The 143316-nt window shown below is 39.6% G+C and overlaps 10 protein-coding genes across 10 annotated transcripts in view; 6 read left to right on the top strand and 4 right to left on the bottom strand.

Moving 5' to 3' along the window:
* cyth3b (cytohesin 3b) overlaps positions 1 to 13458 on the bottom strand; it is a 26207-nt gene extending 12749 nt beyond the window's left edge. Inside the window, exons 1-7 of the mRNA XM_084743823.1 lie at positions 13215 to 13458; positions 5638 to 5720; positions 5164 to 5228; positions 3611 to 3677; positions 2371 to 2489; positions 1838 to 1918; positions 705 to 817 (exon numbers count right to left, since the gene is read on the bottom strand). Of these exons, the coding sequence (XP_084599949.1) occupies positions 705 to 817; positions 1838 to 1918; positions 2371 to 2489; positions 3611 to 3677; positions 5164 to 5228; positions 5638 to 5720; positions 13215 to 13257 (571 nt within the window). The 5' untranslated portion in view covers positions 13258 to 13458. The remainder of the gene's footprint in view (positions 1 to 704; positions 818 to 1837; positions 1919 to 2370; positions 2490 to 3610; positions 3678 to 5163; positions 5229 to 5637; positions 5721 to 13214) is intronic.
* Positions 13459 to 46420: 32962 nt separating this feature from the next.
* Positions 46421 to 49460, bottom strand: smim10l3 (small integral membrane protein 10 like 3). Its single transcript, XM_084744147.1, has 2 exons — positions 49071 to 49460; positions 46421 to 47390 (listed from the first exon to the last, which is right to left on the bottom strand). The coding sequence occupies exons 1-2, from the start codon at positions 49248 to 49250 to the stop codon at positions 47370 to 47372; spliced, it is 201 nt and encodes a 66-aa protein (XP_084600273.1). The 5' UTR covers positions 49251 to 49460; the 3' UTR covers positions 46421 to 47369.
* A 1413-nt stretch (positions 49461 to 50873) lies between these two features.
* LOC146309556 (ras-related C3 botulinum toxin substrate 1-like) lies at positions 50874 to 58990 on the top strand. Its single transcript, XM_084744031.1, has 6 exons — positions 50874 to 51211; positions 53487 to 53558; positions 55189 to 55306; positions 55553 to 55615; positions 57121 to 57280; positions 57364 to 58990. Exons 1-6 carry the CDS (start codon positions 51177 to 51179, stop codon positions 57492 to 57494), a joined length of 579 nt encoding a protein of 192 aa, XP_084600157.1. The 5' UTR covers positions 50874 to 51176; the 3' UTR covers positions 57495 to 58990.
* A 981-nt stretch (positions 58991 to 59971) lies between these two features.
* On the bottom strand, positions 59972 to 63571 carry LOC146309555 (winged helix repair factor 1-like). The gene is made up of 7 exons (XM_084744123.1): positions 63557 to 63571; positions 62547 to 62642; positions 62310 to 62452; positions 61979 to 62214; positions 60988 to 61085; positions 60695 to 60842; positions 59972 to 60247 (listed from the first exon to the last, which is right to left on the bottom strand). The coding sequence occupies exons 2-7, from the start codon at positions 62638 to 62640 to the stop codon at positions 60202 to 60204; spliced, it is 765 nt and encodes a 254-aa protein (XP_084600249.1). The 5' UTR covers positions 62641 to 62642; positions 63557 to 63571; the 3' UTR covers positions 59972 to 60201.
* A 148-nt stretch (positions 63572 to 63719) lies between these two features.
* Positions 63720 to 69153, top strand: dxo (decapping exoribonuclease). Its single transcript, XM_084744720.1, has 7 exons — positions 63720 to 63866; positions 64974 to 65442; positions 65530 to 65756; positions 66702 to 66921; positions 67015 to 67150; positions 67797 to 67891; positions 68544 to 69153. Exons 2-7 carry the CDS (start codon positions 64976 to 64978, stop codon positions 68677 to 68679), a joined length of 1281 nt encoding a protein of 426 aa, XP_084600846.1. The 5' UTR covers positions 63720 to 63866; positions 64974 to 64975; the 3' UTR covers positions 68680 to 69153.
* Positions 69154 to 71828: 2675 nt separating this feature from the next.
* slc25a17l (solute carrier family 25 member 17-like) lies at positions 71829 to 76813 on the bottom strand. The gene is made up of 9 exons (XM_084744029.1): positions 76457 to 76813; positions 76261 to 76321; positions 75249 to 75315; positions 74662 to 74816; positions 74342 to 74458; positions 74089 to 74234; positions 73266 to 73361; positions 72418 to 72500; positions 71829 to 72328 (listed from the first exon to the last, which is right to left on the bottom strand). Exons 1-9 carry the CDS (start codon positions 76529 to 76531, stop codon positions 72181 to 72183), a joined length of 948 nt encoding a protein of 315 aa, XP_084600155.1. The 5' UTR covers positions 76532 to 76813; the 3' UTR covers positions 71829 to 72180.
* Positions 76814 to 78845: 2032 nt separating this feature from the next.
* On the top strand, positions 78846 to 82583 carry anks4b (ankyrin repeat and sterile alpha motif domain containing 4B). The gene is made up of 2 exons (XM_084744010.1): positions 78846 to 79117; positions 81163 to 82583. The coding sequence occupies exons 1-2, from the start codon at positions 78957 to 78959 to the stop codon at positions 82295 to 82297; spliced, it is 1296 nt and encodes a 431-aa protein (XP_084600136.1). The 5' UTR covers positions 78846 to 78956; the 3' UTR covers positions 82298 to 82583.
* Positions 82584 to 83990: 1407 nt separating this feature from the next.
* On the top strand, positions 83991 to 91748 carry LOC146309551 (kelch-like protein 24). The gene is made up of 12 exons (XM_084744742.1): positions 83991 to 84105; positions 84468 to 84758; positions 86654 to 86788; positions 86872 to 87063; positions 87629 to 87772; positions 88801 to 88987; positions 89334 to 89480; positions 89619 to 89747; positions 90102 to 90278; positions 90371 to 90517; positions 90630 to 90795; positions 90893 to 91748. Exons 2-12 carry the CDS (start codon positions 84489 to 84491, stop codon positions 91047 to 91049), a joined length of 1851 nt encoding a protein of 616 aa, XP_084600868.1. The 5' UTR covers positions 83991 to 84105; positions 84468 to 84488; the 3' UTR covers positions 91050 to 91748.
* Positions 91749 to 92696: 948 nt separating this feature from the next.
* uqcrc2a (ubiquinol-cytochrome c reductase core protein 2a) lies at positions 92697 to 100003 on the top strand. Its single transcript, XM_084744485.1, has 14 exons — positions 92697 to 92831; positions 94648 to 94749; positions 94913 to 95062; positions 95322 to 95386; positions 95521 to 95577; positions 95726 to 95850; positions 96101 to 96198; positions 96322 to 96379; positions 97587 to 97682; positions 97944 to 98143; positions 98261 to 98341; positions 98451 to 98527; positions 98625 to 98778; positions 99665 to 100003. Exons 1-14 carry the CDS (start codon positions 92799 to 92801, stop codon positions 99746 to 99748), a joined length of 1380 nt encoding a protein of 459 aa, XP_084600611.1. The 5' UTR covers positions 92697 to 92798; the 3' UTR covers positions 99749 to 100003.
* Positions 100004 to 101474: 1471 nt separating this feature from the next.
* Positions 101475 to 132089, top strand: mosmoa (modulator of smoothened a). The gene is made up of 3 exons (XM_084744797.1): positions 101475 to 102862; positions 120001 to 120213; positions 130948 to 132089. Exons 1-3 carry the CDS (start codon positions 102757 to 102759, stop codon positions 131130 to 131132), a joined length of 504 nt encoding a protein of 167 aa, XP_084600923.1. The 5' UTR covers positions 101475 to 102756; the 3' UTR covers positions 131133 to 132089.
* Positions 132090 to 143316: the final 11227 nt, after the last annotated feature.

The raw sequence follows: 143316 nt of genomic DNA, 5'->3' as shown, positions 1-143316 counted from the left end.
GGTCATGAACACACACATACAAGTCTATGATGCATTGCTCTTGTGACTCCACATCATAACTCCTGCGAGCCCTCCTCCTCCATCTCATCCATCCACAAACTAACTGCCCCAGTCAACACACCCCGCACTGTAATTTATGACCCTCAGCACGCCGGTCCTGAGAGATGACCAATAACTAAGTCTGGGTGTGTCACCACTGCACCACATCAATATTCATGACCCGAGCTGTCACCTGTGTCCTCCTCAACACTCGCTCGGTTAACACGGGAGCAGCAGACAATGTGTGACGGGCCAGAGACTGCACTAATGACCACTATTGACCGGTGATCAATTTCATTATCGCTGCTGGAGACACAAATAATGACTACAGAGTGATCAGCGAGCTGCTGCTGGTCCAGTCAAGTTTGGACTGAAAATAAAGGTTCATAAAATTGTCTGACAGCAGATATTTGTGTTCATATTCTCCTGTGTTTTAGGAAAATCTCCTGTGTAGTGGCCACATGATGAAGATTTATCAGCCTGAACATATCTTGCTGTCTGCTGAAGGAAGACAGACAGTCTGAAGCCTTGATCGACGGTGGTCTGGCTGGCCCATGGTATCTGTCCTGGACTGTCTGGCTGAGTCTGACTCATATATCTGTTGCAGTGTGTGTGCCTGCGTGTGTGTGTGTGTGCCTCTATGTGTGTGTGTGTGCGTGTGGTACCTGTGGACTGGAAGACGCCGGGATTGCATTGGCAGTATCTGGAGGCAAACGCCTCCATCATACGATCAATCTTCTGGGCTTCGCCAGGAAGTCTGAAGCTCCACAGAAACTGTCTACAACAGCAGCAACAAAACACAACAATTCTTATTTCCAGGTGGTTATACACTAATGAAAACATACATATGAATATTTTATTCCGTTTCTGCTGATAGATCCCTGTAAATCTTACACACTGGACCTTTGAGTCGTAAGCGCTGGAATCTTTCCCATCTCTACCATTTGTCCCACATGACATTAATCATTAGTCCATGTCATGACCTACATGAGCAATGGTAAGATTGATAGAGGGGTTAATTCCTCTTTTTCCCCAAACCCTTTGGACTGTTTTTCATTGAGAAGTACTAATGAGATGTGGCTTAGCTGTGTGTTGTAGAAATCACTTCACTGTGAGATGCGCACACATCTACTGGAGTAATTAATTATGTCATGAAGCTAGCTGAGCTTCATGACATAATTGTGGGAGTGCGGCGGTTCAGTGAGTGTGACAGCGATGCCAACTTTGGGAAAGCTCTGCTGAGGACACACTACAGCTTTATCACCTTCCAGCTCAGGAACTTTTGTTTGGGGACCAGCTCTTTTACACCAACACCAACCTGAACTGTACTGAAGAAATGAGTCAGAGCTCACGAGTCACAGGAGCAGAGACCAGCGCTGGCAAGGTTTGGACCACGGGACCTGCTAACTGTTAGCCTGCTACTCGGTAAGCTAACCTACTTCTCCAGTGTTTCTCTGTTCCTGAAAACCAGTGAAGTTTCCCTCTTCTGCACATTGTAGGATAGAACTATTCATTCATCTTATTTTGAAGGAGAACACTGCATTGATGCAATGGAAATGCCAATGCAGAGGCATCCAGTAAAAACTGACAGGGTCATTTGCAAAGAGGTCAAACCTGGCTCAGCTATAACATGCCTGACGTAGCTCTGTTTACCTCGTACAATGAGTCCTCTCTTACAGTATTAAAAACCACTAAGCCTTTAAGCTACAGTAATAACTGGACTTCCTGGATCATATTTCACCTGTAGGAATACACCAACAGCAACACAGACTCAGTGATAGTTTTGGTCTAAACTCACCTTAAGGCTTGTACGAGGTTGAGGTCTGCAAACTCGTGTAGCTCCACAAATGCCTGGAGGACCTTGATGTTAAAATCATCCCTGGAGGAGAGGAGGGACACCCGTCACACATGTTTAACTATTTACACTCTTGAAACTAAAACAGAAAAAAAACAGACGTTAACCCAGATCCCTAACCTGGAAATGCACCGCAGTGACAAATTCGGGGTTGGAGTGGAAAGTAAAATCCTGCAGCCGTGTCACAGCACCAGTTTCAGACAGAAAGCTACTGTGTCAGCTGAGCCAGGCAGCATGAAATCCCTGTTGTTTTGACAGTGCTATCCCCATTGATTTTCCTTCGATAAGAACCACATGTCCGCTCAGATATTTTACTGGCACGGCCTGCCGTCACTGCTCCGCTCCATAAATCCAGACTACCAATTTCCTGGGGCTTTATGCCCTTGTCTGAGCACAGGCAGTGAAGATCTGACAGAGAGATCGGGAGCGGTAAAAGAAAGGTGGAAGAAAAACAGAAGGAAAACTGGAGAGCTCACCGTTCCCCTAAGTAGTCCCCGATGACTGTTTTGTTGAGCCCCTCGCCTTTGTAGAGGAACTGTGCAATGTCCTCTGGGGTGTTCTGGAGAAGATCGTTCTCCAAAAGAAATTGGATCCCCTGTTTAAAAAAAAAAAAGAGCAACAGTTACACTACTTATTTTGGTCTGTTTTAATAACACTGATGGATGGCTTGGAGATAAGAGGCCAAATCAATTTAGAAAAGTGTAATTCAACACCCAGTGAGCACTGACCAGGATTTTAATGTTGATTCCAAAGACATATTTCAATGCATCTAATGTTGGCAGATGCTATTTGCACCTGGCTTGGAATAGCAAATGTAGATATTTGTAACCGGGGTGGAAAAGTCAATGTGGTTTATGCACTGGGACTTGCAGTATTGGGTGCAGTCTTCAGGCTTTTCTGCCAGAAGCACCAGGCAGCTTTTGGCAGAAGGGCTTTAGGACGTCAGGTGACTGAGCAGGCAGGAAGATGTGGTGGAAGAATGTGTCAAACGCAGGACTTTAATATGGGGGACTGGGATTTGAGTCCAGAGTGAGGAAAGTTTTTTCCTGGCTTTTAAATTTGGATGTGGTTTCTTAGTTAGGATGAAGCAGAAAGTGACAATAGGCTTTTATTTGCACACTGTAGATGATAAAAAAAGCTGCTATTTGTAATATAAAAGCAATAACCAGAAAATGGCTGCGTAAAGTGTCTCCTACAATCCCTGAGAGGAAGAAAATAGAAATAGTTTAGGGAATTTATACTATGGAAGATTTTTTTTTTCTCTGAGACACGCAGCTAAAAAATTTGAAAAACACTGGAAAAAAGTGCTATTTGGATCTTATTTCTTTAAGCGCTTATTTTGATTGGAGAACTGAGTCTTATTTTTTTCTGTGCTTTTCTTCTGTACCAACAGAACAGACTTTTACATCTCCATCTTTAAAAATACCCTGGGTTTGCATGAATCAAAGTCATGGACCATATGGACTTCTAAGATTTAAAGGACAATCATGGACACAAGGACCTACAGAATTTATACTGCAATGTAACTCAACGTCATTTAATTTTTATTTTACATGACATAGATATGACCTAAATATGAATTTTTAATCGATATTGAACCAATTTTTTTGTCTTTTCCCCGGTGACCATAGTTGTTCTTTTCAACAGAAAAATGCTCACTGGGCAGTAACAGAGTTATTGATTCTGACAAATAATCACTTTATTGCATGGCCTGACCTTTTTCGGGTCCATGTTGAACTTCTTCCTCCCCATGGCGATCTGTTTGTTTCTTTGTGTGGTTTTGCTGCAGTAAAAGTAAAAACAGAAACATCCATGAGGTGACAGTTAAGGGTGCGGTGTTGTCCCCAGGCTGCTGTGTTTGTTCAGTGGGTCAGTTTGTGATGGGTTGTGCCAAGGTGTGACTTTATTTATTTACTACTCCATCAACTGAGTGCACAGGTGTTTTAGTGTCAACTGCACTTCATTTGTGCATAAAAGGAAGTGCATGTTTAACCCATCCTGCAGCCATTTGGAAGAACATTTCCCATTTCAATGTCACTCATCTTCAAAACACATTTTGCATGCACCCCACAGGGAAAACTCCACCTTTGTGTGTTTGTGCATGCTCCCTATGCTTCCTGTGTGCCCAAAATAGCCCAAGCCCCTTTGCAAGCTGCACCTGAGACACACACACACAGACAGCCTGACACACAGCCTCACTCCACCTCATCAACCAATCGAATGAAAGCCTCTGAATACAGACTGTTTGGCTAATGTTTAGCCGAGGGACTGTCCCGCTTCACTCCTCAAACAGAGGGGATTAACTCTCAAACACACACACACACACACTCAAAATGACAGGTGTGAGGCTCACGGTGGAGGTAACTACATGGCATGATGGCTCTGAAGAGCACAGGACCCACATGAAAAATGAACTTAAAACGACTAGTCCACTGACAGAAGGGCAACTTAATTATTGATCAATCAAGTCAAGCAAACATTCCAGCTAATTAAATTCAAGGATGAGCTGATTTTCTCTATTTTCTATCAGTATAAATGAATTTTCTTTGGACTATTAGTTAGACAAAACAAGCAATGTGAGGACAGATCATTATTTTCTGACAATCTGCAGACTAAGAGCTGCACCGATCAGCAGATAAAGTCATTTGTCAGTCAAGTAATTGATTAATCATTTGAGGAGCATTTCAAGCAAAAATGCTAAAACAATTGCTGGTACTACTTCTTAAAGCAGCATTATGTAACTATTTTACCGCATAACAATCATATTTAAGGTACACTGAGAATCATGGTTCTCTCTCATCCACTCTGCACCCCAAATGCCTGTTGTTGCGTGGTATTTTCCACAAACACGAAACCGCTTCTTGCTGTTGGACTAGTAAGTAATATTAGCTGGCTCGCTATGTCTTGTGTTGCACTTGCTTAATGTCTGGCTGTGTTTTAAACAGCCATCACTGCTGATGAAAATCTGACTCAGGCAGACGTCATGTTCATGGACGAGGTGATACGTTTAGTCAAATTCACAGACCTCCATGTTCCCTCTACGACAAATCCAACATCATGTTTTCCTGGAATTAGCAGGAAGCACGTCATTCACTTGGGTAAACTACAGATTTCTCTCCGTTTCAACATAGTTGGAAACATTTGGGTAATGTAAGTATACAACTCAACAAAATATCAAGCTTATTTAGACATTTAAGGCAGAAATGTTACATCTTATGTTGTCTCAATGTTGCAGCCCTAAAATAGGGAGTCAAAAAAAAAAAACTCACCTCTCCCCCACACAGGTCAGCTGCTCGATTTCAGTCATTACCTCTGCAATCTCAAACTTCAGCCGCTGCAGAGACGAAAATAGCAAAATGACAGGTGAGGAAAACGTGGTAAGTACTGAAGGTTCCTAATTCAATAGATACATACTATTTAATTGGAAAGTGCGTCCTAATGACAGGTTTCCTTATGGCTGGAAGATGTGGTAAAAATCAATCTTTACTCAGTTTTGCTCACAATTACTCTCATTTAGATCATTTATTAGATGGTGGACAGTTGGAAGAAGACAACATTTCTGACATATGGACATATTATAAAATGTATGCAAAAAATCTTAAATCATAAAATATTTAAACTCATGTTCAATGCCAACATATAGTTCAGCATCAGATGAATCTCCAGCCATGTAAAACACCTACTTATGATAACTCTCTGCTGCTGGAACAAACAAAAAACATCAACCTTGGACTGCCACTCACTTCAATATCATCCAGAAGCTCTTTTTTCCTGCGCCGTATGTTTGACAGCTCATCTCTTTCCTCCAGAGACAGGTCCTCAGGTACTGGAAAACACAGAGAGAGAGAGAGAGGAAAAATGAAAGAGCATGTGTGAGAAGGAGAGGGAGGGAAGGGCAGGGTGATGAGGATGGATTAAATTAATTCACCTTCCGACCAGCCAGTCAGAGTCACGGGGATTAAGCCTGACAGTGCATACCTGTTCAATGAGTCCATCCCAGTGACATTACTCATGACCTAAATTAATACTCTAACACACACACACGGAGTTCATACACCCTCAGATACGTCTATAAAAGGTGATCTAAGTGCACTCCATGATCTAAAAACTAAGAAAAAGTCAACTTTCTTAATTGGTGCATTAAGTTCACAGAACATATTCTACTCCTCGCATTTTATATCAAATGAAATCACTGGTATCTCCACAATGTGAGTTATGCTCTAATGATTCTACTGGGACAGATAACTACATGGTTCGGGAATCCTAAGAAGTCTTTGAAAAATAGTATGCATGAATAGATCTCATATTATAGATAATAGCTCTACTCCGAAATGGTGCTTCTTTGCTTAATTTATCCTGGTTATGAAAAGTCTCACAGATCTAACAGGGGCATACAGTTTATTATAGTATAGTGATCTCATATCTCAAGGACAACAGTTACTTTCTCTGACAATATTTATTGTTATTTAAGAACAAAGAGCTGCCAAAAAAACAAGGCATTGACAGAAATCAGGAAATGTTTGGCTTTCATCAGCAGTAATTTACAGTATAACAACACCATGAAACAGAAAAATAAAAAATACGTACACAGGAAAGAAACTAAACCTCAAACCACAGAGATTCAGTTAGAAGCTACAAAAGTCCTGACATTGTTATTTTAAAATATTGATTACAGCCACTTGCATAAATATAACAATTGTCGTTCATGCAGATACATTATGCATATACTGTAGGCACTGTGTAGCCATTTTTTCTTGTAACTCAGAGAGAGAGGGTAGGGAGGGATTTTGTCATGAAGACAGATAAGATATGTACATATATCGTGGTAATTTAATGATTTTGCTAAAGTCAAATTAAATCATGGATTTGAAGAATTTGTGACACCCCCAGATAAGAGCTTAATACTTTTTCAAAAATGTGATTTTCCCCACTTTACACATTTATACTCTTTTAAGTATATACAATGCTGTGCACTAAGGATGTAGAGCAGGTGTTAGAAGCAGATTACACAAAACCACAAGAGGTAGAAGTTTCTCATGAGAACTTTCTTCCAAACCAAATTAAAACCGCAGAAACGTCCCTGTTGAAAAGCAGATGACTTCCATAAATAACATCCTGTATGTTTGACACACGCGCACACACACAAACACACGCACATGCACAGAGCGACCACTGAGCATCTGGCGAGGCCTGCCCCCCGCAAATATTGGCTTTCTGATAGTCAACTCTCATTTGGGGTAATTAACACAGCAGAGACAGAGCAGCATTATCACGCAACATGCATGTTTTACAGCACGAGCACACAGCCACTGTATACACAGGTGAGTACACATTATACACGCTGCACATGCAGAATTTACACTTCACACACATGACATGTATTTTATTCCACACCGTGGGTCCCCCAGAGCCACCTACTTATCCTTCATTTAACCATGCCACGTCAACTTCTCCCCCCAGACCCCTCGGAGGACCTCCCCCTCACTCCGCTGCACATCAGAAAACAGCAATCCATTTGAGAGTGGGCTGACAGGAAGTAGGTCATTTTCACATGGAGCTATACCAGATTGTGCTTCTCCTACGCTATTTCTCTCTCTCTCACACACACACATACGCACGCACACACTCCCCCTCTATCTCTCTCTTTGTCCGCCTCCACCCCAGTGCTTGAAGTGGGGGTGAGAGCAGATTCAAATCCCCCAACTGAATCAAACCGCTAAGCAGCTTTGCAATTCAGTCGTTTTTTTCCCCCGTTGTTTCCCCCTCCGACTGTAAATAATGGAAAAAGAAAGTAAAGTTATCCCACCCCCACTTTATCTATCTAGTGTATCTCTCTCTCACACTCTTTAAATCCTTCCTGCTCCTCCGTCTTGCTCTGTAAGACAAAGTGACAGCACCAGCATGGACCATTAGGCTATTACGTTCTGAGGGCTTGGAGCTCATGTTATCACAGGCGAGCAGCCAGTCAAGAGAGCAGGGATCCAGATGGGTGTAGATGGCTTTTTTAACTGTGTGATCATCTTTACCCTCTCTCTCTCACACACACACACACACTGTATGTACCAACTTCAACAAGATGAAATAACAGAAGAAACAGAAGAGAGCGAAACAGAGTGGAGTGATTTTAAAAAGATATATGAAAAATAATTTTAGAGGATCATTAGAAGGTGCAGAGTGGGCTGGATGCTAATGGGGAATAAATACCATGTCTACTGAGCAGCACTGTGCAGTTGAATGATGACTCAACCTTAATTTGTCAAGGTATCAAAAATGGGTTCTTTTACTGGCTTGACTGCAATGGAGAAAATTGTAAATGCTCCTAATGGCATTAAAACAGCTGCTGGTGACTTAATTAAATCTTGTATTTATTGTAAACTGTAAGACTCCAATCATTACATTGATAGACTGTCAACTTATTGTTTTTTTCCTTTTTGTCCTTTTCTTTAATTTTTCAAAGTTATTTTATTCCTTAGTGTGCGTTCAGATGCAACACAAAATGAGAGGTAGTGTTTCACAATGTGTGATTTAGGGTGAAAATCGGGACTGGGATTTTGGTGGTGAGTGTGTCTGTTAGAGGCCTTAAAATATATACAATAATTCAGATTAAGATCAGACTGTAGATCTGACAAATGGTTATTAATAAAATGAGGATCGGCAGATGCCGAGGACAATAATATGAAGCACAGTGGCTGTGTTTATGAAATGCATGAATCAGCAGAGGTGACAGGTGTGATAAGATTGAGATTCAGCCGTCACAGCTCACAAACAAGTTTTTTAGATATTTTCATGACAAATTCCTCCCGCAGTAGCTTCATCAGCTATTTACTGTATAATACATCTCTGCTGGTGTTCACTTGTCCATTCAACATGGGTTTGTGGTGACGGAGCCCCAGTGAAAGGTCTGTGGGGCTGGAAAAAGTTTGAAAGAGGCAAAGTCTGCGTGTGAAAGAAACAAAGACACAAAAGGATGCTCTCAAAGCCCAACAGCAAAGAGGGAGAGAGACTCAGGGAGTGATGTAGGAACAGATACCAGCACACCAGACATCTTCACACTCTCTGCCTCCGTTGCTCTTTCCTTGGCTTCAGTTAACCAGCCTCATAAAGCAGTAATTGTCAAGCAAAGAGACCCTGCAGGCAACCTACGTCTGTAATGCGCAAAAAAGTCCTCCATCCCTCCTACTCTGGCTGAAAGAGCTCGCCTGGACTGGAGAATGGGACAGATTGTCTGAGGAGACAGAATCTGTTTTGGGTAACAATTCCCCCGCTGTGTGTGTTTTGTTGCATGTGGAAAACGCAGAGTAATTTGATATCATTGTGAGGACAACTACTACTGTACAGCCGGGACTGGACATCTGATGCATTATGCATGAAAGTCTAGGAATCTGTGAGTGTGTGTGTGTGTGTGTGTGTGTGTGTGTGTGTGTGTGTGTGTGTGTATGTGTGTGTGTGTGTGTGTGTAGTCCCATAGAGAGCAGCCCTCCAGAAAAAAAAATCCATATTAGGTTATATACAAATGCTCCATGCTTAACCCCAGGCACGGCCACATAGATTACCAATGCAACACCACTCAGCCTTTTCATATGATGACTTAGGGGGCTGCTGTTCCAGTAACAATCAATACATCATCATAATAGTTCAAACTTGGATGCTTAGCCCCCCTCCATCAGTCTGCAAGCATACATGCATGATTAACAGCCACTGTGCATACGTTTTCTCAGACAGACACATGGTTCGGCTAGATTTTTTTTCTTATAAGAAAGGTCACTGAGTTAGTACCGTCCCCTTTCCAATCTCACATTCACTTTTAGCTCTCCTGTCCTGGTCAACCGTAACCATACGGGTCAACTCCACCTCCGGGGGTTAGGGAAAAGGTCAATAATGTCACCAGCAAGTATGATTAATGTGCGGCTAACTCTGCACAGACATGATAGCATTTACTGAGTGTATGCTGCGAGCGAGTTAATCATCCAAGTGTAATAGATAAACTGAATAGGACACTGATTATGATGGACCTTGGTGACAGTCTTTAAAGTAGGCTAGAACAGCACTTGATAACTTTATTCACTGATCTGAGTGAAACTAGGTCATATTTTATACAGAAAATATTTTCTTGTTTTCTCTGATGCGCTCCAGGTGTTAAGCTCCAACTCTTTGTGAGTTAATTACAGAGTTTCGTTAGCGGCTGTTAGCGGGCAACAGAATGGAACTGGGCCCAGCAGTCACCCAGTGAAGATTGCTGCACTGGGACCAAACATAGCCTTGATTTGAGACTACTGGGATTTTAGGGTACCGAGTACCAAGGTCATTCACAGAGTTTCCTGGTGGAAACATAGTTTTATTTGTTGCTAAAGTAGCTAACTGCTGTTAGCGAGGGTGCCAGGAGCCAAACCTGGCAAGAAAACCACCTTGATACTGTCACCCATACCTGCCTCTGCTGGTATCTGGGGCTGTTTTCAGTCCCAGTCTGGCTATGTTCACTGGGAGCTCTCATTTTAAGAGTGAGCTCATATGACAACTCTCAGTTTTTACAGGAAACACGTAATATACCTACACAATAAGCACTCCACTAGCCATTTCCTTAAAGAGTGACCAAACCACTTTATGCATGGTAACACTTGTATCCAGGATATTTTGACTTCAGTTTTGTATAGTGGGAGGAAGTGGGGACGCTGCGTCCAGCTTTATTGATGCCAGTGGTTCTGACCATTAGCTATGGCTGATTCTGCAACACTGAGCAGTGTTCAGTCTCTGGTCGATGTCTCGTGTTTCACACATTAGATAGCTATGAGGCCAGGCCCCCTCCAGTGGTTGTCCTGTGCATCCTCACACCGCCCCCCTGCTCAACCCTTTGCCATACCCTTTTCTTTTTTGCATTTTTCAAAATTATACAGTGGGTTGAGTCAGACTCAGATTTGGGGGTGAAGTTACACTTTAAGTATTATAATAGGGCAATGGGGCAAATAACACTTAAATCACTCTTTAGTCTGACTGTATTCAGGTCATTGTCTGTTCTGGTCACAGTCGATATGTAATTAGCTATGATTAGTGGTAAGATCTCATGACTCCATTATAACTGTAACTTATGACTTTTTCTGCTCCAGACAGTCATCGGGGTCATGAAAAGGAAAGCAGCAATCACATGCTAATTATTCAACCACTGATAACAGAGGCTGTTTTTCAGGTCTGCTCATGATTCATGCTTATATAAAATCAATGTTTGTCAGAGACCGTGATCACTGTCTTGGTTACTGTAAACTACTGTATCAATATTTTTGGTGTCAGTGGCAGTGCTGGGCGATCAGCAGATGAAGCTTCAGACTCCAATCAGCTTATAAAAACTACTCAGGGTCTTGAATAATACAGTACTGCCCGGTTCCACATTACTGCCCGGTTCCTCATTCCAGCCCGTGATGCAGGCAGGAAGAGCTTAGGTCGGACTGAGACACTTAACCGTCTGATGCTTCAGGAGACAGTGGAGAGATCAGGATCTGATTCACGTGACTGACGCGCCTTTATTGGCAGATCACAAAGTCAAACGACTAAACGCCTTTGACAATCATGCCTCTCCAATATCCTTGGCACTAAGGGCAGTGGAGCGGGTGGCTCTGCATACTGATAGCCCTGTTGTATTAGGTGATGTTTTCTGAACAGTCAACTCATTGACTCAACTCATCAAATCAACTCAGGGTCATAAAACATGAGAGACTGTATGTAATCCATCAGAATGAAATTTTAGTCATCCTCATCTTTTTGATTGCTGTTGTCCAGTTGTGAGCAAGGAATCGAAAGCTGGTGATGCATTCAAGGACAGTCCAATGTCACTTTGAGAGTCAACTGCCTTTTGGATTCATAGCGGGACTGATATTATACAATTTTATTAATCTTCCATGTTGCATGAGCATGCACTGCACATTTTAATCAGTCATCATTCTCCACAGCTTCTACACAGGTCACAACATGGGTTCTCACACTGAAAGTCGACGTAGAACCCCAAGTCTGTTTTTGTCCTTTGACAGTTTCAATAAAGTATGATTCAAACAAGACGCCTGATCCTCAAATATGGATGCATTACTTAGTGCAATTCTACTTTGAATGGAAAGCAAGGAGAAAAGAGAAGAATATGGACCTGCAGGTGACTGGGAAATATGGTCTGTTTTGCAGCTATCTTCGGTTTTATTTATATCTCTGGCAAGACAAAAGTAGCCACTATGTGTAAAATGCTACTACAATTACAGCAAAACAACAGTACTACTGTTAAAAAAGGAGAATTGTTTGACAGCAGTCCTGTGGGAAGTTGGGTTGTGGAACTGCTCAAGAAATTTGGGAAAGCCAAAAATTGGCAAATTGCTTGTCTGTCCAACAGCCAGACACACACACACACACACACACACACACACACACACACACACACACACACACACACACACACACAATCTGGTACAACCAATTTAACTTTAAAAATCAGAGACTTCAGACTTCATTTGTACAGTCCCAATTCCAAAATAATCAGGACACTGAGTAAAGCATGAATAAAAACAATGCAATGATTTGTAAATCCTTTCTGACATGTATTCAACTGAATACAATATAAAGACGAGATGTTTAATGTTCAAATGTTGATACACTTTAATGTTTTTGTAAATATACACTCATTCGGAAACATTTGGAAAAGCCTCCCTTAAGTCTGGCGAGGAGGGAGCAGGGGCAAACAACTATAAAATAGGATTTTGTCTTTGGTTCCGACTCACTATTTTATTTTTTGACACGCAATTGTTACATACTGATCCTTTAATGAGCTGCACTACAATGAAAGTCATTGTGCTCCACTCCTGGCTAAAAACTTCACTCAACAAAACCTTCAAACCAATCCTGTCTGAAATGATGGCAGAAAACAACAAACAGAGCCGCTGAAACACTTCCTGATTTTCACCAGGCCTGTAGCCGCAACAATGGAGGGGATGTCTGCTGTGATTAGGACTTCTGGGCTGGCGTTCCCGTAACAATGGCAACCCTGTAAACACAAGGAGGGCAGAGGCCGTTCCCACCACAGGCTAATTAGGGAGCACTTACACAAGTTCACGATACGAGACTGTGGCGTGACTGCTGCAAATATGTGCAACCCCGCTGAATTAAGAATGATGTAAGAAAGCCAGGTAAGTGTGTGAGTCTGTCAAACGCACATTCACTCCAGTGTCTAAACTCTGTCCATGTAGCACTGAGCTGCAGGTGAAAATAAGACACCTACATATGATTCAACCGAACCCTTTCACAAGACAAATCCTTACTTTTTTATTTTATAATATATTTATAAAATACATACCACATCGCCTTTTCCTCTCCCCAGATTCCATGACGACTGACATGCCATCAGCAGAGGTGTCTGTGTCCTTAGGATGGTCAGCACTGAAAGTGTCAGTACTGCTGTGAGAGCATCACAGTTATAGTGCTTTTAGCAGCTTCTTTCGCGCTCATGTAAGCTGCAATTGTGACTGGTAGGTGTGTAGTAATTGTTTTTCCCCCCTCGGCATTACTCCTACTCACAGCTCTCAAGCATGCAGAGACACACGGGAACTCACACGCAAAGCAAACACACACACACTGACAGCCTCTTTGACAGTTCCTGCCTCTTGACAGATGACAGTCGTGGTATGGAAATAGCCCACATTCCTCCTACTGCAACCGCCCAGTCTGGTCCAACCAGCTCTCTACATACATCTCCTCTCTCATCTCTTCTTTTTATCCACTTCTCTTCTCTTATACTTCAGTTCCATCCACTCCTTTCCACATTATATTTATTTATTACGCAGATGATGTAGGTTTTGACCTGCATGTCACATGTGCAGCAACAGCAGCGGAGTGTCTTTGTTTTAAATACAGTGCACTTACCTAAAGACTATCAGATACAACTTTTATGAGGCTGCAGTGGCAGAAACTCCAGTCCACAGTAATGAACTAAGTCCAATCTGAGGCCTTTGTTTCTTCCACAAACACCACAACCTGGTCACCATCATCACCAGCATTTTCTTTAGTAGTTGTGGTAATGGCAGTATTGACAGGAAAGCTAGCTAACTGCGGTAGCTCTTGCAGCTAATGTTAGCAGTCGATCTGTGCAGCTAACGTTAATGGTTGGTCTTTGTAGGAAATATTAGCTGCTGGTCTGTTTCTTGTATGATGACAGTATCGTCACAGCTGAAGGCAGAACTTGCGCTGCGTTCTGATGTTCACCTCCCCTGTTTTAACGACAAAATAATGGTGAAATTTAGACCCAGTGAAAACACTTTTCACTAGAAGCCATATTCATGAATTGAGTGCAAGATGAGCCGGTTTCACTTGAGATCAGAGTGGTGCTGTGAGATCTGTGAAGTGTTGTAATGTATGCACACTGTGGATCATGAAAAAAAAATCTTGCTAATAATCCCAATTTTTGCTAATTGTATCTGTGATTGCATTTTTTTCTGTAACTGTAATGGAATACAGCTACCTTTTTTGTATCCTAATTATGTAATTGCATTACACATAATCAGTAACTCTAAAAGTAGTGACTCAGGAATGTCCACTAATATAGTGCATCAAGATACAGAAGACTTATTTGCTGTGATTTTCTGCTCTAATAACAAAGCAACACACATCTGCCAACATTGTTTCATCCATTATGGTCTCTATCTTCCAAGAAGTTCTTCCTTCACATTAATAACACCTGACAACACTGGGCTAGCTTCCCATTTGCCTCATGATGGTAGCTTTAATAAATCCCATTTCACAGACTCATAAAAAAAAATCTTGATAGGTCTTTATATCATCAGCAAAACAAATATGGAATTTCATGACCAGCCAAAACAAGAAACAGCATGTTTAAAATCACTCCCAGATGGAAATCTTCGGTGCTCTGTTTAGAGGTCGCCACCTTTTAGACAAACTGCTTGCTATTCCACTTTAACTGAGACCAGCAGAGGTGTTTTGCTCCACTCTTGGGGTTAGGGTTAGGATTAGGGTTAGGGTTAGGGTTAGTAAGGAAGTAATAAGGGGACAAAGATCAACAAGAGAGTCAACAGCCATGCTAGCAGCTCTGGAGCGTTTCAGAAGAGGAGTGTCTTGCCTGCCTGATTTTGTTGACTTGCTCAGATTTTATTTGTTAGTCTTTGTGCTTCCAAAGCACGAGTACACTACAAGACAATACCCACCCCAACCACAGCCTGTTCATCCTGCTGCCGTCTGGCAGGAGATACAGAAGTATCTGCTTCCGTGTCACCAGACTACAGAACAGCTTCCTCCCTGTAGACTCCACAATTCATCCTCTACATTCCACCATAAATAAAAGTTTATTTTTATTACTAATTATTTATTCATGGAATGAAAAAGGTTGACAACAAGGGATGTAGAGGGTTCGCTTCTGTTTGCTTTAGGCCCCAAAATGACTAAGTCTTAGTCCGCAGAATTCCAAGATATTTTACAGGATAAGTAGGGAAATTAAAAGTTTGATCTACTGGTGGCGCTAGAGGAAAACTTGTAACATTACCACAGTCAGTAGGATTAATCCTCTGGGATAACTGCATCAAATTTCATAGCATTCTGTCCGATAGTTGTTGAGATGTTTCAGACTGGACCAAAGTGTTGGATAACCAGCAGACTGAAAGTTAAAAACAAAGGAGACTGATGTTTCACCGTCATCTGCAGAAATAGAGACAACAACCTCCTACATGTCTCTTCAGGAGGGACTAAAGCTGCCTTGTAAACACTTCTGATGTGAAAACCACACTGTAGTCTTTGGATGCAACACTTGTTGGAAAATATTTGATATAAGACACCTGAATTTCATGTTTGTCTTGAAGTTCCTCATATTGTGAACTTGTGTCACACAGTGTCCCAGAAAAACCCTGTCAAAAGAAAAGTCTCCTTCCACCGTTTGCTCGCCTTAAAAGAAATTACTGAATGTTTTTTCAAAGTCTGCAGCAGTCACTTGTTGTTAGCTCTCATCTCAGACATCCACAACATTCCCTTTATGAAAATTAGATTACAACGAAAAATCAGAGGTTACATCAAACACAACATGGCCGTTTGATTCTTCAAAGCCTCAACGACCCTATAACACAATCCCTTGAAGCAAGACAGTCTCTTCACAGAACCCACTAGTCTCAGTCACTTATTCATGAACAAGTATTGCGTTTGCCAAATTTCACTATGAAAGAAACACTTCCTCTTCCCCCTGGATTTGAAAAACAGCCTCTGATTGGTTTATTTTTGGGCCATCATATGTCACGATCCTCAGACAAATTAGTTGAGTGGTTTTGGCAGCAGGATCCCTTGTTCTTTATCTTTGCTCAATTACGAGCATGACTGCAAGCACAGAGGGTCTTTCATTATGATTGTTTATCTTACCTCAAGCATCATTTCCTCCACAGCAAAGTACTGGATTATTATTACTAAATGCATCCTTTTACTAAAACTTGCACAGTTTTGCATGTTTTGCAACTGGTAAGCAACTAGCCCATCTGTCTGTCTACCATCTGTCGTCAGCAGACACTGAGACCTTTTATTATCTTGTCATCCAGTCTACATCCTGCTCAGACTTTTGTTTTTTCCCCAAAGAGGGACAGCAAAGACATTTGAAAGACAGATCGTGATTTTGACAGGTTGCCATTTGCCACTACACAACCTGGAGACTGACACTGATAGTAAAGGGAGATTTGAGACAAACCTTATCACTGCTTTGTTTGGTCTTTCAGTCTAGTTGTACGTGATGCTCTTTATAAATCAGTCTCGACAAGAGTTTCCTAATTGCCCACGGATTCAGCTCTGATGCAATAATACACCTACTGACGAGGCCAAACTAAGCCCTGAAGAATTTGCTGGATGTAAAGTCAGATCTGTTGAGATGACAGCAATGCTCACAATCTCACCCTTCCCTTCCAACATGTATGACAGAGCAGACTGATCATTCCATAAAGCAGTTTGAAACACTATAAAATTCCTCTTAGAAACCTGATAGAAGATAATAAGCTACAGAACATCACAATTAACGACAAGTTAGCAGCTAAAACAGTGATTCATGACCTGGGATTTGGGTTAAAATGATCTCTCTCCAACATCTTTCACAGGTCTGGGGTTACCATCTAAGCACGACAAGTTTGTTACGATGTGCTTGCGTGGGCAAATGTAGCGTCACCTCTAAACAAAAAAATAGCTATGTCCAAAAGTAGTAAGTTAAAACTGGTTCTGTTCACATTGCTTTCATCTAATATGGGTAACTACAAGGTCAGCAAGGCTGAGGAACAACACATTGGGTGTTTGGTTGAAGCAAAATAACAAATTTGAAGCCTGCTGCACCTTGTTCAAGAAAACTCTCAAATTGGGAACTTTAAAGGTATTAGAGTGGCAGGAAAAATCAGACAAATGAAGCCACCATAAAAAGCTACCAGCGATTGCCTGCAGCTCTGAGATTGTGTGGTCACTGGGAGGTTTCTGAGCTCAGTTCTGCTGCCCGCGAATCAGCTTTGGTGTTCTGTACTGCTGAAAGTTGAAAATTGATTGACAGCCGGATGTCAGTGTTACTGGTCGAAATTGGTTAGTTCTAGCTAAAGACATGACTAAGGATGTGATTTTACAGGGTTAAAAAGATTCTTCATTTTACCTCAACTTTAAAGAAGCATTTTAAGTGAGTAAATCAAGTTTCCCAGCTGTAAAGTCACGAGTTCTCCTGAAAGTCTTAGCAATGCCTAAGGAGCCCCAAACAGGAAATAACTGTAGAGTCTCACCGGCCTACGGTCTGGTCTGGAGGCCCTGAGCAGACAAACAGAACTTGCATGTGACAGAGAAACAAAGACTACGGAGGAGGCAGCTGTACGAGCTATTCATATTGGGTTAAGGCCTTAAATATGGACAAAAGTAAAGCAGAGATACATGACAGACAAAGAGAGAGGGAGGCAGAAAGATGAAGAGACGATCCAGCTGCCAAGAAGGACTCCAGTTCTGCTTTTATTATTCCAAGACAGCAGGAAGGAGAGGAGGCGGATGAGAAGGAGGAGAGAGAAAGGGAGTTCATAACTGAGTTAAAACTTGAGCCAGGATTTCTTTATTACACAAAATATGTGGGTGGTTCAGGTCAGACCATCACTCTTTCCCAGGTTCTGTGTAAAGGGTTTTTCCAGATTATGAGCCTTGGCAGACAGAAGCCCTTTCTTTACCCTCTGATCTTAAATCTCACCAGTTAGAAATAAACATTGGTTCTGATTTTTTGCATCATCTCCACTGTTGTTTTTCCAACAGAAGTAGATGAAATTCAGATAAAAACATCCGGGACGACCTTGTTAGCAGAGACCTCGTGGCATCGATAGCCAAATTCATTCTCCTAAAAATTATGAAGTGCTATTGCAGGCAAGTGTTCAGGGTGGATGGTGAGGGTACAGTACACTCTTAGAAATAAGGGTTCCAAAGAGGTTCTTCCTGAAGGGCCGAGGTTCTACCCAGAACCATTTGCTTCTGAGGAACCCTTTTTTGATGAAAGGGTTTGTCGAGGGTTCTTTGCAAGACTAAGGGATAAAATTACAGAATCTTTGATAGACCCTGTCTAGAAGGATTCACCTGGTTGGGTTCCAGATAAAACCCTAAGAATATAAAAAGATTCTTGGTAGGCTTGGACGGTATCTATACGATATATTCAGGGTATACGATATATGACAGTATTTTTAAAAACTGAGCTGATGGTGGCAGAAGTCAATTTAGCACGAATAAAACTGTCTACCCTACAATTCTAGATTACTTAGAGAAGTCTTGCTGGGTTTTAACTCTTACGGCACATAATAATGAGTAGATGGGAAATAAGCATCCTTCTTTCACAGGTTCTTGCTGGAGGACTCGATTACCCTTTGCCACGGCAGACAGCCACAGATCAGCTGAGAGTTGATGAATCTTCCCCATGGAAATATGAATGGCGCTGCATCAATACTCAGTCAATATACCCAATTATTTTAGAATTTGCTTTAACTTGCTTGACATCAATTTGGCACGGGTCAGAAATTCTGCCATTTTTTGACCCATGCAATGTCACCCTCCGCTCAAGTTTTTCATAGCCTAGAAAATTACAGTTTTCAGTAAAATAGCTCTAACAACTAGGAACAGGAATCAGAGGCCCCTCGGCATGCTTGTATCAATCATGCTAAATACTGTGATAACTTGCTAAAAATCCACTGTTTAGTACCTGCTTAGCACCAAAGACACAGTTAACCACTAGCTGGTGAACACAGTGGAGTGAATATTGGACTTAAGTCTACATTTGCCAGACCTAACTCCAAATGAATGATAATGTTGCTTTCAGCAGTGCTGCATGTGTAAATAACTAAGAAGTTACTGTGTCAATAAATCATTTCCGCTGCCCCAAAGCAGCCAAAAGAAAAAAAAAAAAATCAGTTACTGCAGGTTTAAGGTAACACAACCAAACTACAAAGAGGCAGAAGTTCTCAAACTGCAGGGCGGGACCAGGGGAATGACCAGGGTAAAGTGAAACTAAGTTGAACGAATATGATTTATGTAAGGAAAATAAACAAAAGCTTGCTGATGCTGATCTTTAACTCACTAAAATTCAACTTGGATCTTTTTTATTAGTTGCTTCCCCTGTCTTTGTTACTGATTATTTAAAAAAAAACAGTGGGATGTGGAGCGTAAACTTTTGTTGGCTTCTGAAATGGGGCATGTCAGAAAAAGTTTGAGAGCCACTGCCTTAAGGAAATGTATGAGATACAGTAGCTAAGAGTAATTGAAAATATCGCTTAGTCAATACATTTTTCGCAAAATCCCTTCGTAATCATAGTGTGGGAGATTGGCAAACATTTAAAAACTTTCTTGTTACTACACGTATGCTGTCCTGCCCAGGAGATCAAAGAGCCTGACTCATTATTTCAATAAAAATTACAACATGAAATTCTCCATATAATCCTCTGGGCTCATACTTGCCAACTGTCCTGATTTTCCCAGGAGACCATCTCCAAGATTCCTCCTTGTATGACACCTTTTTTTCCTTTTAGTTATCAGAACCACGTGACTCTAGAATAAGGCTGGGTATTAGTAAGAATCTGTCAATACGATACGAATCACAATGCAGGGGTTATGATTCAATATATTGCAATACATTGGGATACTGTAAGCAATATGATATATTGCTATTTTTTATTCTAAATTCAGGAAAACCGTAAACCGTAAACAACACTTGAGTTAAAATACTTGCAATCAGAACAGGAAAGACAGGTAACAGCACTGCTATCTAGAGGTCTATTGTTTAAACAGGCACAAAATAAACCACTGCCATAAATCTTTGCATGTATCACAATATCATGATACAGTGTTTCAAGAATAGATACAGTATCACAAAATATGATGTCTTGATATATTTTCAATATCTCCTTACATCCCTACTCTACAAGTTCCTCCTGGACAACAAACCCGCTACACCAAATGTCATTTTGTGACGGGGGAAGAGATCTGTTCACGTCCATCTTGACCAGTTCTCCTTCATACATCCATGATTGTGCCTCGTCCTCCTCAGTGAGTGAGAGACGGAGGTAAATGGTGAGTAGTCTGCTAAAGAGAAAAAACTAACATACTCCTAGAAAAACATTTGTAAGATATTAATTTTCTGTGTTATTGTAATCAGATTTGAAATTGGATTAGGTAAGGCCAAATGCTGTGGTGTCACTGTGTTTTCCAGTTAATATGTGTGAGTTATAGGTCATCTGCAGGCATATATTTGCAAAAAATGTGTGTTTATTAATGTGATGTTCTCCAAAAGTCACCAGAATGCAGGAAACAAAGTCTATAAAACTCTCACCTCTTAATCGTGTGAAATCCTCCATATTTTTTTAGGTTCAAAGGTCGATGAGTATGCCTATGCTGCCTTTGCCTGCAGCCAATAGCATTAATACAGGGAGAGCACAATAGATACAAAAATAGCAGCTGGACAGATCTGACGGTAGTTCCTCTTCACATACACTTACATAAAACTTTTAGTGTTAAGTGTTTCTGTGTCACACATTTGAATATCAACTGGTCTTACCTAACTGAAAAATAGCAGACTGGCTTCCTCTTCCTTTAAGGCTGCAGTAGGGAGTGAAAAGTGCTGGAGGTACGATGTTTTACCATGAAACTGAGCACATGTATGGCCTCCTGACAGCCTGCAGGCATGTATGACGACCACGGATCTCCTGGGAGCTTCAGCAATGGAGAGCTGCTGATGTTTTCGATATAACTGACTTTTCCCAGGGGGAGTAACAATAATTATCCATTCTTGCTTTAGTTTCAGGTAAATGCCATTTATGAGGGGACTGATTATGCAGCATTTGCATCATGCTTCTCTGGCAACATTATCAAGAACTCCAAAAAAGCTTCTTTCTCTTTTTTTTTAAGGTGAGCCTGGCTGTAGTGCAGCATGTGCTCACTGCTTGATGGAAATGCAGCCTGACAGAGGTCAACAAGGAGATTAAATACATGTGTGAAGGAACCTGTGCCTGAGAGCCACTGTAAATCACTCACCCTCTGAGAAACCCTCAGGACACTCTGTGTGTGTGTGTGTGTGTGTGTGTGTGTGTGTGTTACAGTGGTCATGACCCACTCAAAGCCACACCAGATTATCAGTCACACAATCTTAAAAATACAGGTGCTAACTAGAACCATAAAGGGTTCTTCAGATTTTTTGTTTCTGGTAAAAATCTTTTATAGATGTTCCAGTTGAAACCCCTTCAGAGAGTTCTACCTAGCACCCAACATAGAAGGTTATATCTAGAACCTGTAAAAAGAATCCCCACAAAACTCACTATCTACTGTATGATCTACAGAGAAGCCTTTTTTTTTGGAGGAAAAGGGTTTTTGATGGAACCCCAAGTCTTACAAAGAACCCTTGACAAAGCCTTTCTTCCAAAATGGGTTCTTCAAAAGGAAATAGATCTGGGTAGACCCTCCACCCCTCAGGAGGAACCCTTTTGGAACCCTTACTTCTAAGAGTGCACCATTATCTGTACAAGGACTGACACTGATGCATCGTGAGTTATGAGAAAGTGGACAAGGAGAGAAAGTGTGTGTGTGTGTGTGTGTGTGTGTGTGTGTGTGTGTGTGTGTGTGTGTGTGTGTGTGTGTGTGTGTGTGTGTTTACAGTAGGAGGTGTGTGAAAGCAGCTCAAGTACAACTGTGAGTGGAGTTGCCACTGTCCCTATAAAAAGACCTGGTTAACAATGCCGTTGTGGATTATTCTGGGCCCTGTCGCCCTGACCTGCTTGCTCCACTTGAGGCAATTTATTTTATATTTCACAGTCTTCACTGCGGCATCAACAACCATCAAAACTCTGAAAACAATTTAACAATCGGAGGGTCAGGGCAAAGAAAAAGAGCCGCAAAATAACGAGGAGTGAGAAGGAGAAAAACACTGTGACACACTCAGCCTGTTAGAAATAAGGGTTTCAGAAGAGTTCCTCCTGGTTCCACCCAGAACCATTTGCTTCTGAACAACCCTTTTTGGAAGAAAGGGTCTGTCAAGGGTTCTTTGCAAGACTAAAGGTTCCATTAAGAACAATTTTTATCCAAAGAACCCTTTTAGGTAGAATCAGTCCTTGAGGGATTGTTGAAATCCTTGAGAAACTGTTTCATTGAGGGCTCTTTGTACTATAATATAGGGTTCTCTGTAGAACCCCAAGAGTGTGTTCTAGATACATGTCTTGGAATATAAAAGGGTTCTTGGTGGAACCCCCTGGGTGGGTTCTAGATAAAACCCTAGCAACAGAAAAATGTTCTCTGTAGAACTCCCTGAGTGGTTTCTTGTTAGCGCCCTTAGAAGGTGGAAAGGTTCTGGACAGAACCTGTAGAGAGGTTTTTGCATGACATTACAACATAGAAGGGTTCTCTATAGAACCTCTAAAAGGGGATTCTAGGTGAAACCTTTCACAGATGGTTCTAGGTATAACGCTTTATATTGGGTCTCTGAAAGGCTTCTAAGTGGAACCTTCATGAAAGGTTCCATCATGAACCAAAGGAGTACTCCTACTGGGACAAGCCAGAGAACCCTTTATGGTTCTAGTTAGCACCTTTATTTCTAAAAGTGTACTATAAATCAAATGACACACAGTTCCAGTGTCAGGAATAGAAAACAGGGAGGATTTTTTCCTTTTTTTCTTTGGATCATGTTTACAAACACTGTGTGTGTGTGTGTGTGTGTGTGTGTGTGTGTGTGTGTGTGTGTGTGTGTGTGTGTGTGTGTGTGTGTGTCACTCCAGTAGGAAAGTGACAGTGAGCGGCCTGAGCCCCTGACCTATAATCCACTAACTGTCATCTATATCCCTCCCCACTTGATCTCCTCCATTTGTCTACACATGGAGAGGACTCACAGCTCACACTAATCCTCTGTGTGCAGACCATATACAGAGATACACAGTCTCACACACACACGCGCCTCCACAAGTGAAATAGTGGAAGCAAAGACACATGAGGTATACACAGCTGGGCTGAGCCATGCACCACTAACCTACTTTGAGAATCCGAATGCAGCATCCGCTTCCCTATCAGTCTCTATTTGAATCCGTGCCACTGCTGCATGTCTCCATCTCTGTCTCCCTCTGCCAAACATATACAAACCGACTCACTGTACAAACACAACCTCGCAAACACACATACACGTGTATATATACACACTGACAGGTTGTTCAAGAACCCCTGTGTCACATGGTCATCCTGCTGTGGTGTTTGTAGCCTCTCTCTGTGACAAATGCAGCACCGCTGTCACTCTGAATAGCACGGAGCTGATGATGGGGAACGTGGAAGGAAAAGACTACGACTGCAACAACCTCAGCCTTCTTCACAGCACCAGCGGCGCAGTCACAGCTCATCCTCTCTCCCTATGAAAGAAGAATGAATTTTGCATGATGCAGCAGCATCTTAGCAAAAAATAGGAGCGGGGGTAGGGGGTGGAAACATGCCCATTTTGCAAAAAAAAAAGGAAGAAGAAAAAGCTGGCAAAAGACTGAGGATGTACTGTAGTAGTTTACTGACACATTGACCCCCTTGAGTGAGTTACAGTGTGTTACAAATCCCTTCTTAAAAGCACGGCTGGCATCAGAGTGGCAGTGCCACGAGCCCCAGGGGGGAGACAAGAGGACTGTAGGGCTGTAAGAGGCTGGAGCCTGGCCAGATGTTCTACACACACACACACACACACGCACAGAGAGCTGGATACAACAGTTTGTTACAATAGGCGTCTTATGGGCCTGAATCAGACCTGGACCAAATGGGAGGATTCTCATGTGCTCAGGTACGTGATTTAGTAAAAAAAAAAAGTCATATTGCGATTATTTTGACTGAAATTGCAATTGGAATATACGATATGTGTGGTTGATGGAAATGATCATTGACGATCATGGTCAATGATCAGTTCTGCATTATAATTTTAATGTTCACTGAAAGAAAACTATTAAAATCATGATGATGTGACATTTATTGAGGTCTGTAACAAACAAACGTGTTTTCTTTCATCTGGAGCACATTTTTAGGCCAGGTCATCTATGCACCACTACAGCACTTATAATGTTGTTTTCTTATATATTTTTCCTTTATCAAAAAATGATGATTTGGTTATGTGGTATGGTTAGGTTAGGTTAATTTATTTGTGATCGCGATTAACTGTGCAGCCCTCTCAAGGACAGATAACAATTGCAGTATAAATTGTATATCAAATGATCACAGTACTTTAGAATTGCAATACATATCGAATTGGGCACCCAAGTATTGTGACAGCATCAAATCGGGAAATTAGCATATTGTCCCAGCCCTAATGATTGGTGAGACATTGTGCTGCTGCCAGAGGAGTGCTGACTAAGATTACAACAGCATGGGAATGAATTACAAAATAACAGAATTGTGAATAATTCTCACTGTCAACTTCTCATAGAAGCTGAGCTGGTGGGTGCACAAGAAGACGGAAGGGTCAAAGGGTAATGCCGATATTTTATAACTGGGCTCAATTTTTACATATTTTGGGATCTAAACAGACCACCTCAGCCTGGTTAAAAGGTTTGTTTGGAATCAAACTAACGTGTTAGACCATTAAAGATGCACAATCAAATTAGACCAGCAACTCCTGTGTTCTGTGAGGTAAAATTACTGATAATGGTGAATAATGGTTTCAGTTCCCCATTGGAAAGGTCTGTCCTCAAATGTCTAGCTATGTAAGGATCCTTTCCATAATGCTTTCAGACATGTGGACAATCTGAGCCTGTCAGTGGCAAAAAAAGGCACTTTTACTGGAAGTAGTCTGATGGACACATGTGCCCCCAAGAATTACGTGACAGCTTGTGTGATGGCTGCCAGCTGAGGCAATCTACTGAACCAACTCCAAAACTTGTTGTACCTTTTAGTTATTTAGTGCCCCCAGAAATGTAAAAAATAGGGCCCAAGTTTAAAAAATACTCTTAGTACCCTTCACATGGAGATGTAAAAAAAGAAAGAAAAAAAAATCCCTTGAGAAATGAAACATGAATCATCACTTAACAAACACAAAAGTCAGCATTAATCAATGGATTAAGTGAAAATGAATAGATGCAGACTGACAGGTGACAATTAGATGGTTGACCTTTTCTCCTAGAAATGAGCAAAAGAAACTTTAATCTGTATGTCTTTGGTAAAAATCACAGTTGTGTAATGACGCCGTATGCCAGCAAGGTTTAGATAAACCGTTGTAGTGTGTGTTGTGTTTTCAGAGTGTGAAGCACTGGATGTACTGGCTGCCAGAGGGGGATACACCTTTTTCCTGCATCTTCAGCAGGTCAAACAATCTTACATAATTGTTCCAACCCTCCCTTTTCCTGTCCACACAGCCTTCTTTTCCCTTTCCGACAAACCTGAACCACACACACACTTTAATGGAAGCCATGAACCCAGACTCCCACAAAAGCCCAAGTGGAGCAGGACGTTCTTTTGCCTGAAATTCACTTCAGCACATGACTGCAGACTCCTGGGACCTTTTGCATGCTCTGATTTTTTTCCAAAGAGGAGAAAAATAGCCTGATTTGCCTCTCGTCTCCCCTCCATGAGCCCCTTGATGGTCTTAATGCAGCAAGGACAGATCCCAATCTGTGACTGTGTTGTGCAGTGGACCTTTACTGCGCGCCGCTGTCTGGTAGATGAAGAAGAAACTGGATACTTTCTTTAAAACCCCCGTGTGCTTTTTTTCTCCCCTGCTCCAGACGAAAATTAAGTCTCTCCATCAGCGTCGTAGCCACTTATAAGAGTACTTCAAACCCAGTTTTTAAGGCAGAGAAAACAGACCAGAGGTCCAAAAGGATTTGCACACACGCCTCATGTTCACTTTAAACTCAGCTTAACTTTTATTGATGAAGTATTTAAGCAGTCCGAATCCAGAAAGTTGACTTCCACATGGGGTCAGCCTATTGTAACGTCTGTTGAGTCCAACTTAAACCTCTGACGGGATGTCATGGGTAAACGTAATGTGCTATCTGATATTCTGGGAGGCCAAACTCAACAAGGGCCCTCTGTGTTCACTGACCTTTTTGTCAAAGATGAAACACGCACACAGACTTTACCCTACAGACAAACGCCGAGCCACATGCAGAAGACTGAAGTCTTTTCTATCTCCTCATCAACTTCTCAAAGCAGTTACTGAGCCATGTTGAGCCGGACTGCTGGTGCATGGTGCGTGTGTGAGAGCACACAGCAGTCATAACAGTGAAAACACACACTGTTTAACAGAGGTGGGTCACACTGCTGAAGAGAAAAAGAAAACCAGAAACTTTTCCTGTAATACATTTTGAAATACAGAAGAAACAGCAGCACATACTAGCCCCAAGGGATAGTTCAGTTTATTTGATGTGGGGTTGTATGAGGTACTTAACGATAGTTAGTGTATTATCTACGGTACACACTTCAAATAATTTGAACTGTCCCTTTAAATAGCTATTGTTGATGATCAAGTCAGGGAAACAGAGCACACCCAAATGTTGCCAGAGGTAGGTAGGACATGGTTTCCAACAGAAGACTAATGTTTCACCATTCAACAAAATACATTTGTTCTTTGGCTGCAGAATCCCAAACTTAACTCCCAAACCTCCAACAATTTAACAAGAATATTTTAAACATTGCAAATGAGCTCAGACATAGGTTATACATTTTTAAAGGCTACAGCAGACTTCATGCTAAAACTTTGTTAATTATCCTTCACTGTAATCCACCAAACTTTTTGTGTAACTTGCAGAGAACTTTTTAAAGTTTTGGTCCTCTGCTGCAGCATCCATCTGGCGCTCCCTAACATCCTGCAGGGCCATCAGGTCCTTCACCGTCACAGACTGCATACAGACCCTCTCTGCCTGCCAGAGCTTCCTCAGGCTTGAAGTAAACATCCACGTTCCTGAGAGCCACAATTCTCTGTAGCTATCTGCAGTGCAGGTGAACCAGGTGACCCTTCTCAAAAGACAGCGTTAAAATATGGACAGGGAAGATATTCAGACTGGATACCACAAAGAGGTGTGTGCTATTAAAGCATAATTTGTTCCTACGCTCCACGAAGACTCTCTAAACCACTTGACAGCGTGTGGGCTGCAGGGAAAAAGACAGCTGCTGCAAATCTACTCCACAGACAAAAACACAAATCCTGAAAGTAGCAGGAAGCTGCTGGCACTGTCCCGCGGCCAGCAGATGAACGGCTCGGAGATCTCAAAGCCCAGCGCGTCGTGTGCGTCGCTCCTCGCCTGAGTTGGGCTGCAGTGTGCCATAACCCCACAGACCACACACTAACAGATGAAACTGCCAAGTTTAAATGACTGGTTTTCACAGTGTGTAAATAGAGCTGTCTGTAGCCAAACTCGCAAGCCGTCATAAGGCGTGCAGTGAGGCCAGTGTGAAGCATAAATGCTCTGATTCATACCATATGGGGATCGCTTGTGTTATCTCTGATGAACTCTGTGGATGTGCAAGGTTCAATATTTATGGGGTTTTTTTCACTTGCCTGGTCAGGCAAGGGAGTCAGAAATCTACCTGCCCAAAGTCAATTTTTACTTTCCCCTCTACAAATTGTTTTATTTAGTAGTGGTTATCAAGTAGCAACAGACTAAAGCCATGGTTAATTTAGGAACGTAACATCTATAAAGTGTCAGAAAACAGTGAAAAATTTCCTGCAGTTTTTCAAAGTCCAAGGTGATGTCTTTAAATGTCTTGTTTTGACAAGATGTTCAGTTTAATATAATACTACAAAAAAGAGTGTTTTTTTGCATGACAAATTACTGTAACGTTTAATCATTTATCTAAGTATTTTAATAATATTTACCACTAGATAAAGCACTAGATTTACTTGTCCAACATGGCATTTTACTTGCCCCAGGCAAGCAGACAGTCATTAATGTTGGGCCCTGATGTATCTCACCAACTAACATTACATTCTACACTATAACTTAATGAGTTGATTAAACTCTGCACAGCAACTCATCATTTCAAGTAAGGAGAGAAGTTGAAAAGGAACTTGTGTTTATAAGTTCTTGAAGTAAATACTAGAAATTTTAAGTTTCATTAACTTGAATAGATAAAATGTCTATCGTTATTCCAAATGCCTGTCACATGGGCCTGTGTTGACATTTTCCCTGGCAAAGTTACAGTGAGGAGTACATTAACCAATTATAAAAGAAGCAGGAGATTTTTATTTGAATAATTTTATTTTTGACAATATATTTTGTGGCTATAATGCACTACTGCTTGTGTCATCATGGGCCTCCAAAACTAAGAAGATATTAAAGTTACTTGTAGTAGCTTTAATGAGAAAGGATTAGTTGATTCCACTGTATGATTTTTTACAGTGTACATACTGAAGCAGAAGGAGCAGAGATACTGTAGATGTACATTTGATAGACTGGCAAAGTCAGTGATGCTGAACGACTCTGTGTTACAGTAAGCTACGCTCTGTCAGCTCAGTCAGACAGGCTTCAATGTAGCAAAGCTTTGTGGGCTCTTGTTGGCCCATTGTCCATTGAACGACTATTGTGGCAGAAGGCATTGTATTGTTGACTGTCGTGCGTGTCAGATGGATTGCTATGGACCTGTTTCCTCTAAGCCTCGTACTGTACAGCCAACTATGGTTGCAGAGAAGTAAGTGACAGGAGAAAAAAATGCCACAGTGCATACAGGGAGAAACTGGAGAAAGAAAGCAGGAAGAAACGTAGTACAGAAGAATCTGCAGCCATGCAGCTCTATGAAGCTGTGGCAAAAGTACATACATTCTTTACTCAAGTACAGATACTTGTGTAAAATAAGACTCAAAGTAGAAGTAGTGAAATACTTCTTTACTTAGTTCAGAGTGAAAAAGTACAAGCTCTCAATCTCTCAATGTATAAAAGTAAAAAGTAGCACTCTGCAGGGCATGATGTGTACTGGTGGATACACCAAGGACTCTTTTCTATATATTATTGTCTCATCCTTTTAGATTAGAATCGGCCTTGATGTTGGACATGTGGTGTACAATTATGCAAACTAAACATAAATCCCCTCAAATGCATTAAAACAAATTAATGTGCCTGTTTTGAAAATATAAAGAGTAGAAAGTACAGATATTTGTGTTAAAATGTAGGGAGTAAAAGTTGCCAGAAAAATGACTATAGTAAAGTAAAGATAACTGTATCATATAAGTATTTGTACTACCACTAAGACTTGCCACCTTACCTCACAGTAAAAATGTGCATCCTCCACTAGTTCACTTATAAAATCAGGGAACCTGGAGTTTCTCTCTCCAGGCTGCAGCAGCAATGCGGCTGCTGTCCGGCGTCACCTGCCCAGCAAGCTCTGCACTCCTTCACACCATGAATTATAGATTTATTTTGGTAAAACAAGGTCTCTCAATGTTGCAATCCTTTACATAATGTTTTCAGACACTTATAGCAATCTGAGTCTATCAGTGACAGAAACAAGCACAAGCGAACAAGAAAGTATCACCGCCCTGCGCACGCTGCTGTGTGCTGGCGTCACCTGCGCTCTGTTTCTGTCACTCTTCTGTGCTTCCATCACAGTTAGTTTTGTGGTTTGCAGTGATTTTGAGACTCTAAAGCTAGAAAAAAGAACTGAAACCTGTTGACCAAACACTTGTTTCACCTTCTCTCATCAATTAACCACCAGCGCATGTTGTCACTGTTGTCAATTTTTTTTAAATAAGCTCCCCAGCTAATATAAAATAAATATTCATGATTCTCCTTATTTATAATTCCTTATTGAAATGTTATATGTTATATATGTAATATAATGTCTATTTTACAATAAGGTCTATTTTTCCAACACAGAGAAGATTTCAAGCTGGTGCAACTGAAAAAACATAGAGACAGGGATAAAAAATAAATGAAAACTGAATCCCCATCAAAAGTGTGACCTAGTTTGATGGACGTTATGGATGGCCAGAGACGGCTCGCTGTTCAGTGAGTTAATTATGACAGGACAGGAGGACTTTGACTGGGAGAAACCTCTGTAATACACTGGAGAATTGATTCAGTAAGAATATCTAGTACACCACCACTCGTCCTCACTGTCTCTCACTGGCGGCACTCCATATTTCTTTGGCCATTTTCCAACTTTGCTCTGGCATTTCATCCCGCCTCGTCCCCTCCACACACACACACACACACACACACACACACACATACACATACACACCTCCTGTCTCACTCTCTCATTCCGTCTCAGACATCTCACCATCCCTGCTACTACGACTGTGTCTCACTTTCGCTCTTTGTGGTCACACGTTCTTTCCATCCTCACGCCTGTCTGTTCTCCATCTGACACCTCAGTATCGCACTCTGTCCGCCACTTTCTGTCCTCCCTGGCAAAGTTTGTCTTTCCCTTCGTGAGGGATGACTGTCAGACACTGAAGTTTATCAACCAAACTGCCACCTTGAACAGACCCATGCCTGCCTATAATCCACACCAGCCCCCATCATCTACTTTGTTCTGCCACCCAACTCTGCTGTGGGCTCATGCGTGGGCGGTAAATTGTTCTAATAAAAAGCAGCAATTTATGGATAATGTCTCCAACTGTTCAACACAAAACTAAACACCAAAACAAACAAAAAAAACACATCAGGAGCTCTGCCACCTTTCCCCAAAGAGAAACAAAATGAGACGGAAATAACTACAGTTTCAAAATGACCACAAAAAGACGCAAAATGACCACCCAGAGATACAAAAGTGCCACTTAGAGATGCAAAGAAACACAAAACAACCACAAAGAGCTTCAAAGCAACCACGAAATGGTAAAATGAAAATGAAAATCAATGAAATGAGCGTAAAATGAACAAATGAAGTCTGTCAACCAACCTGCCACCTCAAGTAGATCCATGCCTGACTATAATCTGCAACAGAACAGTCACTCATCATCTTCTTTGTTCAGCCACCCAACTCTGCTGTAGGCTCATGTATGGGTGCGTGGGCGCTAAATTGTTCTAATAAAAAGCAGCAATTTATGGGATTCAACACCAAACTAAACACCAAAACAAAAACAAAAACCAGGAGCTCTGCAGCGTGTCTTCCCTGCAGCATACAGAACACTATTTATTCCAGATGAGAGTGCAGACTGTGGGATAAATCACACACTCACACCTGCTCACATGCACACACACACTTATCATTCCAGGTCATGATCCATCCCATCCATCTATCCATCTTCACTGCAAACAGTGCCATAAGGGAAGAAGAAGAAATTTAATTTGAGTGTCAGTGTATCAGCGCACAGCCGTGAATATATGTGAGTGCGAGCGTGCGTGTGTGTTTCAATGCTCCCGGCTGTTGTCAGCTATCCCTGGTTGGCATCACAGCACCATATGTCTGTCCGTAGGGCTGCGCTGACATGTGCCACCGCTGGAGGCCAGGCCGGCCGCACACAGCACAATGACAGCTTTATGCCCGCATGCCATGCATTGCAATACTGTGGCAAATAGTCACATCCTGCAGGTCTGCAAGCAGTGAACACGTGGAGCTGAATACCACTGACATACAGCGGTGAGACAACGTGTGTCACTCAGTTCAGTTTATGATCACAGGCAAAGCTGATTCTGGTGCACCCTCTATCAAAGTCAGGAGGCGATACAGAGTTTCAGGTTTTTTAGTACCATGAACAACCACTGACAGGACCTCTGTATGAATTCTTGTTGTAAAGTCAATCAAAGTACCACAAATGACCACAAAGTGACTCAAACAACCATTATGAAAAGCAAACAACCACAAAAAGGTGTAAATTAACTAGAAAGAGATGCAAAATGACCACAATGATTCAGTCTGTCTTGCTCCTGTGTAGGAGGTATGAGGGACCTTTCACATGTCTGTGTCCTGTCTCATAATCTATCCATGGTTGTAGGCTGGTTTAATTTCTCATCAGAATATTTACAGTTGCTTATTTGGCATTCCTTTATTACAACAAATACACAATGCAACTATCATTAATTAAATAGAACCAGGGCTCTACATCCAAAGTGCCCCCTTCATTTCAAACTGTCCCTAACAGTTTGACCCCCACGCAAAAGTTTCTACACCCGCCCCTGTGCAGCTGAGCTATGCGAAGTGGATGTAGTCCGCAGGCTTGTGTTGCAGTGAAGCATTCGTGCCAACAACAACACATCCTTAAAACAAACTCAGCTTTTGTCACGAGTCAACAAACGAAACCATAGCCCGGTGAGCAGTGAGAGGAGGACCTGTTGGGCCAGAGATAAACACAAGTCTCCTGCCTGCAGCAGCACTAATATGATGCATTGTCAGGGATCATGTTGATCCATTCAAGCCTTGTTGAGTCTCAATCATCACCCTGAATGTAGGTCAATATATTCTACTTTAACAAATCCAGCAGCACACAGGACATAAAACTACTATTGGAACCACAATAACACACCATGAGTAAATGAAGGGGTTTCTGCTCATTTAGGAGTAGAGCTGCAACTAATGATTATTTTCTCAATTAATCAATTAGCTGTTTTGTTTATAAAATGTTGAAAAATGTAGATCAGTGTTTCCCAAAGCCAAGATGACGTCCTCATATGACTTGTTTTACCCACAACAAAGACGTTCAGTTTTCTGTCAGAAGAGTTTAAATTAAACATAAAATATTAAGGTGAAATCAGAGATTTTTGACTCTTTTTCTGTATAAAAATCACTCAAACCAATTTATCGATTATCAGAACAGTTGCCAATGAATTTAGCAATCTATTCATGATCAATAATCGTTGCAGCTCTATTTAAAAGGTAACTTAACGTCAGAAAATGCTGATGTAGGAAAGATGACTGAGATCAATGTTGCTGCATGTGCTTGACATAAAACTAACTCCATGACAAGTCTAACATTAATACAAATATAGGCCAAAGTCACCATCCATACCATTATTATTAGTAGTAGTAGTAGTATTACTATTATTATCATCATTATTATTATGATTATTACATTGAGAGCCACTCTTATCAGGTTACACATGTCTCCTGTTAGTACTGAAATAGCTCCAGTTCAACGGTCTGAATTGCCTTGAATGAATCATACCTTGGTTGTCCTCGTCCATGATTGCAGCCTATAAAAAAAAAAAATAAAGATCCCCCCCAAAAAAAACAAATCGGTCGCAGAAACTTCCGCTGTGCGAAAACGGCGTAATTTACAGCAAATGCGCGTCCTAATTTCCAGGACGCATTTGGTGCACAGGTTGTCTGACGGTCGGGCAGCGTCTTCTTCTTTTAGGAGATGTTGTTGTGGCCATTTACGCCTCACGGTCAGTCTCCCGGCAGTCTCTTCGGTGCGTCCGTGCGGCGGCGGCGGCGGCAGCAGCGGTGTCTTTTCTCCCACAGTGGCCGAGAAGAGCGCGTTGTCGTTATCCCTCCAAATACGCCTTCACTCCACTAGTATCGGGAGAGTAGTTGACATGGCTGCGTCAAGCTGCCCAACACACGGCTGGAACAGTGTCAGTGATTGTGCCTTCAAATTAAAAGACTCACAAGTGTGAGGCATGGTTTGTTAAGCAGTTTCCTTTATTTTGGAGCTGCTAACCGGATGTTTTTGTTATAATCTATTGAAATTGACACTAGTTGTTAATCTCATCCAGCTCTGCCACACGGCCCGTGGTCTGCGCGTCACAGTCATCACTGATCAGCGCTCACGTGACTCCAGGCAACAGTGAGGTTATACCCAGCCAAATATACCTATCATGTTTTATTGATTATACACAAAGACCGGCAGCATTTTAAGTGTATTTAAAATACGCATCTAAATACTTCTGAGTATTTTGTCATTTGTATTTTGCTGGGTAGAATAAATAAGATGAAATTTGTAACAAAATGTTTTAAGAGTTTTTATGTATTTATTTGAAACAGTTGAAATACATTATTGAATGTGTCATCTTATTCTGACATAAGACATTTTTGGACATTTCTGGACTTACAGTATGTGGCATAAGTCAATTCAGGTGAAACGTGGTTAACGCTGTGAAGTAGTTGCATTTTGGTTAGCTTTAGGGAAAAATCATGGTTTGAGATAAAATAAATATATTATGTTCTGTAAGTGACATCACCAGGGTAACTTCAAACTTTATATGAGTCGGTGTTAACTTCTGATTTCACACAGGACTTGAATCCAGTCTACATAAAAGCCATGTGTATGGCCTGTCCCCTGTACACAGGCTTTCTCACTCTTTATACTGCTCCTGTAATAATTACTACAGCTGCTAGAGGTTGCTGCCCAATAATGAACGTAAATAAGTTGTAGCATCAATAGCCTGTACAACTGTTTTTCTAGTGAGGATGGGCAGAAACCATGCAGCATGCACCCCTGCACTTGCAGCCTCTTACCTACAACATATCCTGATTTTGTAATTATTTAAATACATTTAGTATTTGTAATTTCTAATAAGGTATATAACAATATACAAACCATCTTCAGTCTCTGCACGCACTAGTTATAGTTGTTGGTTTTGCATCCTTCCACTTCACGGTTATCATTTTCTTAGCAATCAATAAAAGTACCAGCAGTATCATAGATCTATTTGGGTACAGCTCTGAACAAAAATAACGAAGGGTTTGAAGGAACATCCACTTTATTAATGTTTTCTCTAGACCCCGTCAACTTCATGAAGGTTATGATGTTCAGTTTTAGTTCAAACTGTGTTAGAGACATGTTGATTCAGCTGTATGCTCATTTTGGTGTAATGGGCCCATTGACAGGTGTTTCTGTTAATTTGTCCAGTCCATTCATAGCAGTGAGGATAGGCTAAATAACAGAAACACCTCTCTGTGTCATGCAGGGCAGATCAACAGCATCACCAAGTACATTATGACCTTCACGTCAGATTTATTGATTACTATATTAAACAACATTAGTCTCAGGTAGGTGTACCTAATAAACTGGCAATTGCATGAATATCATTCAATGATATGGGGGCAGGGCTTTTCTCTGCAGAGTTTGCATGTTCTCCCTGTGTCTCCATGGGTTCCCTGCAGGTACCGTCCAAAGACATGCAGGTTAATCAGGTTAATTGGTGACTCTGGATTGCCTGCACATGTGAATCGGAGTTTGAATGGTTGCTTGTCTCTGTCCTGTCCAGGGTGTAACCTGCCTCTCACCCAATGTCAGCTGGGATAGGCTTCCAGTTTCAACCTTAACAGAGGTCTAATCATCCGGAATGACTAAAAAGACCCGAGTGGAGTGATCTTCAGAAGCTCTAAGACTCTTTGCGTCCCGTTTTTGTTGTCTGCCTGTCTGGCTGTCCATCTGTCCACCAGTCCCATTCTCATCAGTGTGATATTTCAAGAATGCATTCAGAGAATTTCTTCAAATTTGGTGCAAATGTTCACTTGGACTCAAGTATGAACCGATAAACCCCCTGTTAAAGATTATATTGACATTGCCATGGATGATATGATATGGCTCAACCCTAATCTCTCCATGTTTCTTTTTGTGATCACCTTTATCAAGCAACACATGTTCACTTGAAATATGGTTTGTGGAGAGTCCCGCATGCACGTGCCCAAAAATGATTCAGCAAATTAATCTAAAAGAGCTACGCAGCTGCTCAAAATGCTCTGGAACTGGATGTTGCATCGAGTAGCTACAAATCCAAAATAGATTTCACATTAGGGAGGATTTGTGAACGAGACTCTTGCATAAGCAGGCAGAGCCATCAGGTTGGGAAATAGTGGGATGAAGCACACACACACACACACACACACACACACACAGAAAGAGCTTTGCAGAGCTTGTTTCTACAACACACATGGTTTCAATTAAAGCATTCCTGCCTCCGCAGAGAAGGAGGGGGTCTCACTTCCTGTGTGCATTACTCCGATGGTCAAGCATGAACAGATGTTTTAATGTATTCAGTCATTTGTTTATTCATAGGTGTCTCCTTTGGACAAATGTTTCATTCTCAATCCTGGTTTCTAAACAAACTGACAGTCTCCAGACATAACACAAACCGTTCTCCTGACACTATTTCTTAGAGTTGTGGGATCAGAACTTTACAGTCTATTTGTTTTGTCAAAGTGGAAGAAAAAGCAAATGTTTTACCATCTTTTTCTTATATAATCAGATCAGTTTGACTCATAACTGCTACTGTAAACATTTGTAAAACTGCAAAACATCATCTCTCATAGTGTGTATCAGTTTGCCTTTCAGGAGTTGATATATTGATAACACATTAGATAGAAACATAAATTAAAGGAGTAATATGTAGAAATTTTGTGGCTAAAAATTAGTACTGCAGTCAAAATAGTGACTTGGATCCAGTGATGTTATATTAAATAAGTTGAATTCCTTTTTAATAGACAGTCTATGATTAGAGTGAGTGGTTTCCTCCTCATGAAGCTCAGGCAGGCTGCAGGAACACTGCAGGAGCGCAAGACGAGCACAACATTGTAATTTGACAACGACAAGCGGCAATGAGTCCTGCACCGTAAGATGATCAGCTGTTTATAACCGTCAGTTGTCTGTCAATGTAAAGCTAAGCCCTTTATCCTAACAAACAAAACAATAAATACAGTTGGTCTTTATTTATTAAATTTATAATTGATAAATTATTATCATTATTAATTATTATTAATGATTTCTTACAACTCATAAGCAGACACTAACCTGTTAAGCAAATATTCAACATTAATTAGAACTCTAATTAATGTGAAATGGGCAAAATGCAATGCACAATTAAACTTTACACAATTTACATTTAGGTGTTATTTAATTTTTACAAAAATATCCAAATAGAATAAATGCATTAATCACTTAAGTGGGTATTTAGCATGACTATGATTATATAGTTCATTTTGACCACTCCAAGAAGAGTCTTTCTCACTTCAGTTCCACTAGTTTTAAGGTTTTACATACCGGGTGGATTGATGCAAAGCAGTTATCACACAGAGCAAGCCCTGTTTTGAATATTCTCTGTGCTACAAGTGGAAAATAGGTCATATGCATAATGTCGGTGATAGATTTGGGAATATATGGTTAGACAAATACAGCCTTACTGTCCATTTATGTCAGTGCTGGACCTGGTCAAGTGAAGCATCCTCACTGAAAGTCAGAGTAAGTTCCATTAAAAGCAATTAGCTTCCTGAGTCTGTCTGTCTGGCACACGAACACACTCAGTACGCTCTATTCCACATAAATGTCATGCTAATGTGTTTATGAGTCATAAGAGAAACCTCTCAGTGTGGCCCAGATATCCTCAGCGGTGATGAGAGGAAATGCGAGCGCGCAGAATTTAAAGCTTTAAAATCAACAAAATATCAGTTTGGTTCAGTCATTTTACAGCACGTTCGACTGAAAATAGATTATTTTACATCTGAACAGCAAAAAAAAAAGAAGGCTGCAAAGTCATCACAAAGTCTGTGGCTTGAAGTGAACATGTGTGTGGTTTTTCGGGCTGTCTGACCCACAGCCCCAGGGGAACGCACGTCTGGCAGATTAGGCCGACAATCATGGGAAACGTCTGTGCTACTCCTGACCGACTTCACGTGACCTGATTGAGCAGTCATACCACTTCATATGCTCCAGTCACCACGGCAATGCCCACAGGGTGATCACTTCCTCCCTTTAAAACTGTTGACCCTATCCCCACCCCACCCTCAATTATACATTCACAGACACACCGTTTCTCCACCTGCATACCAAGGTAATATTAGTCTGATTTAAAGCTTTGAGTTTTGCATTATGGTCATCGCCGTCTTGGTATTTTGCAGCTTGAAGTGGCCATATTTAGATGAGCTAAGACACGCGGTGGTAGTGACTTGCCAGTCACACAATATCCCCGCCGTAATGTATACCCTGCTTTATTGTCCGTTTTACTCTAAACTGGATAATCACTTACAAAATGTCTCATTCTGCATTGAATAAGATATTAAACCAATGACTGAGACCATAAACGCAATAGGAAACTGTTCACTGGGGTAATGGGCCATGTCTTTCACCTGGTGCAAAGTGGCGTACCGTGCAGCGCGGCTGTTGCTACTTCCGATCAGCGCAGTTGTCATTTTCATGCATAATGCCCACGTTGTATAGTGAGCAAATGTACTTGCAGCCATCTGTGTGCCTATGGGTTTGTTGGTCTTAAATGAGGTGTGGTCAGTTGCATTGATGGTCCATGGCTTTCTTGATGCAGTAGAAAGTGGTTGTACCATTGTCCAACAAAATCCTGGTCTAAAATTAATCGTGCAGTAGTTTTCTCATGCGTTAAGGAGATGTTTTATCCTATTTCATCCACCTGCAACTCATCTGCTATTAATCACAATGTTAATTTTTTTGACCCGGCCCACGGATTAGCTACTGTGTCCCAACAAGTGGGTCATTTCAGAATCCCAGCACACGCTCTAATTTGTCGAATCTGTCATTTAAACAGCAATACAGCAGAGGCAGGTCCATCTAATGACACTGATTAGTTTAATTCATGTTAACACACCTATTATTAATTAAAAGATAAAATAAAACCCCACTTCACCTTGAATGCACTTGCGCCATGCACTTTGGACTGTGAGAAGCAGGGCCATTTCTCATAAGGCTACATACAGTTGGACTTCTTTTTGCAACCAGTGGAGTTGCCCCCAGCTGAGCATTATAAGGCACTTCCACATTGGCTTCACTTTTCAAACCCAGAAGCTTGGCCCACTATTTAATATGTAGTCTATAACAAAATAATTAGCAAATGTTAGCATACCAACATTGTAACCATTAAACAACAGCATGTTAGCATGTACAAAACTGAAGAAAATATATTACATCTAGCATTTTCAGACATTTTAATGTGAAAATAGCTTTAAGTTGAGAGAGAGACGACAGTGAATTTCATCACATAAATAGCTTGATTTAGTTTTTATTTTCTTCATTTTGTAGGATTTATTATGCTGATTCAGGGGTGGTGTTTTTTCCCCTGATGTTTGGGAGTTCCCCGTCTATCTTCCTTTATATATTTATACCCCAAATCGTTGCCTGGTGTGTGCTGAAGCAGGGGATGTGACAGGGTTTCACACCTCCTTCCTGTTGTGGAGGGCGCGGGGGTTAATCTTTGGGTGATGGCGTGTGTGTGACAGAGGTCACAGGAAGCAGAGGGGGCAGCAGGATTTCCTCCGTCCTTCACGTTGGTTTAATATCCAGCAGCTCAGCATCTCGGCCACTTCTTTCCTGCCACCATCTGATTCGAAGGGCAAAGTTGAAGTGATTTTTCTGGATCCAAGGACACGTTACGAGTCTGCAGGGCACAAAGGCAGCAGTGTAAACCCGAGAACTTGTGTGTGAAACTGTGTGTGTGCGTGGGTGTTCTTACATTTAAAGTACAATCCTCCTGGACCTGCTGTGGTTACATAACAAGCTGTAAAGGTTATGCCTCCTAAGAATTTTACTTCTGAGCACAAAGCACAAAGGGTTTGACATCCTGTACACTGAATTATGAAATGAAAGAACACCAGCAACATCAGATACCCAGGATGTTATTTCAGTGATTATCAATAGAGAGATTATACGATCAGGATACTACAGTAGAACAGTGTAACATGGGGGTGCAACATGCTGGATCAAACAGATAAAAGCATGAAACATCGATAGCTGAACTATGATCCTTTAATACCTTTCTGTAATATGTAAAAGTAAGCTGTTCGGTCACAGGCAGCCGTCAGGAATTTAGTGGAATCAGTCTTTTCTCATTAACTTAAACATCAGAATGATGCCATGTCAGATTTTGACATTTTAGGTTGGTTAAGTATAATCAGCACAGCGAAATAATGAGAAAATTAAGAAAGTACAGGCAGACACCACCACACTGACTGACTTCTAGTGAGTCAAACATAATAATTGAAATGGATTATGTTTTTGAAGAAAATGTTGCATATTATATCTTTAACATAAATGTTAAAGTTTCATTTATTCTAATTAATTAAACTTAAACTTTACAGTGTTTCTTTCTCAGAACACTTCAGAACATATAAACACGAGTTCTTGAAATTTTTTGACTCGAAATGATGAGTTGAATGAATGACTGTACAGAGTCCAGTCAATTCATTAAATCAAGTCTCTGAAGAAACATGATCAGCACATTAGCACCCCTCCCAGCATGCACTGAGAGCGAAAACTCTACTGAGATCCGTCTTTTTTTTAGTTAGTTTATAGTTTGAAGAAAATGAAAAACTTGCAGCGTTGGTTAGTTTTCAAAAAAATGAAAACAAAACAAACCATCAGTTAGTATTGACTCAGTTCCGACTTCCTTACAGGTGAAATTCAAGAAATTAAATCTCCTTGTTTGAAATGAAGAAGTGACTTTTCAAAATAAAATGTGAATGGAAATTTGTTTGCAAGTTTGTCACTGAACAGTTGTTAGTGCGACTTAATAACTTCAGCTTATTGAACATGTTTTATCATGTGCTGAGTATCAAGTCTATTTGATTAAAAAAGTTTTTGTTTTGAGTTGTTGCAAACTCACCTCAACTTGTCTTTTCAAAATCAGTCAACTTAAAATTTCAGAGCAACATGAACACCAGGTTTTTGTTTTTTTTAAGTCAAAACAGATAAGTGTTATTTCTATAGTGTAGCAACTGACATATTTTTTATATATATTAGAACTTTTACCATTTTCATCCATTCAAACTGATTTACAGATATCTATTATTAAATTTTCATATTTTATAATTCCAAGCTGACGTATCGATCACATAATATTTTCTAGTTCCAGTTCCAATTAATAAAATCTAAAACTCAGTTACAATCAGTCAAAATTTTAATTATTGCTATAAACGGTTCAGTTCCTACTAGTGGAAATGTCAACTGAATTTCAAGAATGTAATTCTTACTCACAGCAAAGATCACTGTAGATGTCTACAGTTTTTCCTACGGATATTAAATGCATTTCCAGATATCTTAAATTTAACTCGGACTAGTTAAAATGAAATTGTTAAAATGCCGCCTTGGGACCGCAGACATCCAAAATGCAACTGTTACCAGTGATAATCATAGTTATAATTATAGTACGAGTAACAATTATATTTGAACTGTCTACGATTCATTTTATAGTCAGAATATTATATACTCATTGTAGATATCTTCAGTAACACAGGCCTACATATTCAAAGTTAAATATTACATTTCCACTGGTCACAATCCTTTTTCATGTGGAAATTCATTTGTAGACATCCATAATTGTTATTCCTACTGGTGAAAAGGGAATTACTGATATCTATAATGAAATTTAAGATATCTGTAAATCAGTTTTGATTAATCAAAATGTAATTTCTACATGTCAAAATATACGTGTAACATTTATAAATTGTTTTACTGATATCTTAAATTAACATTTCAACATGTCAAAATGTAATTTCCACCAGTGAGAACTAAATTGCTCCTAGTCAGCCCTACAAATTAAATGTTAAAAGGGCTTTCCAGAAGAGCAATTTTTGCATTTTTTTTGTGACAGTCCAGAACAAAGCTTGTTCTTTTTCACTTACTATAAGACATAAAACAAATACATCAAATATTTTACAGATTTATTAATGCTGCTGTGTAAAACTGTGCTCATCCAACAAACGAATGCAGGAATGTTAATAAGAAAAAAGGAGAAAGTTCACATTAGGAAAACCGAAAAATGTCACACTAACACCTCCTAAAACAGGTGCATAATTTGAATGCTCATTTGCTTGTATGACCTATTTCAGTCCCACAATATGACTACAGCAAATATAACACACACAAATCTCCCTCCTCCACATTTCCCTCTCTTTCTCTTTGCTTCCTCCTCTTCTCCTCCCCCACTCACTCACACTCCTTTGATTCAGTTTTGAGGTCAGCTCGGAGCTCATCTCAGCACCTGATCTCATCCTTTTTAACGCTTTGCATACGCCTCTCGTCCCAGTCAACAGTATTTAAATTGAAGGCGTAGCTCGGGTCGGTTTGGATAACCACAAAGAGGACGTTATACACAGTAACCCTCCACCAGAACCTCAGACTGAGGGTGAGAGGGATCAGCATAAATCACAGTTAAAAGACTAATGCATCAAAGCTCACATCGTGTGGATTAATGTTTGATTACATTTAGCTTTAGTAATCCATTCTCTATGCTTGGGTGAGGTGTATTAACGTGCTGATGGACATCACATCACAATAGAAGTGCTGTTTGTTTGGTGAAGAGACATTTGTGATTTGACACACCAGGAGGAACAGGTGAACTTTTTATGCCTCTGCGCCAACAACACGACAGAAGAATTATGCTTTCAGGTTGTCCGTCTGTCCATGCGTCCATGTCTTTCCTGTGAATGTGATATTGTAAGAATTTCTTCAAATGTGGTACAAACATCCATTTGGATTCAAGGATGAACTGATTAGGTTTTGTTGATCAGAGGAAGAGACCTGCTAAAACCAAATAACAGAAAAAAGTGCTGGTAGAGCCATGTTCCCTACTGTACTGACCTTAAGAAGACATGTTTCGATATGATGGCTTCAAAGAAGAAAAAAGAACACCTCGCCACAGCAAGGGTTCGTTCATGACTGGAGTGGGAGGAGGGGGTCAAGGGGAAGTTTCCATCTCGAAGACAGAGGACAGTTTAAGCAACTTCATAAACCTGCATGTGAAGATAACAGCAGCCAACTGCACTGAACTCATATGACAGGTCAGGCCCACTTGTAAATTGTGTTCTTATCTGAAAAAAAAAAATCAAAATAAGAGAAAAATGGCGAATGCAACAAGAACAAATCGGTTCTCAGAAACTATGGGAGGGAATTTCTTCAAACCTGGCACCAGCATCAACTTGGACTTAAGGATGAACTGATTACATTTTGGTGGTCAAAGGTCAAGGTCAGTGTGAGCACGCAAATCACATTTTTGGCCATAACTTAAGAATTATGACAAAATGTCAAACAAATGCATACTGCATACTATATGAGTCTGGACAGACATGAATGGAAACGGAAACTTGACTAGCTGATGGAGGCATGCAACTGTAGCTGTAATTCTAGATCATTTCATTTCTTCCTCTAGTATTTAGGTGAAGGAAAATGTGTCTGGTGCAGGAGCTGATTCCAAACCAGATGTGACATTTAGTTGCTCCAGTTTCAGAAGAATAAGGCACTGTTTCCTGTTTGGTTGCGAAACACAAAGCTGATGGCAGACAAACAGTTTAGATTTTCAAAATGTGTGTAACAGAGCCATGATCTAACTGTTGAAATATGTGGTGTGGATAATTGTATTGTGATTGGTTCAACTTTACAGGGCAAAAAGAGAAAAATATCTGATTGCGGATTAAAAACTAGTTGTTATCACCAAAATAAATGAGGGATAAGGGATTTGTTGAATGAAGGAAACTGTTTGCTTCACTGCCACAAAGTTAAATTCAGGAGTTTCCGACTAAAATTAAAGGTATTTTTCAGAGTGTCACCTGGAACACAGCGGCATATTCAGGCATTTTTGGTCCTAATGCAATCGCAGGTTTCCCACACATTCTTTGTTCTCCCCCTTTTTCAATCGTTGAATAATTGATCATAAAAAGTAAACTTATTCATTTAGGAGTGCAGAGGATGAACTGAGGATTCTCACTGTCTGAGGGAAGATGCTGCTCTGTAGTCTGGTAGTACGACAGCGAATACTTCTCTATCTCTTGACAGATGGCAGCAGAGTGAACAGGCTGTGGGTTTGTCTTTTAGTGTCCTCCCCCTCAAATATATTGTTTAAAGTTTATGAAAAATGTGTAATGAAGTGGGTTGTACATTAAATATACTGCATTGCAGCTTTAATTGAATCCCTGCCTTTTCCATTCGGAGCATTATCACTCTTTCACACTCAGTCAAATAAAACACATGTGAGCTGCTGCAGATGCCAAAGGCTAAAACTCTATAATCTTTATTCCACAACCCCGTTTTTTTTTTCTGAGGGTACAAATGGTGGTTGGCAAAAACAGAGTAAAGATAACCCGACTTATCCTTCATCTATAGATCTCTCTCTGTCTCTTTCTGCCAGTCCTCTATGATAACCCTATTAAAATATTTTCCTCTGGCAAATCCCTGAGAAATAAATCCTCTTTTTTCCAGAAAAAGGGGGAGGTGGCAGGAAGGTTGTCTATCACATGGAGAAGTACAGTTGCCTTGGCAACCCGTGATGGTTTTACACTGCAGCCTGGCATCAGAGTGACTGGTTAGGATAAGTTTGCTGGGGACATTTTGCACTGAGAGACGGTGTCAGCAATTTGAAAATCTGCTTGAAAGAAGTGCACGTTCAATGGAAGTGTGAAATGGGTCTGCTGGTAAATGGTCAACGTCTCTTTAAATACAGACATGGATCACAGAGGATTTTTTTTAATTGATGTAGATCAGAGAGAGAAAAGCAAGTACCCCTCATAACGCAAGCTAAACTTACATTTGCAGGCTTAGTGCATGAAAGACACAGTTTGTAGAAGTCTTAAAACAATAACAGTAGAATTAGTCATACAGCAACATGAGGAGATATAATTCTTTTTATATTACTGCTTCATTAACATGTGTAATTCTCCCCTCTGTCAGCCAGTATATCCTCATCAACAAGGTTGACAGTTCAGGATGTGTGTAACCGACATATAGTTGAGGTGGATCCAGAACTGTGATGGACTGCCTCCCCCGTGTGGACAGATCTGATACTACAACACAGTCAAGAGGAGGGGAGCCTAAAACAGTAGTTCACAACCTGGAGGTCAGGACCCACAGGAGGGTCGCAAGATCATTTCCAGGGGTTGCCAGATGTTTGTGGAGAATAGAATAAAATAAAATATTGTGGGAAGCAGCATGGCATGAGCGCAAGGAAGCAGCTCTCAGCGATGACAGCCCCTTAAAGACATTCAGTGTAAGAGACAAACAGTTAAAAATATATATAGTTGGTCTCAAGAAATGCTTACATTCATCTCACTCATAATGAGAATTAAAACCATCATGTTTTACACAGACACAAACACTAATACAAAGTAACAGTTGCATTTTATAACATAAAATTCAACAATCTTTTCAGTCCAGTACTTGGCATGATGGGAAGTAAAGGCTACACTTAAAACTGGAGAATAGCTTTTACATTACATCACCTGCACCAGTGACGTCATTTGCCTTAGAATAGACTTATTGACATACTTACCAACCCTTTTATCTCCTGGGATCACAAACCGAGTGCAATGATTTGCAATTCAAAGGATATTTCATTTTCAAACCAATAAGTTAATTGCTTTTGTAAACATACACTCATTCTCAATTTGATACCTCACAGAAACTGGAACACTGTGTTGTGGTCTGACGAGACCACATGTCAGATTCTCTCTGGAAATCATGGATGTCGTGTCCTCTGGGGTCAAGAGGAAAAGGACCATCGATATTGTTACCGGTGCTCACTTAAAAAGCCAGCATCTGTGATGGTATGGGAGTGTGTTGCATCATGGGTAACTGTTACATCTATGATGCCACCATTGATGCTGAAAGGTTTTGGAGCAACGTCTGCTGCCCTGACCGTGCCAAGACACATTTTGCAGGTGTTACAACAGCACGGCTTCATAGTGAAAGAATTCAGGTACTAGACTGACCTGCCTGCAGTCCAGACCCGTCTACCATTAAGCAAAAATGATGACAGCAGACGCCCCAGACTGCTGAGCGCCTGACATCGTATATCAAGCAAGAATGAGAAAGAATTTCACTTTCAAAATTTCAACAGTTAGTGTCCTGAGTTCCCAAACACTTGCTGAGTGATGTTAAAAGAAAAGTTGATGTATCGCAGTGGAAACATGCCCGTCACAACTTTTTTTGGAACATATTGCAGGCATTGAATTCAGAATGAGCATATATTTACAAATAAAACAATAAAGTTTGAATATTTAATATCTTCTCTTTGTACTGTATGCAGTGAAATATTGGTTGAAACCTGTTTGCAAATCATTTCATTCTGTTTTTGTTTACATTTTACACAATGTCACAGCTTTTTTGGAATTGGGGTGATACTGTGTACGACACTAAAAGGATGTTAAAAGATAAATTAGCAAACATAGAAAATGAATGAATGGTTATTAGAATAGGAGAGAAGACTCAAAACAGTGATTTCATCAGTTTATTACTTCCCAAATTCAAGCATCCTCAACCTCAGTTCAGTTGCTTCAAACCTCCCCACACACATTTTTTTTTCACAGAAATAAAAGCAAATGCAACTAAAAAAAAAAAAAGTATTTTGCAGGTAACATTTTTCACCAACTTTGCCTTTCCAAAGTGCCACTGATATGCAGAAACACAACAATGAGTGTGATGACATGTGCGTACAAACACAAAGAAGACATGCAGTGATTCCCTTTGAGACTGTACTTATAACAGACTGTACATTTCCAGTAAGACCGTTCTGGTAGCTGAATTGTGAGTTATCCAACAACAAACCTCTGCTGAAAGACCATGTACTGCTTATACAACCAACCTCAACCTCAAATAAAGTGTCCAAGCCACAGAGGACCAAAACCATGCTTGTTTGTGTCATGTGGTGTAGATATTTACTTTTTAAATTAAAGTGAGATGTTCACACTGAGCGCCTAATAAACATACATGTCAGACAACAAAGAGTAGCTACAAAGTTCCACAGTAACAATCATCTCTTTTCACGCCAACGTCCACCACATCCAGAGAGAAAAGGCAGTGTCAAGATCCACCCTTCATCCTACATTATCTTCACAGACACGATGAGCAGCTCCTGAATCTCAGGCGGCGACTTAAAGGGTGAATGTGAGACATGTCTTCCCCCTTTTCACCCTCTCACATCACTGCTGCTCGCCACCGGCTCATTTTTGCAGACATCGCGGCCGTCCCGTCCCCCTGCAAAGGCACTGGGCTCGTGTGACGAGGGCTGACCGCAGCAACCGGCCGTGTCACTTTGATGCATCGTCACGCCCGTTCGCAGAATTGTGTGTCCTCTTCCTCCACATCGCTAAGCAGCGGCAGACAGTTTGTTTTTAACGGGGCTGAAACATGGCAGTGCAAAGTCCAAATAAAGGCATCGAAGATTCAGTGGATTTCAATGTGGACCTGTGAAGACATGAGGGGGCTGTCAGGCAACACTGCATGCAAAATGAATGCATTAAAATGTGAACAGGTCATTCATCTCCAAGTTTAAATCAGTAGCACACACTCAAATGCCAGTGTATTAGTTATTTGGTTAATTTTGGATTTTTTTTATACATATTATAAACATTATAGCATAATATTTAACACCGTCATCACTTGCTGGCACTGGGGATGAGAGAAACGTGTTCACATGTAGAAAATACAATGGAGACAGCAGAATTTAGGTGACTACTTATGAGAAAAGGGATGTTAAATAACAACAAAAACTAAAATTAATTATCATGTTTAATCTAGGGCTTCAGTGTCTATAAAATGTCAGAGAAATAGGAAAAATGTCCATCCCAGTTTGTTAAAGTCCAAGGTGATGTCTCTGAAGGTCTTGTTTTATCAGTCTAAAACCCAAAGATATTCATTTTAATATGATAATGAACAAAGAAAAGTGTGGAATTTAATTTTTTAAAGAGGTTGAAAAAACAGCATTTTCTCCATTTCTGGATTTAAAAAAATTACTTTTAAGATTAATGGATTATCAAAGTACCTTAATAGTTTAAATCGTTTTGACCACTTAAATAAAATACAATATATACAATAGACGTGGGGGTTTTTTAAACAATTTTCTAATATTTCATACTTCAGACCACTAATTAACAAAGTATTCTGCAGATTAATTCTAATATTTAGACAACCCTCACTGATGAGAATGGGATGGACAAAATATGAGAAACACCTATTAGTTTAATGCAGTGCAACTTAAGGAAACCACAAACTGCAGCGACTAATCAACACCTCTCTAGAACAATTTGAACAAAACTTAATGTTATAACTAGGCCCGACTGATATATGGTCCTGCCAATTTTATCAGCCTGATATTGGCCTATCACGGCTATATATGCACGATATGCAGCTATGTATTTTTTAAAAAAGGAACATAATGCATATTTCTTTATTTGTTGGCTTCAAATGGTTGGTAGCTTTTTGTACAAATTTAATTATATTTCTAAATTCCAATTTAATATATTTTGCTGTAATTGTGTATGTGTGTTTTAAAATGCATAGTTATTTATAATTATGAAGAAAATGGGTGAAAGTTAACTATTAACAGTTAACAGTGCCCTGATGTCATTTTGGATAATAATGTTTATTGTTAAACTATATCCTGCCTCTGTTAGATATCTTTGTCACCTATGTTAACCATTTTTGAGGGATCTTTGCAAAAAAATGTGTCTTTATGTTAATATAATTTATCCTTCATGTTATATGTTTATTAAAAGAATGGTGGCCGATATGTCAATACTGAATTTTTTCCACTAATATCAGTACTAGCATTGACCCATCTAATTTTGACAAAAAGTATATATTTATAGTATTTTAGCTTGATGCACCTAAGAAACTCTTGAATAAACAGGGAACTGCTTTTAAATGCAGTTAAAGTCCATCTATCTGAAGAAAACAGACCATTAAAAAAATCTCAGACAACAAATATTCATATTACTATGACTTCAGACAACACAATGTTTATAACTAACTCAACATGAAGAGCCTTTCCCATCAGCTGTTGGCTTATTTACATTATCAAGCTGTTAAACAGGCACCTTAACCGGTGGCAACCTTTGTTTCACTTAATAATTAATTATTAATTACCTGTAATCTGACATTAAACATCATCGAAGCGACGAGGTAGATATAGGGGAATCTGATTCGCAGTCGCCATGCGAGATCAAAAAATATCAACAAAGTCCTCGTCAATCCTTTGGAAAACACTCCGTAAGTCCGACCAGCGGAGCCCGAAAATCGGAGCACTAAATAAGACAGACCCGCCATACAGGCGAAGTCTGTCCCGGCCGGTTCTGTTCTTACTGTTTCGGTTAATGAGGAGGACAAACAACTGAAGTGAAGGCTGATACGTGACACTTCATATTTCTATCGCTGACTGACACCGAGCTCCATTTTTACATCGGCTGATTGTGCTGCAACTTAGCAGGTCTGCTCCACCCCAACAGCTTCTCTATTGATTCCTGTTATGGTCAACGGGAGGACTCATATCGGTGTGACACACACGGAAGTATAATGGTTTTATGCACTTTTTCCCTGAGTTTGGACTCGCAGGCAGATTTTTTTTTCTCATTCATTCTCATTCAGTTTTTCACATTCACTTTGGAAAATGTTCACAACGGCATTGAACGTATCATTCATTAAAGCAGAGTGCATGTGTTTTGTGTGCAAAAGAGTAAGTACACTTGGCAATACATTGCACAATAAACATTTGCACATGGCATGCTAATCAAAACCAGTGAGTAAATTTTCAGTGAAATCGTTGTACTCTTCACAGCTTTTAAACATTTGATCCAATCCATTGTTAAAATCTGTTGGACGTACATGTATCCCAAAAACAATGAATCACTGAGGGGGGAAAAACATATTCCTCTTTAGATAAAATTGAAAATCCTTTTTTTTTTTAGATCATTTTTTGGGCTTTTTGCCTTTATTTTTGGATAGGGACAGCTGAAGATATGACAGGAAACGGAGTAGAGGGGGAATCACAAACAGCCTCAGTACATGGGGCGAACGCTCTACCAACTGAGCTATGGGAGCACCCAAAAAACGTAAAAAAAAAAACTGTTCACAGTGAGCTCTGAACCTGATTTGTCATTACTTGAGTGTTTGAATATTACATTGTTGCAGTTGAGGAAAAAACAGAGGAAAACTGGTTAAACTTTTTCAAAACTTAGTAATAATTTGAATTGTTATCAAAACACAAAAATCTATTGATTGTCCCAGAGGTCAGAGTTAAAAGGTACGGAGAGGCTGCATTTACTAATTATGCACAAAAACTCTGGAACAGTCCACCTGAGTGCTTTAGAGGCTTTTTAATCTGTTGTAAATCTGTTGAAACTTTCAAACAAAATCTTAAACTACATCTTTTTTTTCTTTTTTTTTTTTTTTTTTACCACTGTTTACTCCTGGGGTGTTTTTAACTAATGGTTGTTTTATCTTGCCTTACTTTACAGTTTTAACTTTTATTTTATTTTATTATTATTTATTTGATCCTTGCTTTCTTTGTTTTAAAAGTTTCTATCTTCTGCTCGAAAGAATTAAAGGACTGTTTAAAAGAAAATAAACCAAATGGATTAAGAAAAACTGTAAGGCCCCTACTTTTAACCTGGAAGACAGAGTGCAGGGAAGAAATTACGACAATGACGTAATTTCCTCAATCCGTGTGACACTCTTAACAGTCCGTCTTACTGATTATTTTCGATTTAGTTAAAATAGAAACTTATTCAAAAAAGTCTAACCTACCGGCACATTTTGTTTGATTACAGCCTCTCAGTTTATCAAGTCACCAGCCTTTTGTTTCAGCGGGTCAAAGTTTTTGTGGGCGTATCAACACCAGCGCACAGTGAGAGCACCGGATGCACCATCTGGTGGTGGTGGAGGCTAACTTCATTTTTTTTTTCCTCAGGGGTGGTGGCCGCTGTTTTGCTTCATAGCCTCTAGATCAGCCCACGAAAGCATGGGAATGTTGCGAGGGAATTTCTGACTAAACTTGTGTTAAAGTGCCAGATAAGTTACTGCAAGTTCCCCGCAAGCTGTTCCACATCCCAGGAGCTCCTCTGCACCACCAAAGGCCGACAGAGAACCGCTGTTTGGACGTTTCACCAGCGAGCAACTCCGGACAAAGGAAAAGAGACTTGTGAGCTAACGTTAGCTGCTCCCGGGCTAACTTAGCATTCCTCTAGCTGCGGCGCAATGCAGGCCATAAAGTGTGTCGTTGTCGGAGACGGGTGAGTTAACTAAATCGAGCTGGCTGCTGGTTTGTGTCTCCCACCCAATGTTTAACGTTAACGACTAAGTGTAACGATAGCTAAAAAGTTAGCTGTCACCACACTAGCTAACGTTAAAACCGTTTGCTTCAGATTTGAGTAAGTTAGCTTTAACTTTAACTACCTGTTTACCAATGTGTTAGGTGGGTAGTTTTTTTTTAGTTAACTTTTATCGAGTTATTCGCCATTAATCATATGTTATGTTGTTTAAATGGCAAACTATTGCATTACTAAATAGCTAGTATGTTAATGGTTGGCTTAATTATCCTGGTTACATTGTTTTCTTGGGTGAGTCAGACATCACTGGGCAGTTCACCTAGTTATCCCTCTTAGCCAGCTTAAATTTCGCAACAGTTGCTTTTCAGATGAGCAATTTAAAGAGTTAAACGCTTTGTTTGTGTCCCTCATCTCATGGGTGTTAAGTTGCTGTGTAATGCAATGTGATGTTACACATGAGGCGTGTTTTCAGCGTCTTAAAAGTTAAAAGGCTTTGATTGCAGCACACTGGTCAGCTAAAACTGGCTGTCGTATGTGTAACAATATGTGGGAGGATAATATACTCATAACCTCTTGTCCAGGGTGTGGTGGATACCACAGCAGCAGAGTCATTCATGGACCAGTGACTGTCTTTAATTTATGATTTTCGGTTTTGATGGAGATGGGGTTCACACTACAGCTTAGATGACACATTGGCATATAGGCTCCATCGCCTCTGCTGATCTTGTATGTGTAGTTTGCAAAAACAAAATCCAGTCAACAACCTGTAAGTAGGGATGCATGATGGGTTTCTTTTTTGTCAGACCAATAGTTTTCATGGTTTTGTATTTTCAGCTTCTCAAATATTGAGAATTCCTACTTTTTCCCTTTATCATCATCATATTAAAGTTGATGTCTTTGGTTTTTGGATTGACAAAACAAGACATTTAAAGAAATTGCCTTGAACACTGAGTAATAGGATTGCTATTTTTCATTTTCAGACATTTTAAAGACGTCATGCCTCTAGATTAAATATGACAATTATCTTTAGGCTTGGTTGTTAGTTCATAAACGATCAGTTGATCAGTGTTTCCCAAAGCCCAAGAGGACATCCTCACATGTCTTGTTTTGTCCAAAGCCTAAAGTTATTCAGATTACTATCAGTGATGAATAAAGAAAAAATAGAATATTCACACTTGAGAAGCTGAAATCAGAGAATTTGTTTATTTTTTAATTTTGAAAATGACTCAATACGATTAATTGATTGTCAAAATAGTTGGCAATTCAATAGTCGATTAATATTCAGTTAATCGTTGAAGCTCTAGATTAATCTCCGGATTATTTTCATGATCAGCTGTTTAGTCTATAAAATGTCAATAATTGTGAAAAATGCTCATCACAGTTTCCCAGAGCCCAAAAGTGCTCTCTGTGAAATTACAAAGAAAAGCTGAAATTTCTCACACATGGGAAGCTGCAACCAGCAAATGTTTGAAATTTTGTCCTGAAAAATGAATGAAATGATTGATGATCGATCATCAAAACAGCTGCCAAGTAGACTAATCATTGCAGCTCTTATTGTTAGTTGCGACCTGACTGTTAATCTTCTGTTTATGTGCTATATAAGAATAGAGGCAGAGGAAAGGAGGATAATGAAGCTAATATATCTGAATATATGTTTGATATTTTGAAGTAGGGCTGTACAGTAATAATAATATAATAATAGAAATAATATTATCGAAATCTCAGTTTGGCCAAGTGCAATATCCAAGTCACAGAAGCTGCAGTATTTTGATAAAAGGAAAATATGTAACAAAAACAGCATTATAATGAAATACATATTTTGTTCTCCAGATGTAAGAAAACATTTGTTTGGTACGGACCACAACAAATGTCAAATCGTCATGAGTTTTTTTCAGTGAAAATGAAAAGTGCAATTTAAAAAAGATAATTCCCACTAATCATGAATCATATTGGAAATATGTCAAAATAATCACAAAATAATATTTAACCATACTGTGCAGCACTGTTTTGAAGAATGGTTTTTATAGTGTTGGGGTTTTTTTTTTCCTGTGTACCTTTATCTTTGTAATTCATTGAATTGTTGTTGTTTTTTTCCTGTCTACCTTTTTCTTTGAAATTCATTGAATTGCTGATTGTGGATGTCTTAATGATGATTAAACAAATAAGTATTAATTATTAACATCTTTAGATAAAAACATAAACACTAAAAAGTAAATTTCCCATTCCCTCTCCTTTCCAGAGCTGTGGGTAAGACCTGCCTGCTCATCAGCTACACCACCAATGCCTTTCCTGGAGAGTACATCCCCACAGTGTGAGTATCTGAGACTGCAGCCCTTATTTATTTAATTATTTATGCAAGGCTCGAAGTCTGTCAACAAGAGCAGCCCATCATTTGTCTCCACCCTTGTTTCCTATACAGCCACTGCATAAATAAGATGGTATCTTGCTCCTCAGTTGCTTTTTTCTAGATGGAAATTTGGTTTCTTGCAGAACAGATTACAATCACTGCTGTGGAGTGTAACCAAGTATAAAAAATGATCCAGGGAATATGATATTGCGGGAAGTTAAGAGAAAAACCCTGCTGCCTATCTAATTCTAGACCAGAAACTATGTTGATCTGTATCATTGTCATTGTGCCGTGGACTGGCTCAGCAGGCTGCACACAAATAAGATTTTAGTTTGGCAGAGTCAGATTCAATAAGCGATGAGTCATTTTCAGGACAGAGCTGAAGAGGCAAAGGGGCACACAGATCATTTAAAGGGACAGTTCACCCCCAAATCAAAAATACATATTTTCTGCTTACCTGTTATACTGTTTATCCATGTAGATAGTTTTGATGTGAGTTGCAGCGTTTCGGATATATTGGTCTTAGAGATATCTGCCTTCTGTCCAGTGTCACTTGGCCCTCAACTCGTAGTGCCAAAAAATACATTTTAATTTGAAAGTATTGCTTTTGTTTCCACTTCCTGTCTTTTTGTTCATTTTCTACAATGTTTCTGTCGTTGTTACAGTGCAGGACTCACTGACGATGTGCTGTCAGGTTCATATAGTACAATGACTCGAGACTTGCTATATTTCATGACGTCGCACTGTCTTGTTGATGATAAGTGTGTTTATTGTACTGCTTTCATGTTGGTAAATACTCTGGTAAAAAACTTACCTTACCAAGTGTTAAGCTAACTGACTAGTCCAACTTAGTGCACAGGGCTGAACAACAAGTTCAGATTTTATTGAAATCACAATATGGTGTACCTCAATTTTCAAATCACAGGAAGTGCAATATTTGTTAAAGGTAGAATATGTCAAAATAATTTAAAATAGATTAATTTTAATTCATTTCTGTCTAAATAATCAAAATTTGATGTTTTTTTTTCTAAATTGTTCAGCCCTGTCGCTGCAACAGTCTTTTAGTATATAATATTGGGAAGACTCAACAGCAATATCTGTTTCAAAAAAATCATGACTCAAGATAATCCACAGACTTTGTTGGGAGCAATTTCACGCAAGAACTATTTTCTTTCTATGTTAGAACCTATCAGAACTACTTATTAGAAAAAAAGAAAGAATTCTATCAGAAAGAAAGTAGTTCCTACACGAAACTGCAAGACACAACAAGAGCTGTGGATTATCTTGAGCAGCTGTATCATGATTTCTGGAAAGAGACATTGCTATTAATTTTCTTGGCACTTTGAGCACCACAAGCAGAGTGCTATCTAGTTTCATTTTATTGGAAAGAAGTCAGATATCTCTACGGACGATATTACCAAAACTCAGCAACTCACACCAAAAAAAACCTAGATTGGTAAATAGCTCTGCAGGTAAGAAGAAAAACACGTAATTTGGATTTTGAGTTGAACTCTCCCTTTAAGAGCTTGTTTTTCATATATGTTTTATTAATCCTGATGGATTTAGCTCATTTTCACCACATCCCTTTTGTCAGGTTCGACAACTACTCCGCCAATGTTATGGTGGACGGAAAGCCAGTGAACCTGGGCCTTTGGGATACAGCAGGACAAGAAGACTACGACAGACTCCGCCCACTTTCATACCCACAGACGGTAAAATAAAACAAAAACAGTCAGACAATGCTGTGTTATATTTCACCCATTGTGATTCTTGTGATGACGGTGGTGCTCTTACATAATCCATTTGGAAAGTTTGGGCACCTAGAATGAATAAGGAAGTTAAAAGGAAAGAAAAGCACCACACCTTTTGTACAACATGAACGTAAGAGTTTCTCCTGTTCCCAGCAGGAAGTGATGGTTATTAAGGCCCTGATTGCATTGTTTTCTTTTTCTCACCAGGATGTGTTTCTCATCTGCTTTTCGCTCGTGAGTCCTGCCTCATTTGAAAACGTCCGTGCCAAGGTGAGTAGATCAGTGCAGTGCCTGTAAGTTAAAGACTGGAGGCTGTAAAGGGGTGTGGGCGGACCAGTTTTATGACATGGCATGATGCTTTTTCCTCAGGGATGACTTGATTTGTAAATATTTACTTTCATCCTTGTATTTAATGAGTGGTGCCTATATTATTCATTAGGTCAGTAATCATGATATTATTCTTAATGGTTTGTTCAAATCTAATTGTTTTTGTCTGTTTCGAGGCAAAGAGTTGTTAGTTTAGTTAGTTATTTTGAGAGCTTTTAGTAATTATCTGTGTGGAGTGTGATGAAACACCTAAAATTACACACGTACAGTAGTTGGAGACTCTGCAGTTAAAACACACTGATCAGATTTTGTAGTTAACATTGGTCTGTTTTTCTTTTTAGTATTTATTTACCATCACAATACCTGGAGTCTGTATCATAAAGTGAGTGTAATTGGATGACCATTTTTAAACTGAGGCTGTAAAGCTATTCTGCTCCAGGCAGCCTGGTTGAATTTGATATTTCATTTTGTCACTGGTACCTTAAACAACATGCTCCCACCAACACAGCCCCTGCTCTGTTTTAATGCAAGGCTGATCCTGGTCTGAATCCCTGCTTCATCTTCATCGTTCTATCAGTGCAGCTCAGGGAAGCATGAGCTGACTTTGAGAATAAGGAATCGTTAGGTTCAATGAGACGATGACCGCAGACGAGGAATACGCCCACTGAACAGTATCTGCACTCTATCCATTAGCTCCCAATAAATTATAAATGCAACATTTGTCAGATTGATCTTATTGAAGTGCCTTACGTATGTGGTGAGATTGTCTGTAGTTTTTGTTTCTAGTAGTTGTGCACATATGCACGTTTTTGTTCACTCTATAAGCACCATTTCCAGCTGCACCTGTTTTTAGCTCTGAACATAGTGGGACATTTAGCAGCTAAAACCAGATGTTTCCCTCAGGAGCTGGTAGAGACCAATACCAGACCTGAAAGAGAGTTAATAATGGACTAGCATTCAACAGCGGTATGTTCAGTCTGAAAACGGTGTGGGCTGTTTTGCTTCGGCTTGTAGATTGGACAACATGCTTCCTTGAAACGGTGTGCAAGTACACTTTTTCTTTTTTGGTGGGTGTGTAAGAGGTGTTGCCCAAACAGCAGGTGTATGTATGTAAACACGCTGATGAGGACTTAAAACTTAAGATTGATTTGGCAGTGGAGGTTTTTTTTCCCCATCCAGTTTTAGCAACAGAAGCTGGGACATCAGTCTCCTCAGTCTCAGTTGAATGAAGCATTTAAACACTGACTTGCGAGTATAATAATATATGGTGGATTGTTTACTTTACAAATTATGGACATGGCAGATTCATAGAGGATAAAGATCACAGATGACCTCTGCAGTTATTACAAATTACTGCAGACCCCCAGGTAATTTGGTCACATAGGAAATAGGGTTATTGACAGGTTTGGAAAGTTATTCCTAACTCCTCAATGTTATGGTCTGTGCAGTGGTACCCTGAGGTGAGACACCATTGTCCCAACACTCCCATCATCCTGGTGGGTACCAAGCTGGATCTGAGAGATGACAAGGACACTACAGAGAAGCTTAAGGAGAAGAAACTCTCTCCAATTACATATCCCCAAGGACTGGCGATGGCCAAAGAGATTGGTAACAACACTTGTCAACTTTGCTGAGTTTTCTCTGACATTATTTTCTGCGTAAATATTAAATAACTCTCTCGGTTTCCCCAGGTTCCGTCAAGTACCTGGAGTGCTCAGCCCTGACTCAGCGTGGCCTTAAAACGGTGTTCGACGAGGCCATCCGGGCCGTCCTCTGCCCTCCACCCGTCAAGAAGAAGGGTAGGAAGTGCAGTCTCCTCTAAGACTTCCTCCACTGGAACGGTTACAGGGGAACACGACCGCTAGTGGGTGAGGGTGGCTGAAGATCACAGGAGAAACACACCAGTATACACACAAAAACCATGTACTTCAGATTCTTTCCTTCCATATGTGTAGCTACAGCAGTTATACCAACCGTTTCCATGAAAAATTTGACATAGGGGTCAGATTTAAGAGAAGTGGTTGGAAGATCCTAGACCCTAGTTCTTTCCCGACAACACATACTGTATAGACAAGTGAAATGAAATTCTCGAGGCCTTCTAAAATGGATTGGATGTTTTGTAAAAAATGGACCGTGGAATGTTTTCAATTTGTTCTTCCACTGGTTGTCCACCTTTTTTTTTTGTTTACAGTCTTAATTGTTTGTTTTGAGTGGAAGAAATATTGCCAAATACATTATGCAGACATGCTGTATTTTAGCAGAAAAGAAAACTTTGTTTTATTGTCTCAAACCTTTAAACCTTCGAATTACAGCTGACAAGTTGCTGTTGTGTGCCGCTGTGTGTTCAATTTTCAGTTTCAACAAGGAACTTGAAGTAACCATCTGTGAAGTTCTTTTTTTTTGCCTCAAATTAGTTAGTTGTTTTCAGTCGTAGCACGTGATTCATGTTCATTCATTCAGTCTTGTCGGTTGAATGACGCCTGAGACATACTGAAAATACAGACTGGGAACAGATCTGCAGACACCATCAGTGCTATTATCACACCCTTAAAAATCAAAGTGATCCAGTATTTTCTGTGTTTGGCTCCAATTGGACCTGTCAAGCAAGTTTATGGTATTTTTCTTTCCTCTTTGCAATATTTCCCCTAGAAGTGTCTCAACTGTGTAGCTGCCCAGGAGTGCAAAGCTGAAAACTTTAATAGATATCGGATTAGAACAGTTTAGGTGTTTTGGTGGCGGGGAACAAGAGCACCTTTAATGCTCTGTGGGCATTTATCAGAAACCTTTTTGTGCAGCACATTTTAATTTTTAATAGCATCACTACTGGCTAAGCAATGTCACTAAGAAGAGCATTAATGCCTGCTAATAACAGTAACAAAGCTACTGTCGGTTATGATGTAGTATACAGTGTACTCATCTTTTTGTTATAATCATGTGACTATTTTGTATCTTTCTTCACAGAAGTTACACTTCACTCACTGTATTGTTAAACTAACACTATGAATATCCTTTGTTTATTACCTCTACAGTTAACGCTACCTTAATCTCCCTACAAGCCTAGCTTTTTGTAATTAATGCTGATAGCATGTATGTGCAACATATACTGAAAACTAAGACTAGAATTGCTACAGTTATTTTTTGCCTATTTACAAAATGTATTTGAACTACTAGATCAGGGGTTAAGTACATGTTGCTCATCTGTATTGTATTCAGACATCAAGCTGTGCTTTAATTCAAGCCAATGTTGTGACTCTTTAGTTTTATGGATAAAAGCTATTGTCACTTTTTGAAAAAGCCAATAAATTCAAGTAAAACAGACTCTGTTGTCCGTCTTTGTTTGACAGTGCAGCCTCAGTTTTCCATTGATGGAGCACAAAAATTTGAAATTACTATTGACAAACATCTTTCCTGTTTTTTTAAGCTGACATCAACATTACAGACCACTGGTTCCCAACCTGGGAGTTCTGACCTCCACTAAGGGTCGCCCAAGCTTCATAGGGGTTGGGAGGGCGTAATTTTAAGTCGTGTATGAAAAGTTTTTTTAAAATATCTCAGCAATTCAATCATCTCCATGAAGAAAACAAAATGAAACTAAGTTTAATTTGAGATGATTATGATATAAAAAGATCTGAATACAAACTATATTCACAGTCTTCTTTCTGTACTAAACTTTCTCCTGCAAAGAGCTAATAAAACAATGAACAAGCATTGGGGGGAAGAAAACACTGAATTAGTCAGAAAAAAAGCTTAGTCTAAAAAAAATGTAGTATCTATGTTTGTTCACATAAAGATCGCGAATTACATCAAAGGTTCCTAGAAGTATATGGAAAACTAATCTGATAAATTTATCTGCTCAAAATTCACCCAATTCGCTCATTTTACAAAAGCTTTCTGCAGTTATTGAGTTCATTATTTGGGTTAATTGTACAGTTTATTTGTAGGTATGTCTTATTATTCTCATGCATTGGATATTATATGAAATATCCATAAAATATGTCATATAGTCAGGGGTTGTCATGGAAAAAGGTCTCTTAATAAGGAAAAAAGTTGAGAAGCACTGAAAAAATGCAGATGCAAAGGGTGAATTAGGCTTCAGACTAAATTGAGTTAGAAAGTGTTTCCAGTTTGGACAGGTAATAAATGTCACTGAAATTGAGACTGGAAGGTCACTGAATTCAACATGCAGTGAATAATATGACAGACATAACTTAGTGGCATTTATTACAACTGGATCGAGTTTTTTCCCCCTTTTAATAAAATTATTCTGCAAGATATGTTAAAATAAAAAAATGCACGAGGTAAACATTTCAAATATTTTTTATTACAGCATAAATCAAAACCTGACAAGGTCATGTCAACATAATTGACAATTCATAAACCCACAAGGTTTTATAATACATTTGGCACATAAGCTAAATCTGAAATATTAAATTAATTTACTCAGTCCTCTTGCAAACAATCGTTGTACATCTGAAGTTTTTCTCATCTTCAGTCACTAAGCACAGATCAGTCAGTCTTGTTGCTGTAGTTCAGGAATCAACAAATCTCAACAATGTTCCTGAAGTTGTAGGTATGCTGGGAAGAAAAGAAAGGTGTTATTCAGTAAATTAAGGTGTAACAAACAACAGCGTTCCCTCCCAATTTAAATAATATTGGAAATTGGTCAGATCCACTGGCGAGTAGAAGTTAAAAGTTGCTTCAGTTGCCTCAAATTGAAATTTTATCAGTTATCGCTCTTTTACTTGATCATTCTCTGATTGAGTGGGAGCAGGCTAGCTGATTTTTGAAGGTTTAGCAAGAACCACAAGCACATATTTTAACACCTGAGAGTCTGCATCTAGCCTGTAAGTAACAAGAAACCCCTCAATTACTGGACTGACAGGATCATAACTTGAGAGAGCAGCTGCATGAAGTAACTGTCAATTTCACTTGACAGATGGTTAAACTCTGACCTACTTCAAAACCACACATTAACAAAAAAAAGAAAAAAAAGCATACAACTGGTAAACAACCAAATCTTACCTTTCTACCAACTCTGCACCAACAATATCATGGATGTGGTATTTCATGTGGAATTTCACATGTGAGGTTGTTCGCCGCTCCTCTAGCTCTGCCTTTAAGACTTCGCCATATTTGGACTTCTTCACCATGCCGAGCACCGCTTTACGACCTGACAGGAAAAACGGTAAGATGGTTAGAAACAAACAGTCCTTCCAATTAGCAAGGCACTGTCAAAATTCTACGAAACTTTGAAATCTCCATGTGACATCATTAAAGCAAAGTATTGTTGAGACTCTGTTTTTCTCAACACCCACCTTGTATAAAATACTTAGTGAATTTGCCAGAGTTGGGAATGGAAAGCCACCAGCTGCCTGCGTCCCTCACAGTCAGGACTCCTGACTTAACCAGCTGCCTGCATATTAAGAAAATAAAGAATGTGCAGATGAAAAATACAAGCCTTAGGTCTTAGATCTAAGTATCTGTAAAAGTAAAACAAAGAGATAAATTACAGACTCCACTGTACATGTATATTTTGTTTCAGCTTTTAAGCCATTTAGTGAAACTGACCATGTTTTAACTATAATACTGGTTGTACTATGGCCTTGTTCAGACTGTCAGCCCAAATCTGTTTTTTAGCATATCCAGATTGTATCCAGACTGATTTTACTTTATTTTACTGATATAAGTCTGGGCAGAAAAACAAACAAACATGTAATGCACCTTTTGCAAACTGGATCCAAGCTACATTAGAAGAAAAATAATGTACAATATGTTCATAATATACAGTGTAAAGTGCAACACATTTCAGCAGCATTTATAATAACAGTTGTTTTCTTTGGTATTTCTACAGATGTGTAGTAAGTCCAGCTGCTCGGACCAGTCCAGTTGGATTTCAGTGTCTTTCGCATCACTCACAATGTAACACAATAACAACATTAAATACAGAGCAACGGAAGTGCATCAAAGAAGCTGAGCATCACAATGTACACCAGCCTCTTCCATCACCCGGCAAGATGTTTTCACATTGGAAAGCCACACCACCAGCATATGTCATAGGATGGTAATGTCTTCACACAAATCTGATGTGAAGACTTGCAAATAACAGCGCGGACAGTCGTCCTAAAGGTCTGATTTGAGAAACAAATCTGATCTGCCTGCAGTCTGAACAAAGCCTATTACTCAAATGCAAAAAGCAGTGTTCTAGTTTCATGCAAACAATCTTGTTTGAAGCTAGGTGTGATGATTCTCCTATTTTCACAACAGTATTTCACTAAGCAAGAGTAAAAGAAGATTGGTCTTTAATACGTTATCTCAGAGTCTGTGAAGAGGAACTCTCTGAGCATCTTGTCTTTGCTGAAGCTCAGGTCTGTGCAAGACGACACCACTTTCTCTAAGAACTTCTCCACCGCCGCTTGTGTCTCTCTGCCCTCCTCTCCTGCCAGCACTTTGGCCTTGTAATCTGAAGCAAAAATCAGCGCGAAAGCTTCTGCATCAAACCCGAGCTGGAACATCAGCAGTTCTCCTTGTTCCCGCAGTTTGTTCTGTGGACCAAAAGGAGGGCAGTGGGCCATATTTTCACGTTTAGTCAGATAAACTCATGACCTTTCTAACACCAAAAAAAAGAGAGTCATCTTACCAGCTCCTTGTCCACCAATGTCTTGTCATTGTGTATGCTGTAGAGTTGGTGCTTAAGAACAATTTGAGGCAAGGCGTCATTGAAGAGTTTCCTGGGAAAGAGGGTCATCAGGTACTCGAGGGAGGTTTTGATGTCAGTCGGTCCTTTTGGGTGAAGCAATAGGCAACAAGTGAATTTTAAATCCTTAAAAGAGATTTCCACAAAATTGTGATTTTCTTATTAGCAGTCAAAACCTACCATCTCCATTACTAATAGTTCCGAACTTCTCAGTGCCATTCCTGCTTTTCTTCACCTTGAAAGTGTCTGAAATCAGAGCCCGTTTCCTGTTCATACCTGGAGGGGAAATAGTAACTGTGTTTACGTGTGTACCCTAATTCCAGGATATGACATTTACATTTTGAAAAAATATCTAATTATGATTATTTTGTTATTGGAATTGTGAAATGATTTACGATATTAGAGGTGATGATCATTTTTACAACATTATTCTCATTTTCATTGAAAACCTGGTATGATATTTGTGGCAATCTGTCCCAAACAAAGATGTTTTCTTAAGTCTGTAGAATATGATCTGCAGGCCAGGACGTCTCAGCCTGACAATATTTATTTTAAACCAATATTGTGACATGCATTTGTCTTATTGCAAATATTGCACCTCCTGCGATTTGAAAATTGTAGTATTGATATTTTGATAACATTTCAATCAATAATTCAGTCCTAATCTGAATATTCTCTGTTGCTACCAGAATAAAGTCGTTGAGATGGTGAGAGATCAAGAAACACAATTCACACAGATGATCGGAAACTGTTTACAATCATGACAGGTAGAGAAATCATGATTTGCAGAGAAATCATGACTTGCAGAAATAACCTGTTCACCCTGGCAGATGCTTTCCTCCACAGACCCCAAATTACACACCACACCCTGCAAACTTTTGCTTTATGAAACGGTTAACTTTATTTATAAATCTGGTGTTTCTAAACAGGACGAACAAATATCATGGTTAAATTTAGCTATATCCATGCAGAACCTTAACTCACTTTTTCTAGTTTAGTTATATCTCCGAGAAAAAGAACTAAGCATTGTCATATTTTGATGACACACACAATTTGGCAAATCCACCGATTCAATCACTTGGTTTTGCTAGCAAAGCTAATGCTGCTAGCTAGTGCTAACGCTTCTTTTTGTGCACGCTGAACACACAAAATACAACCATTTGATCAATCAAACTAGTTCAAACACCTACCTGACAGCTAATATTATTAGTAATAATACTGGTCTTCACATCGCTTTGGTCCCGTTCAATTCCACACTACGGTGACACGCAGAGTCAACGGGCAACTTTAAATAAAAAAAAACTGTCTTTCACGGCTCATTGCAGGAAGTGTCTCGGCTTCGGCCAAGCTGATTGGATGACAAACGGTACCCGGAAGTACTCTGGCGTTTGTTGTTAGCCTATGATGCTAGTTAGCTGGAGCTTTGAACGTTGTGTGGTGTTGACCGAGACCAAACCGATCTGAAGAACAACATAATTACTAATACTAGTTATTCGGTAGGTGATTCCACTAGTTTGACAGGTCAAACATTTGTTTTTGTGTGTTCAGTGTGCACACAAAATAGCGTTAGCTAGCTAAGCAAGTTTAAGTAGCTTGGCTAAGAAGAAGAAGACCAAAATGTGTGTGTGTTATCAAAATGTGTTTCCCAAGTAAATATGACAGTTGGTGTTTTTTCTCGGAGTTAAAGTTTGGGTTAGAAACCTAAACATAAAAGATGAATTAAGGGCCAGTCCACCGAATCTGTACCTTTTCTGTCCCCAGGACGTAACTTGCATGCACCAAAAGTATCTGTATACGTACACATTATAAAAGTAAAAGTCCTGCATTCAGAATCTAACTTAAAAGTATGCAAGTATTATCAAAAAAAGTACTAAAAGTATTCATTCTGCAGTATAATGTTCCCTGTCTGTCCTTAACTATTATGTATTATGTCTCTGGATTAATATTACTTCTGCATTAATGTGTATGCTGCATTTTACTGCTGTAGTTGTTTAAGGATGTGCTAATTTGAACAACTGCTGCTCAGAATAACACTAAATCCTTCAGTTTATCAGAGAAATTCACATTCAAAATCTCTAAATTTGGAGATACAGGAGACTTGTGCTCCCAGGAGGAAATAGAGAGAGAGCAATGAAAAATGGGAGTCTCCTTGGAAAACTGGGAGGGTTGGCGAGTATGTCAACCATGGGTTACTACAGCAAAAGGAAGTACAAGAACAGACTCATAATAGAATTGACAACAATCCTTAAAAAGTAGTATATTATCTATATATGAGCATCAATTATGTTCAGTATGAAGCAGAAAAGCAGAAATAGTCACCACAGCATGTATTAGGACACAAGTTAAATGACTTGATAAGGAAGCTGCAAGACATAAATACAAAAAAATGCACATGAAGGAATGAATACAGTTGGTAAATTGCCTTAAATATGCAGATAGCAATGTTAGCAGCATAAAAGAGGTTCGTACTACTCTTCATTGACAGCACAAGTGATTAAGCAGAGCATTTTTTGGCCTTCCTTTAGGAGAGCAAGACCATCAACAAGAGAATATGAATAATAATCAGTGTCATCAGTTTATTTTGTGGCTCTTTTCTCTACTAGGTAGCAATGGACCGCCACAGATCCCACCATCCCAACTCCAGCTACCAAAACCACCAGTCAGCATACAAAAGAGAGAGATATGACAGTGGGGGAAATCACACTGAGAATAAACACTTCAGACCAAACCGCCGCCACCCGTATCAGTCTGAGCCAACTCCAGGACAAACCCCATTCAGCTCTCGGAGTTTGAGCACCAGAAGGGAGCAATACGAAAGAGACTTTCCTGTGTACAAACAGCCTGTCGAAGTGGGATGTTTTTCCCTCGACTCTGAACGTCGGTTCTTCAATGACAGCAGGCAAATGAGATACTATGTGGAACCTGACAGAAGTCCTAATTTTGACCTGAGGGATGGCTACAAGGACCGCTTTATGAAGAGAGACGAGAGTGTGAAGGAGAAGCTGGACCACATCCTACGTTGGATCTTGGCCAACAGACCGAAGCTCAGCTCAAAGGTGACCACAGCCTCATCATGGTAAGTATCATTATGATATATGGTCTCCAGCCACAACCATGTCTCCTGTTGGACGTGTATTCTTTGATCGACCTCTGCTCTTCCCAGTGCTTTAGATTTAGACTTTGTGACATGGCGTGGTCATCTGACCAAGGTGCTGACCACACCCTATGAGGCACGGGAGGGCTGGTTGCTGGCGGTCACCAGGTTCAGGGGGACGCTCTACATCAGTGAAGTGGAAACAGAAGCTGCTCGCAGGGAGCGAGAGAACCGCACTGAAAGGCATGAAGAGATGATGTACTGGGGATACAAGTTTGAGCAATACACATGTGCAGGTAGGTAGGTTTATATAATAGAGTATTAGAGTAACTGATGTTTATTTTCTTTTATTTCAAACCTTGATTACAGATCACTACTTACCATATTGATTTATCAGCTCTGATATTTAAGAAACATTCTGCCTCACAAGAAAAACACTTGGTCTTGTAGTTAGTCATAGTTATGGATGCCCACATGGACAGAAAACAACAGGTAAATGTTCTTATCAACAAAAATAAAGTGCTCATGGTATTTTGAAAATTACTGACTTACTAAGTCATCACTTTTCTTTGTCAGTTTTGAGATAGCAAGTCAAAATTAGAAACTTTAATGGTGCCATATGTAAGAATGGGCAGCAATTTACATGAATCACTTTGTATTGCCAATATGTGACTGCACTGTAACGTAACTTTAGTGAGACCTTCCCTGAGTTTCTCCGTTGACTTTAACAGACTTTGGACTGAATTCCATGTAAGGACAGTTCTTCTGTGATGATCCAGAGGATGTGGCATTTATACACACCAACAGTGCACGGCACTAGCTGCATGTAAGGGATAATATACAGTGAGCTGGTCATTATTACGAAATAAACCCAGACAGGGTGATGCAGGAGTTAAGTGTTTGTGTTAATTCCAGTGTACAGTCTTGTCTATGTCATGCCAATGTTTTGGATAAAGCCCAAGATGATGCTCCCTCATGTCTGTGGAGTGCAAACAGCAGGATGCTGACTGTACTTTATTTAACAGCTTGCAGTGTCATTAATAACAAGGACTTACTGAAAATTCCACAGAGTACCTTTAAGTAAAAACCTAACAGTGTGGGTTTTTCTTTTCCTGGCAGAAATGAGCCTCATACATACCTCATTAAATTACATTTGACACATAAACTTAAATCATATAAAGCACATATGGTGATAAGCACGTGTTTAAATGATAACGCTTCACCTTTGTCCATCCCTGTAGATAACGTCCACAGTTTACCTGACCCAGGTGGAGTGGTGAACACGAACGAGGCCTTCTGCACTGTCGTGCAAACTCGGCTCGCAGATCACAGACTTCTGTTTTCCGGTGAGGTGGACTGTCGGGATAAAGATCCCAACGCTCCAGCTCCTCCTTCGTGCTACGTTGAGCTGAAGACCTCTGCAGAGATCTGCACCCCTAAACAGCGCAGCAACTTCCACAGGTAGACGATGAAACGCCAAAACCATGAACTTTAATGGCTGTTTAATATTTCATTAATCCATTCTAAGCTTTTTGTCATTTTGTTGGTTCTCAGGTTCAAACTGCTGAAGTGGTGGGCCCAGTCTTTTCTCCCTGGAGTTCCTCGTGTTGTGGCAGGTTTTCGGGATCATGATGGAGTAGTTGTTGCTGTGGAGACTTTTCCCATCTCTAAGATTTCACATCTCATAAAGGTACAGTGTAGTAGTTTGCTAGGATAAATGATTGGTCAAACTTAATTTTTAAGTACACTAAGAAGATGTAACAAAGTTAACAAAAACTAGAAGTAATGAGTTTTTTTTTATTAAACAGACAAAATAGACAAAACTAAGAAATAATGCTCTTTATTAGATGGTGTTAGTCCTTTATTAGACCCTTATTAAACTTTTACGACAGAAATCACATTATCTACCCACAGTATTACAATGTCTGTGCAGTCACCCACAGACAAAACTCCTCTAGCTCTATCATTTTGGCCTTTACTTGGTAGATATGGTTCACACATTGTTTTTAAATGGGCAAGTAGCAGATATGTGATTTCACTTTAATGTACAGTTCTGTTGTAATGTGTCCCAAATTACCCTTTATGAAAGAGCCCAGGAAAGGGTGTAACACTGTCTAATAAAGTACGTATTATTTCCATTTTTTTGTTTATTTTGATGCTAAGTATGTCTGGTTGTCTTAGTGTACTGTAAAATAATGTGCAACCGACTAATCCAGGCATTGTAAGAAATCTATTTTGATTTACTGATGTAGTTATTGGACATGAGTAAATAAAAGATCACAAGATTTCTTTAAAATATTTGCTCTTTTTCTTTTTTCTGTATTTCTTCTGGACAGAATGAACACAACTGCTGGAAGCCAACAGTCTGTATGAACTTCTGCTGTGATTTTCTGTCTTTTGTGAAGCGTATCGCTACTGAAGACAATCCAAGGTGAGTTGGAATGACAGACTACGTTTATAACCTTTTTTTTTTTGTCAGATTTTGAGCAAATATATTCACCCCCACAATCCAAACTTCATATTGCCTTTAGTGCTGTTTTGCCATCTAGATGGTTTTGGTGTGTGTTGCAGAGTTTTGCAGATGTCAGCCGTAGACATGTCTGCCTTCTCTTGAATATAATGGAACTAAATGACACTTGGCTAAATGACACTCAATGTCACTCAACAGCAATGTCTCTTTCCAGAAGTCATGACCCTGTTACTCAAGATAATCCACTCAGCTTGTTGTGAGCAGTTTCATGTAGGAACTACTTTCTCTCTACAACTGAACCTACCAGAACTATTTTATTTCTGCTAGAAAGAAAGTAGGTCCTACATGAATCACTCACAACAAGGTCTGTGGATTATCTTGAGTAACTGGGTCATGATTTCTTGAAAAAAAAAAAACAGGTGCCACATAGTTCCATATTCAAGAGAAGGCAGACATGTCTATGGCCGCTGTCTCCATAACTCAGCAACTCACACCAACACAACTGAGGTGGATAAATAGCAGGTAAGAGGGAAATGTGTATTTGTAATTTCTGGGTGAGCTGTCGCTTTAAGCCGTCTTTGTTGCTAATGAATCATTATCGTTTCCCCTCCAGTGTGGTGTACCTGTTCTCCTACGAGCCCCACAGAGATGTGACCTTCTCCGTCCACAGGGACTCCCAGTACTCATTCCTGCCACACTGGTATGTGGAGGAGATGACCAGCAGTCATGACTCACACCACCAGTCTTGATTTATAACCAAGACATGGTCAACTGGGATTGTTAATTCAGACCTCCAATGGAGGCTTATTTACCAGAATACAGTGTAATTTAATGTGCACAGTTTTACTCCTCCACTGAGAGTGGCTGTAGGAATTCATGTTGTGTTACTGAACACTATTACACGATCCTCTGAAGATGTTCTTGTCTTTTGTTTGTTCAGCAGTAAAAACTTATTCATGTTTTTTCATCTCGTATGTGGTGATTCTTAAATAAAACAGTAATTACAAATGCCAGTACTGTTTCACAAACGTTTATTTTTCCTTAATTGGTTATAACAATAATTTAACCCCCAAAACAGTGGCATGTCAATGGAAAATAAAGTTAGAAAAGAAAATATGTTATATTACTTCAAGTAAGTATCTCATCAGCAGTTACAAACTGTTTTCATGTAAACTGTTAAAACAAATGTGATGTCAAGTCTGGTGACTGGAAGAAAAAATGAACAGTTATAAAGAAGGCCATAATTAATACCTGGTATAGTCTAGAAACTATTGTCCAGAGGTGTCACTGCCTTTGCCATTATTTTATTACCAACAGTGACACATTCACCAGCTTTGGACTCCTTCCAAACTATTACTTAAAAAATAATTTGGTCCTCCTGACTTAATGACATTTTCTTTGCTCAGAGCTTTCTGCTTTTTCCACACACCTGCTGACCTCAAATTTTGCCATTTTCTCTCCCGCCAGTCTCAAATTTCTGCCTTCCTGGATATTTATTACCCCACTCTTTGCCCACAGCATAATGGCGTATCTCAGTAGAGATGATATACCTGTGGATGGCAGGTGGGTGAGTCAGCAAAAAGGTTTGGAGTTAATTTCACAACTGAGCAAGCTGAACTGAACTAAATGGGAAGGAGCTCCAATCTGGTAAACAGTGTAATTTCACTACACCACTGGCACCAATTAAAGGGATAATTAGAATTATTTTAAGTGGGGTTGTATTAGGTACTTAACCATAGGTGGTGTATTACCTACAGTAGATGGTAATCTGCATGCCCCAGTTTAGAGAAACAGCAGGATTACTGGTGTAGGAAGATAAATAATGTGCCTTAGCCACCTAAAAAAAATCAGTTTAAGTGTATGCTATATTTAGAATACTTTCACTGCTTTACTTGTCACCATCCTTTTCCGAGGAGAAAGTACCATTACTGAAGCCAAATATCATTCTCTCCAAACCAGGAGCATGCATGATCACCATCATCTACTGCAGGTAATACACAAACTATGGATAAGGACCTCCTGCGACCTCACTTCAAATAATTTGAACTATCCCTTTATTAGAATAAACAGTCAAAAGGCTGTGATGTTACAAAGATAGAGAGTAACAACTCTTGTAATGCATAAAACACACAGACTGACCATGAAGTGGTTTTAAGATGAAAGGCAGCAGAAACTTCCACTCAGTAAACCAGAGAAAGGGTACTGTGATAAACAAATACTGGAAATTACTGTAAGCCCTGACGATCCTACGCAAAGCAGGACTCTGAGGTAAATAATGGAAGACGCCTCCTGCGTGACGATGTGTTCTTACTGACCGATACAATCATGAATAGAGAAGACAACTTCAAGTGCATCATGGGTTTGTATAAAATAATAAGCAGTCATTAAAGCTTTTAGTACAGTTTGTTCATGAGACACAATTTAGAGGCACTTAGCACCTACTGCAGTATTTGTACACATAATTTTTACTAAAACTGTGTAGGGTTAAGTACTCATATACCCATTTATATAAAATTCATTTTTACTTTGATTTAATATGTTAAAATCAAAACCTTTCTGATCAGATTTTACACACAAATATAAATATAAATGGAAGCTCTGCACTCGTCTCCCATTCACCACCGCTGTTATCACTGCTGATCTGTGAGTAATAATGACATCTGAAGTCAGCACGTTCATCTGGCAGGAATTTCACGAGGTTTCTGTCAAACTCAGTCAAATTCACAGTTAAAACGTCGGACTGAATGTGTGACGAACGGTCCAGTGGCTTAACTAGATCATCATCATTTGCAGAAAACCCCTAATGTTTAGGGGAAAAAGTTTGACATTTTGGGAAATAAGCTTATTTGCTTTCTTGCAGAGATTCCAATGAGAAAATTGATGTCACTCTCCTTCTGTAATTTACTAGTTAAAATGAAGCTGGAGCAGCCGGTTCATTTGGCTTAGCACAAAGACTGAAACAGCTAGCCTGGTCCTGTCCAAAGGCGACAAACCCCGCCAACACACACCTCTAAAGCTTACTAAGATTATTATATCAGATTATTTTGGGAAATCATGATCAGTCAGCATCTGTGACGGTATGGGAGTGTATTTGCACCCACAACATCATGAAAGGTTTTGGAGCAACATATGTTGCAATCTGGGTGATGTCTTACAGGAATGTCCCAGCTTATTTCAGCAAGACAAAGCCAAGACACATTCTTCAGATAGTAGACTGACCTGCCTGCAGTCCAGACCTGTCTCCCACTGAAAATGTGTTGTGCATTTTGAAGTGTGGAAAACAACATCCTCACCCCAGTCTGTTTAGCACCTGAAGTCATATATCAAGCAAGAATGTGAAAGAATGTTGCTTTTGAGACTTTAACAATTAGTTTTCCAACACTTACTGAGTGTTTTTAAAGGAAAAAGTGATGTAACACCGTGGTAAATATGTTCCTGTCCCAACTTTTTTTTGGAACATGTTGCAGACATCAAAAAACAATAGAGCCAAGCTAACCATTTCCCTTGCTTCCAGTCTTTGTGCTAAGTTAGCCAGCTGCTAGTGGTCGCTTCATATTTCACTCTTCTCATCTAGTTGGCTAGCTATCAATAACACTCTCTTCCCTACATGTTAAACCTTTTCCTTTACAGAATTATGTGATGTTTGTCTATCTAGTTATCAATTCTCAGCTGATGTTTCTTTAAATTTCATGGGGAGATACGATTTTAATCGTAGGCAGGTCAATCTCTTTACAAAGTGGTGACACTGGTCTTTTCCCAGCACAAATGAAAGCACTCTCATTTACATTTTGTCCCAAGAGGGCCATTTCATTCAGACTGGAGCCACTTCAGCTCTGCATTCAACAAAACTAAACATATCAGACAAATTTGTGGACTAAACGTGCTCACAAAAACTTACTTGGGTTATGTGGCTCTAATTTGCTTCACATTAACACGAAGACTCAAACTGTGTTCAGCTCATGTCACCTGGAACCATTGACAGAGATTCACCAGCAAAGAAAATTAAGGTCAGTCAGCACAAATGGAAACAGTTAAAGGTCAAGAAAGACGTGGAGTTGTAAGTATTACACCAAGCTCTGGTTATGGTGTATGTTTTGGGCAAGCGTAGGAATCTGTGGCCCTAAAGGCACCAATCCAATCTCATGTATGACTGAAGCAATTCTTGGCATTAACGTATGATTGGTAGGCACTGACTTAACCTACTGACGACCGGTGTATTAAAACAGTACTGTGTTCAAGTAAGTGTGCGTTCAGTGCTTCAGTTTCTTGTTCATGCCCATGACTTTGAAGGTAGCAGCAGTGATTTTCTCGTACACAACAAACATGAGAGCAGCTGTCAGTACTGTCTGTAGCAGTTTGGCCTCCAGGCCTTTGTACAAACCTAGAACACCATACCTCCTGTAAGAAAAGGAACAGATGTATATTAGAGACCGGCTGCATAACATCTTTACTGGTGTTTTTGTGTTTATGTTTGTAGATGCACTCACTTAATTCTTTCCATGAGAAGCGAGACGATGCTTGAGATGCTTCCAATCACGCCGCCCTTTCCATCACTTCTGTACTGGCCGAACTGATGAGAGGACATAAAGCAGATTATCTTTATTCATCAAAAGTTTCTCAAGCTCCTAAACAATGTTCTGTACAGATTTGTTTATTTTTATATAGACGTGCCAAAACTGTTTCAAGTTTGTTTTTTTTCCAATGAAGTCACACTGATTAAAAATGCTTTATTCTTCTCTTGCCATCAAACACTGCAATGTATGTGATGTGAATAAAAAATATGGATGGTAAAATACTCATATACATATTTTTGTCATTATCAACTAATTGCAGAAAAAAAACCCAAAAGCAGGTATTGTCCGCTTGCCTTTGGCGAGGAAAATTACATGTTGGGCTGGTAAACGTAGTAAAATAGAACTATTAATATTATTTTTCATACAAAAAAGGGCAAAAATGTTGTTTTCAAATATGGAGATTTCCTGTTTTTCTCGATTTATATCATATTTAACCAAATATGTTTGATTCTGGTCCAACAAAAAACATCACTTTAGACGTCGAAAAACTGTGATGATGTGATGTGATTTTGAAATGTGAAATGTGAAATGTGATTTTCTGATGTTATATAGACACTGCAGCCCAAGATTAAACATGAGTTGACTCTAGTCTTTGTTGTTATGTGATAAGCACCAATAAATAAGCCATTTCATACAGAAGCATGTAAAAACTGACTGCAGGCGACTTGGAACAGAGGATTAAGGTTTATCAGGGTTTGGCTGCACGGGGAATTTCAGAAGGATCAATTCATTGTTGTTTTCATTTTTTATAACATATTTACCCTCAGAATGGCCTGAACTGTCTGAAGAGGATATGTTGCGGTGGTAGCAATGGCCTTGGCAATGGCTCCGATGACAAAGATCTCTGCTGAGGATATCTGTGGTAGGAGACAAAAGATTTAACCCCCTCATACTCAGTGTTTTCACAAATGGTTAGTCTACAAGATGACATCAGAACATTGCCATTATTAGGTGTGGCTATCATTTTAAAAATGACGACAGAACCAGCACCAATATCCTTTCAGTGAAACCAATACCAATGAAATACTTCATTCGATATCTTTTTTCAAAGGTTCCTTTTTATGAACAACATTTTTGGCTGGGAGCAAAAAACATATAAACAGTTATTTTTTCTAGGTCTGGGCACCAAAAGTACTGACTGCAGGTATTGTTTCACTTGAGAAGTTTTGATACTACTTGGCACTGGGTTATTACCATCAGTGTCTTAAAAGGTATTTAGTACCAATACTGAGCCTCCTGGTCATTACTAACTAGCTATTCTGGTTAATAGCGGACGAGTTGCAGATGCATGAAAGAAGGTGAAACCGTCTGCTCATTAAAAGAGACGCTGTGGGTATTTATGCTGCAACTTCAGTGGCTGCTTAAATCCGACAGAATCAAATCGATGTAGATTAATGTTATGTTCTTCTACACATCTAAAAAGTCTCACACACAGTTCATACTGTGACGTTGTTTGAAAAATCCTGACTTCCATCACAGCTGCTGAAAACAAACAGATGATTCATCCCAGTCAAAAAGGAGACAAGGCTGACTCATTACTGTAGCTTTTAATAATGCAACAATGTCTTTCTTGTGTCCTCATACCTTCCTCCCTCCTTTCCCTGCCTTCCTCTTCATGGCCTCGTAAAACATGAACTGCACAGCCGGGTTGAGGACGAGGAGGAGAGAGGGCAGAGTGCTGCTCCACAGAGTTCCCACTCCCTCATTGGCTATGATCTGTGAGAAAGCATCTGAGAGGAAAAAAACCCAAACACAGAAGGGATTTGTAAATGTGCAGCAACAAAAAAAAAAACATATCTCAACTGCTAAACGATAATGCAGATATATAATCACACACCAAATATGCCCCTGTACTGGGTCTGCTGAAGGTCTTCATTTCTGAACTTCACCCCCTGCAGCTTCAGTCGAGTGTTGACCACCCACATGGGAGTGGTCAGGATCACGTTCACCACGCCTGCACGAAAAAAAACACATTGTTAGCTTCTTGTAAACTGCAGGTTTTTGAGTTTTGGACTGCTTGTTGGACAGATACGACCCTGGGAATCTTCACCATTACCAACCAAAACATAACTTAAGTTTGTTAAATGAAAACTCCACAATGCACCTTTAAGTCCTCCAGTCTTTGGTTGTCATTAGTTTTATCGTATGTGCGTTTACCTGATACGATCCCCATGAGCAGGTCCTTCCCGGGTCTGGACTTGCCTGGACCGGATGCTGCCAGCTTCTTCAGTGTGTTGAAGGTGTAGAAGTAGACAAAGTTGGAGCAGCAGAGGCTGGAGATGACTGGTAACCAACCTCTGTACAGAGACAGACTGGGAGAAGTGGTGGAGAGTCAGTTAGTTTATTTTTAGAAGATGTAAAAAAAAACAGGAAATATACACATTTGAGACACAGGAACCAAAGAAGTTTTGGTATTTAAAAAAAAAGAGTTAAGGGATTTACTGATGGGTCTTTTTAATCTTTTCATTCTTTTGATTTATATTTATTCATATTGACATTATGTGATGTAGTCCTTTTATCCATTTCATTCCTTTTATTTATTTATGTTGACAAAGCAACATTGCGGGATATCATCTGTGCATCTTTTCCTCTTTATTCCTATTTATTTTTGTTGATTTTTTTTTTTCTTATTTTCATTATTCTTCTCTCTTTTACTGTTCTTATTTTTACTATGTCTTAGTGTCTTTTGCTTTGCTTTTGGTGTTGTTGTAACACAGCAATCTCTGTGAAAGTACTATACTTACAAGCCTTCCTCCTTTGCGATCTCAGCCAGGATGACAGGAGTAGACTTAGACTTTCGCTTCTCATCCACTGAAAAATAAACACAAAAACAGCAAAATTCAGAACTACGTGAACACCGAAGGGCAACTCTACCAAGATAAGTGAAATGGTTGTGAGGAGTGCTGCTCAGCCTCAACAGTCAGATAAGAATGTTTTCTGTGGCTCTGGAGAAGCTTTAAGAAAGTCTGAATGAAAAATCCAGGTGATGCCATTCGACCTCTACCCAACTACACCTGCTAACTGAATCACCGTGCAGAAAGAAGCCTGCATCAGCTCAAGGATGATCGGTTTCAGCTCAGCCAAGGCTGATGCAATGAATGTTAACATCACATGCCGAGTAGAGGCATGCTTATAAAAAAAAAAAAAAACAGTTCCAACAATGAAACTTCTCACAACAAGATCTGTGGATTAGCTTAAATAACCGGGTCATGATTTTGAAATAGAGACATTACTGTTGAGTTTTTCAAATGCATTTTGTTGGAGCTTTTAGTCCCACAAGCCGAGTGCCATCCAGTTCCATTAGATTAGAGAGAGGGCAGACATCTCTACAGCTAAAACAGAATAAATAAAAACAGAAGACAATGATTTGCAAATACTTTTGTACTGTGTTCCCAAACTTACAGACTGTTGTAAAAAGAAATTGTGATATTACACATTGGTAAAAATGCCCCTGCCACAACTTTTTAGGAACATGTTGCAGACATCAAATTCAGAACAAGTGTATATTTACAAAAAACAATAAAGTTAATCCGCTTGAACATTAAATATCTTGTCTTTAATGATGTACTCAACTCAATATTAATCAATAAGGGTTGAAGATCATTGCATTCTGTTTTACACAGTGTCCCAACTTTTTGAAACGGGTTTGTAGTTACTCCATAATGAATGAAGCCTAGTCACTAAAGTCGTTTAACTCTGTTTAGTGTTGTTGCTATCAGGTGACCTCTGGTCAAGATGATAAGACCTTCAACTCACCCTGCAGTCTGCTTTTGGCTGTGTCCAAAGGGAAGAAGACGGTCATGGCTGTCACACTCCCCTAAAACACAATGCATTGCAATGACACCGACAATTAAAAAACACAAAACAAAATGTCAAAATGTTCTCCCACTGCCCCACATGCAGCTAGCTAAAGTTAGGAGATCTCTTGTAAGTGAACTTTATCCCAGCTCACCGTTGCACCTGCCACAGCATGGACCAGAGTCTCGTAAGACAGAAGGCCGACAGTCGAGCCACTGTTGCCGGACATCTCTGCAGCGTCTCCGGCTCTGTCAGAACGCACGCACCAAACACCGGGATGTAACCGCGGAGGAACCCGAGGGGAGATAGCTACTGGTCGGTCCGGTTTTTCTAGCTGCGCGGAACTGTTTGGAGAATTAGACCAACATTGGCGGCTACGACTTCATGGTATTTACAGGCTCAAACGTGTCCAGATAGAGAAAGAAGACTGTCGAGAAACGTTTCCTCCCTTCTGGCCCCATTCATTGGTCGAGCCGGATTAACAACTTCTTCTTCTTCGTCTTCTTTTCCGACTATTCCTTGTTTTTGGTCGTGTCTAGAAGGGAACCCCATAGCTGTGATCTCGCGATTTTAACACAAACCATGAACTTTCACTTACCCTAAGCACGTGTTTTCTGCCCCTGAAAGTACCCTAATATTAACTGAATTATATTAATTATTGTTGTCACGTTATAAAACATAACTAGTGATTGCCAGAAGGGAAAACAACTCGTACAAATCTCGCGAGAGTTTCTCAAATCAAGGGTTCCCTTCTAGGCACGCCCCCGCCCCCTGTTTTTTTCTTCTTCGTCTTTTTCGTATTGGAGTTTAGCAAGTCAAAAAGATGCATCACAACCACCTACTGGATGGTCGTGTTAGAGGGGAACCCTTGTTTCTTCATTGTGCATTTTATACAAATCAGTTATGTTTGATGATGTGAAAACGCTGTGGATAAATTCTGAGTTGATTTGGGGACGGAAAACATTATTAGAGTGAGGCAAAGATTATGATTTCGGTTTAAAATAATCAGAGATCTTCGCGGGTCTGGGGTTCCCTTCAGTCCTTTTATGGACTGGAGAGTGAAGCAGTGGAAGCATGAGAACCATATATTTCTCTCTCTCTCTCTCTCTCTCTCTCTCTCTCTCTCTGTCTCTCTTTCTTTTAACTATTATTGTATTGTACAGTATTCCAGTACAATTTGGAGGTGAATACTTTACTTTTTAATCCACTACATTTATTTGATAGCAAATCAATCCAACATTGAAAAAGAAAAAAAAAAGTATTTTTAAAAAGTAAAATAACAAGTATGTTAATTTACAAATTATTTTATTTTACAGGGAAGAACCTTTATGAAATACTCAACATATTGGGGCATAAAAGGCTGGATGGGCTGGTTAATTAGTTAATTATCAAAAAATGTTCAGCAACTGTTTGGATAACAGATTAATTGTTTAAGCAGTTTTTCACGTAAAATGGCAAACATTTAATGGTTTCAGCCCCTCAGATGTGTACTTGCTGCATATCTTTATCTTAAATTCCTGTAATCTTAATAATTTTGAGGTCTAGGCTGTTGTAATGGCAATCTGTCACAACTGTCTCATGTTTTACAAGGCAAACAATAAATGAAGTGATTAGAAACTAATTAATCCATGGTGAAAATATTAATTACTTTCATCCTATATTTTAAAAATGCTAATTAGTAACCAATTAATATCAAACACAACTTAAATATTAATTGATATGTCATAATACTATAATAATTAAAAAATATATATCCCTCAGAGGGGCCATCTGCTTTGAGTACTTCTACTTTTGATTACATTTTCCAGATACTAAACTCTTTTAGTCTTTTTTAACAGAGCGGTATGTATTGTACTTACAACATAAACAAAACTTATCACACCATGGATATGGCTGGAGTATTTTTTAAAATTAGGCTGATAAAAATCAGATCAATATTTTTCTCATTTAGACACTATTTTTAGTTAGTTAGTTAGTTGGTAGGGCAACACCATACAGATTTTGGGGGAGAAGAACTTAACTATTCAAGTATTCTAGAGGTAGATATTGTCATTTTTGAGCTGGAATGGAAAAAATAGACCTCTTCAATTTGACTTATGCATTGCTTTTGCACCAATATGACTATAGAAAGGTACTTTGTTTTGTTTTGCTTTCCTGCCTCACATCACTCCATCAGGAGCACTGTAATTTAAACTACTCTAAACACATTTTCTGTGCTGTAAATTCTTGTTATATACAGGACAGCCAATATGTTAATATCAATCTCATCATCCTTCCTCTCCCTTTCGTTTCCTCATTTCCTTTCTATGAATCAGCAATTAAAAATGTGGGTAAAGCAATAATCTTTTAAACTGTTTAGAAGTAGAGTAAAGAAAAAGTGCTATAAATTAGGAGAGTGCCTCAATTTTTTCCTTATAACACTGGAACAAATAAGTCATGGTCTTGAGCAGTAATTCTGTTCCAGAAAACTGTGCAGCTGACAGCAGTGAACTGGACTTTGCTTTTGTTTTATGGCTCTGAAGCTGCTGATATGTGACGCCCAGTGATCTCTTTGTTTGCTCGGGTCTGCATTCACGTCTGTCCGTGGGTCCGTCAGGAGTAGAGGGGGAAAGAAAGTGACAGATTTGTTTCAACCTTTTCTGATCTTTTAAGAGATGTCTAGGTACCACAAAGCAGCGATTGATGGATACTTGGACCTCTTGAAGGAGGCCACGAGGAAGGACCTGAACACTCCGGATGAGGATGGCATGACTCCCACCTTACTGGCTGCTTTCCACGGACATGTCGATGCTCTTCAGCTCATATGCAGCAGAGAGTAAGAACAATACACTCCTCTCTATCGCCTGTGCTTCATCTCACACATAAGCAACACCCAGATACTGAAATAACTTGTGGTCATAGCAAGCTTTATCTCATGGTTGTTACTTTAGTGCTCTGAAGTTTACTGACATGTTTTGAGAAAGCTTGACAGATCAGCCTGACTATATTGTTGCATTAAAACATACAGATATACATTTTAATGCAAATTCTAATGTGTATAATTAAGGGGGTAGAATTGGGTGGGGATGGTAGGATACATCCCTGGCAATAATTTCAATCAAAGAATTTAAATATAACCACTCTGCCGATGTCTAATCAATATTACTTAATGACATTCTGTATTGTGACAAAGCACCTTCATAGAAGCAAAATTGTGCCTTTTCTAGGCTTGAAACTGCATGTTCCCCTCAGTGTGCCTCCTAGAGGTTTGATCCACTGCCTATAGCTACAGGCCTCTTCTTTTTTTTTCTGCCACCGTATTAAGAGACTAGCGATAAATCTTATGAGTTGTTCAGACTACCAGGGGGAAGACAGAAATATAAACAAATCATGTTTGACAAACAAATTGCAATTTACTCCCATACATGTTATAATCTTAGTCAGCAGTCCTCTGGCAGCAGCATAACATCTCTCTGTCTCTCCTCACACTGTGCACCTCAGGCAGGAAACCAGTGTTGGGCAAGTTGCTGAAATTTAGCAATTAGTTACAGTTACTATTTTGTGATTTGTTACAGTTACTAGTTATTTAATAATAAATGTAAGCAATTATTTACAAGGAAAATTAACTTTTGCATTACTCAATTCTCTTCCTAATGCACACATAGCTATAATACTGTAGTGTGGTTGTATTGTTTTATTTATTTTAGCTACATTATTTTATTGTAGCTGTATTCATTTATTGCAGCTATATTAGTGATGTTATTTTATTGCAGCTATAATGTAGTAAACTGACTCATGAACCCCACCATCCTTGCTGCAACTGGGACAAGTTTATTATCCTCACCAACCATAGCATGAAACACTCACCCTTGTGCATAATGCTCTAAAACTGGGCCAAAATCATCAGTAACACCATAAATAGTGTTTAGTGAACAAAGGTTAAAATTTTGTTCAATTAATTTTATTGCAGAAATATAATGTGTTTCATGCATTTTCATACTGAGCTTCAGTTATTTAGGACTTCTTCTGGGTCATGACAACACCTGCTGGTGCTCACATGTTGTTCACTCTAATATAATGAGCTAAACTTTATTCCTCTCTTTAGACTGCTCTCTCCCATGAGCTGAGCCAAATGTTCAATCAGCCAAAAGCATCCTCTAAAACAAAAGAGGCCTTTATCTCTCCCCACCACCCCCACCTTCATGTCTCATTCAACACAACAAAAGACAGGCTAGAATCTAGCACAGCATTCTTACTGAAACATGAGGTTCAGAATAGATTTTTGGAAGATACTCAGCAGGGCGTAACGTTCTTCTCACCTACGTGGCAAAACTAACCGGAGCATTTCCACTTTTGTCATTACCAGCACGAGCAGGTATTTATGACAAGTTGTTGCAGGAATAAAGCAATCAAGACTTTTATGGCTGTGACAAAGAGGCGCAGCACTGGAGGACTTTAAATCTTAATAGTTTACCAATTATCTTCAGCCCAGTTTGGTATTATTTCGTTAAATGTTGTAAGAATGAATTTTATATGAAAGATTTTATTTTATTAGGCCTCCCTGACATTTAAAGGAATAATCTGTCATTGTGAGAAATTGAGTTATTTGTTTTCTTACGGAGAGTTAGATGAGAAGACTGATAATGCAACTCGGCTTCACGCCACAGTGTGTAATAGACCTGCAGTCCACCGTGACAGTATTACGTTTTGCCTCGCCTAGGTGTGAAAACAACATGCATTCTCATATGTGTTATCACACATATGCAACATCCAGTTAGACTTTCAAAATAAAGCTTGCTGAGAAACATTGGGCTTTCTTTCCATTACAAACAATGAGAGAACTATGAAGCTTTAATCATATCTTTCTTTTGTGTCACACAGAGGAGACCCCAATAGGAGTGACATCTGGGGAAACACACCACTGCATCATGCTGCAGCCAACGGCCACATGCACATCCTCAGCTTTCTGGTCAACTTCGGTGCCAACCTCTTTGCACTGGACAATGAATTCCACACAGCTATGGACGTTGCTGCTTCTCGCGACCGCATGGACTGTGTGCGCTTCCTGGACGCCGCTGCCTCACAGCAGACCAACCGAAATGCCAAGAAGGTCGCCAATCTAAAGAAGGAAGCCGTCAAAGAAGCAGAGAAACGTGTGAAACTCTGTGAGAAGGTGAAAAAGAAACACCAGAGCAAGATGGATAAAATGCAGCGTGGAGCAAGCAGTACTGGTTCTGTTTCAGAGGCCAGTGTCGTATCAGCATTGTCAGATGGCACCATGAGTGGCGTCAATGAGCAGTTCTCCAAGCTTATTGCTGCTGATACATCTGGCTCCCTTACAGCCAGGGTTAAAGGCACACTCCAAAAGAGGCTCGGAAAGAAAGATAAAGGCACGCTGCAGAGATCAGGAGGGGATGGGAATGTGATTTTCCTCAAACAGGATGGTGGAACATCTGAGAAGCCAGAGTTCATGGACGTCTTCAGTGAGCAGGATGAGGGCATGTTAGATGAAGAAGGAACGGCAGGCTTCGAAGATGATGACGACAGTGAAGAATCAGGCCAAGTTAAACAGTCCATCTTCAACCGACCCGGCCTCGGAGGTCTGATCTTCATGAAGAAGATGGGTGTGGAATCAGAGGACATCCCCACTGGGAACAACCAAAGTCTTGGCTACCTTGTTCAGAATGAGTTGTCTGAGATGGATGAAGACCTGGCTGGCTTCGAGGAGAGTGGTGACGCCGACCTGCCCTGGGACCAGGAAGATCTGGGACTGGATGATGATGTAGATGAGGAGACCTCTCCTTTAGATGCGTTCTTGTCTTCCATCTCTTTGCCAGAGTTTGCCCTTGCATTCAGCAAAGAGCATCTGGACCTGGAGGCACTAATGCTTTGCTCTGATGAAGACCTGAAAGGCATTCGCATCCAGCTGGGACCCAGGAAGAAGATCTTGGAAGCTGTCGCTCGCAGAAAGAATGCGCTGGAGTCTCCTGGTATCATGAAGGACAGTAACTTGTGAGCTAAAAAAAACATGGACAGCGATTTGTAATCTTGTTTAAAACTTACTGTAAAAATTAGTCTGTATCTTGATGATTCAGCAAACTATGTCCTCAACAACAATTCCCACAATCAACCTTATTTTGTCTTGAGATGGAATAACAATGTGTAATGCTCTGTTTAACCAGTATAATCCATGATATAACTAATTACAGCATGGCAGAAGTGTCAGAACAACAGTCGCCAATAATCTGGTTGAAAAAAACAAGAAAATGATAATCAGGATGATTTTTTTAAAGAAAGAACATGGCCATCAACTTGATCTTAACATCTGCAATATCAGTGAAAAAACAAAGTGTTTTCCATAAAATTTGTGTTTGTTTCTCTCCATAAATTTTGACTGTTGACAATATAATTGTCAAATAAAGAAATGTATGCAAAATAAGGTCTCCAAGCTCAGCTGTCAATCATGATGTGAAACTTCCTTTTTACAACATCAAATTAAAAGCAAAGTTATGAAAATTAACACCTGAACATACATCAGTATGATTACTTAAAATGACAGAAACTATCTTGGGGAAACAATATTTGATGCGTACTTTGACGTTTTGGTTTGCAAAGTGTCCCATCTACTAACACAGAGGAGGTGGCGTTTAAGACCTATATTGCAGCCAGCCACCAGGGGACGATTCAGATTTTTGTGTCAGATGTTTATTTTTTTTTTAAAGTCACTTCCTTAGTCTTATTTATAATCACATATTTAGAGGGCAGGTGCCAGATTCAGTCCATAAACAGGTTATTGCAACAGGAAATTACATTTGGGACAAGTGGGACATTATATCTGACCTCAAGACCAGTCCAACCCGGGAAGAAAAAGGTATGTGTGTTTCTGTCAGAGCCTGATGCTTGTTGGATATACCCGCTGGGTACGTTCACCATCTCTCCCCAGCTCCTCAGCCAGCACAGTAGCTTATGATGATGATAGTAGTGAATCATAAAATATAACAATTTCAAGGTGCTTCAGAGTAAAACATAACCAGTTACATATCTGCATGGCTTTTAGGGTTCATTGTATTACTGTTTGCTTTGGAGGCGTCCTGTCGTCTTCAATTATTCCACGCTTTCATGCTTTCATTTCTCGAATCTCTGTCTCCTTGCCTGAAGCTCCGCTGTCATACTGCCACCACTTGTTCTACTGGCGCACCTGATTCTTAAAGGTGATGAGAGGTGAGTTTCTGATTGGTTTATTGCATGTTCGGGCTAAACTCGCCATGAATTAATCAGGACACTTGGGCACACCTAATAGATGCATCCCGCCAGGCGCTGCTGGTGCAAGGGGCGGGACAGGCCGGAAAAAGTGGATTTTGACACACCTTGAATAAATTAACTCCATTGTGCCTCACGCTTTCCACTTGCGCTGTACATCGCCGCAAGATAGAGCCCAATGTCTCTATAGTAAAGCGCAGAAAGTGAAAATGTGAACAGCTATGACGTTCCCAATATCTGTCCGCAATTCTTTCACAAGACCAAAATAAATGAGAGCACGTTTTAGGATGTAAATCACATAGAGAGCAACTTACATCTACGCCTCTCTTAAACTTTTGCAATAAACGCACGAACATTTAAGTTTGGAGCATATAATGCTCTGCTTTCAGGTTCCTTGAAACGAACCCGGAAGTACCGGGAGGCGACGTATCTTGAACCGTGCCATAGAGGTGGGCGGAGCCTCCAGTGAGAGGCGTTAAATGTTGCTCATTATCGAGTGTGGCGCTGGACTGTGTATGTGGGGGAGCGTGTTTGCACCGCAGCGGTCACGATTATGTCCAACAGGTAATATGTGTCACTGTTACAGCTGCCGGACGGTTACTCTCACCTGTCTGTACGTGGTCTGTGCTCACCTGAAAAACCACTGTGTAGTTTGTGTCGGTAAAAAAAAAAAAAAAAAAACTGCTCGTCTGCGCCGCCAAGCTGCTTCATGAGAGCAGCTAAGCCTCATTAGTGAGCTAATAGACAATCTCTGCTCGTCTCTCCTTCAGCGACTTTTACATGTTTCTCTCCTAAATTAAAGCTTGTCGGAGATAATTTCCTGAGAGCCAATCTGACCTGTTTATTCTCAAATCACTGTTGTTGTCTGCAGGGAGTATCAGTCGTCCTAACTATCTTGTCTTGTTTTGCCTCCACTAACCTCCCAGGCTTGCCTAGCACCCTGAGACATGGCTGAAATAGTTGCCGTCAACGCCGGGTTGCCTATGAACGTCACCTTCCCGGTGCAGGAGGACGCCAGCGCCGCTGCAGCCGCTCCTCCGACGCCTCTGAGCAGCGAGGATTACCTGTTTGTGGAGGCCAGGCACCCCAACACTGTCCTGCAGGGCCTCAACAGCCTGCGGCTCAACAACGCCTTCTGTGATGTGACCCTGTGCTGTGGAGGACAGGAGTTCCCCTGTCACCGCATTGTGCTGGCCTCCTTCAGCTCCTACTTCCAGGTAAACCTCAGTTATTATGACACTGACATGCACACCCAGTTCAGTTCACACCTGCCAATAAGGCTGGGCAACATATCAATATTATATCAATATCCTGATGAGACTAGATATTGACTTAAATTTTGAATATTGTTATCTATATCTGCAGTTATTTCCAGAGACTGGGTCATGACCCTCAGGTGGGTCACACATTACAGTTACTCAAGTAGTAGTCTGTACTTTTACTCGTACTTAAGTGTGCATTAAGCTAAACTACTTAGTTACTTTTAAAATCATGATTGAGAACTGAGTACAATTTTAATTAATATCCAAACATTTCATCTGCATTTTTGCAGCCAATAAGATTATCTAACCGCAAGCAGGCCCATGAAAACCAAGATATATGGGTGAAAAACTAAACACCGCAGCAGCACAGGTTTGGAATAAGGATGACAGTCATTAATCATTAATCGAACAGTTGCCAGTGAGAATTTAAGCAATTAAAAATGTATTCATGGATCATCAATAGTCTAGGAATGGCAGTCATTGCACCTCATTTGATATAAATATTAAAAAACACTCTCACATTCAAAAGTGACTCCCGCACTGTAGATAATGAGTTGGAGCCATAGACTTTATAGGTTGAAGCCCTGTTTAAAATTCAGTCAGTGAGTTATTTCCCCCCCGCTCCCTCCTCCCCTGACTCGAAGCTCAGGCAAGTTGCAGAGAAACTGAAGCCTGACGAGCGCAACATTATACTTTGACACTGACAAACAACAACTAGTCCTCCACTGTACTGCTGACCAGCTGTTTATAACTGTTGGTTGTCTGTCAATGTAAAGTAAACCCAATTATCCTGAAAACAGAACATGCTGCCTGTACTGTTGTTGTCAGAGAAAAAAACATTTCAGTTTAACATGTTTCTTTAACCTCTGATGACATATAATGGAGATTTTATGTTTTTGTTCAGTAAATATATCAGATGTGTACAGCATTTTTAGAGTAAAAGTAGCCAGCCATGACCTCAGTATGTGCAAGAAATTGGCATGAATTGTCTTTGGCAATGAATGTTTGAACTATGTGTGCCCAATTGTAAATGAAAAACAAAGCAGCAGTCCTTTTTTTATGAAACAAAAATATTAAAATAATCAATAAACCCTGTAATATCACATCATTTATCACAGTCTGGTATGGTATCAAGACATTTTTTATTTGGGATATTTGATATGTAGTTTCATCCTTACTAAACCCACAGCCAAAGTCATATGAACAGCTGGTAAAAAGTGAAAACATGCAGCGATAGTTGTGGCTTTAGAGGAATTTACAATTGATGTTTCCTGAGTCCCGCCCCTTTTTACTCTGAGCTTCAATAACAGTTGAGCAAGCTTGGTACGTCGCTCTGCTTTCTCCTTTCCTGATTCCTGTAAAGATGTGCTTTGTGCTCGACTCGTCCATGTTAAAAAGAAAACTAAATTTTGACAACAGTTCAAAGATATTGCTAGTGGAACTGTAAAACCAACATTCACGTCTTAAGTTAACTGATCTTAGCAAAATGCTAGCTGTTTTACATCACTCATTAGCTAACTAACTTGTGTTTTGCTAACCTTAGTTATCTAGCATTTTGCAGACATCAACTAACTCATGATGTGAACCGTTATGCTGCTTTTACAGGAAAAGGAGAAGGTTGACTGAGGTACCATGTTTGCTAAACTATTATTAGAGCACCGATCAAAACGGGCCGAAACTTAGGAATGCATTTATAAGAAGTTAACAAGTTACATGTGGTCATAGGCTTTGAGAGTCCATGGGAAGTGCTTGAATTTTACTCTTAAACAGCTGTATGAACCCTGATGTTTTATAAGCTACAAAGTTATGTGAGCAGTTATGAATTGTGTGTCCTTTCATCTCCTCCTCAGGCGATGTTTTCCACCGACCTGATTGAATCCAAACAGGAGCGGGTTGCCATCAATGGAGTAGAGCCTCAGATGATTGGCATGCTGGTGAGCTACGCCTACACATCTGAGGTCTACATCTCCAAAGCAAACGTGCAGGTAAAGTTTCCCGCCTTTTCTTCTCCACTGCCGCCCGTCCCTAAGGAAGCACGTGTGTTGAAAATGAATTTGATGTTTTGCAGGCTCTGCTGGCAGCAGCCAATCTGCTGGACGTGATGGCCGTTCGAGAGGCCTGTTGTCGTTTTATGGAGCGTCAGATGGATGAGATGAACTGTGTGGGGATTCACTGCTTCGCCGAGGCCCATTCTTGTAAGGTGCTGGAGAAACGCAGCATGGACTACATCCTCGAGCACTTCAACACTGTTCATCAGCAGGTGAGTGGCTGATGGAGCCATATTATTATAGTACAACTGATGTGTTTGCAGTGGTGGTCAAATGCAATATTACAGATAGATAGATACTAATGGAAAATCTTATATCACAGTGTTGTAACATGATAGGAAACTAGACCAGAAAGTCTGTGGCATAATAATGGTCCATGACGACATAATGCAACCATAACCATTCCCACGTGTCTAATTGTATTTATCAGTATAACATAAACAAAAAAAATCCTAAAATTGTGTTTTTAAAGTGAACATAAAAAAGAACTGTGTCCAGTTTTCTTTGGTTAAATGAAAGAAATCATCGTTAACATCGTGGTCAAATGAGTACAATGCTGTCATCAGTGTTTCACCACAGTAATTGAACTTGGCAGTGTTGTGGGTTTCACGTGTCAAAGGGGCTTAAAAAGATAATCTCACCTGCTTGGCAGCAGTTAAACTGATGACTGCAGATGATTAACTCGTATGGATGGTCTGTTTGGAAAGCAGGCTGAGTAGGTTATCATTCACACTTCATTCTTTTGACGTCTCTCTTATTTATTTATTTACCCACCAGGAGGAGTTCCTGTCTCTGTGTGTGGACAAACTGACAGAAATCCTCGCCAGTGACTTTCTCAATGTGCCTAAAGAGGAGATGGTGTTCGAGGCGGCCATGTTGTGGTTGAATAAATGTCCCTCTCGCAAACAGAGCTTTGAAAAGGTCAGTTTACACGAGCCCAGGTAGCTGCACGCAGTTCTCCATCATACACGTTTGAGGTAGACAGTGACGTGTAAAAGAGTCCTAAACTCTGCAGCTGTTAGTCTTTAAAACAGCCATAAATCAAAGATTACATGCCTCCACTGGCACACTACTACTACCAGATTACCAGACAGTGCAGCCTCCATGTAAAAGGACCCCTCTCTCACCTCCTGTAGCACCCCCAACCCCATCCCATCTCTGCACTGTTTGTCTTTTTTTTTTTAGTTTTTCTGCATATCTTCTCTTCTTGGATGAATGTTCTCGTGGTTGAGATGACAACGTTTCTTGCCACAGATGATTCAACTCAACTCCGCAGACACTGTGCAGAATATTATTCTACAAACTACTTTTCAAAAAGGAGCTTTTCTGATATTTACCTATTGAAATGGCATGACTAATTTTAATGTAGGCCTACTGTCTGTGTTTGTGCAGCTGTAGGGGGAAAGTGTATAAATTAGAAAACGTCACTCAGATTGCAGATCTGTGCTAGGCAACCCAAAGAGAATATTTGGATGTAAACCATATGTATCCACCAATATTTGGATTAGTAACTGTAATTGAATTATAGATATATTTCTCTCAGTAACTGTAACAGATTACAAATACATTTACTATGAACTGTGGGTAATTCCCTCAGCCAAAGCCTGAAGAAATGTGGTCTTACACAGAGTGCAGAAAGGGCTCAAAAAGTCAGCGCGCAGTCATGCACTTAATGTTTTGATAGTGGGAGAGCCTTAAACCCTCAAGGACTTAACATGAACAAGCCTCAAATCTGCGAAGCCAAGAGAGTGACTTTCCAACAAGAAATGATAATAAACAGTCACAATCTGAACCACTTTTGGCTTTCCCCCAAACCTCTGGGCCTGTTCAGGCAGTAATCCATCTGTGGCTGCAACTGGTATTCAGAGTCTCCTGATTTTATTTACATTGGACACTTGAGGTGCAATGGCAGTACATCAGATTTCTCCCCCTCCTTTGTTTTCCTAAAGGTCCTTGAGCACATCCGGCTGCCTCTCATCAGCCCGTACTACCTCCACGATGTGATCGAGTCTCAGGATGTGGTGAAGGAGAACCAGGGCTGCCAGAGGCTCATCTCCGAGGCCAAGGACTACCTGCTTCTGAAGGACCGCCGTGGAGAGCTCTACTGCCCCAGAGCGAGGCCACGCAGGTCCACAGGTGAAACAAACAGACGGACAGCCAATCACATGCACTTTCTTTTCCCCTATCTTTGTCACCTTGGCGTGTGTTTACTTTTTTGCTTTAACTGTTTTTTTCTTTTGTTGCAATCAAAAAATGTGAGAAGGTGATTCTTCTTAATGGTCGGACAAAACAACATTTGAGTTCACCTGAGCTTTGAGAAATTGTGATATAAAATACGATTAATTGATTAATGGAGGAACTAATCAACAGAATAATCTGTAAGGCCGTACACACCACTACGCCGTGTATCTATCCAAAGGCCAGCGTGCCTCGGCTCACTCCTCCTCTTGTTCTTCTACTCCTGTTGCCACGGCAACAACAGGGACAGCTGAAGTGATAGTGACAGTTGGCGGGGAGGATGACAAGGTGGTGCTGCGCAGCGTCGAGAGCTTCGATCCCGTGACAAATCAGTGGAAGAATCTGGCCTGCTTGCCCTTCGCTGTGAGCAAACACGGGCTTGTGGTGTCGGGTGAGGAAACCCTGAGATTCAGATTCAAACTTCCATATTGTGTCTCATCTGAAATGAGCAACAGCCAAGCTTCGATGTGTTGCGCGTCACAAGTGACATTTTTCTTTCCCTCCTCCTCCTCCTCCTCTGTCTCTGCAGACTCCACGCTGTATTTGGCAGGAGGAGAGTTTCCTGACGGCTCGGCCAGCAGGGAGATGTGGCGCTATGACCCCTGCTTTGACTCCTGGATCGAGATGGCTCCAATGAATGTAGCTCGCTCTGAATTAGGTGAGGCAGTCTCGGTGTGACGACCACACCCTCTGTCATGAACTGACAACACACAAAACACTTCATTTTGCCTTCCACTATCTGCTAGGGCTCACAGTCAGCCCATTTTTGTTTTATTTCTAGTTTTTTCATACCGCTTTGAGCCACCCCTTCACAAGCATTTGAAAGAAAAACTCAGTTCTTTAGAGAATCGCTGCTATCACTTGTTTGTTGTAGGGAAATCACTAAAGTAGCCAAAAAAATCAAATTAAAAATGTCTTTTCCTTTTTTTTTTTTTTTTTTTTTTTTTTTTAAATAAAGGAAACAATTAGCTGTTCATTGAAGAGACATGTCTAATTATATTTCTGTTCATAGGCCTGGTGATGCTGGACGGCTTCGTGTATGCAGTGGGCGGGTGGGAGGGCCGCTCTCGTTTGGACTCGGTGGAGTGTTACAACCCTCACACTAACTCGTGGCAGTTTACGGAGTCTGTCAAGATGGCTGTCACAAGTCCTGCTGTGGTGGCCCTGGACGGACTGCTCTATGTTACTGGTAGGAAAACACAGGACACCCACAAACACAAGGGATTTCCTTGAAGATTATTGAAAATATTTTGACTTATTTTTTTCCTTGTTTCTCGGTAGGTGGTGCCGTTCTAGAGGACGGCGATGGGACAGACCTTGCTCAGGTGTACAACCCTAAAACATCTGTGTGGACAGAGGTTGCCCCCATGCAGATCGCTCGCTCTGGTTCAGCTGCCTGTACGCTCAAAGGAAAGCTGTATGTTATAGGTATATATCATACTTCACAGCACTCAGGACTGAACAAATGACCAGCGGCCTCTCGACAAAATCAAGCGAGGTAATTCACACTGAATGTTACATCTCGTGTTTGTTCTCACAGGTGGATGGCACGCCTCGACAGAAAACACAGATAAGGTCGAATGTTACAATCCCAAAACCAACCAGTGGACCATGTGTGCCCCGATGAAAGAGCGACGCTACCGGCCTGGTGCTGCCGTGGTGGATGGAAAGATCTACGTCCTGGGAGGAGAGGAAGGCTGGGACAGGTGAGGGGCTAATCTGCTTTTCCAGGATCCTGGGAACCATTTTAGGAAGTATGCCCGACTAACACTTTTTTAATGCCGTTTTCCCATTTACGTGCAGATATCATGACACTATTGAGATGTACTGTGACGAGACGGACACGTGGGAGATCGTCGGGGAGATGCCCACCAGTCGCAGCTGGCTCAGCTGTGTGTCTCTCCAGCTGAGGAAGGACATCCACATGAACAGCTGTCCCGGGACGCCAAATGACAACTAAGCGAGGGTGTCAGCGGGGAGAAAAGTTTTCGTGGTTGTTATCGGCACCCTCATTGGGAGACGGCGCACTACAAAGCTCAGAGCTGCAGACAACAGCGAACTGAGAGGAGATGCCTGGGTTTGACACGGCGCTGTTTGAGCTGTTTTTAAGTCCCAACTGCTTGTGGACAGGGCGTCACTCACTTGGGGGCCCTTCTTTTGGTGTGGTGACAAAGGAAACGTCGTACATGAATCTCAAGTGATGGACTGGCAGACGACTCAGTCAGCAGTCTAAACTCACTCTCTGTACGATGTGAACATGTTTAGGGTCCCGTTTTAATGTCCAAGCACCTCAAATCTGTGAAGATTTTGCCAGATAACATAGTGTATTTTTGTATCATTATGATGTGATGTATTTATTGAGGTGTGAGTAGCTGTGAGGAAGATCTTAAATTTAAAAAAGGTTAAACATTTCGGTTTCTTAAAAGATGCTCTATGGGCCAAAGAACCACATTGTGAATATTTTTGGAGGTTAACTGTGAAAAAGATGTCTATATGTGAGCAGTGTTTTTGTATTTAAACTTTGTAAGTTCTGAATGATTGTCTTTACTACCTGTAACATGTTTGAGTATATTTTTGTAATGTTGTGTGCGTTCTGCATTTTAGTGAATTTTAAATGGAGTTAGGTTCTAATAAAAGATGTTTAATTCTTTAATGTAAATGCTGGTGTGTTTTATCTCATATCAAAAAATACATAACCCACGGATAACTAGATAAATAGGAATAATTCCTTTTTATAAGATGTAATGAACTGAAGTAGTTAAAAAGGTTTTGTTCAATTCCCAATTTCAGATATAAATTTTAAGTTACTTTTATTTGTTTAAATAATTTCTGCTGAGGAAAAGGGAAAAATGGGTTACAAGTTTGTTACAGCTCAAGGATACACACATGAGGTTAAGGAAGTCAATAAGTCAAAATTGAGGTGTACAGGGCAAATATTTTCTAACCTCCTGTTCATTAGCAACTGCTGTGTCAAAGCAGCAAGTTGATTTAATATTGACATATAATTCTGAAATATATTTCCCTTTCCTCTTACTGTACTTTTCATCTCTGTCTCTTATGAACTGACCCTCACCACCACCCTTTAACTGAGGGTCATAGAGCAATCAGAAAATGAAAAGGATGTTCTATTAATACAAAAAAAAAAAAAAAAAAAAAAAAATCTGAATTAAATTGCCATCTGCATGAGTAAAAAAAACTAGTAAACAGTTATGATAGTCACATGCTTATGTTATATAGGTTTCCACTGTATTTTTTCCTTCAATAATAACAAGCGTATTTGGATAAAAGAAATATCTGTATCCATCGCATTATTTGTGGTTTCCTGAAATGTATTTGTATGCGGACTCATCCCTACTATACCTATGTTAAGTATTTTATCAACCTCACAACTCGCTTATTGTGACTTAAAAAGTCTACATTAGAGTGTCCATTTATATTTTCATTTATTTATTTCTTTATTTTTTAATTAATTAATGAATTTATTTATTTTGACATGGTTCGGTCGGAGAACGATTTTGTCTAACACAACCCAAAGAGTTTATTATAAGTTTATAATAACTTTGAACCTGCTGCGGTATTTGCGGTGCATCTTGACGATCTAAATCATCTTTGAGTCGGTTGCGCGTACGGCGCAGTGAATTGTGGGTAATACGTCAACCCACCGCCATAACTGTCTTTCTGTACCGGCTGAAGGAGAGAGTCTGGAGCCATGAGAGGAATCCGGTCTCTGAACACTCTCCCAGTGAGTCCCGGACTTTTCTCGGTTTGATGTGAGCTGTGTAACCGACGGGACTGAACCCGACTCGGTGTTATTCTCGGTCGGCTCAAAAAGCGAAGCCGCAGTTAGCTAGCTGTGATTAGCCTGCAGGCTAGCTAGCTTGCTAGGTGGCTCGCTAATGCAGGTTTATCTAACGTAAGGCTTGCTTGCATGGTTTTACAGCAGAGTTGAGCCGCAGCTTCTCCCTGAATCATTCGCATATCCTGAATTATAATAGGAAGTAGCTGTGCTGTAAAATGGCGTGTTTATTGGGCTCAGCTCGGCTGCTTGTTGTAGCTTCTTGTGGTTCTTGGCTCAGTTGGATGCAACCTGAAGGTCATCTCCAAACTCGTGTGTCACAGTTTTTTGGATCGAGGTGTCTTGAAGCGAACAGCACCCCTATACTGATCATAATTTGATGACATCCAGACATTTCACCTCTACAGTGTAACAATAACAGCGGGCTTTGATGACAGGACACAGGCAGTCAATGTACTAAATTTACACAGGTCACTTAAGGACACCTTCCCACCAGCCCACTTAATGACAGCTGTCTGCTGTTTGATATGCTATACATCAGGGGACACTCAGCATGCTTTGTCCGGGGGTCCTTGCAATACAGGAGGAGGCCAGAGGCTAGTTAATGAACAAACGTTAACAGTAACCAGGGTTGTATATGAAAGACATCACAGAACTAACTAACTAATGCTGTGAAATGTACAGGGAATCATCTAACGTGGTGCAGTGAGGCTGCAACTGGCAATTATTTTCATCACTGATTAATCTGTCAGTTATTTTCTCGAATAATCGATTATTAATCAACTAGTGGTTTGTGCCATAAAATGGTGAAACATGTTGATCATTATTGTCCAAAGCCCAAGTTGACGTCCTCTAATGTCTTGTTTTGTCCGAGACTCAAAAATATTTAGAAATTACATTTTTTTTAAATTAAAGAATGACTCAAAATGATTAATCGATTATCAAAATAGTTGACGAGTAACTTAATATTTGATTAATAACCCATTAATCAATGCAGTTCTATGGTGCATTGTTAAAAATCAGGCTACTCAAAATGATTAATCAGTTACCAGAATAATTGGAGATTAATGTAAATGGTGGATAATAATCGATTAGTCAGTTAATCATTGCATCTTCATCATCCTTGTTAGTCAAGAAATAGCAGTAATTGCACTTAATCTGACTTTTTTTTGTCATTTGTTCAATAAGAACAGGCTCTCACTTGAAACAACTGCTCTTGTGCACCTAATTATTTTATTATTCTGTTTATTTAAAATGTTTCACACAACTAATGTACAACTACAATTGTTTGAATAAAACTTAAACTGAGAGAAAGACATTTTTTCTTATTGATTATGAATGATTAATTGTTAAATGACCAGGTCACTTTTAAAGTAATTTCTTTTTCCTTGTTGGTGTGGTGATCTCTCAAGTACCTGTGTATTCATAACAGAGTTGGGGAGGTGACAGCGGGTGTTATGAAACATTAGAGGTTGTGTTAATCTCAGTGGAGTGGTGATTTGTCCGATTTAACCTCAGCCTGCTTTTGTGGAGCACTTGTACTTGAGCCTGTGGGAGGAAGTTTGTCTTTCTTCAGCTGGCTGTTAAACTGGACCCTGATGTTTGCACTGCTTGAAGCTGTGCCACTTTCTCACAGAAACACTGTTAAATCAAAGACAGTAGAAGTACTTCAGCACTTGTTCTTGTTGCCCCAAAGAGGAAAAGTTAAACAGCAGCTAAGAGAAGTCACTGGTCTTAAATTTGTTGTCATCACTTCCCACAGAAACGGTGCTATGCCGCCGCCAGGAGGAGTGAGGCTCTGACTGAACCCCTCGCAGGCCGCAAACCGTCCTCAGCTGCACCTCTCCCTCCCCAAAGTGTCCAGGTAGGTGCTGCTCTTGTCTACATGTGATCCACCAAACTGTAGAACATTTATCCTGAAGACTCAACATGGTTATCAATCACATTTCAATGTAAATAAAAAAATATGTACATTACTTTACAGTTAGATTGCAAGTTTCCAGTAACAATTTTCTTTGCTGCTGCAGGTGTCGAAGCTTCCAAACGGTCTGGTGATAGCTTCACTGGAGAACTACTCCCCTTTGTCCACCATTGGTGTGTTTGTGAAAGCAGGAAGTCGCTATGAGACAGTGGAAAACCAGGGTGTGTCTCATGTGCTACGACTGGCAGCAAACCTGGTAAATTGTAAATGTGTGATGATCGTGTCTTCAGGAAAGCCGTAAACCTGTAAATTTCTTTAAATTAATTTAAGTGATATAATGTGGCAAACTAGAACAATGCTCATCTACTCTGGTAGATTTTGACAAATTTAAGGACAGTTGGCTCTCACTTTCCTCTCTTTAAATCTGTCTCTTAGCCCTCCTGCTAGTTTCTAATCCTTGTTATGTCACCAGCCTGCTACAGGATCTTGTTGAAACTCTTGCTGTTGTTTTGTAGACGACTAAGGGTGCGTCTGCCTTCAGGATCTGTCGCGGTGTGGAAGCTCTGGGGGGCAGCCTGAGGTCAGTGAGAGTACTCTCTGCGCGCACACACACATACTGGCAGTGTTTTCTTGCTATAAATAACTGGGAGAATGCCAGTGTAACCATAGCCCACCACACTGAACCAAATGTGTTGTCATCTGTTTGACCTGCAGTGTGACATCATCAAGAGAGACTATGGTCTACACTGCAGAATGCCTGAGGGATCACCTGTGAGTGCTGCCATTTTATGTCAAGACTGTTGTTGTTTTTTACACATTTATGTTTCACATTCTTTTTACTTAAAAACAGCACGGTGTCATGTTGATGCATCAGTATGTGTTAACTTTATTTTGTCTGTGTGTGTGTGTGTGTGTGCAGAGATTTATTAATGGAGTATTTGGTCAACGTGACTGCAGCTCAGGAGTTCAGGCCATGGGAGGTGGACGACCTAACGCCCAGGGTGAAGATTGACAAGACTCTGGTTCAGCAGTGTCCTCAGATAGGTCAGTTCCAGAAACTAGCGTGGCATCACGTCAGGTTTAAAACTCTACTACTAATAAAATGTCTGCAGACATTTTATTGCTTATCGGACTTGTGAGGGTATCTGCCAATTACAGAAGAGAACAGAAATGCATCAAAATACTGAAGCTAAATACACTATAATGTACGATTTACTGGGACCTTAATGGAGACTTAACTGCCATTTATGGAGCCTGCTTTCTGTAATTCAGTGTGTTCTGTTGTCTCCTGCAGGAGTAATTGAGAAGTTGCATGAGGCGGCGTACAAAAATGCCCTGTCTAACTCTCTGTACTGCCCTGACTACATGGTCGGACGTGTCTCCTCTAAACAGGTATGGATGTGTGTTTTGTTCTGTTTCTCCACATTCTGTATGGAAGTAGTTAATTGTTTAATTTTTTGTTAGTTTGTGTGTAGTTCTTACACGCCTCTCCTCCTCCTTATCCTCCCCTCGTAGCTGCAGTCATTTGTTGAGGACAATTTCACCACTGGCAGAATGGCTCTTGTAGGACTAGGTGAGTGACTTTAGTTCTGTCTCGTCTGCAGACTATATTGCTTTTTCATTTCTGCTCTCCCTTTCTTGTCTTGTTGAGGTCCTTGAGTGGGATGTAAGCAGTCCCCCCAAAAAGGAGGAATAGAATATTTAGACTTTTATCACATTTCTTGGAAGTTGGAACTACAGCTGCAATGGTTAATTGATTATTAATCGACTATTAAAGTAATCAGCAGCTATTTTGATCATCAAAAAATGTCCAAACCCTCTGATTTCATCTTCTGAGATATTTTTTGTGTTTTTATTTCTCTATGAGATTAAATATAATACAATCGCATTTTGGGCAAGACAAGACGTTTGATACCAAATCACAGCATGATTTTTCTCTCTGATGTTTCTCAAAGTCTTGGTGTCTTATTCTGGTGTTTTGGAGGTAATTTTGATCATTTTTATTAAGTGTCAAGCAGTTAAAAAATGTTAAATTCTGCACCAAATCTGTGTAATAATTGCTATCAACCCAAAAATGGCTGTAATAACTTATGAGACATGATCGAGCATCATGGGAATGGCATCATACTCTCCCATCATAATGTTCTAAGCCCTTATATACCCTAAATTTTGAAAATCTGAGTACGCTTCTGAAGAAAGCACAGTGTTTATTACAGGTTTATGAGTAGAAAAACTTGACACATAGTGCTGAGCTACATTACATACATCAAATTAATCTTCAGGCTCCCAGCTTTCAGATGATGTATACTACCTCTATGTGGGATATACTGTTGACCTGCTATCTCCCCAGCTAAGATGCCTGTCCCCCCTAAAAGTGTCAAAAAATAAGCGTATGGAAGTGAGGGATGGAATGACAAAGGCCAAAATCCTCTAAAACTGGGGGTCCATGGTCTAATGTGTGTCTATCATTGGGGGAAAAAGTTTGGGAACCGCTGATGTTAATAAAATGTGTGTATGATTGTGTGTATTTGTGCTTTAACTCTGCCTCAAATGCCCAAGGCACAGAGGTACTCAGTCAGTAAAGGATGGCTGGACTGTTGAATGGTTTTGTTACGCATAGATTTTGAACATGATGAGTTCTGACTCTGCAAGTGTCGGCATGCCTGAATGACGACATGTCACACTGTTATGGAGGGTTCTATCCTGGGAATGTACAGTATTTTCCAGTGCTGCTTCTGAGCTGCATGTTGATGTCGGTACTGTCTGATTTATGTGTCCAGGTGTAAAGCACTCTGTCCTGAGGCAGGTGGGCGAGGGGCTCCTGAGTGTATGCAGTGGCACTGGAGCACCTGTGGCTAAGGCTGTGTACCGTGGAGGTAAAACATGTTTAATAGCAACATTACAGCTTTTGAAATGAATCACTGTGTTATTGCCATGATGAGCATGGCTTAAAATTGAAAAATTGTTAATATTAACTCAGTCAGGTTGTAGATGATTACAAGTCTACTTACAGACAGTTGTAACATTTTGAAACATGAAATATATTTCTATGTAATTTATTGCAGCTGTAAACTGAATTTGATTGTAGAAGAGGTGTAGAAACCCTGATAAAGGGATTATTCTGTGTGTGTTTGTAGGTGAGATGCGAGTGCAGAACAATGACGACCTGGTCCATGCACTGATTGCCAGCGAAGGTGGCGTTGCAGGTAGTGCAGAGGCTAATGCCTTCAGCGTGTTGCAAAGGATCCTGGGAGCTGGGCCACATGTGAAGAGGGGCTCCAACATCACCAGCAAACTGAGTCAGGGTATTGCCAAAGCTACCACACAACCCTTCGATGTAAGTTTAACAAAGAAATGGTTATTTTTATATTGTTTTTTTTTTTTAATTGTAGGATATGATGTTGCATTAGGAAGTTTGTCTCCTAACGTCAGATGACCTCTGGCTGTCTTTCAGGCCACTGCCTTCAATGCCTCATACTCTGACTCTGGCATGTTTGGTGTCTACACCATCGCACAAGCTGACTCCGCAGGAGAGGTGATTGCTTAATTCACTTTGTCCAAGACAAATCGAACTGCATTTAAAATCTGCAAAGATGCCAGAATCTAAATTTGACTGAACTTGTGCTTGTTGCCATCCTCTGCAGGTTATCAAAGCTGCCATCGCTCAAGTAAGAGGTGTGGCTGAGGGAAATGTGTCAGCGGCCGATGTCACCAGAGCAAAGTGAGTTCACTGAGAAATGTGAGACAGATGTTGGTGGTGCAGTTCTATCTGAGCTGCTGTGCTAAAAGAGGATTACTGATGTCCCTTCTCTGTGCAGGAACCAGGTGAAGTCAGAGTACCTGATGTCACTCGAGAGCTCTGAGAGCCTGTTGGAGGAGATCGGTGCTCAGGCTCTGACCACTGCAGCGTACCAGCTCCCTGACGCTGTTGTCCAGGCTATAGATGCTGTCACCCAGGCTGATGTGGTCAAGGTGAGGTGGTGATACTGTTCGACAATCTTGAATCATCACAACTTCAGTTTTTGTCACACCTTCATTTCACTGGTGCTTTGCAATATACTGTCAGAAATACTTAAGGACTGAGTAATTAATTTAAATATTATCCAAATCTCAATATAGCCAAGTGCAACATCCAAATTTCATGAGCTGCATTTTTTTGATGAAGGTAAAATGATTCACATAATACCATTATAAATGAAGCATGTTATGGTGCTTTACACACAGAGGTGCCCTGGCTCACAAATTCCACTCTCCAGGCATAAGGGAACATGGTTGTTTGGTACAGACCCCATCAAAGATCGTATCATTTCTATGCTTTTTTTCAGCAAAAAAGCCGGAGCACATCAGAGGGAAAACCAGAAAATATTCTCCTCATAAATTATGATCCAGTTTCCCCAAAAATCAGTGAATACAGTTGTCAAGTATTTTTTAATCAGTGAGTCCCGGCCCACAGAAACGCTGTCATTTTTAAAACCTAATCCTTGTCTCACTGTTGTCTGATAAACAGTAAAGTCATCAAATTCAGAGTAAATCAGGGTGTTCCCAGATACATTTTTTAAAAATCTAATAATCTGAACTGGAGGCCTTAAAATGTCTTAAATAAAATTATGTCAGGTCTTAAAGGGTATTGGATTATGATGTTAATATTACTTTCATAAAGTTGTATTAACTTGAGAACAACTCAGAAAACTGCATTGATCGTGCTCTAACAGAAACAAAACCAACATGGAACCAATAAGCACTAATACAAACTGTGCAGCCCCAGCACACAAAATTAAAGTAAAAATTTTACTTTAATGACAGTCGTTTACTGTTTGAGTTGTAGTTTTCCACTAACGATCTGACTACACCTTTACAGGCTGCAAAAAAATTTGTGGATGGCAAGAAGACCATGGCAGCGAGTGGACACCTCAAGAATACTCCGTTTGTGGATGAAGTATGAAAATAAAGTAAAAGAGCCGGTGATTTTAACTAGGGCATGCTGTGCGTGGCTGCTTTAAAAGGAAAGAGGACCTCAAAGCCACAGCCCTCCTGCAACAATTCATTTGATGTCATCAATCATTCGTAGTCTGTCCTGCAGTTCGTGTAAGCACCACAACAGGGAGCCAGAGAATCATAATGCAATTTTTCTTTTCTGTTTTTTTTTTGTCAATTTAACTGTATATCTATGTAAATTAAAGTAATGACAGTAATAATGTGTGGTTGTCCCTTGAATTTGTATCTTGGAATGAATCTAGAGTTACTGTAGCTTTTAGTGTGGTGTCAGAAGTGGTTGAAAAGGTATTTTTAGCACTTCAGAGATATTGTTCCCTTCCTCAGCCAGTAGGGGGACCCAAAAGCACAGACATGACTTGAATTTAACATTTGTTGAAAGTCCTAAATTTAGTCACAGGCAGCCATGTTTTTGGTTGTTAAACAAGTGAGGAAATAATATTCTTAAATGAAAGATCATAAGTTATAGAACTGGATTATTATTACTGATTTATTAAGCAGAATTTACGTATTGTTGATAGTTGAGGTGGTGCTAATTTTAACTAAGTTTTTAGGTTTATTTATTTCACACAGATAAACACAAAAATAATAAAACGTGAGGTGTGAACGGCAACCTGTAAAGGTTTATATGAAAACCACACCAAAAAGCTATACAAAACACAAACAATACAAAATCACCAGTACAATTTCAATGTTAGTGTTAGTGTAGAATTGCGTATATAGAAAATAAAAACCCAGAATGGAACAAAAAACACCAGGATTTGTGTGAATCTTAACACAAATCAAGAACAGAATAAGTTTGAAAAACTTAAATGGCTTTGAAAAAAATGCCTCTAAAACAAATCGAATCAAACCATCTGTTTATTTGAAGTAAAAAAAAAAAACAGACTCATTTGGCCTCTGTAGTGTCTGTTGGCCTTCAATTAAATCAATGCTGCCCAGAGTGAGGCCTTCAGACCAAAGCTGACCCATCTTAACGTTCGATTTGGCCTGCCAGATCTTTCTAGCTGGATTTTTTTTTTTTTTTTACTGATTTAAATAATTATTTATGCTGTTTTATTTCTGTGAAGTAAAGTCTCTTTAAGTGGCACCCTGGTAGCTCACTTGGTAGAGCATGTGCCCTGTATATTAAGGCTTCAGTCCTTAGTGCATAAGTGCATAATAAACGTCTCAATACCTTACCTTGCCTTATTTCAGAGCAGGTTGCACCAACAAATACTTAATGTAAGATTTGTTCTAATCAGAGTTTAATAAAAAACATGTTTAAAATGAGTAGATCCATTTTTAAAATTAAGAAGAGCCTTATTGCATAATTAAAAAGTAAATCCAAGTTTATTGAAACAAACTGAAATTAAATACTTTAATTAATATGTAGATTCTTTCTTATGTAAATAAAAATAAAAATAAATACATTTGAGTGCAGTGACGATGTAATGAGTATAAAAGAAGCCAGAAAAACTTTCATATGCAGTTGCTCTGCATTTCTCTTTGTTTGATTGTTTGCAAACTAGTTAATAAGCAAAAAAGAAAACATGTTATATTGTTTGTTAACTGAAGTGAAAGAAGGAAACTAGTATTTGGTGCAACATATTTAAAAAAAAAACAAAAAAAACAAAAAAAAAAACATGACTTAAACAGATTTTAAAAAATCATCTTTGCTTGTGCAGCCCAGCCTTTTTGTGAAACACCTGTATCACAATCAAACATCTTCCTATGCCACACCTGTCAGGTGGATGGATTATCTTGGCACAAGAGAAGTGTTCACTAACAAGGCTTTTAACGAAATTTGAGAGAAATAAACCCCTCGTGTGCACATAAGTAGTTTGAGATTTTTTACTTTAATTCAGAAAAAATCAGTCCAAAACAAGGCGTTTATATTTTTGTTGGTGATACCTATGTGTCATTTTGTTGAGTGCTTTTAAAGATGCTCTCCTGCAGCACTCATTCTGCTCACTCAATTAACTGCCATAAGCAGGGCGACTCAGGACAAAACGAACCCCTTTTTTGTGTAGTATCGCGAGAAGAGAACGAACCCCCTCCGAACGTGAAGACGCTGCTGAGCTGTGAGTGTGTGTGCTATGGTGCGTGTATGTGTGTGTGTGTGTGTGTGCGGGACGCTGCGTGGGGGTGTTTGCCTGATGTCATTTGGCAGAAAGGGAGGCTGAGCTAACGGTGGGCACACGGCTGGGAAGCATAACAATAACGTTACCGTTTCACCGTCCATATTCGGACCTTTAACGTCTCCTGTGGATTAAATACGCAACGTTAAAAAAAACCTCCTCACCGTGATCCGAAGAAGGAGAGGAAGAAGAAGAAGAAGGAGAAGAGGAGGTGAAGCTGGCTGGCTAACGGACTGAAAGTACCAGATGCTATTCCAGCGGAGAACGAGTGATGGCTTCTCGTTTTCCTGACGGCTAACGTTAGAGCTTCGCTAGAAACACGGATACCGCCTCTTCTTTCTTCTTCCCCACCTTCGTCTGTGTGACATCGTGTGTGAAATGATAGCACAGTCGCGGTCTCGGCCGTCGAGCAGCCTCTGGGCCGCAGCTCGGTACACCGAGCCCGAATCTGGGAACTAGCTAGCTAGCTAGCTGCAGCTGCACCCGATGCTGCTGCTGTTAAACGGATCCGAAAGACAACAGGCCCCGGCGCTGAGCGAGCTATTGTTTTACCGTACTGGACTACCACGGGCATTTGAGATGTGATGCTTTTGTGCGTCGTATTGGAGCCTTTTGTAGCTGGAGGCTCTCGCTTGCTTGACGCGAAGGAGCTAACGTCGCTGCAAAATGCCCAGCAGAGGAACCACCACAACAGCAGCAGCAGCAGGCTCCTGTTGAAGGGGGCGAGGTTAGACTGATAACAGCCCACCCTGTGTCTCTCAACACTCGGGGTCACATTTGGACAACGACCGCCGCATTTTCCTCCGCGTCATTCACCTTTGCCTCATCAGCTGGCGACATGGATAAACTAACCATCATTTCAGGGTGCCTGTTTCTGGCAGCAGATATATTTGCAATAGCCAGCATTGCAAATCCAGACTGGATCAACACGGGTGAATCAGCAGGTAAATGAAGCAGCAGCAGCCCAGCATTGCAATTCTGAACTACCTTTGTTTTGTGTGATTTTTAGTAGGATCTTCTTGCCACTGTCCACCGCATCACAGCAACATCATTTAAGATCAGGGTTGGGCGATATGGCCTATAAATAACATCTCAATATTTTGAACAATTCCACCATGTACTATATATGTATATTCATATGAAGCTGTAAGGATTAATCTATTATGAAATTAATCACCAACTAGTTTGATAATCCATTAATCGGTTTAAGCAGTTTTCTAAGAAAAAAAGATCAAAATTCTCCGATCTAGTATCTTAAATGTGAGTATATGCTATTTGCTTCAGTCCTGTATGACAGTAAACTAAAAAATCTTTGGGTTGTAGACAAAACAAGATATTTGAAAAGCTGCTCGGTTTTTTTCCACCTTTTTTGCTGTTTTACAGACCAAATAACTGATCGATTGCTTGTGAAAATAATCAACTGATTAATTGACAGTGAAAATAATCGTTAATAGCAGCCCCTTGGATTGACACATTTTCTCTAAATAACACACTGTAAATTCTGATATAGTCCAAACATATGATCTTATGGAATATGATGCATTCCTCTGGATCAAAGAGCCCAGCAGTGTATAAAGTAGTAAAATTAGCTTAACCTTAAATTTCTACAGCAGTAAAATGCAACATACACATTAATGAAGCAGTAATATTAATCCAAAGCACTGACAGGGACTACTTTACTGCAGAATAACTATTTAAAGTATTTTTTTTCTATATTAATGCTTATGTTTATTAAGGTTTAGAATGCAGAACCTCTACTTGCAGTGTCTTAAGAAGCGCTATTAATGCTTTCAACACTATGAGATTTTTGATAAATAATCACCAGGAGCTGAAAATTGCCTGTATTTACCCTAATGCAGCCTTTAAAACCAGGAAAAGACAACACTTTTCCCACATCATGATATAATAGTCAGAATTTAAGAATCCCATACCACGATGTTGATATAATATCAGTGTATTGCCCAGCCCTATTTGCTATCAGATAATCTCCACAACAATGATGGTGTTCCTTTGTGTGGAGGGTTTTATCTGCAGCAGCATCTTTTGTCCTCCACAGCTGTATATTCTGAGCATGTTCATGTTACTTCTTATCAACTCCCAGACCTAAATATCATCAATAATTACAATTTCATAACTGATTGATTGGAATGCATGATATGGATTTTTTTTTTCAGCCAGCACTGATAACTGATAATAACTTGCTTCTCATGGCTGATACTGATAAGATGGCTGGTAATTCCACACATTGGTATTTTAAAAAGAAGTTGGTGTAAACTGTAGTTTATGCACAGCTGAGGGAGAAAGATCCAAGCAAGGCTCAGATGTAGTGAGCAAAGATGGATAATTCAATATTTCATAGCTCTAGGCTATATTAACTGTAATTTACTTATCCTTATCTGAATTTTATGTATATATACACACACATATAAAACAATCAAATATGCATAAATTGTTGCCTGTAAAACTGAAAATAAAAGCAATGTGCATTATTTTCTATTTAAAAAATGCTTTCATATAAGGCAAAATATATGCCAATACCAATATAGGCTGATATAGCTGTGATAGGCCAATATCGGCGTTTAATTTATTGGCCCCAATATTTTTAGCAGGATTTGCCGCTATTTACCACTTGCCACTATTCACCACGTCACAGGAACATTTGGCATCAGATAATCTCCACAACAAAGATGGTGTTCCATTGTGTAGAGGGTTTTATCTGCAGCAACATCTTTTGTCCTCCACAGCTGTGTGTTCTGCGCATATTTATGTTGTTTCTTATTGACTCCCAGACCAAAATATGAGCATTAATTATTATTTAATAACTGATTTATCAGCACTGTGCTGTGCCTCTGCTGTGTCTGGGACAAATGATCGTTTTCATGATTTTTGATCAATAGATAAATATTTAAATGTCAGAAAACTTCCAAGTTAATGTCTTGAAATTGCTTGTTTTGTCTGATAAACAGTAAAAAAAAACTGATGCAATTTGCTTTGAAATATAAAAGGGAAAAACTGTAAATCATTCCTGCAAAGAATTGGTTCAATTAATTTGTAAGGGGAGAAAGTCTAAATTGTCTGATTCCAGCTTTTTAAATGTGAATCTTTTCTGATTTCTTTACTCCTCTGTGACTGTAAAGTGGCATCACCTTTGGGAAAGGGAAATGCTGATTGCCTTCTTTTTTTCACTATTTTCTGACACTTTATAGACCAAGTAACCAGGGCTGCACAATTAGTCAAAATTGCTATATGGCCAAGTGCAATATTAAAATTGCTGACACTGCAATTTTTTGGGTAATGGAAGAATATGTGACAAAACAGCATTAAAATGAAGTACTGTGTTGCTGCAGAGATGCCTTGGTCTACAAATCTTGCTCTCCAGATGTAAAAAAACATGTTTGCTTGGTACAGACTCCAACAAATGTCACATCATCTTGATTGTAATAGTTTTACAACCATGTGGAAAAAGTTTGGCCAGAATGCCTCAATTTAAAAATAACAGTAAGTAATAAAAGACAGAACAATAATTATAAAAAGATTAAGATAAAAAAACATACAATAATTAGAGAAGATGTGCATTAAAAAAAGAAATGTACAAAACTGAACACAAATAACATATAACAAAGCAAATGTTGCCACTAAATCACTAATCGTTAATCATATTGTAATTTCATGATGTGTCAAAATAATCGTACCATTAAGCAAAAAATGCCAAACATTGGCTTTTACCATCTGCTTAGATTTATCGCTTTTCTTGTTTTATGTCTTTGTTAATTTTAGGTTTTTGGGATTCTGAACCATTGATGAATCAAATCAAGCAAGTTGCAGATTTGACAGTATGCTACAAATAAATTTTGATTGTCATTTTTCACTGTTGTTAAACACGTCGTCAAAATCAACAGATCATTTGATCATGAAAATCCTAGCTAATAAGCCTTTATTCTTTTTTCTGTGGTGCTGTGTTTCTCTGTTGACATGACATTTGAAGTGGCCTCCATGTGATCTGCCTAATCAGCGATCACTTGAGGTATCAAAGCGGATGCTTATTTGTGGCGTCCCTTCTGATTTTGGACAGACGCACGTGCTGTTATTTCTCTCTTTTATTTGTGTCAGTCCTGAAAACACGTTCAGGCTATTGATAGACAGCTGCTCCTCTTTGTTCCCTCTGCAGGATGACAGCTTAGTAAGTGGGTCAGGGAGCATCCATCATCCACCAATACACATTCAAGCTGTATTAGCTCAACAGAATAAGCAATCTGAACAAAAGTAATAATAGAATGCAAATGAAATGAGGGCACTGTTTACAATGCGGTCCATTTGATTGTATTGGAGAGCAAAATATGGCTCCTAAAGCTGTGTGTGAGACAAGGCTCTGGACTTTTTGGCTGAGTTCACATCTAAAGTTGAGTGCTACAGCCAAAAAGTGCACTGTAACTTCCAGCTGAGATCCACAGTTCTGTACGTGCATGTACAGAAAGTTAAACCCGTGCTATATATAAACTGCAGTGTTGTGTTGAGTGTGGGTGTTATACAGTAACAACTAACTTCCACATCGCTGTCGCTGTTCTCACTTCCCCTCACAGCTACTACTGCTCTCTTTGATGTTTGTGATGTGACTTGTCTTGGATGGTTTGATGAGACATGTCGGTGACAGATCACCAACAGACAGTCCCTCACACCTTCCCCCCCTCATCGTATTGAGAATGTGCCAGCCACTGTTTTGGAATATATAAGTACATTTTTACCTTGGACAGTAGGTTATAGTTTCTGTCTGTCTTGGTATGACATGAGTGACATCATAGTCCTATAACAGCCTCTTTAGATTATTGAGTAAGTCAGAAAATAAATAGAAATTCAGCATTATGTTCACCTTTAAATGCCAAATGCATAAGAACTTATTTATGACATCTCTTTGCATATGTCTGTGTTAATAAAAGATCCTTTATTATATTTTTATGGCTTGAGTGTGCCGTCTCTACCACAAGCATGTGCGGTTAGTTTTTGCGGTACCTATTAAGCATTTAATTAATGATTTATTGGACACTCTAATGCCATTTTAAGCAGATATAAGTGTTTATTAAAGTATTTGTCAACAACTGTAACTCCTTCTGTGGACACCCATGAGTGGAGGCTGGTGTAAGAGATAATGAATGACAATATAGTAAAACACAGTTGTAATTAAATAAAATGTCTTTCCTCAGAGGTCAAGTTATAATTGTTGACAAATACTGTGCATAAAAAACACTTAGACTTATATCAGCTTAACTAGCTTACAGTATTATGTGCTTTAAACAATTTATTAAATGTTTATATCATGACATGTTAAATGGAGGGTTTAGGTTATTTTTTCCTCTTTTGCACAGGTCTGATGGTATTTTACCGAGGGTCCATCTGCCAATGGCTGGTAATTTGAAAACATTTACTGGCTATAACATTTTTCAACCGGCTATAAAACTGCATAAAATACGAAACGGGTGCAGATCCTATTTGCTGAGTTCCTGTGGCAAACACTACAGCTCATTCTATTGCTATTGCTGTCATAAAAAAGCCAGTCTCTCATTCCCTTGTCTGAGAAGCGCCACTTCAGTGTAAATTTTCTTTTAAGTGTCCTTCCACCTTGATTTTTTCCCCCCTTTTAGATTACTCTGGCAATGTGACGCCACATACTTGCAGACTCATTTAGCGAAATTCTCCTCTGTAGCACCTGGACCGACTGGTGACACTGCTAATCTAGCTGGGTTGCTAGCTAGATAAAGTAAGCAAAACTGTAGCTATGGTGGACAGGGACTGTAAATCAAACAGTTGCTGTACCGTTATTGATAGTCATACCTTGCATGCCAACACCAGTGTGCAGAATCAACGCAAAACAAACAGTCAATCAACTTTTATATTGTGGTGTTGAAAGTTTGTAGCAAGCAACAGCTGAAATAGTTGGCTTGGGCAATATACCTGAAGAGTCTTAGCACAATAGTGAAGTTCCGCATCAGTAGATATCAGTTAGCTCTGATGACAGGTTGTATACTTAGAACAGTGGAAGTGGCTGAGATCATAAAATAAGTTTATTGTATTACCTGTCATAGTCAGGAAGTTATTCCTGTAGTTTACACACAACACTGTTCTGATAGTTGCTTATCCATCCATCAGTCCATTTCTTAGCTCATCAAAATCTTGTCACATTCATTTTTCAATATTTTATTCAATCATAATCCTAAAAAATAGACACATAAAGCACTTGATAACATAATATGTAATAATTTCCTTTTCCTTGAACTGGAGAATCAATATTTTTACTGAAGTACTTGAAACATAAACTAGTTTTGACATGGATTAATTTATCACCATGTAATATGCAGATGAGATAATCACTGGCAAATAGATTTTTCATCAGTGTGGGGCAAGGAAAATAACAAAATGATTTTGTAACAACAGTCTTTAGATGTTTTCCGTGCGGCCAAGGTTTACAGGTTGTTCTCCAAGTGAATCTATGTGCAGCAGTTCATTGTGACGCATTGAAGCATGTTATACACAGGATTTCAAATTTCAGTTAACATTTCAGTTTAAGTTAATCATAATTGCTTACACTGCCTTAAAGTTGGGTGTGACTTGCCTTCAGTCATTGGCTAACCCCACTTTATGTTGCTTACTCATTTCACATTTCATAATTTTTTTACCATGACTTCTCTATGTGCTGTTTTGTCTTGACTTTTAAGATTGCCTCCTAGGCATATTAAATAGTGCTCTGTTATGCTGTCTTTTGAACACTTGTTTGTCAGATTGCTGAATTTTGGGCCACTATTTCAGCCGACATGCTGCCAAGTGGGATTCATCCCATTTCTTGAAGTGCAGTACTTGTGATTAAATTATTTCAGAGTTAAACTATTTATCACAATCTGTTTGCATGGTTTTGTCTAGTTCATTCAACAGGCTAGTGTATTGTTTGAAGCTATTGTGAAGCATGTGCCCCTGATGACATCTCTTATTGTTTTATCTCCAGTGAGGTGACCTCTAGTTTTGTTGTTTTCTTATCAGAGGGGCTGACAACCTGTCCTTGTAGGACCTTAGCAAGTCGTCTTTGTACTCAGAGCGTGGAGAAACAGACATGTTCCCCAGGGCAGGCAGCATCTATAAGATCTGACTTTGCTCACTGAGTGTGTGGAATTTGCCTCCTGTTTTAGTCAAATGATTTGATCAAAGCTTTTTTTTGTGAACCAATCTAGAGGAAGTAAACAAAGTTTGAGGCTTGTAATGAAAATCAACTCATGTGGAGGGAGAAATAGCACTAAAAGAGAACGTGTACCCATGGCAGGGGTTTGATAACTCAGGTAGTCGTGGCTGCAACTGATTTCCTGAACTGAGCTTCAAGACAAAGCCATTGTTTCTGCAGCATCAGACACAAACTGTGACTGGCCTCCAAATACTTGCTCCCACAGTGGATGGCCTGAATGACCTCAGAAACACTCTGTATTCACCCACATGCACACTTAAAAAATGCTAAATCACATCCAGGCACAGGCTTGCTTTTCATCACACCGCTGTATCCAAAACCAGTGCTGATTTTCACACATACTATTTTTCCATGTAGGTTTTCTAGAATCAAATCACAAAGGGATAGTTTATTATGTGAATTATTATTACTATATTAGTATAATTATAATTATTATTGCATTATATATCAGATTATTTGAAGTGGTGTTGTATGAGGTACTTATCCATAGTCAGTGTATTAGCACCAGTAGATGACGGTCAGCTTGCCCCAGTTTGGAGAAGTTGCAGGAGTACTGGTGTAGGAAGGTAAACAATGTGGACAGGGTCAGCAGCAAAACAGGTTTTAGCCATCTAGAAAATTATTTATCTACCTTGCTGTCAGGCAGCCTTTTAAAATGTTTATCTATACAAAGCCACCAAACTGCCTTGAAAAAACCCCCCAGCAATTTTACCTCACAGAACACAGGGGTTGCTGGTCTACTGTTGCCTCAATCTGTTAGTTTGTGTTATTGTGTGACTTAGATATTTTCAAAGGTTTGTTTTGATTCACCAAAGTCACACAATAACAGGACTAAAATAAATTTTGCTGCTGACCTTGTCAGGGCTCAACAGTAATGCTTGGCTGCTTGCCCAGGGCAAGGTAACTCTGTGCTCGGGCAAATGAAATGTAGTCTTGTCACAATACTGAAATTTCTCACTTCAATACAATACCTTGAAAAATATTGATATTTGATACCATGTGGGAAAATTGATATATTAAACGATAAATATAATAAGGCTATAAGGCTATAACATGACAGTGGATATTCAACCACAGTAAATAAGGCAGGTGCCGAGAAAGAGACAGCATTGTGAGAAGAGGCAGTAATATGTGGACTAACTCTAGTGCGAAGAATATAAGAAGACACTGTAGTCATGTTCTTTTCTTTTCTATAGCTGAAAACACAACACATAGCCTTTCAGTAACTATTATACTGCAGCCTGAGCTGATCTAGATACTTCATGGCTGACTGAAGTAAGAAAACCACCACACACGGAAAAAAATAAACCAGGCTACCAATGAGGCAGTGCCCTTTAAAGGGGAAGGCTTAGCTAACATACAGGTGCAGTTAGTGTGCTAACCAGTGGTAGAAGTAGGTCTGTATGTCAGAAAAAGTACTACTAATACCAACCTCACTGTGAAAAAACTCCACTACAAGTAAAAGTTGTGTATTCTAAACCATAGCAGTACATTGCTTCACTTCCTACACCTGTGCTCCTGCTGCTTCTCCAACCTGGGGCATGCTGACCACCATCTACTGCAGGTAACGTGCTGAATATGGTACCTCAGACAATCCCACTTCAAACAATCCCTTTAAAGATGACCATTTTCCTGAGTCAGTTTTTGACAGTGTTACATCCCCGTCTTTACTGCTGTTCATAGGCCAGTTAACCATTTCAATGTCAACAGAGTTCAGTGGATTTAATCGAGGTGGAAATCATTCTTGGTTTAAAAATAAAGTTTTAATGCTACTGCCCCACTTGGCTTTACCCTGCAATTACTTTGCAAAGTGTTTTAATGTCTGCATTGAGGTACTGAATGAAGCAAGAACAAAAGACTGCTATTGATGGAGATGACAAGGTGGTAGTCGTGACAGAAAGATGCCACTGCTTTTGTTTTCAAGCAAGCAGCATTTTTTACAAAATGTATTTTGCATTTCTATCATCTTTTCATTGACTATAAATAATCCCCACAGACATTTTCCCTTGCAGCAGAAGATGTTTATTATCCTAAAGTACTAACGAGTTGCATTAGCTCTAATATACAGGTGGTTTCAGTACCAGAGATTTGATCGTGCCCAAAAAATTGAGTGCTAGTTGTAGTTGCTAGATTATAGTTTTTGTCTATGTTGAGCAAAAAGCTGATTTATTGAAAAGAGAATGTATTATAACTAGGAGACAAAATGAACAAAATGTAAAATGTACAAAATGCATGAGAAAAGACTAAAGCAGCATTTGTCAAAACTGCAGTAAATCATCACTGGTGCTCAGGAACTGCTACTGTAGTTTGAGTCTGACATGATCTAAAATAGATGAAATGAGAGAATACTAACTTGTGTTATTTTTGGTATCCCTTTTCAAAGTGCAAGGACACATGGTGTCATTGATACATGATACCCAGTATCATCCAGTTGTAGAGTTGCACAGTTGCAGAGGCAGCAGTTTTGACCTGCATTTCGGGTCCAGCTCAGCCACCAACAGGCAAGGACAAAAACAGCAGCACCGGTTCGCAACAGCAGATGTAGACATGACGAAGGTTGAAATTTAATGTAATTCTGACATGTGCACCTGAGTGTTGTATATAAACCCTTAAGGGGACAGTATGTAGGATTTAGTGGCAACCAACTGAATACTGCTCGCCTCACCCTCCCCTTCCAAGCATGTAGGAAAAACTACAGGGACTACAAGACTGGTCCTATTTTTTAGCCAGTGTTTGGTTTGTACAGGTGTAAAAAATAATTGTAGTGAAAATGAATAATGGTTAATAATTCATTCAATTCAATAATTTCAATTGCAGCCATTTTCAAGCGCCCAGATAATAACAAATCAAATTGATTATCGATTATCTCAAGAAAAGATTATAGGTTGACAAAGCTAGTTTTAGTTTATTTTTAAAACAGTTTGACTTAAAACTCAAAAAATTTAGTGAACCTAGTTGCCTTCAAATAATGAGTTTTCTCAACTTTTTTCTATAGTGGGAAAAGCTGGCTGTGGACACTGGAAGTGAACAGTAATTTTTAGTAATATCAGCACTGAAGAAACTAGCATTTGGCTACAAAACATTAAGGTTGCATTTTACTTTACAAAGTCTTGTTCACCATGCTTGGTCAATAGCCCAAATGTACGGTTGTTTATCGCTTAACATATGAAGTTTGTCTTGTTGTAAGGTTTTGGAAGATGCATTCGTTAGTTTGTTATATTCTTATATTAGATTCAACAGAATGAACACTAGACTAATTAGATGATGATAGTAAGAAGTAATGGATTTTGTCTTTTGGTCCGTCTTTTTGTCTACCATGTTTTGAGCCGTTCAGAGCAGCTGTGTTCCAGTGTCCCTACAATGTAAGTGGGTGCTGTAAAAGCCTCTAGCAGCAGCAGCAGATGAAGCAGCTGTTGGCTGCTTTAGCTTTCCTACTTGCCGCCCACCACAGTTCAGAGGCCTGTTTGACTCATCCCTCCAGAGCTTTCAAACAGCAGTACCCCCTATGCTGCACTAATGACAACATTATCATGCTGAAGATGAGCAGACATGGACCTCATTTCCTCTCATTTGGGCTGAGACATGGCGAGAGGAGTATTTTGATCATAGTGAGTACAGAGCTGACTGCAGGCTTACAGGGTATGTGGATGGATGGAGAATTGGTCCATTTTTTTGAGTGTGTGAGGCTGAGGAACCATCAGAGATTTGTTTTTAAACTAAATATCATCAATTTTGGCTCAATATGGTCACACTCAGTGCAACAGATGAGTTCATGCATTGTGTCCTGTTTTGGTGCGATCCCAAGTTGTTTCTGGTGGATTTGTAGGTCAGAGTTCACCTTTGTTTAACGCTGACTGCGGATGTGCACAGTCAGCCACACAAATGCACTGTGGAGGGGGAAAAGGCTAAAGTACAGTATAACTCTACCAGACTTACTCACTTTCTAGTAGAGCTGCGGCGATTAGTTGGTTGAAAGAAAATTGGTTGCAATTAAGGTTGGCCTGATTGACGATGTCCACACACACCCACTTCAGGTGGTGTGGACATGTATGTGCTCCAAGCTAAGGATCTACAGTGAAGATTTGTGGTTCTGAGACAAAGACCTTTTTACACCTAGTGACAATCATCATCTATCATCATCGTGGTTGGCTGAAGTCATCTTATGCCAGTTTGGTTGACATTGCCCAACCCAACTTTGGGTTGGGCAGTGCTCTACTTTCTGGCAGGCTTTTACGAGAGAAGATCGATGTGACTGTTTTATCTGTCCATTAAATATGAGGCTACAGCCGCAACTGGTTAGCTTTGCACAGTAATTAACACCTGGCTGTTTGTTTGCTAAATCCATACAAAAACCAAAGCATAAAAATGAAGTCAACATTTTATGAGGGGTTTTATGTTGATATATTTCTTGTCTGGAAGCAGTTGCCAGGCAACAAGTGGGGAGTGTTAATTAGTGAGCTTTAGAGGTGATGGTAGATGGACTTTGCTACCATGGGACAGATCCAGCCTGTATATTTTCCCTCGTTTCCAATATTTAAAGCTACTACAGGGAACTTTCATATTGTGTTGATTTTGGAGCCCCCTGTGAACAAAAGCAGCAGTGTGTCCACCATAATAACCACAAAATATAACATCAAACATAAAACTGTCTAAATAAAGATTTCCTACTGGTTCTTTTTTTACTGGCTAATGTACTACTCACTGTAACGTTGTCAGGGAAAATGTAAACTCAGGTCAGCAGCCATTAAGAATAATTGTACAAGAATAGCTGATCCTCTCACAGATGGTCTCATGTAGATCATATAGAGGCCTTAGTATTAAATTGAGACTGCATCATAAACAGTTAAAAGCTCCTTATAGTAGGTTTGAGCTAAGCTAACCAACTGCTGGCTTTAACCTCAGAGTTAGGGCACAGATGTAAGAGTGGTATTGATCTTTTCATCTTACTCTCTGCCAGAAAGCAAATAAACCTACTTCCCAAAATGCTGAACAATTCCTTTCATTCATGCTGATGCATATTCTTGCATAGCCGGTCCAGATTTGCAGCTGAAGTTGAATCTCCCACATTAGAATAAGATGTGTCATGGACACACTGTTATTGTTTGCCGATCAGACCAGACTTTTAACTGGAAGTGTTTGTGTGTGCGCCTGCCTGTTTTGTTGAGTTGTTTACCTGGTTTATGTGTACCATAGCGTGCCTGCCTGCTGTAGGGCAGGAATTCCACACAGAGCCTGTGAAACAGCAGGGGGCTACAAGATCCAGGGGAAATGGTCATAAACTGCTGCCATTAACCAAAGCTTTCAAACATTTGCCTTATGTTCTTCTTTTCCCAGCACCAATCTCTGCTTTCTTTACCTCGCTCACCTCCCTCCTTGTTAACTTGCTCAAGGTTACTCTGTGTTATTGGGCTGACTTCAGCAATAGGCTGTGGAATAAGCCTGTGTGGCATTCAGGTGCCATTTTTGTCATGAGCCATGACCTCCTTTTTTTTTTCTTTTTCTTTTTCTTTTTTTTCTTTATAGTTATTGCATAAGTGGTTCTGCACAGAGAGACTTGAATTGCCATAGCAAGAAGGCAGACGATAAGATAAACATGAACCATCTTTTTACTTGTTCTTTGTCTGTAATGAAACGTGTTTCTTAGTGACAGCATCACTGTGTCAGTGTGGAGTCTAAGGCAGGTTTCTAATGCCTGTAAAAGTAGATATAAAGCCATCAGTTCTGCAGTTACTTACATAGCATACCTGAACATCTACAGACTCCCAGAGGCGTCTCTTTTGAAGCACTGGCATTGTTTGTGTGTGTTGTTACTGTAAAAGCAGTGCTTTCACTGGGTGTTATAAAGGGGACAGGATTTCCTTTGGACAGCCTGCAGAACCCACCACACCCCCACGGCAACAAGAACAATTTTTGTCACACAGGCTTTGCCTTTCTGTGTCGATTTAAGTGCTTTAGACACAGTAGGTTTGTTAGCAGCATCATATATTGTTGTGTAAATGCACAAAGGTTCTAGCTGATGGGTTATAAAATGTCTCGATTTGGGTGTCAGACGGAGCAAGTAACACGCTTGACCTTTTGAAAATCCTGCTTGCATACTTGTCTCATGCACATGTCCACCCACCTGCTGAGCCACTGTTGAACTTTTATGATGTCGCCCACACAGACTTGCCATTTCAGTGAATGGGTGATCTTCTGGTTACTGGAATAAGAGTTGTTTACCACTCATTAATTTTTCTTTTTTCATATCATGCCTCAAACATGGAGAGGATATGATGTCGTTGTCTTATTCTGAGATGACATTGTGCCAGTCAAGCCTTGATTTAGAATTAGTTCAGCCGCATACTGTATATAATTAGCTGTTTTAATTAGTTCCCATGAAACGGTCAGCAGAATGCTTATTGTTTATTGTTCAGGCAGTTACCGAAGGACTGGTTGCAGACATTGATTGACATTTACAGTAGCACAGTAGCGTAGTACCATGCAGGTAAAGCAGTCCATGTTACACCAGGAGGGAGAGCTGTCCTATTAGCTAACTCTTCCTGGATTGGAAGCTCCCAGTGAACGCAGCAAGACCAGGAGAAAAACTACTGCAGTTTTGACAACTGGTCATAGGCTACACTGAGTTTGGCTCCCAGCAGTCGGGGGATAACCAAGCTAAAGGAAGTTAGTTAACTGCTAACTACCTCAGTAAAACATGGGTGCTGTATTTCCTGTTGGTGTCAGAGGCTGTGTTTGTCCTGGTGACCAGTTGTGTTCTCTTGGAGGCTGTTGATCTCCGTTCTGCCTGCTGACAGTTAACAGTTAGGCTAGCTACTTTAGCAACAAATAAACGAAAGCTATATAATTAAATAACTGAGCTGAGCAGCCGAGGACATTGGAGGGAAATTAGAAAATATTTTTTCTATAAAGTATGATCTAGTTTCATCCAAATCAGTCAATAAAGTGTGATGTTGTGCTTTTGTACAGTGGGGCCCAGTGCCCAGACACACTCCAGATGCTCTGTGTGCAGATGTACACTTAATGTAAGCAAGGAAGCTTGTCATTGGAAGCAAATTTAGTTTACATCCCTGAGTTCAGGATGAGTCATCAACAGTTTCAAATTTTTTTCTAGAAAAGGACAAATATAAAATACCATTTAAAAATACCAGAGAATACCTACGAGACGGCTTTTTGCCATTGTTGGGTCAGATACTGGTGTACAGGTGGCGTATAGATCAATTCATATGCAATAAGAAGACTTTAACATTGATTTTGACTTCATGCGAATTTCTTTTGACTTCTAGTAATGATAATTAGTATTTTTTCTGTGTTGTCCCCATTCTGTTTGACTTCATTCTCTGCTCACGACACCATTACACCTCTATATCTTTACGTAGCAAATAGTTGTTTCTGACATCTAGTGAGGCTGTTGTGTTGTGCTTGTATACTGCACCTTTACTTAAAAAATCAGCTTTGCAAATATTTCACGAGGAAGGAAATGCATTCAACACATTTTGTCGAGCTCAAGGATACACAGAATGTAAACATAGCCTGTTTGTTTTTTTTAACACTGTCGATCCAGTTTGCTAGGTAAACTGCATGATTACCACATTACAAAGTAATTTTCTCAGGAATGTGTGCTTGTGTGTATTTGATTAGCTAATGCATTTGCTTCCAGATGATGTTGCATTGTGCTGCTGTAAAAAGAACCAAGTTAAACTTTTTTTGATAGATTTGCTGAAACCATTTATATCTACATAATGGTCTCATTGAAATAAAGGAGGCAGCTGTGTTTTTCACACACCGTCCTGTTATTTGTCTACATATTCAATGTGTCCAAGCATAAGGTGTAGGACAGCTCATCTTCCATCCAAAAAGACCATTATGCATCTTCTACAAAAACCTATCACATTGATGCCCCTTCTAATCTTTCAAACGAGCACCTCTCATCCCCACCAGCTCACTTATAGTCTGCCTTTCTTTTGCCCGAGACCTATGATCAGCAGAGGCCTGAGTGATGTGACGCTGTTTTGCTTACTCAGGTTGAAATTCCCCTTGAGAACATGCTCTAATTGAATGGCGTTCCTCTAGAGTGGATGCACCACTGGAGCATGTTCCTGCTCTGAGTACTGGCCTTCACACTGAGTGAAGCATGAATCCATTTGTCTCCCTGTCTGATCAGTGATGGATAAGAGTAGAATATCAAGTCATGCCGTGTTTTGTGATAACAGATGTGCACTTAGACACGATCCTAGCCAAACAGTAGAGACAGGATACAGATATGGAGGAAGGGGATGTTTTTTATAGTCAAGTGGGGTTGGCTTTCACTGTTCTATTCCGATTATTTGAGTGCCCTGCTGCATTCTTCACATCAGAGCTGTGTGAAACAAAGCCTACATTAGCTAGATAACTGTAGCGACAGTGGTCTCTTTCTGGTTAGACAATAGAGGAGTATCCCATCATTGTAAAACATTTTGTAGCATAGAATTTGCTAAAACAAATTGTGCTGTTCACCTGCTAAGAGCTGTAAGCAGAATTGAAATGAACGTTTCTGAATATTTTCTTTGGAAATGTAATTTTATAGTCCATTCTAATTTGGAACCAGTTTCTACTATATTACTATATTCTACTCCCCTAAAGGAACAAATGCATAACAACATGACTCTGTTATACTTCTGCTTCATTTTATCTTAACTTTTTCACACTTAGAATTTTAACAGCATTTTTGATTGGTCAGTAGTATCTTTACAGCATGTGGCTTAGTTAAGCAATTTATGTTATAGTTTAGGATAATTAATCGTATCAGATTATGCATTTTTCTCCCCCAATGTCTGATCTACTGATTTCTTTGTATCAGACCAATACTGACTATTGAACTGAATCATCCCTACATGTTTTACATGTTCCCCAGTGTTTTGTCTGTCTGTTCAGGGCCACTGTAGAAACGTGGTGGTGCAACATGGTGGCTTCTGTGTCAGAGGACTTGCTCTCACTCTAGATATAAAGGGCTCATCCTAAGTAACAAAAACACAATGATTCTTTTTTCAAGTGATTATACACTAATGAAATCATACTTTCTTGTTCTGCCATATTCTGCTGATAAAACCCTCCAAATCTTACACACTGGACCTTTCAAAGCAAATTTGCCTGATATGATTGGAACTTCTTTCTGTGTTATGTGTCATACCTGCGTGGGATAGATTCGGTAATTGGCAGGACTGATTTAGTCGTCCTCACCCTCTCTCCTTGAGTGTGAAAGCACTAGGAAGAAAATGTTGGCCACTCACTGGTACAATTGGGTCCCACCAGCTCCTTGCCAGCTCTGAATTGGTGGCAAATTAAAGGAGCTTTCTCTCTGTCTTTTCTCATTCACCTACTTCACCTGTTCCTCTTTCGTTTTGTCATCAGCTGAGCTGAGAACCTTTAATGATTCTCCCCTGTAGGAGACCCTTAAGCTTTTGTTTTTTTGCTCCTACAGTTTTTTCCATTCACAAATTTTCTCCTTTTTTAATCAGCCTTGAGACATACTGTCACCCTCAAAGTTCTAGTCTGTGAAACTGGGATCATGTGTTCCACCATTGGATGAGACAGCCTCTCCATACTGTGTAGACATATCTGCTTCACTTGTGTTTTAGGGGCTGAAATAAAAGGTTATTCGGAAGTTTACCCTTTGCTGTTAATAAAATATGTTATCAATAGATGTGGTATGAGACCAAATATCGTCTTATCGTTGTATTTTGGATGTCATAATGTGATTTGGAATAAGTGTAGTTTTTTTTCTGGTTTTAAAGGCTACATTAAAGTAAAGTTTACTAACTTAGTCATTATAGCCACATTACTGATGATTATTAAGCAAAAATTGAATTGTGTTAATACTTTGTGAAAGCACCAATAGTCATCCCTACGATATTGTCACAATATTGATTAAAGCTTTTGGTGAATAATATTGTGATATTTGATTATATTAATATGGTCCCGCTCTAACAGTATGTTATTTCAGTGGCTTTCAAACTGGGGTCTGAGGACCAACGGGGTCCTTGAGTAGATTGTAGGGGTCCCCAGCTAAAGGAGGAACAGAATATTTTAATGTTTATCAAATCTTTTTTGAAAAAATTTAAAAAAGCATGCTCCGTAAGACAAAATCTTCTCAAACTGGGGGTCTGTGGTCTAACGTACACCTATTGTTTGGGTCCTTGACATGAAAGAGTTTGATATCCCCTGTGTTCATCTTTGAGAAAATGTGTATATTGATAAATATCCTATATCGCAGAATAGCCCAAAAATATTGTGACATTATCACCCAACCTTACTGTGCTGCATTAAATAAATAAATAATTAAATAAATAAATTGGTGGTTATTATAGATGATTTCCAACCCCTGCTGAAGCATAACTACTGGATTGTATTACAGCTAATGTGTAAAAAAAAGAAAAAAAAAGAGAGGTTTGTGAGAGATTTCACGAGAGCAACAGCTTTGTAATCTAAAAATGATCTGAGGTAGAACTGCAACAATTACTCATTTTATATATTAAATGAATTGCCCACTATCTTGATAATTGAGTAATCATTTTGAGTCACTGTTTAATAAAAAAAGGAGTCACTGTTAAATAAAAAAAAAGTCCCAATTCTTTTATTTCAGCGCCCCAAATGTGAATTTCTGGTTTCTTTATTCTGTGACAAACTAAACAACTAATTAATTAATCAAGAAAATATAATGATAATGAAAATTGTCATTAGTTACTGCCTTAATCTGAGGTAAAAGGTTTGGACCCACTATGATAGGACCCCAACATTCTGTGTTTCTATGTGGTTGATGAATGATTAATCAATCAAAGATCAATTAAAATGAACACCTCATCAATATTCAACCTCTCTCTGTAGGTGCCCTTACAGTCGGTCTGGTCCGGCAATGTCAGACCATCCACGGACGAGACCGGACCTGTATTCCACCGCGGCTGCCCCCGGAGTGGGTCACCACACTGTTCTTCATCATCATGGGCATCATCTCCCTCACAGTCACCTGTGGACTATTGGTGGCGTCACACTGGCGCCGAGAAGCCACCAAATACGCCCGCTGGATCGCCTTTACTGGCAGTAAGTGAATGAGATGATGACTGTCACACTGAATGAAATTATTCTGCTTTACTAGACTAGCTGTCAGCACATTTCCTTTTGAGTTTTCTCACCGTTTTCTCTAGAAAATCACCTTTGCCACATTAGTATTTTCACGAACATAGTCTCTTTAGGGCAGGAAATGATAAAAGGAGAGGAGATGAAGTTGAATCAGTGTGAAAAATTGGTTTTAGCCCAGTTATGCTGTAATTAGATGGGTAGATAAATGTGACGTCAAAAACATCCAAGGCTTTATACAGGATGTTTGTATGTTTGTGTTTCTGAGAGTGACGTGAAAATGTGTGTGGGGGCGTTTGTGTGTGTTTGGTTGCATTTGCACATCTGTGAGTGTTGTTTTTGCATGCTTGACGACCACTCTTGCTCCCTGAAGCTGATTTATTGAGTAATGCAGCTCCTCTGGTACCCGAGTGGGTGGCTTATGTGCCGCGGCGTCTCTCTAGTGTTTTCTCTCCCTCTTTGCCTTGAACATCACTGCTCTTTTTTTTTTTTTTCTCCCTCAAACATGATTTCTGTATAGATGCACTTCGAGCACTCGATAATAACTCTGCATCCATCTCGTGCGCTGTGGCTGGACTGGTTTCGTAAGGCTGTGTGGGAGGGCGGAGTTTGATTGGTCGCTTAGTTAAGGGAATAGACGGCCTCAAGCACACTTGTGCAGATGGAGCAGCCTGTGAAGCCACAAAGCTCTGTATTATTGTTTGAAAGCTGGGTGCATTTTTCAGGACACTGTGCCCTTCTTGTTCTGCAGATTTTGAACAAACAGCCAATGCTTTCCTCATGCATTTTTTTTTTTTTTTTGCAAATGCAGATTCATAATTAGGTTTTGTAACTCTTCCTAATCACTTGCAAATACCCGCTGGTTCACCACTGAATTCGCCACCCCAGAATCCCAAAGCCCTCCTCACAAAGTGTCTGTCCAGTGAGCAAAAAATCTGTGTCACAAGCTAAATTGGAAGGCATTGAGTCATTGTTTAACGAGCACACGCAAAGGAAAGTAAGGCGGTTGCCACGGCAACAGTGAGCAGTTGTCACCCATGTCCCCCTGCTAAGCTTCTGTTGGTCATAATAGACACAAGGAATACAGTATTAATAGTACTGTTTTTTTCTTTTTCCTAGCAAACGGGTTTAAAGGATGATTATCACTTTAAATCAGGAAATAAAGCTAAAGAGGGAAAGATGTGATATTTTATAGTACATGAGTAAGAATAGGCTGGGTTTGTTGTAAAAGAAAGAATGGATAGGGAAGTTATCACTTTATTCCATTTTAGGAACCCCATTATCTGAGGGTTATTCTCACAAAATCCAGATTTCAAACATGAACATTTTAAAAAGACGTAAATAAGCGGTATTTGAGATGTGTATTGCAGAAGATGAAAGGGACTACAGTATTTGGCTAATATGGAGAAGCTATTATGACTCGGCAAAAACTGTATGGTTAGGAACTTATTTACCTTCATATTGGTCAAATATTGATAATCAAAGCTTTTAGAATATTTCATGTTGCAGTAATGAGAATGCAGTAATGAGAATCAATTTTAGTCAGTACAGAGGTTTTACTTTAAAGTGGGAAAAACTGAAGAGACTTAGCTTACCTGGTCTTAACGTTATAGAGTCCTTTATATGTGATGCATCTTGGGAGAATAAAACTTTGCTTTGCATTTTTTAAAATGTTGCAAAGGAAGAGAACTACATTCACAGACACTGTGTTTTTCAACAAAAAAGATGCATCACTTACTTAACTACAAGCCATAACATCAATCAACACTTTACTTTAGAGAAAAGGCTTTATTCAACCTAAGATGCAACTTAAAAATCCATTGAAAAGATTGTGGATGCATTGCAGTAATGAAACTTTTAGTTCAAAATGTATTAAAACAAAATAATAAAATAAAATAATATTGAACTTTTATGTGTAAATCATACAATGCAGAAGTAAAAGCAAAACATTATGTGAAATATTATGTTGTTTTTTTGGTTTTACTAGGTTGTGACTTTTATATTTCTCTTTGGGATCAATGGGACTAATCCATGAGCCTGTTTTTCCATCTGATGTTGCTGAATTTGATGATGTGTGATGGCGAACACCTCTCTGCTGTCGGCAGAGTAGGGGAGAGGGTGAGAGGTTAAGTGAGGAAAAACGGGTGGTGGCTTTAGAAGAGCCGAGTAAAGACGGCGGGCTGAGTGAATAATCATGTTTGTAGAGGTCAAGAGCTGACAGTGTGAGTAAGTGAGAGATGGGTGCCAATGTAAAGACACTAATGGAAGGAAAGAATAAAGTGAAGTTGGTCGTAAGGAGACGGGGGTGGGTCATTTGGGGCGAACAGGTGATGAAGGTTGAGAGAAGGTGGGCAGTCTGTTGTGTAACTGGCTCCAGGCCACTGGCACCTGAATGGACAGCTTTGTATGACCAGCACAGACCCGCCTCTGTGTCTCCATACACAGACGCACACACACATCACACCAGCAGTGTTGCCCCAAGGTGTGACGGTCATCTGTGGGGGTGAAGGGGTAATAATAAATAGAATTCTAACAATACATTTACAGTTACTGGAGAAACTACTACTCTGCAATCCACTTTTTTGAGTCAGTAAATTTCATGTACAGTCACTTTATTATATCTATTGATCCCCTTTTTTTATAGTGTTTGTTGTAACAGACATTTCCCTTTTTCCAGAGGAAATCAGTAATTCTGTTTAAAGCCCTATTCACATGGGATTGTATTACCAGGAGACTTCATGTGAGACCCAGCTGTTCAGCTTATTATTAGCCACAATCAAATTTTCAGTTATGTTGTTCAGTTATTTAACAACAGAAAACATGTTTCATAATGTCATCAGCTTTGCACACTTTCTGGGATATAATAGCAACTTAAAAAGTGTCTCAACTAAACTGATTAGACAGGAACTGCTTATTGGAGCCCTGTTTATACCAAGAAAACCAAAGAATTAAATGGCTCCTCCAATACTGCCTAAAATGTTGGTATTAGTAGCGGCAAGTATGCATGCCTATGCATCTTTCTGATCCAGTTATTTTTTTTAGCCCCTGAAATGGGACACTGTTATTTCCCCAGAATGGCAAAGTCATGATCTAAGGCATTTGTTTTCCATATTTATTTGTTCATGTTTTACAAAGAGGTTAACATGAAACGGGCAATAACACCATAATGATGTTTTGGGTTTTTTTTTAAGAAAAAGAGGTGAATGTTTTCTGGTTTATGCAGTCCTCTGTTACAGTTAATTGAATATCTTTGGGTTATTGACAAAACAAGGCTTTTCAGGACATCACCTAAGGTTTGGGAAATTTTTCACCTTTTCACCAAACAGCTAATCAATTACCTTTATTGAGAAAATAATTGATAGATTAATCAACAGTGTTAAATAATCGTTAGTTGCAGTGCTAATCATATCACATCCATATAAGGATACTATTATACACACACACAACTTATGAATGAATTTGTATCACATCCGTACTTGACATGTGCTGATATGCAAAGTTCAGGTATTGGAATTTGTATCAGGAAAGAAAAAGTATCAGAACTTCTCTACTTCTGACCTATGTTTGGCCTTTCTATACTGCCATGTCTTCTAACTTTTTAGACAACATAAAAACTGATTGATAGATGATTGTGATTATATAGTGATTCACTTGTATCATTATATTATGTTGAGCTTAAGTTGATTTAATGTGGAGGCTAATAGACAGGTGTCATCAATTAGATCCACCTGGTGTAATGTTGCAAGAACAATCAGTGTTGTTAACGAGGAATGTTGCTCTCAGGGTTCTCGTTAACTCTGCTGGTCCAGGTTAAATTTGTCAGTCTCTTCAGAAATTATATAACATGACTTTTATTGCCGGTGATACACCAGTGAAATATGCTTCTGGACTCTACATGTCTTGTCTGTCTTAATGTGTTTTACCAGCTCTGCTTCTCAACTTGTGAATTTGTGAACTGATTTCTGTATTTTGAAACAGCAGTGCTGCACGACAAATGGCTGTATGTAGGGGAAACACTGTACCAGTATATCTGCGGTATCTATACATCTTCTTAAAAGTTGTTGACGGAAGAGAATCATAATGATGCTAGCAGACAAAAAAAGTTCTTTGAGTCTCTGCTGCTCTTTCACTGTTCTGTAGCAGTGCAAAATGCAAAAATATTTACTAAGACAAACAAAAGCAGCAAAACTATATATATGAGAAGCTAGAACCCAAGAATGTTTAGCATTTTTGCTTATAATAGGATTTAAATGATTAATCAATGATCAAAATAATTGCAGATTACAGCAAGGCGCTGCATGTCATCAGTTTAGGCACTTAAGAGAAGCAGCCGACCATGAGGTGCACTTCAATTAACTTACTGGTGGAGCTTGCAGGAATAATGCTGAGCCACGAATTTCTGGCTCTACTTTTAGCTTACCTTTCACAGTGTCCTTTTGCAATCATACCCCCCTCATAGATAAACACATGGCTGGAGCAATGAGCAGGCAAATGGCAGACATAAATATTTGCTTATGTGCCTCCTGTGTTGCAGTTTTACCAGACATTGTTAATTTATGCTCGTTGTCAGACTTTTAGCAGTTTTGCTTGTTTGAGTAAGCACAACACGCATCTGATTGGCTCTTTGAGAACAGTTTCTGAACATAAAGTCATTGTGGTTTTATACAGTGTGTGATGGTTTACATGCCAGACAGGGCAACACTGATTCATTCATCAGGCATTGACGTGTAAAGCATGAACGTCCACTTGTTAATGGTGTGATATTTCAAAATTGCAGTTGCGACAGCCCTAGCGCTTGAATTTGTCAGGTATTTAGATAGCTGGATTAGCCAAATATTCCTGTTATTTTTATTAATTAACAATTTCTCCCTGTTATAAAGGATTTCCTTGTCACCCCCCTTACATTTTTAAGATGACAAAATGTCTTTTAATCTCAGTATGCAGATTGTTGTACTACTACAGGCTCCTCTAGCTGCAGCCTGCTCAACAAAACTGTTAAAGGCAACATCAGTGAGAAATCGTCCCTCAGGTACTGAGCAGAGATGCAAATTGGCAAGATGGAGTGAAAAGGTGAAAGCTAAAAATGGCTTCATGTGCTGTCACCAAGTGGATTACAGACTGTTGAGACGACCAAAAATAATTCAACACAGCCTCAGTTAACTTTAAAGAGTTGACATGCCCTCTGTTGGAGCACTCTGATTTCTGCTTGGAAATAAGGTATCTTAGTGTTCTTGTAGAACACAGGAGTAACATCTAACAGGTCTCATTTTCCCCACCTTCACCACGCTACTACAGACATCATCAGTCCATAGAGAAAAGCTGGTCGAAATTATCTTTCTGTGCTCTTTGAACACAACAAGAGTTATTTTTAAGTACCTAATTGTATTCCACACATTCTGTATGGCCATTGATCCGTGATTCACAAAGTCACACAGTTCGCTTTTCCTGTCAACATCACTGTGCGTGCATAAATGGAGCTTCAGTAATAACATCTTCAAAGGAAACAATAGGAAAGGGAGCAAGACGTTCTAATTAGTGACAATTAGTTATCCAATCACAGACGCCTACTTCCTGGACAGGGACAGGGTTGGGCACTGAAACACCAGTATGCCAGTCACAAAGCAGATTATGGTGCCTCATTTCAGTACCACTTGCCTGAAGTGTTGATTGAAATAGATTCCCTCCCATGCAGATATTACAGACACATCACCAAAATGCCAAGTTATCATCGCAGCACCATTACTGTACATGGCTCTGAAAGCAGGTACCCTTCTGTTAGCTAGTAGCTACCTTAAACATGGTTAAAATGCCAAGCTAAATAGTTGTGTGTAAAGGGGGGGAATCATCTGGCCAAAACGTGAGACACCTGTAAGCAGAGGGATGCACTGTGCTCGACTGCTTGTGTGACCCCGTGCCAAGCACATCTGTCGGCAGTGTGGGTGTTCTGGCACTGGCAGTGAGGATCACAGATATAAAACACTAGATGTCATAATGACTTGATATTTCTGTGTGATGGAGAGACTGCTGATGATGATGACAGGAGCCCTTCCTCATGATAATATTTCTGCAAAAGAATGAGGCAAATTAAGTTAATCCACCAAGGCTAGTAGTAACCTGGTTACTGAATCATATGTAAATGCACTGAGTGAGCCAGTTAAGCTGTTTGTGTGAGCTGATTCCTGTAACGTCTCAGTTTGTTCACACCAGTGCTGCCTAAACAAATTAAAAAAACTACTCTAATGGGGGGAAAGTACAAAAAAGGGTGTTTTGTGGATGAAAGTTGCTTGATTGTTTATTGGTGTTACTGCTTCCTCTACTCCTCTTCGTTCACAAAAATCCCATCGGTGTCAGTAGGGCACAGTTCAAACAAACACAACAGAGATGGACAACAGGTTTCTAACAATGTAAAGGTTTCAGCAGTAAATTATGTCTCTTATGTAACCTCTAGTGGCAGCCATAGGAAACTACAACAACATCAGCGTGCATGTGGTTTGTTTATCTTTTTGTTGAGGTAGGAAATTGTGTTTCAGGGTTTGACTTAATAAACAGAGCTGGACGAGGCTGTTTAGAAAGCTTGAAATCTGATTAGTGATTTGCACCTTTAAGCACGTTGAGAAATTTTGAACGGTGTTAATCAGCCTGAGGTGGCATAAAGAGCTTATTTACAGTTTGTGGAGCAACATTTACTGAAACTAATGCTGCATTCAAATGCTGTCGGAAATACTTCAAAATTGTGTTACGCTCAAGGATAGCACTTGATAATGACACGGTTTTACCCACAAATAATTGCCCGAAGCCACACAAAAGCTTGACTTTACTTACTTCAAAGCTTAAATTAAATCAAAAACCTGAGGGACGTTTTTAAATGATTTGCTAAAACAGCTGACTGTGGAGTACAGTCAGAAATATTAATTTAAAGTTGGAAAACCAAGAAAATGGCAACTTAACAGGTAAAGATTGAATTTTCATGTTTGAGTTGCAGAGAAAGGCATGGAAGACCACAGGAACACATTTATTTAGCCTATAAATTCAGACTTTTCTGCTTAAAATGTTTTTTTTTAAGTTTTTTTTAAGTTTTTAAGTCTGGCCTTCAGTTTGTTTTTGTATTTGTCTGGTTGTGTGTATGGTAGATGATGGATTTACAGGTTCATACCAGCAAGCAGCGCATATTTGTTTTTTGTGAAACTTTTCAGCTAACTCTGTTTTGTGTGTTTGTTTGTTTTTTTAAAGATAATTTTGGGCATAATTTTTAGTTTTCGGTAGAGGTGGACAGGAAACATCAACATTTCAACATCGCAGCGTTGTCATCTCACACAGTAATTCTGTCTACAGTTTAAAAGAACTTCCTTTTTTGGTTGAGACTCCTCATTGCCATATTACGTCAACCACAAGTCTTAAGTTCTTTCATATAGAGTTGCAGTCACCTTACTTGACGCATGTAATTTAGTTTATTTTCTACAGAGATGTCATGTCCGGGTTGCCCTCTGTTCCTTTAGATTCTGCAACTCAGATAAAAGAAATGCTGAATGAGTGATTACACTGTCTCTCTGAAAAATGAGGCCTGTTCCTTCACATTCTCTAAAACAAATCATCATCCACTACAGCACTTCAGAGGCTGAAACCTTTGTAATAACAACGTTTAACAACAATTTCTATGGAAGCATGGAAGAAATACAGCTTCTATAAAACCGGCATGAAGTTGTGGGTACTTGTGTGGGCTGTAAAACATAATTTAAAAAATTTCAAGTTTCATTTTCACTGAAAAAAAATCCTTTTAAAATCAGGAGGATGTGACATTTGTTGGGGTGTTTTCCAACCAAACATTTTTCTTACATCTGGAGAAAAAGATTTGTAGGCCAGGGTATCTCTGCAGCAACACAGTACTTCGTTATTATGCTGTTTTGTCACACATATTTCCTTCATCAAAAAATTTCAGCTTCTGTGATTTTGGTATTACAGATGGCCATATAACAATTTCAGTAACATTTTGATTAATTGTGTAGCCCTAGTTTCTTCCATAGCAAGAAAGTTCAGCAAAGCTTTTTACTAAAGTAATTTTTCAAACTTTTTAGCTGTAATCTCAGCTTTTACAGGGTTGGCTGCTCCTCTTTGTCATGTCTGAGCTAAACACAGCCCCTCTACTCACCCTTGGATTCTGGCTTTCAGTATGGTAAATGGTTTTTGCTACAAAAAAAAAAGCCATTAAAAAAGCAGAAAAATGAAATATGGGTGGGAGATATGACCTAAAAATTTACAAATTTCCATTGCGGTATTTAGTTTTTTTTTTTTTTTTTTACAGTGACAGTTTTATATTATGGTATTACAAAAAATAATAATGGGTATTCCACTCAAAACATGCTTTTATCTCCTTTCATCAGAATGGCACTGGAAGGGAACATATCTTGTCAAGTTAAAATGATTAAAAAAATAGTCACAGCCCCTGAGCATGCTAATGCCACGTACAACAGGCTAACCTGAAAAATAAACAGTTAAGCAACATAAAACTTATAGGTGCCAAGTTTGAAGTCGGTACTGATCAGATGAAGGCATGCAAGGCTGACTATGTCCTGTCCCTCGTCAAAAAAGAAATCTGAAGTAAATTGGTGGACCTAATCCACCAGTTGTTGTGGGGAGATTTCCATCAAAAAGGAAAGTGGAAAAAAAATCACCTGCTTGGATAATGGGAGTAGATAAAGACACTTGTGTTGGTTGTTGCAGCCTACAACAGAATATTACCTGCCACATCTGGTGTACAGTGTGTGTGATATACCAGAGTTGGTGTTGGTGTTGTGAGGAAAATAATAGCTATTGAATCTAACTTCATTTCTGCGAGTACGCGCATACCCTGAATATTGTGTTGGTGACAAAAGTGGTAAACCACCCCACCCCAATGATAATGAATCATCTACCATTTTTATCTAAAAAATGACACAGACCACACGGCATACTCCTGCAAAATGCTCTGTTCCAAAGTTGGATTTTTGTTATTAGTGTTGTTACAGATGTTAATGGGATTTTGAATCAGGTGTTCTTAGCTGGATATCCAGGTTTCATTTTATCTCTCTGTACAAGACAATTACTTTTCTGACAGATCTTGTAGAAAGTTCCAGCTACAGCAAGCATCAAATGATCTTGGTGTCAAATGTTCCCCAATTTCTGCCTTCGGCTGCTGCAGTGATGAGAAACTGAGTGAAGTTTCACAAAATTAAAGTCTCCACAATGATTTGTGCAACTGGTCCTTTTGTCTCCTCCTGTCTTAATGAAGACATTATTGTAAAATGAGCAATGATTCTGTCATTTCACTCTGGGAGAAAAGAAGTTATGTACTGCCAGCTTTTGGTTTGGCTGAGCAGGTCAGATTTTCTTGCTCCTGTTACAGTACTTTTGTCAGACTAATATATAATCTATTACACTTAACCTATTTTTAATGAAATGTTGAAATATTAAAGTTGTATAAATGTTTGAGAGGCTGAGTCATGCTCATCATGGTGCATACCATGAGTCTGTGATGTGTAATTGCTACTTCAAAGCCATTTGAGAGGCACTATTGTACGTTGCTAATGAACTTGCTAAAATTTAATTCAATTTGAGCAGTTGAGTGGCTTCATGCTTTTTTCTATGCCCTGTGTGGAGAGCAAAGACTAAAACATAGGCTCAGGTCAGGCTTTCTTTAACCTTGAAAGTAAATAGTCATATGAGTCTGGCTCTGAAATGCATCTAGTTGAGTTTACCTGTAGGATTTAGACATATAAAAAAAACAACAACAAAAGATTAAAATTGGCCCTTTGCTCCTCCTCCAAAAAGCAACTGTCCAACATAGATTAGCAACTGTATCTAGGCACTGCAGGCCTGTCAAGGTTTGCATTTCTCTACATGTTGAAGTGGTGTGTGAAGAATAGCAATGCTACTTTAGAGGGCAACATCTTTCTTGTAGTATGTCAAAAACATAAAACACAAGACCAAACATGTGAAGAATGGATTTAACTTTGTTTGTCTGCTCTACTGCTGCATATGTTAGCATGTCTGGCTACCTAGCTTAGCACCTGCAGTGACCTTCATCACGTGACTTAGGTAGTTGCTAACCCCAAACATGGTTTTATCCTAAACCTAACCAATCTGCAGCTCTTTCACAGCAGTAATCACATGTTAAAAATGGTTTTCTGATCATGCAGCCTTCTGCATCAGTATCAGATGCTGAAGGGTGGTGACATTTCCAGTATGTGGCGAGTAGGGATAAGAACAATTTGGTATTTGACTGTCGGACCAGTGTTTGTTGGGATGTAGCCTTAGGCCCATCCTTTTAAAAATTATATCATGAACGCAGCCGTTAAGTACCTTTACATATTTAAGACCCTTTTACCGGGTTTTTGTTTTACTTCTCCTGATTTCACCTGAATCAAGGAGTTGAGCTTGCTTTAGCAGGCTAATTACGAAATCTGCTAGCCAGAATCATCATTTTAGCCAACAAAATCCAGGGTCATCAGCTAGAAATGAGAAGCTGCTTTTGTTTATTCTTCTGTGGAATCGAAGACCTTGTGTTTCAACAATTGTTAAATCTGCCATTGTTGCAGCATGAGAGGGAATTAATTTAGCCGGGTGGTACTTGGCGTAGGGTCAATTCATATCTGTACAGACTCATTTGAATCATATCGAAGTGTACAGTAAACTAACATTTACTCTCTTGCTCTTTCTTTGCAGTGATCCTGTTCTGCATGGCGGCGCTCATCTTCCCCATAGGCTTCTATATCAATGAGGTGGGAGGCCAGCCGTACAAGCTGCCCAACAACACAGTGGTCGGCTCATCGTATGTGCTTTTCGTCCTCTCCATCTTCTTCACCATAGTGGGACTTCTGTTTGCAGGCAAAGTCTGCCTCCCGGGCTGAGGACTTAACCGTGCCCGCCTCTGGACTGACACAAGAGGCTCTGAAAATTTTATGGGATTTACAAAAACACACAATGACTGAAAATCAAAACCAACAAACTCTGGCCAGATGCCTGATACAGGGAAGTCTTTCATTATGTGTCAAGGGACCGCAGCACCGTGGAGTACCTAACGACTAAAAAATGAATAAACGAACAAAACACTAAAGGGGGCACAAAGGGGTGGAGGAGTGTGGGAGAGGGCAGCCGAGGCTGTCGCAGCATCCTGCCACTGTTGATTTAAAATATGGCTGTCTCTCTGTTGTTGTTCTGTCGGGAAAAGAGTGCTTAATGTGCCGCTGTCATGGCAACTGCGGTCACAATGCTGGCGCACATTTCTTGAGGACCACTACAGCCGCTCCTCAACTTGACCCCCCGCCGCCCGCAGCACACATCTGCGCCGTCACGACCGCTCCAGTTGCTATTTTTGGCTTCTCTTAGCTATTTCAGTTGTGTGTTTTTCTGTTGTTGTACATTTTGTGTTCTTCTTTTCTTTCCTCTTTTTTTTTTCTTCCACCCTCCCTGCCGCCTTTCCACTGAAGTAGCTTGAGTGTAATTGAGGTTCACTGAACTGAATCCTTGAGGGGAACTGGAGGGTTTTTCTGCCAGTTTGGCTTTCGAGCAGGGTTTATTCTTGCCTGTCACTTCTCAAGGCCCCAGGTGTGTGGCTGGGGAGAGCAGCTGTGAGCCCAGCTGTCTGGGCCGGCTCACGCGCTGCTGTGGACCAGAGGAAGGTGCAGGTGTGCCGCCTCTTTTTCTCACAACCAGATGCAGCTCAGGAGCAGGTAGCAACGAGGGGTGACCTCCCTGGGCAGCAGAACAAGAGGTCAAGTACCGTAAAGGAGAATACCACTCAATGTAAGATCTTACATTAAGTTATTTACATGGACAGCAACGAAGTATTAGTAAGTGTTTACGGCTATTTTGCTAAGCTAAAGCCATGACGCTGATGCACATCATTTGCCAATAACTAGAAGACTGTGAATTTAGAGAACAATCACCTGAACATAAATACACACCTCTTGTATTTGTAGTAATACTCTCAATTCTGTTAAGTAGAGCCACACAAACGGTGGCCTTTTCAAGGTATTTTTCAAAGGTGTACATCACTGTGGGGTTGAGAGGAACTCATGAATATATCGCTAATTATAGCAGACAGTATTGACTTTTATAAATAGAAACTGATATTACCTAAAAATAACATATTTGAATGCTGAAAATTGGTGGTATTCTCCTTTAATGTTGAAAAGGAAAAGAAGGGAGCCAGGAGTATCTTTTGTCTTGTTTTGTACAACAGTGAAGGCACTGGGACTGCAGGTCAGGTCCATGCATGGGGCTGTGCCTCAGTGTGCTGCCCAAGAGCCCCGTGAATGTGAATACACACACGCACAAACGCACACATACACTTTTGTACAGCCACCACACTGTCGGTCTGTAAATCCACACCTTAGGGCTGCTACTAACCATTATTTTCATTGTCTGTTATAGTCCTGATTATTTTCGCGATTACTGACTGTAATTATCTTCAGAAAAATGTGAAAATTAGCCCATTTTAAGTTCCCTGCTGAATTAAGCTCATTAAAGATTTTCACCTATTTTGCCTCTAGAGCCTGACCCATACTCGATTTTTGCAGCTGATGCTGATATAGGGATACTAGGGTGTAAAAAAAAATCCAATATCAATATATCAGGTTTATTAAATTTAAATGAAGAAAAATGATCAAATATACATAAAAAATATCTATAAAGCTAAAACATAAAACAATCTGTATGCTGAATTAGGTATTAGTAGCTCTCATTTGTAATGCACCAATGGATGTACAGACAACTATCCCTGAGAGATTATCCCAGATTGATCAGCTACCGATTGTTATCGGCTGATATTAAGTAAAAAGATGCAGTTAATGTGTTTTTCTTCTAAACAAAAATCCACACCCTCCTCATCATCACACAGAGAGCAAATAGTGCAGACATATGTGGTACCTCTTGACTGCTTAAATCCACTTCATTCTTATACTCGTTCTCCCAAAGGCAGACATCGATGAGGTGAAAAACTTGAGCTGATTTTCAGCTGAGTTGGCGTCATACGTTTGATCTTAAAGTGATGTTATTTTCAAGCGTTTATGATCTACATGGATTAAGTTATTAAAAAATTCAATGAAGAGATCATAAACCCTTGAATATAACATGACTCAAAACTTGAAAACAGTTGAGAAATGAAGATTATATTGCTTTTTATCCAGAAAAACTACCGCCCCCCCGTTTACATGCATTTGAGGTGAGGCTTGCCTTGTCCAACATGGCTGTGATGTTCATGTTACACAGCAACAAGCCTGTCTACGACAACAACGACGTGTGTAACGTCCTGCTGCCTACTTTGTTCACTAGCTAGGAGCTATACAGTCACCCAGCATTTGTAGCCTAGATCACAATCCCAATACACTACAAAGCGGTCAAACCGTCAAAGTGCACTACTACACAGCTGCTATAATTAAACACAACAAACACAATATAGCTCATGGCTCATAAACGAAAGGGATCGGCAGCAAAAGTGATCTGGGCATTCTTGTTAGAAATCAGAACGTTTTTAAGCTTCCTTCAGTATCAGATGATCCAGTGCTGACACTAATTTGTAACAGACATCCGTGATATTTATGAAAAGGTGTGTTACCTACAGTAGATGCCCTCTGGAACCAATGTAAGAAGGTAAATAATGAATAGCTGTGGACAGGGTAAGCAACATTTTAGCTACTTAAAACAGTCCAACTAAAAAAAAATCAGAATCAGTTCAAGTGTGCGCTATGCTTTACAGCTTAAATTTGCTGTCAGACATCCTTTTCCAACAGAAAATGACGTTATACAAGCCAAATATCGCTCTCTGCAAACCATCAAACTCCACAGTGAAATCGGTCATTTTACCTCACAGAACACGGGAGCTGCTGGTCTATTGCTGCCTCGATTGGTTAGTTAGTTTGTGTTATTGTGTGATTTTGGTAAATCCAAACCTTTTCCAACACACAAGTCACACAGTAACAGAGAAAGACAAATTAATGGAATGAGGCATTGATAGTCCAGCAACTCCCAAGTATTCTGATATTTGGCTAGTATAACAACAGTTTCCCATCATAAAAGGCTGTCTGACGGCAAGGGAACAGTGGTGAAAATATTCTAAATATAGACTACTCTTAAACTGATTTTTTTGGGGGGGGTTTTGTTTTGTTTTAGGTGGTCTGTATTTTTTTTGTTTTGTTTTGCTACTGACCCTGTACACAGTAATACATTGCTAGCTGCCATCTACAGTAGAAAATAAATTGACAATAGAGAAGTACTTGGTGTAACCCCTTTTAAAATAATTTGAACTATCCCTTTAACCTATCTATACCTCAACCAAATTGTCAGTTGTCACAAAACGAGTTCATAACCCACCAATTTACAATTTAAGAAGTGAACTAATCATTTCTGCTCTTCCAAATTGGGTAGCAGACGATCTACTGACACTCAAATCTCTCCTCAAATGTGTTTGTGTGTGTGTGTATGTGTGTGTGTGTGTGTGTGTGTGTGTGTAATCAATCACGGAGCTCAGTCGCTAAGTCTTAGAGTTTTGTTTTGTATTTCTGTTTCCTGCTCAGCTTTTCTGACTCTCTGATGGTCTGATGATGTATACTGCTAACTCTACACTCTGCAGTGCCCTGTCTTGGTTGGTTCAGTATTGTGCCATGATGACCTGTTTTTGTTTAATAATGTACAGACACAAAAGGCAGGATTTCTGTATTAGGAAGCACTGTGCATTCAACAGTATAGGTAACAGAAATAGAAGCACCACAAATGTATAAAAAAAGAGAACTTCTTACCTCATTGTTTTTGTTTCTGCTATTATTTTCTAATGGTGGCAATGTGTGCCCTCTAATTTGTCTCTTGCCTTGATCGGATGTCTTCACATAAAGCCTATGATCATAGGAAATTATTTATCACTGAATAAAACGAGAAAAAATGGGTGTGTGTGACTCTGACACGGTCTGTATGATTTATTGTGCTTATTTAAGGGGATATTAAGAATGAATCTAATCAGTAGCTGAGCTGATAATTTAATCCTCCTTAACCTAATCATTTTAAAATCAACTTTAGCCCAGGCATTTACCCAAAAGTGTGGGTCACCTTCACAGAATGAGAGAAAACAACATCTTTATCAGAAAACAGAAAAGTCTTTAAAAAAAACACTTAAATATGATCCTACCAAAAATGCCTTTTTCATGCGTTTTATGAGGAAAAAAGGGATGAACATTGAGTTCAGGATAAATAAATGTTAAGATCTGTATTATTCCATTTGTCTTCCTTTTATTTCCATCTGGGGGCTTGTTTACCGTGATTGACAGGGCTAATAGTAACGGTTTCATACAATATACAGGATTCCTGTGCGATTAAGAATGCATAATTAATAATCAATTGTTTATAAAGTAAGATCATTTTAGTTTCACAAGTAACAGCCATTATATCGCCCTCCACAAAGCAACCAGACTCCATTTAAAAAAAAACATACACTACTTTTTGCTGCTCATCTACTGCTGCCTCGATTACGTGGTTTTTGTTATTGTGTGACTTTGGTCTTTTAAGGCATCTTTGGTTGGTTATGATTTCTTTTTCACTGAACTCTACATCAGACAAGATAACGTGCACAAATCTTTTTTTTTTTTTTTTTTACCATTGCTGGCAAAGAGAAATTGTGGCATCACCAATTTCCTCCATCTGGATTTCTTCAGATTTTTGATATAAGTGACATGTTTCTGAGAGTAGAGCAGCTGAACGAGTCTCTTGCAATTTGTGAGGGGTCATTTAATATAGTGCCTGTACTACTTCTGCAGGACGTCCATGGCCCAAATGTCCTTCTGCTCCCACTCCATTAAACGCGAAAGAACAGACACAAACCTGCTGTGATTCAAGGGCAGCCACCCAGGATGCATCAGTGGAAGAGCTATCGCCGTTCCTAGAGTACATCTGTTAAACGCTCGACAGCTCCTCGTCTGGAACAAACCCTCCTGTGCTTCAGTACTGATGAGCAAGAGATAGAACTTCCTTTTGGACATCAGTGATGTTTAAATATGTATTTATAATGGTGTTGTCTGCATTAAGTGGATTAATTGATTGAATTTGCACAGTCAACATTTTCCTTCAGAATAATACCTAAAGCTTGGTGTCAAAGACAACCGACAACATGCATCACCCTCACAGATTTGAGCACATCACAGGTTTTATTCTCGCACGCTGCATAAGAGGAGTTGGACAGAAGCGTTAGTTTGTGACTTTGCAGAACATTTTCAGAGGACATACAGTTGTTGCCAGATTGCCAAAATGATCAGATTTGTTATTGAAAGGGACTGATATCATCTGTCATAACATTGCTTGTGTCAGCTCCTGGCCCTGCTTTCAATTACAGCTTAACCTTAAAAGGGACAGTTTTTTCAGGAGTTACAGGGTTTGTCGTTTTGAAGAAGGCACTTTTTTCATTTTCTTGCCAAGAGTTAGATGAGCAGATCAATATCACTCTTGTGTGTGTAGGGCTGTGTGTGTTGTTATTTCTGCACTAAGTCATGATTATTGGGAATAATAATTTTTGCATCACAATTTTCATTTCCACTGACAAAAATACCCACTTAAGTCATAATGATGTGATATTTGTTAGAGTCTCCAACAAACATGCAAGTTTTCTCTGCAGCATGACAGCACTTCATTATGATACTGTTTTGTCACACATTCTTCCTTTTTCAAAAAAAATGCAGCTTCTGTGACTTCGATGTTCCACTTAGCCATGTTGTGATTTTGATAATATTCTGATTATTTGTGCAGCGCTAGTTGTTTTGACTATAAAATGTCATCAGTGTTTCCAAAAGCCCAAGGTGACACATTTCCCACCACGCTGAGCTACTCCTTTAAAGGGACACTATCAAAAATACATGTTTTTAGTGTTACCTGTAGTGCTATTTATTCATCTAGATAGTTCTGGAGTGAGTTGCAGAGTTTAGAAGATATCAGCTGTGGAGATGTTTGCTTTCCGTTGGAAACTTGATGGCACTCAGCTTGTGGCACTCAAAGTGTCAACAAATATGACTGGAAAAAAAAAACAAACTCAACAGCAATGTCTTCTTCCAGAAATAATGACCCAGTTACTCAGGATAATCTGCAGACCTTGTTGTTATGAAGTTTTGTGTCGGAATTACTTACTTTCTAGTAGAAAGAAAGAAATTTCAGTAGATTTCACAAAAGGGAGAAAATAGTTCTGACATTAAACAAGGTATGTTGATTATATTGAATAACTGGGTCATGATTTCTGGAAATTGCTGCTGACTGTTTCAAACCTTTTTTGGCACTTCGAGCATCACAGACCAAGTGCCATTTAGTCCCATTATATTCAAGTGAAGGCAAACATTTCTACAGTCGATATCTCCAAAACTCAGCAACTCGCACCAGAACAATCTAGATGGAGAAATAGCGCTACAAGTAATATTTGATTTTTGATTTTGTGGTGGACCTTTAATACTCATGAAACCTGCTCGAAGCCTTCAGCTGCAGAGAAAACATGAAAATCTTTGTTTTTTCTGCAGCAGTAGCGCTTCAGTTTATGGGTTCTCAAAATGACCATTTACAGGAAGGTTTAACACCCTTCATTCCTTCACTAACAATGCACTACAACAGTTCAAACTGAGGAGACCTCAAGAAAACAGATTTCTCACACCTCTCAGCACATGTCTACAATGAAAAGGCCCTCTCTATTCATGTTTGTCACACATTCAGCTGGACGAGTCAGTTTCATGTATTTGTCGTTTTGTCAGTGTGCGGCTGACGATAAGACGGCACTGCTCCTCTCAGGACTGCACCTCCATTAGCCTCTCAGTGACCTGCAGCGGGGAGTTCAGCAGCAGTGCTGTTTCCATTTGGGATTTCAGAAGGTCATTCGGTCATTCATTTCGGCTGAGCGGATCACATCATTCCAGCCAGTAGCACTCTGCTCTCTGAAGGCAGCCGTGGGACTCTAAGCAAAAATGCACCCATGACGATTTGATCTCAGCTGTCGTACAAAAACTCTACGCATATGGCAGCCTTTATGGTTTGTTATTCTTTCACAATCGCAGTAATTCTGTAATGTAGTAGCTCATTTGCTGCAGGTTAAAACTGATAATGGTTTTATGGAAATATTAATATGGGGGGTCCTCAATGATGAAAAAAAAAATACTTGTAAAGGCCTCTAAAAATATCCCAATTCAGCCATTTAATGATTAATTTCATATAGACATGGCTTAAGTACCACTGTAGGAGACCTATGAACTGCTGTGGACTGGGTCAGCAGCAAAACATGTTTTATCCACTTAAAAAAAGGCCCATCATAGTCTGGATGGACATAACACGTTTTTATTTACTAACTTATAAACTTGCTTTGACAGTGGCAATAAAAGCTTCCCTTTCATTTGTTGCTGTTCATTCCCTTATTTGAAATGTTGTCTGTCATTGTCTGGTCAATGTTGGTTAATGAGATTCAGTTTTGTATTTTGTCATTTATTCCCATGTTGTAATCAGCACTCCTCTGGCAGCAGCACAGCGTCTCTCCATTCGTCTCCCCTTGCTGGATACTGGTAGCTTTTACAATGCGTATGGGGACATTCTGTCCTTCTGTCACTCCGAAACAGGCTGTGACATGTTTATTGTCCTCACCAACAGTGACATGAAATATCCACCACTGGTTCCCACGTTCTTTTTCTTTTGCAACAGTAACCGTCTCACTACCTCCGTGAGTTCCGCAAAGATCTCAGGCAGTTCCTCTTCTTTGTGTGAGCACAAGTCTTCTGAGGGCCAGCACACTTCTGCATGAAAAGGGGAGAGTGCTATATTATATGTATGCTATATTTAAATTATTTCCATCACTTTACATCGCCATCAGACAGCCTTTTCTGACAGGAATCCACTGTTATATAAACCACTCTGTCATGGTCAACCAGACTTCTTTCACAAAATCAATCATTTTGTTTTCCAATACATTAACACAAACAAAAGAACAGGTCAAGGTGTCACAGGCACTGTGAGGTAAAATTATTGGCTTTTGCCAATGAAGTATGGTTGCTTTAAAGAGAGTGATATTTAGCTTATATAACAACAGTTTGTAATGGGAAAAGGATGTCTAACAGCAAGATAAAGTGGTGCAAATATTCTAAATATAGTGTACATTTAGCCTGATATTGATTTTTTTTTTGTGTGTGTGTGGCTAACATACATTTTGCCGTTCACGTTGTCCTCGTCAATATATCACTTAGCTGCCTACACCAATACTCCTGGGGCTTCTCCAAACTAGGAGCATGCTAACCACCATCTACTGCAGGTAAAACACTGATTCTATCCCTTTGAAGTATTTATATGAGCTTACAAGCTAGAAAGGTTGGAAACTGCAGTGTTACTGTATGGCAAATGATAAAATACTTCTCATCTCTATTTATTCATCAAAGAACATACCACATAAGCAGAATAAATGCATAAAAATATTTTTTTTCTGTTGCATTAGTTTGACTTGATGCTCCTGCAGTGTTTGTTTGCTTTTACCCTAACTTGCTCTGTGTGTGTGTGTGTGTGTGTGTGTGTGTGTGTGTCATATATCTCGCTGCATGTACTGAAGTTACAATATAAAGTTAGCCTGGAGGACTCACAGATGAGACTGCTGTTCTTGATTTAGTCAGGCCGTCCTGATCGGCAGCAGATGCTTAATAGTGAGTTATTGGAGGACAGATCAACACTGACACTTCCCAGAACAGTTCTCTCTGTCCAGATGGAGGTGAGACGTTTCACTGGGCCAAAATGCTTTCTTATAACTAACTAATAAATTTGGCGGGGGGGGGGGGGGTTTCTGGGTAGAACCTGAGACCATCATGAAGAACACTTTTGGAACCTTTCTTTCTAGGAATACAGACAAACTTGAGGCATCTTACAGGTAACCAATAATATAAAGATGTAAAATATTGATTAATCTTGATTTTACTTTTAAATATAGAGTTTTAACTCACCAGCATACACATATTTTTCCATCGTCACTGGTCAAAATGCTTGCTGCTTTTTACTGAATAAAGAATAAGATGTTTTGTTTGTGAATATTGTAGCTTAGCTTTGGTTCCAAAACATATACTTACAGGTTTTGGAGCAACATATGCTGCCATCCAGATGATGTTTTTTCAGAGATGTCCCTGGAAAGTAAAAGGTCTAATTTAAAAAAAAATGTAATTTTAACATTTTACCCTGAATGGATTGTAATGGTAATAAACGGAACAAAGAAGTGGTTCCGGATTTATGTCAAGCTTTAATTAAGGAAGTTATCAGTTTTACGAGGACTGAAGCAGGACTGCAGAACATACTGATGAACTGTGGCAAGACGACTTCTATTAGCTGATTTTTCCTGTGCAAATGTTACACTTACTGCTGGGAGCTCAATATGTTAAATGGGACATCATCAAGCAATGATCCCTTTCTAATTTTGTGCAAATGTCTGTCGTTTAACAAGCGTCTGCCATCTGCTGAACTGCTAGGCTGCTGGTGTTGCAGAGCAGATTACAGCCATATCTGTTTCACATTTAATGTGCTTTTAGTCCGGGTGTAGCGAGGGACTCCACTGCTCCGGTTTGCATAATTGTGTTTTCACAAAATTACAGAGATAATAAAAGAATGCCCTGAAGCTACTTAATATGACTGACTTAAAAGACAAATACTGGGTTTGTTCATCATTTACTATTTTGGCCTCTTTTATCAGGATCATTATCTATGACACACTCTTAGAAATAAGGGTTCCGAAAGGGTTCTCCTTCAAGGGCTGAGGTCCTACCCAGAGTCGTTTGCTTCTGAAGAACCCTTTTTGTAGAAAGGCTTTGTCAAGAGTTCTTTGTAAGACCAAATGCTGCAGTAAGAACGCGTTTCATCCAAATAATAACCCTTTTTGGAAAAAAATCATCAAGGCTTCTTTGTAACATAAAAGGGTTCTCTGTAGACGCTCCTGACTGTGTTCCAGAAAAAACTCTTGGAATGTAAAAACATTCTTGGTAGAACCCTCTGGATGGGTTCTAGAGAAAATCTAGAATATAAAAGGGTTTTCAGTAGTATCCTCTGGATGGGTTCTTTTTTGTACCCACAGAGGGTGGAAAGGTTCTGGATAGAATCCTCAGAGAGGGTTCTATGTGGACCAGCTAAACCATAGAAGGGTTATTGGTGGAACCTCTCATAAAGGTCCCAGGTGAAACTTTTCACAGCTGGTTTTTCAGGTGTAACCTTTTATGTTGGTTCCAGGTAGAATCCGTTGAATGGGTTCCAAGTGCAACTTTTATAAAAGGTTGTACCAAGAACCAAAAAGGGTTCTCTTATGGGGACAAGTCAAAGTAATCTTTATGGTTCTACTTGGCACTTTGATTTCCAAGAGTGTGCTGAGCAGATTTGTTCAGATTAATCTTCTGACAAAGGCTGCTGTCGTTCCGTCTGATACCTGAACTACAGATATAAAATAATATTATGAAATCAATACATAGATAGATATGGGCGATCAAACATCTATGCTTTAAATAATGTGATGCAGCGCGCAGAATTCACTTCTGATCGGTGCTGTGCACACTGAAAGGTGCCTTAATATGACATAAGTTGTGTGGGTGGAAGAAGTGGTGAGAAAACTCTCAGTGGATTTGTTGCAGCAGCACATATTCCTATATTTTATGAGCCCGGTTTGCAACTGTGTGCACAGTGCTGCTCCCTCCATGAACCATGAACGCTGTGTTCATTGGTTACACTGTGGTGTCTTTCTGCCCACTAAGATAGATTATTGTGTCAGCATGCTGCTGCCAAGCACACTTACAGGGAAATATGGCTGCCATCTGTTCCTGAGAGGCTGCACCACCTCTCTGTTCCCCACCTGGGGACCTGATGACTTCATCTATCTATCTATCTATCTATCTATCTATCTATCTATCTATCTATCTATCTATCTATCTATCTATCTATCTATCTATCTATCTTTTAAAAACAGAATCAGCTAGTCAATTAATTGACAGGAGTTGTGGATTGGATTGGAAACTATTCTCATCATTGTTTAAGTTATTTTTCATGCAAAAACATCCTGGTTCCAGCTTCACTAATGTGATGTGACGCTTTTCCTTTGACTAATTCTAAAATTTTGTTTATTTTGGATAAACATGAGGTAGATACTGCTGATTAGACAAAACAAAACATTGTGAAGGTCTCAGCTTTTCACTATTTGTAGATTTTTTTTACAAACCAAACACTCCTCTTTTAATGTTGGGAAAAAGTTATTTTGGATCATGATCAGATTTATTCTGAATTGTCTATTTCACACATATTATTGTGATATGCGCGTGGCTCCTAATTGGCTGTCTTTAACTGCCAGGAGAGAATTTTGTTGGTTCATATTAAATTTCAAATGCATTAATTTTAGCGAGTTTATATAAACGATACTTCAGTGTATATACTAAGGTAAAGTCTGCCTTTCTTTTCTATTAGTCTCTACAAAAACAGGTAAAAATATATATTATGTGACATTTTGATATGTCACAGGTGGACATAATAACAATTACAATGGCTGAATTCCATTTAGATGCTTCTTTAATGGTATTAGTACCACCTGTGTATGCTCCTACATTGAGAATTAAAAATGTCTGCAGTGATTACGGCCTGTGCATGCAGTAAAAGTGCAACATTCACACTGTATGAGTGATGTGAGACAGGCTGTCTTGGTGCTAACTTTAGCTGTCTTCTCTCAGCTTTATTGATCGGTCAGTAGGTGGCAGATGGAAGCCCAGCAGAGGATGCAGTGATGTTTTCTCCCAGACAGATGTCTGTTTGTCTGTCTGCCGCTCGTCAGTATCCATCACACAGCAGACCTGCTGCTGAGGCAAGAAAAACCAGAGACGAGACAAGACAGTGTTTGTGTAGGGCAGGAGCTGCGTCACTGAGGATGATCACAGGATTAAAAGAGAAATAAAAGCAGTTTCTTCTGGTATTATCAGTCATCTTGTTTTTGAGGTTTTATGAACTATTTTAGTCCCTCAGTCAATTTTTGGAAAGCTTGAATTGAGTGTGAGTGTGTAGACATCAGGTTTGATGTACTTTGAGGGTTTTTTGTAC

The sequence above is a fragment of the Lutjanus erythropterus genome, chromosome 19 (assembly GCF_056507025.1).
Source record: "Lutjanus erythropterus isolate fLutEry1 chromosome 19, fLutEry1.hap2, whole genome shotgun sequence".
Lineage (NCBI taxonomy): Eukaryota > Metazoa > Chordata > Actinopteri > Lutjaniformes > Lutjanidae > Lutjanus > Lutjanus erythropterus.
Note: the sequence above shows the minus strand (reverse complement) of the source record. Positions and strands in the feature narration are given on the sequence as shown.

Bases quoted from the DNA above. Each gene is read 5' to 3' on its own strand.
- smim10l3 (XM_084744147.1), bottom strand. From the start codon at position 49,250: ATGGCGGGTCTGTCTTATTTAGTGCTCCGATTTTCGGGCTCCGCTGGT. The intron at 47,391-49,070 runs GTAATTAATAAT...ATGTCTTCACAG, and splicing joins TGTTTAATGTCAGATTACAG to GTCCACATTGAAATCCACTG.
- LOC146309556 (XM_084744031.1), top strand. From the start codon at position 51,177: ATGCAGGCCATAAAGTGTGTCGTTGTCGGAGACGG. The intron at 53,559-55,188 runs GTGAGTATCTGA...CCCTTTTGTCAG, and splicing joins GGAGAGTACATCCCCACAGT to GTTCGACAACTACTCCGCCA. The intron at 55,307-55,552 runs GTAAAATAAAAC...TTTTCTCACCAG, and splicing joins CACTTTCATACCCACAGACG to GATGTGTTTCTCATCTGCTT.
- LOC146309555 (XM_084744123.1), bottom strand. From the start codon at position 62,640: ATGAACAGGAAACGGGCTCTGATTTCAGACACTTTCAAGGTGAAGAAA. The intron at 62,215-62,309 runs GTAAGATGACTC...TTTGGTCCACAG, and splicing joins CATTGGTGGACAAGGAGCTG to AACAAACTGCGGGAACAAGG. The intron at 60,843-60,987 runs GTGGGTGTTGAG...TTTTCCTGTCAG, and splicing joins CACTAAGTATTTTATACAAG to GTCGTAAAGCGGTGCTCGGC.
- dxo (XM_084744720.1), top strand. From the start codon at position 64,976: ATGGACCGCCACAGATCCCACCATCCCAACTCCAGCTACCAAAACCAC. The intron at 65,757-66,701 runs GTAGGTAGGTTT...CCATCCCTGTAG, and splicing joins TGAGCAATACACATGTGCAG to ATAACGTCCACAGTTTACCT. The intron at 66,922-67,014 runs GTAGACGATGAA...GTTGGTTCTCAG, and splicing joins CAGCGCAGCAACTTCCACAG to GTTCAAACTGCTGAAGTGGT.
- slc25a17l (XM_084744029.1), bottom strand. From the start codon at position 76,531: ATGTCCGGCAACAGTGGCTCGACTGTCGGCCTTCTGTCTTACGAGACT. The intron at 74,459-74,661 runs GTAAACGCACAT...TTTTTCGTGCAG, and splicing joins GCTCATGGGGATCGTATCAG to GCGTGGTGAACGTGATCCTG. The intron at 72,501-73,265 runs GTAAATATGTTA...TCCTCTCATCAG, and splicing joins CAGTTCAGGCCATTCTGAGG to TTCGGCCAGTACAGAAGTGA.
- anks4b (XM_084744010.1), top strand. From the start codon at position 78,957: ATGTCTAGGTACCACAAAGCAGCGATTGATGGATACTTGGACCTCTTG. The intron at 79,118-81,162 runs GTAAGAACAATA...TGTGTCACACAG, and splicing joins CAGCTCATATGCAGCAGAGA to AGGAGACCCCAATAGGAGTG.
- LOC146309551 (XM_084744742.1), top strand. From the start codon at position 84,489: ATGGCTGAAATAGTTGCCGTCAACGCCGGGTTGCCTATGAACGTCACC. The intron at 87,773-88,800 runs GTCAGTTTACAC...GTTTTCCTAAAG, and splicing joins GCAAACAGAGCTTTGAAAAG to GTCCTTGAGCACATCCGGCT. The intron at 88,988-89,333 runs GTGAAACAAACA...CGGCAACAACAG, and splicing joins GAGGCCACGCAGGTCCACAG to GGACAGCTGAAGTGATAGTG.
- uqcrc2a (XM_084744485.1), top strand. From the start codon at position 92,799: ATGAGAGGAATCCGGTCTCTGAACACTCTCCCA. The intron at 96,380-97,586 runs GTGAGTGACTTT...TTATGTGTCCAG, and splicing joins AATGGCTCTTGTAGGACTAG to GTGTAAAGCACTCTGTCCTG. The intron at 97,683-97,943 runs GTAAAACATGTT...GTGTGTTTGTAG, and splicing joins TAAGGCTGTGTACCGTGGAG to GTGAGATGCGAGTGCAGAAC.
- mosmoa (XM_084744797.1), top strand. From the start codon at position 102,757: ATGGATAAACTAACCATCATTTCAGGGTGCCTGTTTCTGGCAGCAGAT. The intron at 102,863-120,000 runs GTAAATGAAGCA...CTCTCTCTGTAG, and splicing joins CAACACGGGTGAATCAGCAG to GTGCCCTTACAGTCGGTCTG. The intron at 120,214-130,947 runs GTAAGTGAATGA...CTTTCTTTGCAG, and splicing joins CTGGATCGCCTTTACTGGCA to TGATCCTGTTCTGCATGGCG.